General features: G+C 41.7%; 4 protein-coding genes, 1 long non-coding RNA gene and 1 other non-coding gene across 10 annotated transcripts in view; 3 read left to right on the top strand and 3 right to left on the bottom strand.

Moving 5' to 3' along the window:
* Positions 1-13,769, bottom strand: part of KLHL28 (kelch like family member 28) — a 21,552-nt gene extending 7,783 nt beyond the window's left edge. Inside the window, exons 1-4 of one of the 2 annotated variants that reach the window (XM_072115971.1) lie at positions 13,606-13,769; positions 5,580-6,478; positions 3,825-4,268; positions 1,386-1,594 (exon numbers count right to left, since the gene is read on the bottom strand). In XM_072115971.1, the coding sequence (XP_071972072.1) occupies positions 1,386-1,594; positions 3,825-4,268; positions 5,580-6,478 (1,552 nt within the window). In that variant the 5' untranslated portion in view covers positions 13,606-13,769. Of the gene's footprint in view, positions 1-1,385; positions 1,595-3,824; positions 4,269-5,579; positions 6,479-6,756; positions 6,832-13,605 lie in introns of those variants that run through there. The other variant, XM_072115973.1, reaches the window with a different exon arrangement.
* A 13,244-nt stretch (positions 13,770-27,013) lies between these two features.
* On the top strand, positions 27,014-53,699 carry TOGARAM1 (TOG array regulator of axonemal microtubules 1). 3 transcript variants are annotated; one of them, XM_072115968.1, is made up of 18 exons: positions 27,014-27,144; positions 28,157-29,631; positions 37,417-37,543; positions 40,984-41,231; positions 41,919-42,145; positions 44,108-44,202; positions 45,315-45,473; positions 45,564-45,653; positions 46,532-46,686; positions 46,799-46,940; positions 47,493-47,579; positions 48,117-48,252; positions 48,452-48,557; positions 48,651-48,886; positions 48,995-49,153; positions 49,381-49,507; positions 49,697-49,812; positions 49,963-53,699. In XM_072115968.1, the coding sequence occupies exons 2-18, from the start codon at positions 28,354-28,356 to the stop codon at positions 49,988-49,990; spliced, it is 3,516 nt and encodes a 1,171-aa protein (XP_071972069.1). In that variant the 5' UTR covers positions 27,014-27,144; positions 28,157-28,353; the 3' UTR covers positions 49,991-53,699. The 3 variants fall into 3 exon arrangements, with proteins under 3 accessions (XP_071972069.1, XP_071972071.1, XP_071972070.1); XM_072115969.1 differs by lacking the exon at positions 27,014-27,144 and adding an exon at positions 27,152-27,325; XM_072115970.1 differs by lacking the exon at positions 49,963-53,699 and having other exon boundaries at positions 49,697-49,822.
* Positions 53,700-56,984: 3,285 nt separating this feature from the next.
* On the bottom strand, positions 56,985-90,994 carry LOC140068777 (uncharacterized). The gene is made up of 11 exons (XM_072114173.1): positions 90,694-90,994; positions 86,584-87,115; positions 78,931-79,027; positions 78,353-78,454; positions 74,006-74,106; positions 69,031-69,126; positions 63,712-63,838; positions 63,156-63,257; positions 62,007-62,150; positions 61,098-61,222; positions 56,985-57,841 (listed from the first exon to the last, which is right to left on the bottom strand). The coding sequence occupies exons 1-11, from the start codon at positions 90,944-90,946 to the stop codon at positions 57,661-57,663; spliced, it is 1,860 nt and encodes a 619-aa protein (XP_071970274.1). The 5' UTR covers positions 90,947-90,994; the 3' UTR covers positions 56,985-57,660.
* Positions 90,995-129,423: 38,429 nt separating this feature from the next.
* On the bottom strand, positions 129,424-133,164 carry LOC140069813 (uncharacterized). The gene is made up of 2 exons (XR_011848857.1): positions 132,623-133,164; positions 129,424-129,659 (listed from the first exon to the last, which is right to left on the bottom strand). It is a non-coding gene; the product is annotated as an uncharacterized lncRNA (long non-coding RNA).
* EIF5 (eukaryotic translation initiation factor 5) lies at positions 132,877-141,692 on the top strand. 2 transcript variants are annotated; one of them, XM_072115966.1, is made up of 12 exons: positions 132,877-133,005; positions 133,160-133,354; positions 136,427-136,706; positions 136,792-136,873; positions 137,305-137,477; positions 137,822-137,933; positions 138,194-138,315; positions 139,558-139,725; positions 139,801-139,962; positions 140,088-140,252; positions 140,375-140,509; positions 141,334-141,692. In XM_072115966.1, the coding sequence occupies exons 3-12, from the start codon at positions 136,635-136,637 to the stop codon at positions 141,424-141,426; spliced, it is 1,284 nt and encodes a 427-aa protein (XP_071972067.1). In that variant the 5' UTR covers positions 132,877-133,005; positions 133,160-133,354; positions 136,427-136,634; the 3' UTR covers positions 141,427-141,692. The 2 variants fall into 2 exon arrangements, with proteins under 2 accessions (XP_071972067.1, XP_071972068.1); XM_072115967.1 differs by lacking the exons at positions 132,877-133,005; positions 133,160-133,354 and adding an exon at positions 133,729-133,845.
* Positions 138,002-138,127, top strand: LOC140071471 (small nucleolar RNA SNORA28). Its single transcript, XR_011849166.1, has one exon. It is a non-coding gene; the product is annotated as a small nucleolar RNA SNORA28 (small nucleolar RNA).
* Positions 141,693-144,179: the final 2,487 nt, after the last annotated feature.

Here is a 144,179-nt window from a genome sequence, read left to right as displayed (position 1 = left end):
ATACAAACAATTTACATCTCACATCAAAGTTCATTTTCTGAATGATGCCAACACACTGGGTCATGAAAGAAGCATGATCTGGAATGTGCTCACATGGCTGCCCTTTTTACACTTTAATGCAGCTGAAATGCAATATCCAACCAAGGTGAAGCCATGATTTCTACAATAAGCCGCCTTCCTTTTATGGTTCTTTAATGTCGTGCAGTCCAAGTGCTGACCGAATACCTGCTGCCGCAATAGACACTGTTTACTATCCACTGTGACTAATGGGTCTGAAGAGTAAGACCACCTTCTCGTATTATCACACACTCACATTAAGACGACAAGCGTTCCTAGATATATTACACAGTAGAACATTAAACTTGTATATACTTATTATATGCTCCTGTTTGGGCCTCTCAATCATATACAGTGCCTGAGACTGAAGAAAAATGTATATTCATTCCACATATTTCAGCTGCTGGAAAACTACAGCTGACAGCCTGACCTAACAACCTCATGTCAGAGCATGCTAGGAGATCTGCTTTCCATCAACTGGAAAGAAACTGGTAGGAGACCATCGGCCATGATAAACCAGGGGCACTTACTCATAGATCCAGGCACAGTGACTGTGGTAATCTTCTTATATTTGTTATCCATGGCCTCCTTCCTTCAAAGGTCAACTTTTAAAATTATACTAATGAGCCTGAAGGGCTAGGGGGCGTGTTACAGAAGCCCTCTTTGCTCTGGCTTCACAGGCTGTTACACTGCAGCAGGATTTCTCAGTCTCACCTTCCCCCCCTGCACTTCCTGTCATCTAAGCAGCAGTGAGCACACAGTGGGAGGGGGAAGTGCTCCTTCAGTATGTAACAACCTGTGAATCTGCAGCACGGAGAGGATCTGATAAAACCCCCGAGCCTTTCTGGCTCACTAGCATAATTGTAAAAGTTGATTTTGGAAGGAAGGAGGCCATGGGTAACAAATATTAGATGATTACCTCAGTCACAGTGCCTGGAACTATTAGTAAGTGTCCCTCGTTTATTATGCTTGATGAATGATTTTCTTTAAATCATATAGGAGTCCTTAGTTCCCCTCAGGAAAATCGCACTATACCGAAAACAGATTTACAAATCCCTAATCAGCAAATTTTCACTCTAATGCCTGGACAACCCCTTTAATTACCGACAATAAAGGGTTAAAAATAGAGCTCATTTCTTTCCAGCAACTTGCAAATTCCTGAAGAATCCTTTACTTCACTTTTCCCTTTGCCACATTTATCTGGTTAGGAACAGGATTATCTACTAGGTTTTCACAAACACCTGAATAATTCAAGAGGGCGACTGATAAAACATGCAGAGGAATACAGGGCAGAGATGTGAATTATTCATGGAAAGAATTTTTCTCACCTGTCCTGGGTTCTGTCATCGGTCTGCAGACTGTCCACTGGTTCTGATGGGGGTCATACCTCTCAATGCTCGATAAGTGAGACACGCCATTGTGCCCCCCCACTACAAATATAAATCCCAGCATAACGCTCACTCCAAAATTAATCCGCTTATCGGCCATTGAAGCCACCATTTCCCAGGAGTCTTTTGCGGGGTCGTAACGTTCCACACTAGGAAAAAGTAGCAAAGTTTACATGTAACTGTAGTACATACCTGTAGATCTCATTTTTAGTTATTGCTCCTATCCTGGAAATCAAATTAATTGAAAACTAGAACATGACTTGTAGCTCCGCAGCTGCTGTAGTAAAGGACGTGTCCGTATGGCTCCGATAGAATCGCATAATATGCCGGGGATCCAATGACATTAGTGAGGACATCAACAGGATTCCCGGAGCAGTGAGGGTTAATAGACATACAGGGAAGATGCCATGTTCATCCTCTCTGCATGTCTGTGTGTACAGATGACTGGTAACTGTTATAGGTCATCTGTATATAAAAATACAAAGCATGGAGCACAAATATAAAGCGCTTCCACGCAGATAGCAAGTGCATAAATGTCATGGAAGTGGCACATTTTAAACAGCTATTACTTCTGAAAACTGGCACCTAGAAACACTGCTCTGGTGTCATATTCAAGAGAATCTCTCTGTTAAAGTTGAAGTACCAAATAAGATTTTTATGTAAAGACTTGAGACTAACAGTGGATATCTCTGGTTATGTGAAATTAAAGGCGATGTTATCCTCTTTCATATGACACCAGAACTGTGTTTCCAGGTGCAACTGTTCAGGAGGTATAGCCATTTGAAGTGGTCCCCCCTCCAGCCTATTAGCTAAAAGTAAAATAGAGAAAGAACTGCAGGGAGACAGAGCTTACAGTTTGCAAAAACACATGCACCCTCTGCATCTGTAGCTCAACCTGGGGAAGGGAAACAGATTGACGCGTTTATATTTTAACATATTTTGGTAAATGTTTGTTCAATTTTACTACTTATTCAAAATCCTTAATGGGGAAAAATGAAAAACAATTACATTTTAGTAATTTGTCTGCTTATTTATTAAAGGGCAACTGACAGCAAAAATTGACCATTATGTTGTCAAGCTTCTTAAATCCTTCCAGATCATGTTTCTTTCATGACCCAGTCTAGTAGAATAATCCAAAAAAAATCAACTTTGATTTCTAAACTGGTTGTATTAAGCCATGGAGGGGAGAGTTTAGCACTGAAGTCAAGCTCCCTCCACCTCAGAACACCTCCTTTGTTATATTAGATGCCTTTATGCCTGGTGTATGATGTCAATCACAGCAGAGGGGGCGTTGTGAGAACTTGACTTCATCGCTGAACTCTCCGCCTCTGTGACTTTATACAACCAATTTACATCTCACTTCAAAGTTGATTTTCCTGCGTGATTCCACCACATTTGACCAGCTGCTAAATAATAAACTGGTAGCTGTTTATTATTCTGCTGACAGGTTCCTTTTAAAGCAAAAACTGCATTAGTAATCAATTTTATGAAGTTGAATTGTATGGTTGATATGTAAACTCGTTCAAAAGACATCATTATTTAAAAAAGAGGAGGAAAGGACTGCAAAAATTGACCTGGACAATCAAGTATCAATGACCCTCGGTCATGCAAGGGTTAATAATAAAAATGGTTTCAAATGACCTAAAAGGCTTTGCATACACAAGGCATCCCAGAAATAATGGCGTGAAACACATCACAGGAAATAAATGGTAAAGGGCGTATCAGGAAAGTTGTATAAGAAAAAAAACCTAGCCATGAGGTGAGTTGAGCCTCATACCTCAGGCAACATCGCCTACAGCAAGAAGGGGGCAGCAGTCAGCTGTTACTACAAAGCAGGACCTGACACTTAAAACAGTGGGGAGAATTCCCTGATCTGGCGATCCTGCACCCGCATATACTAAGAGGCTTCGACCTCTTAGTAAATATGGGCGCAAATTCTGCCACTTCGGACCTGTAGACCAGATCTCAACTGGCGTAGTTATTTGCTATAGTCTCCGTAGGAAACCTATACAAAGCTAAGACTGGTTTTCCAGCAGACTCTATAGTAAAGCCCATCACAGCCCTCAGCCTGCCCTCGTTTCTGGTCATCATTGTCCTACAATCTGTTGGACTTTGGTTTATTTAAGGGCAGGTAAAGGTGACTTTCCCTGTACTGCCGATTACCAGAGATCTCAGCAATCAGACATGATGAACTACAAACCCATTACAGTTTGCAGATCCACTAATACCACCTAGACATGCAGGAGTCTATTTACATACAAGAATTGTTCCCCTAACAACCATGTATTTATAGAGCGGTAATGACATCCCTTGCCGATTATCATCATGGGATGTGACTACCGGGCAAACATAAGACAACACTACAATGTATACATATACCTGTTCATGTGAGCGGGCCCATAGCCCCCAATAGCATAGATCATACCATCCAGGACAGCACCTGCAAAGCAGCTCCTTGTTTTAATCATGGGGGCGACGGGCTGCCATTCTTTAGCCTTCGGTATATATTTTTCCACTGATTGTAAACATGACTGTCCATCGTATCCACCTAAGGCATAGAGTTCTCCTGCTAGGACCACTGCCCCCGGGGTACTGCGGCACTCATTCATCCTCTCCACTGATGTCCATGTGTTAGTGACAGGGTCCCAGCACTCCACAGAGCTCTCGTGTTTCCTGTAATTGATGCCCTGTCTAATGTGGGTGGCAATACCCCCAACAACATACACTTTCTGATCCAGAGTGCACAGTCCAAATTCATAACGGGGGGAACCAAGAGGGGCCAGGCCTATCCATGAGTCATCCTGGGGAAAATACATCTCCATGCTGGAAGAAACAAGAGCGTGTTAGCCAGTGATGTCTGGCTCAGATATATATATAATCAGATATATAACCCCTAAATGTCTAAAACAAAAATCTACCATCAAAATTCCTCATGATAAAGCAGGGGCACTTACTCAAAGATCCAGGCACTGTGACTGTGATAATCTTCTTACATCTGTTATCCATAGCCCTCTTCCTTCTAAAATCAAACTTTAAAAAATATACTAATTACCAGAGTCCCCTCCGTGCTGCTGCTTCACAGGCAGTTACTCTGTGCAGGAGCACTTCCCCTCCCCTCTTGTGCTGAAGCTTTCTTTGCTGCTGTGAGATCTCATCAGGCAGAGGGAGGGGGAACTGCTGAGCAGGGGGAGGGGAACAGTAGAACAGCCCGTGAAGCTACAACACTGAGGGGTTCTGGACCATTTGTATAATTAGAAATGTTGATTTTAGAAGGATGGAGGTACAAACATAAGATGATTACCACAGTCACAGTGCCTGGATCTATGAGTAAGCATGGATAGGGTTCACTTAAAGGGAACCTGTCACCACCTTTTTCACAAATACAGCTAATGGCTGTTTCCTATAGAGCCCTAGTAATTATCTGACACACTTCTTTTAGCTAAAAATTGTTTCCCTCACATCCCCATAAAATCAGTGTTATAAAGAAGTCGGGGGCGTGGCCTAATCACAGGTTCTTAAGCCTCTTAACATAAGCCAACTGTACCACATGCACATGTCTGACTACATAAAAAAAATCACAGCAGCCTGCATGGACTTCTACTCATCTCCATTCAAGCTGCTGTGATTTCATGTGATATGATATGCTGTGATATCCTGAGATACATTCTAGGAGTACAGTTTTCTAATGTTAGGAGGCTAAATGACCTGCGATGATGTCACCCTGTTCACATGACATTACTGCTGCATGAAGGAAAAGAATGGGGAGAAGATGCTGGATTCAGCCCAAGGAGGCCAGGTCCACCTCAACTCACTACATACATCCTTGGATACCAGGTAAAATTATAAAGTTGAATATATGGCAATCTGAAGTGAATAACTTTTAGCTAAAAGAAGGGAGTCAGTTAGTTACTAGGGTTCTAGGGGAACCAGCCACTAGCAGTATTTGTGAAAAATGTGGTGACAGGTTCCCTTTAAATACTTGGAAAACACCTTTAAGGAAGGAGAGAGGAGCCAGATCTGTGGGGTAAGAAACATTTTTCTCCTATAAGATCTGTTACAAACTCTATATATATGTGTCTGTTTTATTGATTTCTGCAAAGTTTATGGAAAGGTTAGTGACACAATTAAACCTACCTTTCCAAGCAGTTAAACAGTCCAGCTTTCCCTCCCACCGCACAAAGCACTTTGGGAGCACAACGTGGCTGTGTCTTTAGCACCGTCTGATGGGAGAGTCTATGTTCAGGCATAAAATGGTATTTCAGAGCTTCGTTCAGTAAGTGTTTACATGTGTGGTCATCGCGTATAAGGTGATTCGCTTCATAGAGCCGGGTAAGAAATTTGACACTCAGCAATGGCAGTCGGACACAGTGCAACAACTGAGAGAGGAACTTCTGGCGCTCCTGCACGTCATACTTGATCCAGGCCTCAAGGGCATAAAACACACTTTCTTCATTCACAACATTCAAACAGTCATTGGAAACGATCTCATGGAGCTCGGAATTTGTCAGTTCAAAAAATTCTTCTGTCTGACAAACGTCCTCAAAGTTCTGGCAAATAAACTTGTTGGCAGCTAGGTATAGTTCATGGCAGCCGTAGGTCTCAGCGAAGCGGGAGATCCCAATGCAATTGCCCACGTCAAGTTGGCTCTCCAAGAACGCACAGCATTCCTTCAAGACGTGCTTGATCTGCAGGAGGTTTGCAGCTGGAAGAAGGGATTCCACCGTTTCCTGGGAGATGAAGACGGTTCCGGTGTAGGCATATTCTATGATCGCCTGGAGGGCGGCCTCGTCGACACATTGAAATTCCACCTGCGAATTCTCTTTCTCCGAAAGGTTTCCTGTAAACATGGCTTTGAAGTAAGGGCTGATGCTGGCGAGCACCACTTTATGGGCGTGAATCTTGACATCGCCCACCTGGAGGACAATATCGCAGAGCTCGTGGTGCTGGCGAAGGAGGTTCAAACCCTGCAGAAGCTGTTCTGAGTGTAAGTGGGTGATGTTGGCAAGCATGTAGGACTGAGAGGACTGGTCCATCTGAAATCAGAAGCAGTGAGATTAATGTGGTTTTTGGGAATAAGATTAGAGATGAGCAGACCCGATGTTCGCGGCGCACACCCTTAGCCAATCATATGCAGGGCTAGTTGCTATTGGTGTCGATTTGCCAGACTGACAGTATGGCTGCCAATCTGGCAATATGTCCATGTGGCCGAATGCAAACGTGGGGTCTGCTTTTCTCTTAATATGATATTGACTTAAAACAGTTCCAACACCTGTGTCTCATGAGATCGCTGTGTTTAGTTGACTACAACTACCTTTGTCAGCTGGCTTCCTGCAAGTCCTATTCCATGGGTTCGGTGCGATATTGCAGACTTGGCCCTTATTCATACATATGGTTCTGAGGACATGTGCCAGTGTCTTCATGGAGAGGACACATCTGTTGAATTCTACTGAGACATACATCCTTTTCAATAGACCTTAAAGGGGTTGGCAACTAAAATCTCACTTTAATAGGGTAAGTATAAGATCCTGATAGGGTCACCATATTATAGTCAAAGGGTATTCCCATTTCTGTAAATTAATGTAATTGTTTGTACAATAAAATGTTATCCGAGTTTCCAATATACTTTCTGTATCAATTCTACACTTTTTATAGATCTCTGCTTGGTGTCCTTCTAGAAAGCTTCAGGGCGCAGTCACACGCGTTTTGATTGCGTTTTCATTGCGCTTTGAAACACATTAATACGGCCGAGTAAAGGTGATCTGCCTTATTACGTTACTGTTAACACTTGCGTTTACAAAACGCAGTGTAAATGCAATGGTAACACATATTAACAAAACACAAGTGTTAGCGCATTGTTAGCATATGTGTTAACATCACATTTACTATGCGTTTTGTAAATGCAAATGTTATAAGGTAAATCACCTCTCCGCAGCTGTTCTAATGCATTTCAAAACGCAATGAAAATGCAACCAAAATTCAACGTGGGACGGCACCTGCAATGTCTGACCATGGTCACACAGAGCATCATCAGAGCTGTGTGATATAACGAGCCGCACACTAGTGTGGTCGGATTTCTCTCCACTGGAAGTAAACATAGAAGCTTTCCATAGAATGACAGCAGAGATCTAGAAAACTGTGTGGAATTGACACAAAAAGTATGTTACTATTGGAAATTATACAAACACTAATTTTTTTTTGCTGAAATGGAAATACCCCTTTAAAAAGTTTGGCATTCACCACTGGGAGCTATGCATCATTAGTCCCAGGCCGCAAAGATCAGCTTTAAATTGTGTGTAATGAAGCTTTACTGATAATCCTTGGTCCAAATACTGCAGAAATTTTTAAAATACAATTATCATTGGAGAAAAAAAAAAGTTTTTGTCTGGATCTACAATTATAAAATATACATTTTCGACTTACATACAAATTCAACTTAAGAACAAATCTACAGAACCTATCTTGTATGTAACCTGGAAACTGCCTGTACTGGCAAAGGAATTTTCAAAATCAGTATAGCATAGGCTATTGGAACATGTCACTAGCTAATAATCCCATTCCTGGTGACAGGAATAGCTATAATATGGGTGACAAGACCAGCTTTTTCTACTTACCCTTTTTAAGTTTGTTATAAATGGCCAATTTTTTTGGTATAATTGGCCAATCACTGTTCTCAGTGAAACAGAATCGTTCATTTAATCGTTTTAACCGAACACATTCAGATCACCTCCACACATTATCACTATGAATAGAAATCCAGATGGAAAGTAGCCAAGAGTCTGATAAGATTGGCCCTCATAAGCTTCCGTTGTCACCCAGCTTTCTCTTCGCAGCGGCAATAGGCAGAGGTGAGCTAAATATTTGGGACCCCACAATTCAGCTGTATAAAACGCTTACTGTTGGTTTAAAGTTAAAGAAAAAAAAATTACCATCAAAATCAATCATGATAAACCAGGAACACTTAATCATTGTGTCTGCCTGGATCTATTAGTAAGGTAATCTTCTTATATTTGTTATCCATGGTCTCCTTCCTTCTAAAATCAATTTTTACAATTACGGTATGCTAATGAGTCACAAGGGTTACCCTAGGCCAGTGATGGCGAACCTATGGCACATGTGCCAGAGGTGGCACTCGGAGCCCTTTCTGCGGGCACTCAGGCCATTGTCCAAGGACAGCGTTCACCAAACACTGAATCTTCAACTTAAGAGATGTTGCTCTCAGCACTATTTTAAAGTGACACTTTATTGGCTGTTGGGAACTGCGAGGAAAGTAAGAAGGTGTTGCCAGAAGTGCATTATCTTTGGAGGTCATCCTGCTGGACCCACCATTTCTTCTTGTACAGAGAGGCCCTGAAAAGAAGCTACAATGATAGTTTGAATTTGCCTTCCTTCTGTCAACTATATTGGTGGCCTCAGGCAGCCGATACAATTGAAAGATGTGGAAGAACAGGTAGCAGTAAGTTAAGCTATAAAATTCCATGCTGGCACTTCACGGTAAATTTTGGATTTTGGATGTAGTTTGGGCGCTCTGTCTGTAAAAGGGTCGCCATCACTGCCTTAGGCCCTCCATGTTATAGCTACAGAGGCTTCCCCCCTCCCACTGTGTGTTCACTGCCGCTGAGATTACAGAAAGTGCAAGGGGAGGGGGACACAGACATCCTGCTGCAGTGTAAAAGCCTGTGAAACCAGTCTGTAACACCCACAAAGGCCTAAGGCTCATTATCCTAATTTTAAAAGTTGATTTTAGAATGAAGGAGGCCATGGATAACAAATATAAGAAGATTACCACAGTCACTGTGTCTGGATCTATGAGTAAGCACCCCTAGTTTATAATGCTTGTTTTAAATGGTAGGATTTCCTTTAATGTCTGTTTTGGCCCAATAAAAATGCCTACAGATGCCATCAGTGTGCTGTGTGCATCAGACACAATACCATATAGGAATGGACCAATGTTTTACTGTCATGAAAAACTGTTGAGCCAAAACACATCAGCTAACAGCACACATTTTTTAGAAGTGAATGGGGCTTAAAGGACATCTACCACCAGGATGGAGGATTGTAAACCAAGCACACTTACATTCTGATGTGTGCCCTTTATGGCGGGATCCCCTCTTTTTTTAAATTCTTATACCCATTTTTTGTAAAGGCTTTAAAAATTATGCAAATGAGCCTGAGGGGCTCTGAGCTCCATAGCTGTTAAATGAGCCCCTCAGGCTAATTTTCGTTTTATTTTTTATCAAAACAAGCTAAAAGAAGAGCAGATCCTGCCAAAGTGGGCTCACACCAGCATGTAAGTGTGTTTGGTTTAGAATCCTTGATCATGGTGGTAAAAAAAAAACGCGAAACCCGACGAAAATGTGCAGTTCGGACCCTTAGTAAATGTCCCCCACTTTATCTTCTACAGAACAAGTAGATTATAAACCACATTCACTTCCAGTGTCTACCCGCACTTCAGAAGTTGTCTGAATTTCCTCTCTGATATCTTACTAACCAAACATGAAGCTTACAAATGATATGACTACAGATGGAGCAGTGCTGAACTGTGTTTGAAGACGACCCTGTTAATCATCCTTATAACTCACTAAGTGATTGAAGTCTCTATGGTTGCTGTCATTCTAATGTATAACCACAAATGGAGCAGATTTACATCTCTGAAACTTGAGAATATATTTCTATGGGACAAGAGACCCAATGCAGAGTGGTACAGTGGCTCCAAAATAAGCACAGCAGGGATTGGGAGAGGCAATTTTAACCATTTATGGAGTTGGTGGCAATTTTGGTGGAGTCGTGATAAAATAGACCGTGCTACGTCATCACTGTGTATATTCTTCCCGTGCTACGTCATCACTGTGTATATTCTTCCCGTGCTACGTCATCACTGTGTATATTCTTCCCGTGCTACGTCATCACTGTGTATATTCTTCCCGTGCTACGTCATCACTGTGTATATTCTTCCCGTGCTACGTCATCACTGTGTATATTCTTCCCGTGCTACGTCATCACTGTGTATATTCTTCCCGTGCTACGTCATCACTGTGTATATTCTTCCCGTGCTACGTCATCACTGTGTATATTCTTCCCGTGCTACGTCATCACTGTGTATATTCTTCCCGTGCTACGTCATCACTGTGTATATTCTTCCCGTGCTACGTCATCACTGTGTATATTCTTCCCGTGCTACGTCATCACTGTGTATATTCTTCCCGTGCTACGTCATCACTGTGTATATTCTTCCCGTGCTACGTCATCACTGTGTATATTCTTCCCGTGCTACGTCATCACTGTGTATATTCTTCCCGTGCTACGTCATCACTGTGTATATTCTTCCCGTGCTACGTCATCACTGTGTATATTCTTCCCGTGCTACGTCATCACTGTGTATATTCTTCCCATGCTACATCACAAAAATCTTCTGTCTTCTCTGGGGTCGTCTTATACGCCGGTAATCGTCTTATACGGCGGGTCCCGGTGCATGGAGAGGGCTCACGGGCTGAGCCCTCTCCATAGCCGGTAAGTCTTTGCTACATATTGCTAGCACCGATCGCGGGTGTTTGCACAGCGATGGCCTCAAAAAGACATCGGGGCGCATACTCACCCTCCGTTGGCCCCGATGTCCGCGCTGTGCTGTCTTCAGTCTTCCGCGCCGTCTTCTTTCTTCTGCTGGGCGCCGCCATGCTTTTCCCCGGGGCGGCGCCTAGTATGACGTCAGCAGCGGCATGTCATACTAGGCGCCTGCCGGGGAAGATCAATGGCGGCACCCGGCAGAAGAAAGAAGACGGCGTGGAACACTGAAGACGAGCCGCGCAGACATCGGGGGAGCAGCGCAGCACATCGGGGCCACCGGAGGGTGAGTATATAAGTTTTTTTTTTTTAATGCTGGGCTGTGCTGTATACTGCTGGGGGCTGTGCTGTATACTGCCGGGGGCTGTGCTGTATACTGCCGGGGGCTGTGCTGTATACTGCCGGGGGCTGTGCTGTATACTGCCGGGGGCTGTGCTGTATACTGCCGGGGGCTGTGCTGTATACTGCCGGGGGCTGTGCTGTATACTGCCGGGGGCTGTGCTGTATACTGCCGGGGGCTGTGCTGTATACTGCCGGGGGCTGTGCTGTATACTACTGGGGGCTGTGCTGTAATGGTAATGTTGTTGTTGTATGCCTTATGTTTATGAGCGACAGTTTTCCTGCTATATACCTGCATGTCATAAGAATTTACATTAAAAAAAGGACCATGTTAAATTCAAATCTGTTTTTTTTAAAATTTTTACCGGTGTTTTGTATGCGTTGGAAAAGGGGTAGTCTTATACGGAAAGTAGGGGGGTCGTCTTATACACCAGGTCGTCTTATACGCCGGAAAATACGGTATTCCAAATTATCTGATAAAATTATTTTAAAATTAAGAAGATCTTGAAAACCCCCTGGTTTCCAGGACTGGAAACCATCCATGGTCCTACTCTGGTCTTGGTTTATATTACCCCGGCAAATGACTAATAGCAGTACGGCTCAGGACCACAATGGCCAGTGCTCGGCAGGAGAAGTCATGTCCCAGCTCTAGCCTAATGTACTGATAAAGGAGTACAGGCAGTCCCCGGGTTACATACAAGATAGGGTCTGTAGGTTTGTTCTTAAGTTGAGTTTGTATGTAAGTCGGATCTGTATATTTTATCATTGTAATCCCAGCCAGAACTTTTTTGGTCTCTGTGACAATTGCATTTTAAAAATGTTGGGTTGTCATAAGAATCAATATTAACACTAAAGCTTCATTACAGACACATTTGATAACTGTTACAGCTGATTATTGTAGCCTAGGACTAAAGCACAATAAATTACCAATATCCAGAGGTCCGTTTGTAACTAGGGGATGTATGTAAGTCGAGTGTTCTTAAGTAGGGGACCACCTGTATATGCCAAACCAAGATAACGGGGAGCAAAGGAAAACTTCCGTAACCACATGGGTGGGAGAGGGTACAAAAGATGCATGACAAGGACTGGGTGCAGTTCATAGGAGATTAGGTAATGTTGTGGTGTAATGTGTTGGGTGACTGTGGGATGGCGCTCTTGCCGTTCAGTGTGAACTGCATTTACCACTAGCTACATGGCAGGATGGAGGGGGATCTACTGTCCTCAGGATACATATGAGGAGTGGTTTGTGGTCAGCTATGGAAGATGGGCATGGGTGTCTTGGTCAAGGTGGTGGCCAACGTGGGTGTGCATTAGGGGTCATGTTGTGACTGGGGGTCACGCTCCTCCTACAATGATAATAAGGAGTGTACATGCCAAAAAAAATGTTTTCCTAGACTACCCCTCTAAATTGAGAAAGATGCTGTGTCCCTCACAGGCCAGATACACACTCAATATGATTAGAGGCCAGTGCATACCTCCATTATAAATAGAGGCCACCAAATACATTAGAGGCCATTATATATACTCCTCATGATCAGAGGCCGGCGTGTACACTCCTCATGATCAGAGGCCGGCGTGTACACTCCTCATGATCAGAGGCCGGCGTGTACACTCCTCATGATCAGAGGCCGGCGTGTACACTCCTCATGATCAGAGGCCGGCGTGTACACTCCTCATGATCAGAGGCCATTATATACACTCCTCATGATTAGAGGCCGGCGTGTACACTGATGATGATTAGAGGCCGGCGTGTACACTGATGATGATTAGAGGCCGGCGTGTACACTGATGATGATTAGAGGCCGGCGTGTACACTGATGATGATTAGAGGCCGGCGTGTACACTGATGATGATTAGAGGCCGGCGTGTACACTGATGATGATTAGAGGCCGGCGTGTACACTCCTCATGATTAGAGGCCGGCGTGTACACTCCTCATGATTAGAGGCCGGCGTGTACACTGCTGATGGTTAGAGGCCAGCGTGTACACTGCTGACTGCTGATGGTTAGAGGCCAGCGTGTACACTCATTATGATTAGAGGCCATTATATACACTCCTGATGATAAGGTGGGAGGTCACAGGGCAATGTGAGGGTGTAGTGCAGATCATGGATGAAGATGTTATGATATCTATGATGGCAGCAGGGAGCCAGGAGCCTCATGATGTGTACAGTGTGGCCCCGGGGTTGTCGCCTCTGTAGCCACACCAGCCTCTCCCTCCCCCCTGCCTGAGTCGCCCGGTGCAGGTGTCACCCGTCACCTACCTGTGTCACCCGGAGACAGCAGAACAGAACGGTAACGGCTATATACTATACTCCATAAGGACCTTCTGACATCATCGGCTCACGTGACCGGAAGCAGAGGCGGGGCCCAGAGGAGACGCTCCTAACCCAGGAAGAGATGCGGCTGCCTGCGCCCTGCAGCCACCAGAGAAGAAGTGTGCGGGCACAGGGGACGTGGGAACCGTGTGTTAGAGGGTTAAATGTAATTAAATGCAACTTCCAAAACGCAGTTAAAACGCACCATGTAAAGCGGGCACATTAGACTGCATGACAGCGGTGCTGACCTGTAATATTTACTGCCACTCGAAACTTATGATGGTTGAAAATATTGTTTTTTTGTTGTTACATTTATTTTAATTGTATGTTGTTTTTTTTCCTAACGGTGTTAAAGTTAATAAAAACTTCATTTTAAACATTTTTTTAATTTTTCCTATGGTGGTAAGAATTATTCTACTTACGATATTATGGAATCCCCTCTTGTGCCATCAGTTGTGAGCCATTACCCCCAGGCTGTGTTCCCGTGTTCAGGCTGCATTTACACGTAGCGTATATATTGTGTTTACAAACGCAATGCAAACATTTAGGGGCGGAGCTTGGCCTAATTGCACATGCATTTCCATCGTTGGTCTTGCATGTAAAAGATCCAAAACACTGGGCGCTTGATAGCAATTGCATGCGTTTTCATTGGAAAAGCAGGGGCAATCGGGTTGAGTCCCGCCCCTGGGCGTTTGCATTGCATTTGTAAAAACAATACATACGCCACATGTGAATGCAGCTTCAGTGAGATGTTCTCACCCATTATGATCCATATCCACTTTTGGCTTCAAAAAGAAAACCTCAGCATGGGAACGCAGCTTTAGGGTCTCGCCCATGTGTCAGTGGTTCTGCCTCCCTCTCTCCAGAACTGAACACGCAGACAATGTCACCCTCATAGACTAAGCTCTTGTGAGCAGGGCCCTCTCTCCTATTGTTCCATATGACTGTTTGTACTTCAATGTATTATTTTATTTGTACTGTATATATCCCCTATGATTTTTAAGGTGTTATGGAATATGATTGGGCTATATAAATAAAGATTATTATCATATTTTTCCCCTCAGCCTCCATTCTTCTGTTCTTCAGACTTCATTTTATCTTGATATCTTGGCAGCTTATATTACGCCACATACAACTGTGAATTGTGTTTATTTGTAAATCCCTCCGAGTGCTCTGTTGGGGTGCGGTCACATGTTGCAGTTAACCCCTTATCACCGACACTAGTTTTCAGCTTAATGACCAGACTTGATTTTTCAAATCTGACATGTGTCATTATAATTTGTTATAACTTTGGAACACTTTAACATATCCAGGTGATTTTGAGACTGTTTTCTCGTGATACATTGTACTTCATGTTAGTTACAACATTTAAGTGATAAGTTTTGCGTTTAGTTCTGAAAAAAAGTGAAAATTTGGCAAAAGTTTGTAAAAATTCTTCATTTTCCAAGTTTGAAATGTTCTGCTTTCCAGACAGGAAGTAAAACTACCCAAAAAGCTTGATAATTAACATTTATGGAATGTCTGCTTTATGATGATATTTTAATGCGTCCTCTCATTTTTCTAGGATGTTATGAGGCGCAGAACTTTAGGTGCCATTTTTAAAATTTTCATGAAAATTGCCAAAACTCACATTTTAAGGGACGACTCAGCTTCCAAGTGACTTTGTAAGGCCTAAATAATAGTAAAACACCATAAATTACCCCACTATAGAAACGTGACCCCTCAACATATGTAAAACAACTTCTATTAAGTCTATTAACCCTTTAAGTGTTTCACATGGGTTAAAACAATATGGACCTGCGATTTAGAAACTTTCGAATTTTTTTGGAAAATACATTCATTTAGGCCAAAACTGACAGTTTCAGAATGAATTAAATGATGAAACGCATTGCATTGCCCAATTCCTCCCGAGTGTACTGATACCCCATATGTGGTGGTAAACTGCTGTACGGGCGCACGGCCGAGTATAGAATGAAAGCAGCGCTATTCATAGCAGATTTGTATTGTCACATTATACAACATATAAATTTTAATTTTTTTTTGGTAATGCAAACATATGAGGGCTTATTATTTACGGGATGAGATACAATGTATAGATAATTCATTTTGGGAGTCTAAAGCTTATTCATTAGATTTTATTAACTATTTCAAGGGGGACACAAACAAAATCATCAATTTTTATTTTGGATTTTTAGCATTTTTTTTCCCCCGCTCACCGTAATGTAAAAATAATATTTTATCTTTATTCTCTGGTTCACTACGATTACGGTGATACCTCATTTATATAGTTTTTCTCATTTTTGCTCAATTTTCCTGAGCAAAACCAATATTGGAGAAAATCGCATTGTTTTTACTATTGACAACTTTTTAGGGCCATAACTTCTGTATTTTTCTGTTGTCAGATCTGGTTGAGGGCTTATTTTTTGCAAAAAAGAGTTGTTCTTTTCAGTCGTATCATATTAGGGAATGAAACTTTTTTTGATCAGTGTTTGATGAAAAATTGTATATTACGGGAATTTTTTCGAGTTTTTTTTTACGTCGTTCACCGAGCGGATTCAATATTGATTTAGATTTATTGTACAGATTAATATGGACGCGGTGATACCAAATATGTCCGTGTTTTTGTGTTTTATATACTTTATTTGCATTTTATGTGTAACTGGGGAGATTATGGGACTTTTATTTTATTTATTTAATTTTATTCTAAAATGACTACCGTATATTCCGGCTTATAAGACAGATTTGAATTTAACATGGTCCTTTTTTTAATTAAAATTCTTATGACATGCAGGTATACAGCAGGAAAACTGTCGCTCATAAACATAAGGCATACAACAACAACATTACCATCGTCCATTTTACTGTAAATGTTACCATACTGTACCTTAAATTTTTATTTTATTAAATATTCCATGCCATGTGGGCTTGGATATTACGTCTTTCACTGAGCGCCCCAAATGACATGTCTACTTTATTCTTTGGGTTGGTACGATTACGTGGATACCAAATTTATAAAGGTTTTATAATGTTTTCATACATTTACAAAAATGAAAACCTCCTGTACAAAAATTATTTTTTTGATTTTGCCAACTTCTGGCGCTAATAACTTTTTTTATACTTTGGTGTACGGAGCTGTGGGTGCTGTAATTTTTTGCGAAATTTGATAATATTTTCAATTATATCATTTTTATGACTGTATGACCTTTTGATCACTTTTTATAGATTTTTTTATATTTTTCAAAATGGCAAAAAAGTGCCATTTTCGACCTTGGGCGCTATTTTCCGTTACGGGGTTAAACGCATTGAAAAACCGTTATCATATTTTGATAGATCGGGCATTTTTGGACATGTTGATACCTGATGTGTTTATGATTTTTACTGTTTATTTATATTTATGTCAGTTCTAGGGAAAGGGGGGTGATTTGAAATTTTAGGGTTTTTTTATTATATATATATTTTTTTTTTAACTTTTTATTTTTTTTTATTTTTACTATTTTTCAGACTCCCTAGGGTACTTTAACCCTAGGTTGTCTGATCGATCTTATCATATACTGCCATACTACATGGCACTATATGGGGATTTTCCTCCTCATTCATTACAGCACATTGTAACGAAGGGGTTAAAACGAAATAGCCTCGGGTCTTCGGAAGACCCGAGGCTACCATGGAGATGGATCACGGGAAGCGGCGATCCCAGGTAAGATGGCAGAACCCATGCGCCGCTATCTTTTTGAGGCTGCCGGCAGCCATCACTTGTATTGCAGTGTATTGTGCAAGCATGCTCAGTTACACACAGCCGGGTCCTGCCAGGAGGCGGAACCCGGCACAGAGAGGAGCCGACAGCCCCGGGTCACTCGTTGGAACCCGCGGCTGAGGCAGGAGGGATCGGATCCCCCGGTAAGCTCACCAGGGGAGTCCAATCCACGGGGGACACACTTGCACCCCGCGGTCATGCTTGACCTCGGCGTGTAAGGGGTTAAACACCCGGGATCTGAGTTTTTCCGATCCCGGGTGTTAGTGCCGGGTCTGATATCACAGCTCGACACCGGCACTATACTGACCCGATGTCCCAAAATCTTTTCTGACGCGCCGCCGTAGAAAGGCGTACGCGTCAGAAGAAGTATCCTTAACCCCTTCCCGACGCGCGCCGTACTAGTACGGCGCGCGCCGGGTCCCGGTGCATGGAGAGGGCTCGCGGGCCGAGCCCTCTCCATAGCCGGTAAGTCTTTGCTGCATATTGCAGCAAAGGCTTACCGGTAACACCCGCGATCGGTGCTAGCACCGATCGCGGGTGTTTTCTCCGCGATCGCCGCCGGCAAAGCTGCCGGCGGCTTCAAAGAGATGGCGCCGCCATCTTGTCGTGGATCGCTGCTCCCCGATGAAGTCACGGGGAGCGGCGATCTGTCGCCATGGTAACCTCGGGTGTTCCGAACACCCGAGGCTACTTCGTTTTAACCCATGCATTACAATGTGCTAATTGCACATTGTAATGCATGGGGAGTAAAATCCACATATACTGCCATACTGTAGTATGGCAGTATATGATAGGATCGATCAGACTACCTAGGGTTAGAGTACCCTAGGGAGTCTGAAAAATAGTAAAAGTAAAAATAAAAAAAAGTTAAAAAAAAAAAAATTATAATAAAAAAACCTAAAAATTCAAATCACCCCCCTTTCCCTAGAACTGATATAAAAATAAATAAACAGTAAAAATCATAAACACATTAGGTATCGCCGCGTCCGAAAATGCCCGATCTATCAAAATATGATAAAAGTGGTAGGTTTAGACACATATACATGGCACCAGCTCAGGGTGAGCTGGTGCCAGAGCATATTTTTGTTAGGGGAACAAAGCCCCTATCGCCGTTTTCTAAGTTATATTAACTTATAACTCGGCGCACCACACTTGGGCACGGCGCACCATGCGCGTGCCCGTGCGTACGCCGGATTCTAAAGTGCAGGAGAGCCGGTGACGTCACCGATCTCTCCGGCACACGCGCGCCTGCGCAACTTAGCACGGCCTGTTTCCCCGTGCTAAGTTGCGCAGGCGCGCGTGTGCCGGAGAGCTCGGTGACGTCACCGGCTCTCCTGCACTTTAGAATCCGGCGCACGCACGGGCACGCGCATGGTGCGCCGTGCCCAAGTGCGGTGCGCCGAGTTATAAGTTAATATAACTTATAAAACGGCGATAGGGGACTGTCGCTGAGTCATATGTGTCACGGGTGCTCCTGCGACCCACGTCCCGTGCCACTCTTCCAGACCCCCAATGTCGGCCTCACCTTCCCAAGTTCTAGCGCTGGCTCCGGCGTCCGGCACTCGCGTCACCGTCTCCTAGGGCGCGCGCTGGCTTCCAGAGATTTTAAGGGCCAGTGCGCCGACCGGCTGCCAGTTCTGTTAAATAGCCAGCCCCTTCCAGCCAGCCAAGCTTTGTCTGATGCCCTGTGCTTGTATTCCAAATTCCCGTTGTGACCCAATCTTGTACTGCCTTTCACGACCTTCAGCCTGTCCCTGGCCACAATCTTGCCTTACGACTTTGTACTACACCTCGGTCGCCACCGCGGACAAAGTCGCGTCTGTTGTACAACCTGGTGTTACCACGCCACAGCAGGTCCAACCTGCTTTCCGGCGAGCTCTGGTGAAAACTGGGTGCCACTTAGATTCCGCTCCCAGGTGTCAGTTTGCGTCATCATCCGCGGTGGTCCAGTGGGTCCACTACCCCTGGTGCAGGACAATATGTCTGCAAAAATGGTCCGTGTCTCATCCATTTTTGCAGACCCATGAAGTAAGACAAGGCAAAGGAGGTCATTAGCTTGCTGCAATCTCTTGAAGGGTTACATGATTTTGTTTCTTCGCACGAGAGCCTCAAATAAGGATGGCACATAGACGACACCTGTGATTTCTTTCATGTTCCCTGCTATGGGAAAGACCTGTTCTGAGTTTTTCAAAGGGATCCATGAAATACACCTTTATGTGCATGGGCCCATTGAAATGAATGTGTCAGTGTGACAAAAATGCAGACAAAAAGATTGTGTGCACGTAGCCCTAGGCCTAGTCCACACTTGTATCAGGCCTTTCCACTACACTCTCCATTTAGGAAAACGGAACAGAAAGCTAGAAACAAAGAAACAACAGTGAAAAGACTTGGGCGACTGAGAAGGCAGAAGAGGAATGGAACAATTCCCTTTATTAGATGTGATGGAGGCAGCATAACACGTAAAAACTTTGCTCTGTAACCCTTGGCCCTCAGTTCTCATTCTCAATTCAGACATATTTAGCTTCCTATACCTCACAGCTCCATAGACAGTTTACACCCATTTGGAACTGAATAAAGGTAAAACTCATGACAACAAAGTGAACACCAGATTACTACAAAACAGTGCCATACACAGTGGGCATGTAGAAAAAGGCGGAAGCAGGAATATTGGCCCCATTGCCATACTGTAGTCCATTGCCTTCACTGGTCAACTAATGTCCTGTCCAGAAGGACTGGTCCTTATCAGTGAAATAGCCAGTTGTACCTGAGCTGGCTATTTCCTATCAATCCTAAGGACCTTTTGCCCCCTAGTGGTCAGGTCCTGCACACATAAAGTATAAAGTTCAGTGATTTGGCTAAACTCCATCCTCCAAAAGGACCAGTTCCTTACTAATGCATGCCTCCTAACAGTCCTGGATACAGGGGACAAGTCCTGCTTTTGGGGAGCTGATGGGGAGGGCAATATAAGAGAGGGATGCTGCCGGCTGAGCTTTAATAACGTATGAGGGGGGAGCTGGGAGCATAATCAGAGGGGCTACAATGTGACAGGTCCCTGGAAGGACACAACATCATGGGGAGCTGGAGGCACCAAGGGGTCATTATACTGTGTGTGGGTGGAGTAACGGGTGGAACAAAAGGCACGGCTTAGGGCAAGAAAAATTATGTGACTTCTTTCTCTCCAACAAAAGTATGCTAATGATGTGAAATAGCTCAGAGGGAGTTGACCATTTCCCATTACATGTAGGGACCATAGTGTCCTGCTGTTGGCAGGTCCTGCACTGCTAGTATTTAGCTACTTCACAGTGACTGGCCAAATTTATATTCTTAGTAAGGACCTGCACAGCATCTTAAAGTCCAGGACTTGGACAATTTTTCTTTAACCTTGATATTAATTGATTTTTTTTAAGTGACAATAAATTAATGTAAATAATGTAAATATTCTGTACAGATTGCAGAGGGTTTTTTTTTCATCAGGGCTTGTGCATCAGTCTTCAGGCAAACAAGCCCTATAATAGGCGCAATTCCAGGCATATGGCGTTCTATTTCCACCCTTCAAAGCCAAGTGGGCTTGGAGGAGCGGTGCAGTGGGCTGCTCCTGTCTCATGTCATTACCCATAGCCTGCGCCAGAAACTGGTAAAGACTTTTATGCAATTCTACAACTCCTGCCGGAGCTATCAGACGTCTGGAGGCTCCTGATAAATCTGGTGGGTGACAAGTGGATGAGGTTTACTTCACTGGCACACCATTCGTCTGTGTGTGATTAATCCTCTACTATGTGTGATTTCGCTCATTACAATTGATCAATTGCCAAAATTACCTGTAACTCAACAATGAATAAAAACAACTTTTCCATCAGGACCTTTTTTATCACTTAGGCCCCTTCCACACTAGCGTTTTTCACGCGCGTGCTTGCGTTTGTTTTGATGCGCGTCAAAATCGCAGCATGCTCTACTTTTGCGTTTCACGCGCGTTTTTCCCGCCCCATTCAAGTCTATGGAGACGCATCAAAAATGCATTGCACTCGCAAGCATTGCAAGTGCAATGCATTTTAAATGGATGGGTTGCTAGGTGACATGAATAATTCCCCTGCTCGAGATCGAGCATTTAATTAAAAAAACACAGTGAAGAACAGTGAAGAATAGAATAAAAACAGTGAACACAGGATCATTTAAGTGAAAAACACAGTAAAGAACACAGTGAAGAATAGATTACAGATGTTCGGGACATCTGCTTACTTGTCGGGAGATACGAGCGGAACGGTGCGAAAAAAATAGCATGTGAAGAACAATATATATGTGTGTAAAGAACACATTGCAGATGTTTCCATACATCTGCAATGTCTTCTTCACACATATATATATTGTTCTTCACATACTATTTTGTTCGCACCATTCCGCGCATATCTCCCGACAAGTAAGCAGATGTCCCGAACATCTGCAATCTATTCTTCACTGTGTTTTTCACCTAAATGATCCTGTGTTCACTGTTTTTATTCTATTCTTCACTGTTCTTCACATCTGCTAACTTTTTCGGGAGATAATATACGCGCGGAACAGTGAAGAATAGATTGTAGATGTTTGCATACATCTGCTAACTTATCAGAAGACATTCTTTTTCAATTAAATAAAACATTTAATTCCCGAACCATGGTCCCTTTGAAAAAGTCCCATTGACTTAAAAAACCGTGCGTGAAAAACGCACCGAAAACACAAAAAAACACGAACAACACGCGCGTGAAAAACGCAAAAACGCTAATGACTCCAAGGAAAAATGGAGCAAAAACACAGCCAAAAAACGTCAGTTTTTCACGCATTGCACCATGACGTGAAATGCAACGCTAGTGTGGAAGGGGCCTTATATTCTAGTGAGGTCCTTTTCAATTATAGTAAATAACATAGAGGCCATATACCATATGTAAGGATCTTTTCTTTCATATTCTGTGATGGTCTCATACTGATGAAGTCCCATCTACTATGGTCTCATACTGGTGAGCTCCTTACTATTATAGACTGTGATGGTCTCATACTGGTGAGGTCCTATCTATTTTATACTTTTATGATCTCATAGTGGTGGGTTCCTATTATTTACTGTGATAGGAGCCCACCATTATGAGTTTATATATTATATACTGTGATGATCTTATACTGGTGGGTTCATATTATAGACTGTGATGGTCTCATACTGGTGAGGTCCTATCTATTCCAGGTAAATATATATAATTGTGTTGTGATCACTGTAGGGGCCAGCACTGACAGAGAGCCAGGCTACTGCTCTAAGCACGACAGTTAGTGTTAACAATGATGTAAATGCTGACAGCAGTGACCATTGTGATGAATAGGATCCATCTCGTTTACAATCAGTTCACTGTGTATGGTTGTGGTTCCTGAAATCCTGCCAGATAGCCTCCCTTTATAGGAGCAATGGGAGCTGTCTGCTGCCCTTACATGGTTCTAGGTCAGCAGTTATGTCCTCATGACGTGTAGATGTAATACTACTGATGGGAGCAAATCCAGTATCTCCAAGCTGTTAATTATGCCCCCGCTCCTCCCTCTTCCATGCTGCGAGGGAGGCATCAGAAATGGAGGAGGAATTAATTCACGCCTCTAGATTGGGAGAGGGAGGTACTGGGACATGCATAATTAACAACCGGAGAGCCGGACATCTTATTCCCGCACTCCGGACTGCTAATTCTAAGTTTATTTTCTAGGTGATCCCTGTGTGTCAATTTTAGAGAAGACCAGCGCCAGGATGAAAATGAAGAGGACCATTTTTATTTTTTACTCCCCACCTTCAAACATCTATAACTTTTTTTATTTTTCCATGTAATGAGCTGTATGAGGGCTTGTTTTTTGCGTAACAAATTGTACTTCATAGTGACGGAATTTAAAATTGCATGCCATGTACTGGGAAAAAAAATTACAAATGCAGTGAAAATGGTAAAAAAAAAAAAAATAACGTATCTACACCATTATCTTGTGGGCTCGGATTTTACAGCTTTTGCTGTGCACCCCAAATTACATGTCTACTTCTTTCTTTGGGATGGTTTGATCACGGGGATGCCAAATATGTATAGGGTTTATAATGTTTTCATACATATACAAAAATTTAAATCTCCTGTACCAAAAAAAAATCTTCATTTTGCCATCTTCTGGGGCTAATAACTTTTTCATACTTCGGTGTACGGAGCTGTCGGTGGTGTCTCGGGTCACAAGCGCACCCGTGTTCCTCAGTGTGCCCCTCCATGCCAGGGGCAGTCACCCTCACCTGTCCGCATTCCTGTGGAGTAACCTGGTAGTATCCTGCCGCAGAAAGTCCAACCCGCTTTGGTTTTTAGTTATCTATAAAGTATTTGTTTTTCCATTAATGTTGCCATTTGAGGGCTTATTTTTTGTGAGATGAGATGCATTGGTCAGTGACAAGATTTTGGGTTGGCTATGCCCTAATAATGACAATTTTTGAAAGGGGGGTGGTAGGAGAAACATGAAACATCGTTTGATTTGGAACTTTCTTGCTTTTTGGTGTTTACCATATACCCTAATAAACATGTTATCTTTATTCTATGGGTACATTTACAGTCATCCCATATTTCTACATTGTTTCTTTCGTTTTACACATTGGCAGAATAAAACATAACGGGGCTCATTTACTAAGGGTCCACGGACCGCGATTCTGACGAGTTTCCCGAATATTTCCTTTTTGCGCCAAAATGCCCCAGGTTTTTGCAGCACGTGATCGGATTGTGGCACATCGGTGCCGGCTTGCATGCGACAGAAATCGGGCAAGGGGGGGCTGGATGGGCGTGCCGTCAGACAACACAACGAAATTGTGTCGCAAGATCAAGCACTTACATGCACCAGGAAGGTGAACTCTGGTGGACCTAAGCGAGGAAGCGACATATGAAAGAAATTAGACACGCGACCTTAGTAAATCGCGGCAGACCCGAATCCTCGTCGTACAACGAACCGCGTGATCGCGACGGGACAGGGTAAATAAATCTGCCCCATTGTTGGGAAAAAATTTTTTGCATCATATCTTCCAAGAGGTATAATTTTTTTTTTTGTGTGTGTAGCTGGTTCAAGACCTTTCTGCGGGACATGCTATCATTTTGGAGTAGATACGTAGGTAAAATTCATAAATTTTTTCCATCTTCTTTTTACAGCTTTCAATGTTTGGGTACAATAATGATATAGTTTTATTGTACAAGTATAGACTCTGCAGTACCATATGTGTAGGCAGGGGCGTTGCTAGGGTTGTAAAATATACAGGGCATTGGCCCCAATGCATGTGTATCGGTCTTGACCTAGCAACGCCCCTGTGTTTAGGGCTTGGGTGGTGATTCTCACATTATATGTGAGATTTATAGGTAACTCGGCTTTGGGGCATTTTTATTCATTTATTTGAAGAGGATCTGGGAGCACTAGGAGTGTGCAGCAGTGTTACACTGCTAGCGTTATCAGAACCCTCCAATAGCGCTAGCAAACACTGCTGCGAATGCAATAGGAATGCTGGACGGCACTCCGAGGCACTGCCTCTTCCCCGGACCTCCCCGGCTACTCCATAGGCCGGCGGTGACTGCCGAGCTTCTTGCGGCAGTCACCGCCCCTAGCTCCGCCCCTTCATAAATACGCCAGACCGCTTTGAGCACGGTCCGGCGTTTCTATTGTACTTCACAGCAGTGTTTGCTAGCCTTATTGGAGGGTTCTGATAACGCTAGCAGTCTAACAATGCTGCATCGGAGATAGCGCTAGGAGCTGCCTACTTTAGTAAGCACCTCTTTAAGTAATTTTTTTTTTCTTCAACTCTTTATTTTTGAATTTTTTTTACCAAAAAACAATCACATATATGCCAATTCGAAGAAGGCATACCGAAGTAATAAAAGTACTACTACAGCTTGCAATTGCGAAATGTTGAAAAACAACAAAGAAACAAAAAAAAAAAAAAAAAAAAGAGATAAAAGAGGGAACAAAGTAACATTTGTCACATAGATAAAGCATTCCTTATGGTACAGCATTAAGTAAATTATTTTAAAATCAACAAACTTTAGTAAAGGGCATTTGGAGATACACTGCACATGGTATATACAACACAGAAACGTTGGTGTTGCAGGACCCCACATAAAAGGGAAAGATATAGAGACCAGCGTACAGTTATACAGCATGCAAACTCTGTAACCATAGCCGGATGGTCTCCACAAAAAAAAAAAAAAAAAGAAACGTCCAGCATGTTTATAAGTATGTGTGCAGATTGTACCATCCAGCAGTGGATTTGAATAAAATTTAGCCCTTGTGACTAACAAATTGAAACAAACTGCACAAACCACCTGCCCCATATTCCCACCCAAGGGCCACCTCTAATGGTCTATCTAGGTAAGGGTGAGAAAGACCCTACATATCAGAGAGCGTGGGACTAGGAGGGAATTTGGCAAACTGCAGTAGAGGGGGAGTCAAGCCATGTGTCCCAGTTGACATGGAACCTCCTATCCTTCTTCCTGTGAAAAAAATAGCCACTTGTTAAGTGGGAGATCCTTATTCACTGCCTTGATCCAGTCACGTAGAATGGGGGGACGTGCAGCCATCCAGAATCTAGCTACTGTCTTCCTAGCATAATACAGAGTTTCCATAAGGAAAGCTCACTCTGCAGTGGATTGAACAATTCAGGATCCACCAGAAGGAGACACAGCTTGGGGTCACCAGGGACAGCCGCTCCCATTTTATCAAACAAATATTTGCGAACCTGCTCCCAGAATCCTCCAACCACGGGGCACGTCTATATTTTGTAAATGAGGTCTCGAAGCCCAGGGAGAAATCTACTAACCCTACTAGTAGTTAGGTAGGCTTAATGGAGTTTATATATCTGCGACAGGATGGGGGATAACAACTTAAGCGAAAAGAGGGCAAGGTCCCTTCTTCCACCTTGCACTCACATGTTCGTTTGATGTGAATGGATCCTGCAGGAGGATGAGTTTTAAGTTTATTTAAAAACTTTTTTTTTTCCTTGTACCACTATGGCACATGAACAAGCAATCGTCCGATTGAGTGTTATTATGATCAGTATCATGGCAGGGTATCATCACTGTCAGCCTATGCAGATGCATAGACTTACACAGAGACTGTAAGATCCTGTCTGAATGACATGATCTCACAGGCTCCTACTCTATGGACAGTCCTGGGGTCCCAGGGCTGCCATTGCAACGATCGGCACCCAGATCACAGCATCTAAAGGCTAAACACCCATAATCTGAGCTATCTCCGACCATGGGCATAAATCCCTGCAGCCCCATGCACCCCCCCCCACTCTTACACTGGCCCCTGGACTGCTGTAACCCCCTCTCATTTGCCCCAGATCCCCCGTAACCCTCCCTCACACTGGCCCCCATAACCTCCCCTAACACTGACCCAAGGTGCCCCATAGCCACCCGTCACACTGACCCAAGGTGCCCCGTAGTCCCCCCAGCCTCACGCAGTCCCCCGATGCCTGCAGCACAGCCACGAATAGGGCGCTCCCGTCCATGCAGACCCTTCCCTCCTACACACGGTACCCACGTCCCCTGTGCCCGCACACTCCTCCTCCTCTGGTGGCTGCAGGGCGCAGGCAGCCGCATCTCTTCCTGGGTTAGGAGCTTCTCCTCTGGGCCCCGCCTCTGCTTCCGGTCACGTGAGTCGATGATGTCAGAAGGTCCTTATGGAGTATAGTGTATAGCCGTTACCGCAACACAAGAGCCGCGTCTAGTGTAAGCCGGGGAGGGTAGAGGAGACTTGCCGCACTGTGTGTATGACGGCTGCTGTGTAGGGGGGGAAAGCACACAGCGTATACATGTGTATAGCGCGGGATACGGGGGGCTGGTTACCATGTGTATAGGAAGGTATATACGTGACGTGTGGCTCCTGTATATAGCGCCATGGTGATCAGCTGTGAGTACCGTGTATATGCTGCTGTATAGTGATATACAATGCGTGCTTTCCGTATGAAGATCTTTGTGTAATCTTTATGAATGTTATGTTTTATTAGTGCCATTGATTTATTTTTGTGGGGGGTTTTTTTGTCTTTTTTATTTGCCCTCATCTTATTTTTCTGGTGTTACTTATTTTCCTATTCATTTCACACCAGCTTAAAGCTGTCAGCCTCCTCGCACATCCTCTGTAGATTGCCATGTTTTGAGGACTAGTATATAATTTTTATGCACTTTTTGTATTTTACTCTGTGTGTGGGGGGTATTTTTACTTCTTGCCTGGTTGTGGATTACCAAATACACTGTTAGCTCCTTAAGTTATACTTGCACGTCCAAAACTTCCTCAAAGACCCTTTAGACTGTCGCTGTTCTGAAAGAGGATGAAGCCTCTTCTTAAATGTATGTTCCAATACTATTTACCCTTACGGTTGTTATAGACAGAAATGCTCCAATAGAAGCCATTTCACTCCAGCGTCCGTAAAAATCCCTCTGATTGGTGCCTCTATCCTTTCTTTGTGCTGATATTTGTAGATCTCATATCCTAAGGTTAGGCTGTCAAGGTACCGTAATTTCCTAGAAAGACCCTTTAAGAGAACATACAATGCTGATTCTCCTGGCACAGGATTTGTCCAAATTCCAAAACTACAAAAAAATCCTTTTATATGGTAATCTACTTTACATGGATATCTGTGAATATAATACAGAACTTGATGTATAAAATGTAACATCTTATATTTACATGTAGCTTCTGTTCATATTTTTAATATATTTTCTTTTCACTTGAATCCCCCAGGTACCTAATCTCCAGTATGTGTGTAGAGGAACATAAAGGCAGCTATACTTACAGATTTTAGGATTTCCATCCATGTCTATTCCACAATATGATTTCTCAAAGTCGTCAGGTGGCAAATGTCAACATTACAGGCTGGATCAAACTTGGGGGTGGCCTACAAGGCAACCTCAACCTACAGTATCAACACTATGTAGAAAATGACATTTTGTAAGTCTAGAAACCCTTTACCCATGTCTTATAATAATATGGAGGTCCACATATCTCGTGTGGCACCATTTGCCAATAATGGAGAAATCTCACAGTTGCGAAGTGGATCTGGAAGGAGGAGATCACATACTCAAGACAATTCTTACCCTGATCTGTCTAATGAACCGGTTATCCAAAGAAGTAATTCTCTAAGTAGACCACATTCGCATACAAGAAACTCTGCAGTCATAACAAGTCGTCCTCAAGACAAGACCTTTATATCTTTAAGTGACAGCAACCTTAGTTGTGGGGTGATCCCAAAGGAACTGCAGTCCAGACTTCTTGACTTGAAGGATTATAAGTCCAGGACCCGCGCTATTGAGGAACTGAAGTATCTCATCCAAGATTGTGACTTCAGTTCAGTGTCCTATTCCAACGTGGTTGGGTTTATCAGCTTTTTATGTACGCTGCTCGATGACAGTAACTTTACAGTTGTCCTTGTCACATTAGATGTTCTTAATTGCTTTGTACTTAACCTTGGGCAAAGTGTTAAGGAATTCCTCAAACCCATTGTTTCTTCCACAGTGAAACTTCTTGGAGATGGTAAAATCACTGTAAAACATGAATATATGAAAATATACATGAGACTCATGAAGGTAGCTGGACCCTACAAAGTGTTATCAGTGCTGCTCGAAAATCTAAAACACAAAAACTCCAGGGTAAGGGAAGAAGTGGTGAATATTTGTATTGTGTCCTTATTGACATATCCAAGTGAGGACTTTAATCTACCATTTTTAGCTTGTGAGATTGCACCCTGTTTAATTGATAGCAAGAGGAAAGTCCGCCATGCAGCCTTGGAAGCCTTTGCTGTCTTGGCCGCCTCCATGGGCCCTGGAAAAAGCAGCTTGATGAAAGCAGTGGATGAAGTCGAACTACAAGAAAATGGAGATGGATTAATGTGTGCTGTTCAAGCCAGGTTGGCACGCAAGACCCTCCCTAGGATTACCCCTCAAGGTTTGGTAGAGTATGCCCTTCCCTTCCCCTCCTCTGCACAGATCAGAGGGACTTATCATCTTCCCGGAGCAGACACTGACTGGCTTTTATCTGGGAATCGGGTACAGAGTGGGCATTATCAAACGGCAGATCACAATGGAAGAGGGGGCGCTCCCCACATTGATCCTGTTTCTCGCAGAATGCTGAGTGCTGGAAAAGGAAAAAATAAGTTCCCTTGGGAAAATCAGGACCCAGGAGTCTTGGATGTGTTTCCTGGAACTCCGACCTCTGAACAGGTATCTTTGCATGTATATGTTGTGTTGATTGCATGTCTTCTCCCCTGTTGGTTTCATCACGCAACAACTCTGCATATGTGACCTTTGTGGAATCTTTCACCGTCGGTTTATTTTTAGTGCTTACCGGGGATCGTGCCCCTCTTCCCCTTATATCAAACAGATTGTAAATTCCCCCCAAAAAACTGTTTAAGTATCATTAGTATATACTTGCGTCCAGTTTGGGACATTTTTTGATGTCCCCTTGCTCTGATAAGCCTTGGACAAATTCAACCATCGTCTACATGGTGTCTGTAGGCAAAAATGTATTTGTATGGGCTGATATACACAGCCGTGGTTTCCATGGACTTCTGTATGAGCTGATTTTGGCAGTTTTCTCTCCTGTTAGTGGCATCTGATGACACACAGACTGCAAACCATGTTTTGTGTGCCAAGATACTTATCCTAAGGTCAGAGTCAATAGTGTGGTCAGAAAGCAGGCTTATTTGGTAAGGGCCAGTTCACATCTCGTGTTGTTTTGAGACAAAACTGGGGTCGAACTGTACCTCATCCCTCCGTATAGTCATTTGACTTGCAATTTTTTCTATGTGTTTGATCACTCCTGGTTTTGGTTCAAAATAAGGTAATAACTGAAGTCCTTACTGAGATCAGAACTGGGCTTGTCAAAACAGTATTTGGACAAATGGAAATTCTTTTTTGTCAGGCGCTATCTGGGCACCTGGTTAAGAACCTGTGAAGGGCCCTAGCACTATTCAGCACAGAACCAAGTCCTTGGAAATAACTGAAGCTGAACATGAACCTAGAGATATAATTGCTAACCTTTTTTAAGAATAGCAAACCTTATACAATGAGCTGATGTGAAATTTACAACTTGTGGAAACCAACTTGTAACTTTGTTACAATTGACACTTTAATCTCAGTAATACCATGTTGTAGTACAAATGCAATATAAGCTGATGACCCCATGGTAACTGGGTGACACTATAGCTCTGCCAGCCCTTGTGTTCTGTCAACGATGCAGAAATTTGGATAAGGTTTCAGTATAAGGTAGAGTCACGCATACTACAGTAGTGGTAGCTCATGTATACCACTGCCTGTCCCTATCAGTGACTTTTGTAAAAAACTGTAACTATCTTTATTAAATTCATATACAAAAAATGACCTATATGAGCGATAATAAATTGACCTCTCAAAAACAAAGTGATCAATACATGAAATTCATATGGACACCAACCAATATCTTCCATGTCCATAAAAAGCCACATGTGTACAAATGTATCTTGCGGTGCCCCTCCAAATAAATTAATTATATGAAGAAGATGAGACTAGGTAAGAATAAGTATCGGTCAAATACAAATGCTGTCCACGGCACATGCAGACTTCAAGCATGGGTTTAACTGGTCACATCTATAGACGGAACATATATGCAATGCTGTCAAAGTGATCCGAGATGACCAGAACCCAGACCTGACAGACCCATCCGTCTAAGCAAGTAGGTCAACTAAGTGAGGGAGAAGCGGAACACGTGGCATTCCACGCGTTTTGTGGCAAATAGCAACTTACTGAAGGGTACAGTATTTATACTTTTGGGTGATTTGCATGCTTTCGGCAATCTTTGCTTTCTCTATTGGATAACGAAGCTTCTAATGCAGTTCCTGTTATTCCATCCACATTTCTAAAACAGTTGCCAGCTGGTTGCGTGCCCCAGCTGAGTCCAACTCCTGCTATTATTTGAAAAGGGGAATGGTAAAGCCCTGTTAGTTCATAATAAATATGCAAATTGACAAATACAGCAGTTAGTTGATAAATAACAGATCAGCCAATGAAATTAAACAAAAATAAACCAAGAATTATTATTAATAATTAATACAGAACCCAGAACAGACAATAATACAGAAGGACCATGGACCAGATAAAAAGGAGGAAAAAAACCCCACTCCTCTTGAGGCAAAAGATCTTGATCTTTTGCCTCAATAACCTGCATGGAGGCCAAAAAACCTAGTTGGTTGAACCTGCATCCTGCTGTGTTGTCTTCTCAAGTCCTGACATTCTCTACATTCCGGGACAAAGTGCTTTACCTTTTGGTTGAGAGATCTAGGAGTGATCTGACATTTGATGGCATTGTGTTGTCCATCTTCACTGTGTCCTTTCCAGTCCCCCTTTTCTTATATTTAAATTAGGGAGATTTCCCTGTAAAAAAAAAAAAAAAAAATAATTCTTCCATAGTCGTGTGAACATGAGTAGAAAAATGTTGCATTGTTCCTGAGGATACAAATCTCATCTTTCAGATATCACACTTGTGACCTACAAAGTCTCAGATGTATGGAGTTAGAAATATGAGTTGCAGATACAATTTCTTTAAATTGTCCCTCTCTGGATCCTTGGATCACAGAACCACAAGATGAAAAATGAGATTCTTATTACACCAAAAGCATGTTTCTAGTTACTATTGAACCTTAGTACTATGCAAGAATCTATCAGATCTTCAGAAATTCTGCTGTGTATTACAGTACAAGCTGTCCCCGGGTTACGTACAAGATAGGTTTGTTTTTAGTTTCAACAGAGTTTTAATTACGGTAATGAAAAAAAACGAGAAAGTGCCTTACAGTCGAACAGGCTAAACGGAAACCCCCCGCAGGGGGAACATTATGGGGCACATTTACATACCCGGTCTAGTCGCGTTCTCCAACAAGAATTCGGGTCAACCAGGATTCACTTAGATCTGTGCGCCCGATATCCACCAGGTGTCGCTGCTGCGCCGAGGTCCGCCAGCGTTCACCTGCTTCTTCCCGGTGCACGTAAGTGCTGATCTTGCGACACAAATTCTTTTTTAAATTTTTGCGGTTTTTCCGAATCCGTCGGGGTATCTGATGGCCATGCCCCCGATTTCTGTTGTGTGAAAGCCAGCGCAGATGCGCCAAAATCTGATCGCGTGTGCCAAAATCCCTGGGCAATTCGGCGCAAATCTGAAATCGTCGGGAAACCCAACAAAAGAGTGCGATTTGGACCCTTAGTAAATGAGCCCCTATGTGTTAGTTTTGTTGGATACACAGACAATTACAGCATCATAATAAAATGAAATGAATGACAAGAAAACAAGAGGGTGGTCCACAGGGGGAAAAGTGTATAAAAATGTATGGTTATATTGGTATTACTCTAGTTGTAATTAAAGGTGGTGACTTTCCACTTCACTTCAAAAGGATCGTTATTGGGATAATGTTTGAGCTCTCAAGAGTGGAGGATCCCTGCAAGGTCATCCATGGTGCCAATATTCCTTTGAATAGTGCATAGGTATCTGTCCTGGTTTCCTCTATCAATCAATAGGTAAACCTGTTTTTGACCGCTGTAAAGGATAGCTCCGGTGATTTCCATTTTGCTGCTATATGGAGCCAAGTTGCTAGTGCTATAAATTTATCAGGCGATGTGCCTTATTCTCAACCTTCCCAGGATTGTTCCAGAGGGATGTGACTACAGTGCAATGCCACCAGATTTTGGGCCATGTCTTCTAAGGCATTACAACCCCGAAAGCGGCTATTGGGGGAATTTATTGGTGAGGCGGGAGGGGACATAATAATAATTCTTTATTTATATAGCGCACACAGATTACGCAGCGCTGCACAGGCATGTCAAATTGGTCCCTGTCCCCGTGGGGCTCACAATCTAAACAACCTAACAGTATGTTTTGAAGTGTGGGAGGAAACCGGAGGACCCGGAGGAAACCCACGCAAACACGGAGAGAACATACAAACTCTTTGCAGATGTTGACCTGAGTGGGATTCGAACCCAGGACCCCAGTGCTGCAAGGCAGATGTGCTACTCACTCAGCCACCGTGCCGACATAAGTCCTGTTGAGGAACCTAAGTGAGGTCTTTGTCAGCGAGACCTGTTGGCAATATAGGTTTGGATGTAAGTCGGAATTGGTGTATTTGATAATTGTAGCCTCAGCCAACATTTTTTTTTTTGTCTATGACAATTGAATTTGACAAATTTTGGGTTGTCATCAGAACCAGGATTAACAATAAAGCTTATTTGCAGACACATTTGATAACTGTTACAGTGGTTTATTGTAGCCTAGGGCTAAAGTACAGTAAATTACCAATATCTAGGGGTCCATTTGTAACTAGGGTTCAGGTGTTATGTTCTTAAGTAGGGGACCGCCTGTAGTATTAAAGCGAGTGTGATTTGGTAAATGTAATATACACATTTTCTGTACAGAACTTCTTGTGCATTGTAAAAATACATCCTTTTTCTATCATGGCTTATGTGTGTTTTTACCTGGAAGACTATGGGGTTGTGCAAATCTGTAAGAGATGAACGAATTGCTGTGTTGATGCAGATATTTTCTAGGAATTACATCGGATTAAAAAAAACACATTCAAATCTGCCTAAACATAAGACAAATTTACATGAAATATGTACATGAAATCTGTGTGGATTGTAATCTAATGCTCATTCGCACTAGAGATGAGCGGATCTGGTCCTCCATTCAGCAGCTCCACCTAACCCGGACATGTTGCTTGGGCAATTGGCCACTTTTATGCCCCAAGTAACTGGGCACGGCTGTGGCCAATCATAGCCATGCCTAGAGGCATAAATCTACCTGATTGGCTGCTCATTAAGCAATATATCAGTGTTAGGCAGAAGTGCCAAAAGGAGGATGCCGAACCTAAAGTTCTGGTCTGCTCACCTTTAGTTAGCACATGTTGTTGCATGACTCCTACTCCTCTGCACAATCGTTGCTATGGTACAGATAACTAAATGGCATTGGACTAAAAGCTATAAAAACCTCATTTAACCAACAGGATTGTCAAATTATATGCTATTTGCACACAATGAACGGGGGGCTAAGATGCGCCCTAAATATTCAGTCAGGAATATTTGCCATGAAATCTGTAAGAGACTTCTGAATAGGATTAAAAGGGGTAGAAAATACATAATAATACATAATAGAAATCAGTCAACAGTATCAAGCATGATCAATCGTGGGCACTTGTTAGCAGATCCAGACACCAAGACTGTGGTATTCTTTTTATATTTGCTTTCCATGGCCTTCTTTCTTCTAGAATCAACTTTTTAAATGTTGCTAATTAGCCAGTAGGGCTCTGGGGGCGTTACCAGAGCACCTTTTGTTCTGTTGCTTCACAGCCTGTTAGATTGTGCGGGAGCACTCCCCCACTCTGTACTGAAACTTCCTCTGCTGCAATGAGATTACTTAAAGGATTTTTTCCACGAAGACAAGTTAGCCCAATCCACAGTATAAGGCCTAACTTGCTGATTAGTGGGGGTCTCAGTGCTGAAACCCCCACTGATCAGCAAGATAGGGCCTAACTTGTCTTTGTGGAAAAACTTCTTTAAGCAGAGAGAGAGAGGGAGTGCTGAGGGAGTAGGGGGAGGATGAGACATTGTAACAGCCTGTGAAACTTTAGCATGGATGGATTAGATAACAAATATAAGAAAATTATCAGCGTCACAGTGCCTAGATCCTATGAGTAAGTGTTTGGTAAATGTGGTAGTCATGGTAGATTTCCATTAGGAAGTGTGGAGTAGCTACAAAGAACATACGGTAGGTGTTAATGACATATTAAGCCCATAAAAATTGAATGAGTAAACTGAATAATATGTAACGCTTGAAGTTGACTTAAAGAGGACCTGTCACCCTGGAAAACCCACCCACCAAATGTGCGCCCCATAATCCTCCCCCCAGCCCCTTTCTCCCTAGCCATTTTTATTTGAAATTTATGTGCAGTAAATTTATTTAAACCGTTCCGACTTCTTACTAAATAAGAGGTCGGATCGTGTATCCGGCGCGCTGGCAGTCGGCATTATTCATTAGGGGGCATGCCGGCACACCCCCAGCACGCCCCCGCCAGCGGTCACATTGTAGGACAAGCCGGCAGCATCGCATGGCAGGCAATGTGAGTCAGTGTGGCGCGGCTGCACAGCGGAGAGCCTTCTCCTACAATAAGGCCGACTGCCAGCGCGCCGGATACACGATCCGACCTCTTATTTAATAAGAGGTCGGATCGGTTTAAATAATTTTACTGCACATAAATTTCAAATAAAAATGGCTAAGGAGAAAGGGGATGGGGGGAGGATTATGGGGCGCACATTTGGTGGGTGGGTTTTCCAGGGTGACAGGTCCTCTTTAAGACATTTATTTCGGACATGGAGTCTGGAGGCTTCCCATTGTAACCAAGGGCCGTTGATTTATCATAAAATTCAGACAACTTTTAGTGTAGAATATGCACTAGAACCCACATGACATTTAAATGTTCTGAAAACTTGCTTGGCACCCTTGTGATGGAAGGTTATGCTTAATAGTAGTGTTATTTTGTTTTTGTTTTTTTTTTTTTGTTTTTTTAATTTTGTTGGATAAAGGCTTTAAAGGATACTGCACCCTCCTCCTCCATTATGTCAGGTAACCAGGCTGCATACACCTCTGTGATCAGCTTGTGTGTTTTCTCCTGTGTACAATAGATTCTCTTGAAGTCTGAGCTTCTGTCCTCCTGCCTGTCACTTGTATTTGTTAGTTGCACAAGTTAAATACACTATGTGCCAGTAGCGGGGAAGGCCTCCAGTGTTTCCATTGTCTGACCCAAGTTTACTTGCTGTATACACAGAAGAGGTGTGATGTTGCCAAGACACCAGCGATAAGAACTTGTTCACCTACTGCTACATCCAAGCTTACCCTTCCAAGTCTACTCTACATACCTACACATTTAGGACTTATTTGGGATGGGATGTATAATCACTATGCCCTTATTCTATGCCTTTTACTTTAGAGTGTACACACTCTCCACTCTGCCTGCACTGGGTATACCTGGCAAGTGTTGGGGCCCAGGACTGCTGCGGGGCCACATAAGGCTATACATAAGGGCTCCTATATTTCCCCGTATTACAGCGCTGTGCGCCATGCATCTCTATGGAGAAAGGCGGGGCAAGCAGCCCCTCCCTTGCACCGTCTTGTGCCTGCTGTGCTACGGTACAGCGGGCACACGTCTGAATGTATTTTTTATGTTGATGGAAATTTGTGTTATTTGTAGTGCGTTTTTGATGCCGATATTCATGCACTTTTTTTTCTCCACGTGTGGTTTTTAATTTTATTTTAACCTCGGTTTCACCTGATCTGACATAATTTCAAGCAAAAATCTGTATTAAATCCACATCATGGTGTAGATTTGATGCATATTTACACATGCCCATAGACTTCAATGTAATGTTTTCTGCAGTGAGGAACAATATCTGTGTGGCAGAAAAATGCATTCATTACTTTTTTCAATTCACTTTAATGCTACGGTATTAGACTGCAGATTTGGCAGAACAAAATCTGCATCCAATCCGTAATATATGCAGATGGAGCCTAAGAAGTTTGTCTTAACATGAGAATAAGCCCAATGGGTAAGATGGGAAGGGGTGAGGGAGTATTTTCTCTATCGGATCTGTCTACTTAACAATTTTAAATGTATTCTCAGTTTACCTAACTAGATATAGATTTGCTACTTGCTATACTTCTAGATATTCAGGATTGTGCCATTTGCTATAAGTGATCATCAGGTTTTGCTTCATTCTCAAACGTGTGCTACACCCGGGTTGGGACCTGATTTACCATGTTTGGCTGGAGATGCCTGGTGCCCGGCCTTACCCTGGGAGGCCTGCCCCTCCCCTGTCCCTCCCAAATGCTAGCATTGCATTATGAATGCAACACCAGCGGACCGTTCATTATCTCTTTTCCTTAAATTCTTCTAAATTTTGGGGATGTAATGATGCATATTGTCTTTTCCCTTGCAGCCTTCCTCCGTGTTTGATGTACATCACACACCCATTGTGAAGACCCCAGTTGCTAAAACCAGAAACTCTGTCCACCAGACACCTGCAGAGCATCGGATCCAATCGGACACCATACCAGCATTCTCTGGTAATGTATTACTACCTTATGTGCAGTACTCTACAACCTATAGTCCAGAGAATATCTTGCAAATTTTTTAGGGGGTGTTCCCACGTGGCGTTTAAAAACGCATGCGTTTGGCATCCAGCATACTGCAGATACTATCAGGCCAAGCCCCACCCCCGGAAGTGAGCTCTGTGTGCCAGAGTTGTGTTATAGAGACCATGCCATTAGGGCAGTGATGGCTAACCTATGGCACTGGTGCCAGAGGTGGCACTCGGAGCCCTTTCTGTGGGCACTCAGGCCATCACCAGAGATGACTCCCGGTATCTGCCTGCAGTCCCAGACAGCCCAGGACTTGCTGTGCACAGAGCTATATTAAAGTGACAGTGCTACCTGGGACTATTTTCTGCTTTATTGGTGTCCTCAGGTGCTGGTATCAATGAAAACTGTGACAGAGAAGAGAGTATATATCATAAATTACATTTCTGTGTTGGCACTTTGCAATAAATAAGCGGGTCTTTGTTGTAGTTTGGGTACTCGGTCTCCAAAAGGTTTGCCATCACTGCCTTAGGGCGTGTTCACACTCTGCATTAGAATTTTATTTAGAAACTCAATTCAAGCACAGGAGGAACTGCTCCCAAATACTAGCTGTGTTCAGAACGAGTAACACATATTTTGTATACTAACCATGCAAAAGGCATGTCCTTCGTTCCCTATTGTAAGAGTATAGGTCTAAATGCATCTGCGTTTGGGGGTAACTCCACCTCGTGGTGCTTGAAACGTAATCCTAAATTCACTTCTAAGTGTAAATGCGGTCTTGAGGACAGGAAGTCGTGGAGAATAGAGATTTGTTGGTGGTCAGTGTTATGGAATCTGCTTTTAGCCCATAAAATGTAATCTAAACCTCTGAATAACAGCAAAAAGTTGTTCCTCTCAACCCTGTCATGGTTTATTCTGGGTGGTTGTTAAACCAGCCCCCACCTCACATGGCAGATGAATAATCGGCAGCCTGGGGGGTCTACAGTCTTGTCAGCTGTGATGAACGAGCCGTCAGCTACGTGTTTGGTCCCTGTGACACTTCCTCGCCATAATTAAAGAGAAGAAAAAGAATGCTGCTAGCTGGGGCGGCCCTGTAATGAAAGGGTTACTGCTGTCGGAAATGTAAACTACCAGGTTGTCACTTCTCTATCTGTACTATGCTAAACAAGTGGCGATTCAGTTCATTCTTGAGAACATTAGATCACCATCTCCCTGGTGCCTCATTATGGGGGGTTATTGTACTTTGCCTGATTTGTCTTAGATGCCATTTACATAGGGAGCTGTTTCTAGCAGTGTGATGATGGCGACCTGTCAGGCTGTAGAAGCTGCTGCTTCCCTGCACAACGCTTAGATACATTGGGGAAAAATTATTAATGCACTCGCACCAGATTCCTGATCTAAAATGACTTCCAACTCCTCTATCAAGGCATTTTAGATTTAAGTAGAATTGACCATAAAGGACCCCATGTACGGGACCAAATTGGGGGGGGGGAGAGGGGGGCAGTGATACAGCAGCACAATTTGAAGTGTATGGCACACGTTCATCGTGTAGTGAGCAAACAGTGGGGGAGATGTATTAATTTGTCTACAACAGGAGTAATTTGCACCTGCAATGCTATGGGCCACATATATTGATGGATTTGGACCATTTTTAGGGTGCCTTCACACTTCCACCAGGAGTGGAGTGAAAAAGGAGATTATGATCCACACCTGCTTTTGGCTAGAAAAACTGCATTTGAAAAAAACTGAACGTATGAATGCAGTTTTCCTACTAGTTTTGAAAAAGAGGCCTGTCCTCTATAACCAGGGGAAGGATCGGCTCCAGGTATTGTTAGGACAGAGCCTCAGTGGGCCCCTTTGCAGTGAACTCTAGTGGTGGCATTAAAAATACAGAAACTAAAACTGTCTCCTGTTCCCTAAAATATTCCCTAGTTTATCATACCAATCAGCCCCCTCATGGTTATTTTTTTTTTTTATAACCCCCTCACTCCTTATGGATTCCTTATGGGCCTCCCTAGCAGCTTTGGGCCCCCGGCACTTGTCCTGCGCTGGCTCTGACTAGGGGGTACAACCAGACGGTAAATAACCTGTGCACCAGAATATTCAATATTGTGGTGAAGCAACCTAGCCCAACTAATAGGAGGTGCAAAGTACAACCCTCTAGTCTCATACTAGCGACACAGCGATTAATCTGGCGCAGCATAGAGCTGTCTTGTTCTATTCTGCATTGCAGCTGTCTAGTTCTACTGGACTGGAGCTGGGCAGCCCTTCAGCTTCCTATAGAGAAGGGAGGGGTGAGTAGCACTCACCCCTTCTCCCTCCTGCACCCGGTCGTGTGCATTGTAGCTTACACTGCACCACAATTTATCATCACCGTGATATCTGGCACAGCAAAAGACTAGTGGTTTCTAGCTCTAGACTGGTGGAACCTGAGAAACATTGATTCCCCCGCTCCCACCCCAATTGTCCTAGATTTGCATTAGGGGTTAACATAATTGGTCTGATGTTATTCTTTGGGTGCAGTCACTGGTAGCTCTATTGCTGTGTCTACTCTTTTGAAGTTTGCTTACAAATGCAGAGGCGGCCCCCTACTTTGAAATGCAGCGCTAGCGGTACGTGTGATTGTACCCTTTAGGCTGAGTTCACCTGTTGCATTTTGTTTGCGGAGGAGGAGATTTGCCTAATTACATTGCTGTCGACATTGCAATTGAAAAACGCATGGTGTTGGTGTTATCCCAAGAATTGGTGTTATCCCAAGGTTGTCACAATTACAGAGTGCAATGTTGCAGGGCAATATGGGTGATGGTCATTGTGATCAAGATAGCCACGTAGTCCCAGACTAAAGGCCAAATGTTTTATTTTATTTTTTAAGAAAAGAAAAGTAGCTGCCCAACCTCACGATGCACCAGTTTTTATTGTTGATCGTGAGTAAAGTTAGACCAGGGCTCTGTAGAAACTTGGGGATTTGCCGTGAAATTGCAGCATAAGTGTGATTTCTGTTTGATTCTCTAAGCCCAAAAATGGGTATGGTTTGGCAAACTCGATTAATGCGCTCTTAGGATTTACTAGACTGACCGAATCTAAAATCCCTAAACTGAACCCATCATGTCCGTTCAGTTCAGTGATTCTAGGTTCTGTCCAGTAAATCCGTTTTGTCGTACCATACTTGGGGTAACTTGGGGGATCTAAAATCCCTAAACTGAACCCATCATGTCCGTTCAGTTCAGTGATTCTAGGTTCTGTCCAGTAAATCCGGTTTGTCGTACCATACTTGGCGTAACTGAGAAACTGTATCTTCTTCAGCAAAATGGCACCACTCTCACCCATTGGTCATGTCTGGTACTGAAGCATTTACTGAATTAGGAGATTGCCGTGTCTTCATGATTAAGCCAAATGACCACATAACCTCTTACATTTTAAATCCACAGGTAAGGAAGAGGCTCCAATACCTCTGAAGGCATCTATTGTCAGAGTCCCATCCGGACGGAAAGACCTCAATAAATCCAAACCTGTTCCACCTATCACTAAAGGGACAAAATCATTGCCAGAAATCAGTTCAGTGTCTGGCAACTTTGTTTGGAGTGAAGCCAAGCCCTTTGACAAGACTGGCATAGAGGAGAGTCTTGTCCTTGACCTCTTGGACTTGAGCTTAAGAGATGAAGATGATCGTGAAGAGGTTTGTGTTAACCATAGCATCTGAGAATGTCTCACACCCCGCAGAGGGAATTATCCACATCAAAGACCTGCTATGGTCTCCAAACATGGCAGGCTTTGTAATGAAATTAACACAATCTGATGAGGAGGGGGACCTGTGTAGATTTTACATATCGGGTGTAGTTTTATACACTACATTTATTGTTCAACTGGTTTGAAATGTGTTACACTGGTCAAATGGATGCAATATGTTGTACCCCCAGCTATATACCTTTTGTGTTGTGCTGATGATTGATTTAGATTAGAGTAGACACAAAATTTTCCCTCTTGCTGAGAACCTTAGAGACACTGGTGTGTGCCCCCTCTGACAAGATCTGCTTTTCTTCTAACTTCTTATGTCCTGGTTTTTACAAATAAAGGCTTTTAAAATTTATGCAAGCGAGCTCAGGCTGATTTGCATAATATTTTAAAACCTTTTTTTAAAAAACAAGGACATAGGAAACTTAAAGAGAAGCAAATCCTGCCAGAGGGGGCATACACCAGTATGTCAGTGTTCTTGGTCTACAATCCTTCATCATGATGGTAGATGCCCTTTAAGCCAAAAAACACTCTTCATAGTACTTGGTTTCAATGAGCCCTCAAGACGAAAAGAAGCTCTGGTTTGGTTGTGATAAACACCCTATTTTTTATTTTTTCATCCAAAATATAGATGGAAAGTTCACTTAGAAATGTCCGAAACAGTGCTGCGAGGAAGAGAGCCAAGATTAGTGGTAGCCTGTCTGACCTGGAGAGCCCAGACTCCATGAAAATAGACCTTAATATGGACTCTCCATCTTCTACATCTTCACCAATAAATGGATGTTATAGTGAGAGTGGGGTCTACAGCCGCGAGTCCCAGCATTCACCTTTGTCTCCTACACCACAGCTGAAGAAAATGTGAGTATCTGCAATTCCCTTTGGCTAATGATTGTTCTTACTGGAAAATCTTTGTACTATAGACAATTGCCCTAATATATAATGTCATAGGCTTTATTATCCCTGGGTCCTTTCTTCTTATTGTTTGTGCTTCGCTGGTCATTACACCTTTCCTATGTAGAATGCCATTATTTATGCGCTGGCTCTGTAACCTCACTATGTTTGGCTTCTCGGTGTACAGAACATCCATTAACAGAATGCCTTGGCTTCACAACACGTGACTCTAAACCCTTTGGATTTATCATAAGTTTCCGAGTTAAAACTGCTCTAATTGCCCATGGAAACCAATCCGAGCTCAACTTTAGTTTTATAAACTGCAGATGGAGGGTCATGTGATCAGTCTGTCCAACTGCGCTGCCAGGACCTTAATCTTATACAGTATTCATGAATACTATCATAGGTCCTGCCTGGCAGAACAATTGCTTATGGCCTCCATCTGCAGCCATTTTATGGTCAGGAATGTCTGGCTGATAAGGTAGAAGACAGGAGGCTTCACTTCTAGAAAGCACTACAGAACTATTAGATGTTACCAATAAACATTTAATATGCGGTCCCCCACACACACATTACAGAAAACATGAGGCAAAGTGACCTACCCCTTTAACAGATCATGGCTTTTAATGAAAAACCCTTTAGCCGTAGATTAAAACATTTATTTTTGTCAAGCATTCATTCTAAATTGCTATTTACTTTTACTTTTTGGTACAGACTTTGAGTTTGCATTTGACAAAAATGTATATAAAACTTTTATGTCCACAAAAATACTGTTCATTTGATACCAACTTCAAATCTCATATCCGTTTCCCCTGTAAAAAACCCAAGCCAACCAGAATTGTCATTTTAAATACTGGGACCGGTGTTAACCATTATGGAACCTCGGCTGGGAACGTATAAATCCTTGTACCACTATGCCACTGATATCCCAATGTGAACATATACACAGACCTCCGTTGGAACATGAATACCCATCAGCCATATGGACTGAGCCATCCGCCAGTCAATCCCATTGATACCATTTAAAGCCTAAAGTTCTAGTAGGGGGTAAGGAGAAATGTTTTAGAAGTTGGATAACCCTAGGGGTTAATGAGAGCAGTATCTGCATTTTGTATTAATTTAGAGGGCTGTTCTTGTGTGCCATCTTCTAGTGCAGGACTGGGAGAAACACTTGACTGCTACCATAGGGTTAGGTCCTCCAGCAGTCTATACCATGTTGTCGTGCTGACCTATGTTATCAGGATGGATCAGTCTTGTCTGTCGGGTGTCACAACATTTCAACTTGACTAAAACGTGTGACAACTGCTGCACATTTGTAATATTAGGAGTTAAACAGTAACCAGGACCAGTCATGTAATGTTTAATGGAATGTGGTTTGACTACATGAAACTTGTTGACCTATGGAAGGAAAAGGCCCAGACATTGCCCGGTCACTAAGCCAACATTAACCCCTACTGTAAGATGTAAAACCACAGGATGGGGGCTCATTACACAGGGTCTATGAAAACAAAATCTGCAAAATGTGCAGCTTCAGTCCCCCAGAGATTAGAGTTGGTTGCCTATGGCATCTTTAAAATGTTACTTCTATTAGGATTTCATTAAAAAGGTGCACAGAAGGTACCTCAAGACACAAAAATGTGATAATTGGTGCCCAGTTGTTTCCAAATAGTCATTTCAAATATTTGGAAAGGTTTTATTAGTGATTGGGAATCACTGATGTGTTATATGGGTCAGTGGAGAGCCGCGGTCCAGACTGATCAGAGGGTAGAACTGCACTCTGTCCATAGACATCATGTTCCCTCTTTGATCTTAAGGGCAGTGTCACAAAAATAACTTTTAACCGCAAAGTATATATTTTCTTTTTATTGCGGGGTAATTTGTGCCTGTATATCACTTGTGAAGTTCTTGTTCTGTTCTCTAAAATTATAGGTCTGATGTAACTTTGGGTTCAAAATTACGTTCCTCAAGAGTCTTCTCTGCACAGAACAAAGATGCTGTGAAAAAGCCTGATGGTCTTCCTCAAGGTGCGTCTGCAAAACGATGTGTAGTAGTGTATGGGTTGTAAACCCACATCAACCAGTTTCATAAAGTAGAGATCTTTATTTACTGGGCAGAAGGCATGTTTTAACTCCCATGTTAAACAACCCCTCAGACATGAAGAAGCCCTCCAGCATTAAGTTCCTCGGACAGATTTGATAATGTATCACTAGATACAGAAGGAAGGAGGAGGGTGGAGAGCTGAAGGAGCAGGGGGTAGTGAGACCGTATAACAGTCAGTGAAGCTAGAACAGTAATGGGCACTGGTAACACCCACAGAGCCCATCTGACTCATTAGCATAATAGTAAAAGTAGATTTTATAAGGAAGGAGGCCATGGATAACAAATATAGAAGGATTTCCAGAGTCATGGTGCCTGGATCTATCATGATGGGTTTTGATTATTGATTTCCTGCAGAAATCAGCCCTCCAATCTGTGTATGTTAGGAGTAATCCTGTTCTTGGTTACAATATATCTTGTATCTTTTTAACAGTCTATATCTCTAGTTTGCAAACCATATCATCCGCTAGGTGGAGATCTAATACTTAATTACAAGGGCTGAGGACCAGTTTTGTGAAGGACTTTGCAACTTACAATCAGGAGAAGCCACATGAGATTTGTTCTGATCATGCAGCCTACAGCATTCCTTATCTATGGACTATGTTAGTGATGTGGATATAATGACGTCTGGGTGAGGCAATGTATGTCCATGAATAATTAAGGATATTGCTAACCTGGGCATTAGAGATGTATGGCCTAATACTCACATGACAGTGCATGTGTACACCATCACTATAGTGCTCGATGAAATGCTTCTTTGTACATGACAGAACAAATATGATCAAGTGGAGGATTAATGAGCCGCCTTTTAATGTTAAGGATTTTTGTGTTTGCTGTCTCTGCCTGACATGAAGAATGTGGTCCTGTAAGGTCCTCCTAATCCTCTGTCATGTGGTACTGCTTACCCTGCACACATTACAATTCTATCCAACCTGCCCCTGTACTTACCCCACCGGGTTACCAGTAGATATAATTCAACCTATCTGCACTCCCTGAACTAGTCCCCTTTTTTATTAACCCACCACTGTGTTCCACACAGGAACCCCTGTCAGCGATAAACCAGTGACCATCATTGGGCAGCGGATGAATTACCGGAATGGGACTGTAGAGGCTGATGGGAATCTTTCCAAGGAGATTGCCCCTGTATTTACAAGACTTCCGCCCAAAGACCTGCAAAGAGCATCAAAACCTATAAAAGGTGAGTTTGTATAAAATCTGTGATTTAGCCATAAGGAAGGTAGATTTGCTAACTCTTATGATGCAAACACTTTATTTTTTATTTTGGTAGGAATTACCACATCATCCTCTAATTTCCAGCAACATGACCGAGATCTGACCAGTCCCTTGTCGGAGGATTCTGTAGCAGTTATTGGAAAAGGTGAGTACACAAGGTGCTCTCATAAGATTGTGGAACAACTTAAAGGAGATTTGATGTAAAGAGAAACCGATACGCACGCCAGTCTTAACATTACCACTGCTGGAGCAAATGTTGCCGGATCTACTAAGAGGTTCCGGCCTCTAATGTAGATCCGGTCAGGATCGCCACCAGGTCTGACGTGGTGGAGATTTAGGTTATAATTCCGCTAGAGAATATAGTAAATTCCATCACACTATTTTCACGTTACATTGGGTGTGACGTGTGGAGAAAGCCTTCAAACTGGCAGGGATTGGGTTTGTTATATGCCTTAATACATCTGCAGCATGGTGTATTTTCTTTTTTAGGTAATTTGGCGAGTAATGGGTAGTCTCATCTCTTGGCCACAGGGCACATTTACTAAGGTCCTTGCCGCAGTTTTGTGTCTGACTTTGCAAGTTCTTAAATACCTGTGCAAGCAGTTTGCACTGAAAAGAAGTGTCTGAGACACATTTCTGGTGCACGCTGCATTAGGCACCATGCGACACAAATTAGGGGGCGTTTCGAAGCTCATTCCAACCATGCCCAGATTTATCATGCAAAGACTTTAGTTTGTCGCACGCCATATGTTAGAGGTGCACAACAAAAAAAATTAGACTCTGTCGGGCTAGTGCAAGGAAGCGACAGATTCATAATTTCTGGAGCACGTTCTTCGTGAATCTGGCGCACCCCGCATTATACACAGGCAAACCCACTTTTAATGCAGTTTGAACTACTGTTAGTAAATGTGCTCAGGTTGGCAAAGCCCAAGGTTTGTGATGTTTTGTGTATAAATTACTGCAATGCATTCTGGTAACATAGTCTAGACCACATTAATTCTATATTACCAACTTATCTTTAAGGGGTCTTTGAAATCCTGCCTCCCACACTTCAGTCGCACATTCAGTCTTCCTTCTCTGCTCAAGAGGATTCCAGTCCAGTAAAGCAGAACTATCAGCCCCCCTCCGGGGTCTATGGCAGAGCTGTTCAGTCAAATAACTCAACCATTGAGAATGAAGTAAGAGGTTTAAGATTCTTCATTTTATTATCGCACTTGTTGTTCTGCATTATTATATTTTGAAACATTACCTTTCTGTCCTAAAGTTATGTACATTATTAATATTGCGCAGGTTAAAGTCACCATTTCCAAATCTGCACGGGATAAGATGAGGCAGAAGAGGGAGAATAGCCTTAAAGAACTGATGGATGTCAAGGATCTGGGAAGAAGAGAGAGACTTTCCCACACGGACCCCGGCCCAGTGGCCAGAGAATGTGAGTCTATATATTGCATGTTCTGTTTGTTGAATGTAAAAGGCTTTTAATATCAATATCCATTAATCAGTTTGTTGAGAGGCCACATTTTGTCCCATCATCTGTTTATTAAAGGGCCTGTTGTTCTGCCGCAAGCAATGCATTCTTTTAATTGGCACAGTGCTGCACATTTTGTAGTGGCTGTGTCTGGTACTGCAGCTCAGTCTAAATTACTTTATTGAGGCTGCAATATAAGGTACAGCTGCAAAAAATGTATTGGAGGAAACATGCCAGATGCATAACCAGTAACCATAATACCCCATACAAAACTATGAATGGGACCCCACTACCGTAAGTAAATAAGCATCAACCCAATATCCACCTGTATGTTACACCCATGGGACAGGCTGCAGAGATTTGGTCCTAAACTTGATTTGGATAGGTTGACTTGATTTTCCAGCCTTGTATACTATGATATAATCATATTATGATTAGGCTAACATTATGAAAGAAACCCATTTCTCTTATTTGTGTGTTTATACCTTTTCTTTTTTTTTTTTGTGAATCTTCTAGCTTGGAGGCCGCAATCAGATTCTCTGGACAACATTGACCTAAGCCCCCCAGCTCTAAAAAGAACTTCCAGCTTGAAGAAATCGTCCGGTAAATATTCTTGTGAAATAAAGCTTATAACAGGGGACAGATTTGTATGTTAAGCAGAGATGATATCTTTATGGGGTTGGGTATTGACAAGCGCGCATTTTAAAATCCTAATGAAGCAGTAGGAGGGAGAACACTGCTAACATTATTATCTAATATGTGTTAAGTGGAGCAGATGTTGTAATGCTGTGTTTAACTGGATTACATTTTTTTCTAAATGGTAAATGTGCATTAGTAACGCATGTAGTTTGGGTTGTCATCTGGATTTCTAACACTGCACATTGAGAGGACTATTCTGTATAAAGCCGTTGCCTCTCCGGGGCTAACCCCCATGTCTGTAAAGGAGATTGTACAACATTCAGTTTTCAACATATCAATTCCATCACACAAGTTTCATATATTTGTGTTTATTTGAATATATTATATAAAAGATGATTAATTATTCTACAATGTATTGGACAGCCTTCAATAATTTTAAGTATAGTGTAGCAGTCATTAGAGAGCACGGCCATGGCTAACATATAAACTTGATGTCCGCAGCACAACGGAGTCCTTACAGAGATCGCTCTTCTGTCAGTCGTAGTTCAGATATCATTGACCCTTCGGTGCCTAGAGAACTTCCCAGACCAGATCTCTCCATCGTTGAAGTGTTTAAATTGCTTTCAGATGATGACTGGTAAGCTGAGGCTACAATAAGTGTTTCTACAGTACAGGGATAATTAAACAGTGTGTTTTGATGTTTCAGCTCAGGAATCAGGCACACTGTGGTGTCTCAAAAAAATACCCAGTTGACAGTCTAGGAATTTTGCAGTATAGGAACTCAACCATTCTCTCCTTATCTGTACATGTTTAGATTGTGTCGATTACATTTTCAGGGAGAAGAAGATTGAGGGCTTGAACTTGGTGCGATCACTTTGTGTCTTCCATTCAGATGTTGTTCTTGAAAAGCTTCATGATCTTAAGATTGCAGTGACACTAGAGGTAAGATGTACATGTATGGAGGTCACTGTAGTATTATGACCCTTGTAATGTTTATTCTTCTTCAATGTGTTATTTCCATATTCTTTGTCACAGGTGAAGAATTTACGTTCCACCGTTTCTCGTGCAGCTATTGGCTGTTTAGGGGACATGTTTACGCATCTTAAGAAAAACATGGACCATGAACTGGACAATTGTGTCCGCGCACTTCTGCACAAAGCTGGAGAATCAAATCTCTTCATACGAGAGGATGTGGACAAGGCAGTAGATGCTATGGTCCAGAATGTTACTCCTGTAAGGGCTCTCACTGCCCTCATAAATGGAGGACTTGGGTAATGAAATATAAATCGAAATTGTCATGTACATCTTATTATTCTATGGTTTGTGTTTTTATGCTTGCCCCTTTTTTTTTTTTTTTTTTTTTTTTTTTAAATCTGTAGCCATTTGAACACTGCAGTCCGAAAATGTACAGCACAACACATGTCTGATCTGGTGGAGAGAATGGGACCGGGTCGGATTCTGTCTGGAATAAAGGACATCACAGACAGGGCTCTGCCTGCCATTGCCAAGTTTGCTCAGGATGGCTCACAGGAGACAAGGTGAGTGGTTTCCCCTAATTTGGAAAGATTGATAAGAACTGTTTTCTTCAGCTCCTCTACTTAAAACATACCTGTCATTTCGCTGAAATCTGAAAAATTCACTGCCAATTTTTGCTTATGTTACTTACATTTGGTAGCTAAGCCTCCTGATATGTAGCTAGTTAGGATCAATTTGGATTTCCTGAGGTACTACCCCATCTACCATATATTCCTGGTTTTCTTTTCAGGTTTTTTGGCCGCAAGATGTTACACTATCTCATGTCTCATCCAGAATTTGAGAAGATGCTGGAAAAATATATCACAGCCAAGGATTTGCCTTATATGAAAGACTTAATGAAGAATATTCAATCCAAGGTAATCTTTGACTGTGTGCTGAGAATGGGGTTTCAAACTAAGTCACAGTGAACCCTAACCTCATGGAGAAAATGTTAAGACCATAAACAAAGAGCTGACAGATCCTCTCCAGTGGATTGATCAGTGACTGCTGAATTGCTTGTCATGTTACATGTATCTGCTCACAATGTGCTATTCTGTTATGTACAGGGTGTAGGGGAGATCCAGGATACTCCATCAGCTCGAGGAAGAAGATCTTACCATGGCAGTGTCGGCAGTCTGAGAGCATCGTCTGTCTCACAGAACGCTCACAATACTTTAGACAGGTTTGTATAAAAAAACAACCATTTAGAAATTGTCTGCTTGCTCTTCATGGCGAGTCGTAGTCACTCCATTGTCACCACTGACTGCTGCTATAATGTAGCCTGCACAGATTCCACCCCATTTATTTGATCGTTTTTCCTCTTTCTTTACAGCATGTTGCACAGAGACCTGAAATCTTAATCATCAGACGATCACCGATGTGTACAGATGGACATGGAGACCTATGGGGGACTCCTCCTCCTGCTATGTCACAAGGGATTGTCCTAACTTGTAACAAGAATTAAAGACCAGAAGAGTATTAAATCCCTAAAGTTATGTGTTATTTGATATTGTGACTAGTCCTTGTGAGGTAAAACTACTTCTCTCCTATAGGAGCCACTCTGGTGGTACATATTTTGGATTTTTTTGATTTTTCTCTCATCATGGACTATATTTCTTCATAAGGTCAGATCTATTAGAGGTGAGGAAGTGATTATGGAGTTTTCATACATACAACTTCATTGTGCCTTTTTGAAATATTGACTATGGATGTGTACAAGTTTCTTTCCACTTCACCGCATATAGTGACCGTGTCAAATCTAGATTCTTGTCCAGATTGGGATGTCAGCCAACACATTATTTCCATGCAATACCTGGGGAGGGGAGTAAACTGTTATCAAGGAGCCATAGTTCTATATTCATAGAGTAAATGTGTATATGATTCTGCTTAATGCAAATGCATTGCATATTAGCCCAGGCCTAGGCTCATGCACGACCCGGGCTCTATGATAACTCTCTAATAGAGAGCTATGGGCCCTCTATGTACCACTGTATTGTGCTACCTCTAATAGACCATCAATAGATTGTCTTATTGAGACATCCAATTGAAGATGTTACATTTATGGGACCGACCTCAAGCAATGTCATGTTTGGGGGGCCTCCCCCAATGTTAAGTTTTGTACTTAATAGCAGAGAAGGGAGCATGACATAAACTGTATTGATGTCCTGTGGAGGACAGTTTTAAAGCCCCCAGGAGGTAACCCACTTATTATAGCGTGTGGACTAGGAGTATGGGGGCTCCTCTGATCTCTGCAGCCCCAAGTAGTTCCCCAGAAGAAATTCCATTGTTACAGAGGATCTTTTTAAAAAATATTTATATATCTTTTGAATTCACCTAAAGCCATTCACTACTGTTACAAATGAAGAATATGGGAAATTCCTGCAAACTTTATTTGCTATAGGAAACGCTACATTGTATTAAATGAAATTTATTTTATCACCATATACTACAGATTTCTAGTCTACATGTACTTTATTTCCATTCCATGTAGGATGTACAGGATGTTGTAGCAGAGATCAAATCTATTTTCATGAAAAGTGGGTTCTACAATGATGTAGCCAGGCCCTTAGAGGGTCACTTGTGCGTGTATGTAATTTAATGACGTTTTATATGGACAATGTCAGATTTATAGGTTTATATGTACTAGTAAATCTACGAAGGGGACCTGTCATTTAGCTTAAAATTGCTTTATTACTCCTTATATGTAATGTACATTTATAAAGATGGCATATACATAGTTCCATATCTACAGATCTGCCCTAGCATGACCTAAATCTTTGTACATTCAGATACCTGTGTATGCATTTTATATCAATGTTGATATTTTTTGTGCAACAAATCCGCTATGTCTAAATGTGGCCTAAAATTGTCGTGTAACTTTTTTGCTGGCCTACAATTGGATGGCCATTGGCCATCGTAGCATTTGGAAGGGGGTTATTTTAGACTTTTCCTCACTAGGCATAACTTATAATAACTTCGGTTATGTTACCCTATGTAATGCTGTCAGACAGGAGGTTTGCTTTTTACACCAGATTTATCTTCTACTGATGGACCAAATTCTCCCTATAAGCCTATGTTCACGCGGCTCATTTTATACACTGATTGTAATGGGTTTCTACATGTCTGATCTTCACCTGTTATTGTTCCCAAAGGGAATCCACATCTTGTCCTTTTTGAGGCACGGTTTCCATGCACTAAAACTATGGCAGGTTGCTATATAGGAATAAGCCCTATTGAATGGGTTAAATCAAGTAGCACAAATTCCAAATCCATGGCAGGTGTTTCCTTCAGAGCAGTTTTGTGAACATACCCAGATTGACAGACTTCTCCCTATACACAATCTGCAACAATACTTAAGGCATGTGGTGGCTGCATTTTGCTGGCCACAATGGGCAAACCTGTAAAAGGGAGGTGCAGCATTAAAAGGGATTGGCCACTTTACCGCATGTTTTTTGTAATGTGTGTTGGGGGAAGGATATTAGTTAATTTACCAATATACATTTATTAATAGTTCAGCTCTGCTTTCTTGATATGTTAAAGTGAAGCCTCCTGTCTTTTGCCTCATCAGCCAAACCTTCCTGACCATAAATGGCCGCAGATGGAGGGTCATGTGATCTGTTTCTGAACAATCGCCAGTTTGAGGTCAAATGACCCTCCATCTGTGACCATTTTATGGTCAGGAATGTCTCCTTCATACTTAAATCAAAGCTTTCTCATCAAGAAAGCGGCGCAGAACTACTAATAGTTGTATAATGGTAATATACGACACACACACCAAAAAAACATAAGGTAAAGTGGCCAACCCCTTTAGGGATCTCACCTGTTTTAATTAGATGCAAGACATCTACAGCATTTGCTAATAAACCTAATGTATAAACAATATTGGCAATGAAATATAGGCAAAGAGATGCTTGATGGAGCATAAATGCTTTGTAGTTATACATTTGCTTTCTATGTAAGTGCTTATATGACAGGTCCTCTTTAATGAAATATATATTTTTCTTTCTAAGACAAGTTGTATATATAATTGGAATGTAACCCATGGCAGTGGCACTTTATTAAAGCACATGGCAAGAAAAAAGGGTAAAAACAAAATATTAATGGTACAAAGACTCTAAGGTTTTATAATAGAGGTCACATGATGTAGTGCAATTTGTGGCACTAAAACCCCCAGCATGTTCACATTCCTTGCTGTAGGGCCAGTCCATACAATTATTCTCCTGCTTTGTAATTGTTACAGGTGGGAATGAATCAAGCTCAAAAATCCTGAATTGTGATGAGTAGCAACGTTGGTTTTCAAATTTTCTATACACTGTTTAAAAGCTGGTGTAAAAGTACAGATGGTTAGTCTGTGAAGATGTCTATCAAGAAGTCCAGGTTTATCAAATGCATCTTCACAAAAATTGTACAATACTGGCTTTAGTAGGAGGGTTGGTGTGAAAAGTGGAGGTGTTTATTTGGAGAGAAGATGTGGAAATGTGACAATTGACAGAACTGTATAAACTATATGCACCACTAGGTGGAGCTCACAACATACAGATTTTTAGAGCTTGTATAGAGATTGATAGAACTGTATAATAATCCATTATCCAAAGGGGGCATCCGCTATTACCATTTCGGCTGGGAGTTGTAGTGCCCTATAAGCTCAAGGACCACAAGTTGGGATCCATTGATTCAAAGAATTGGATATAAATGTGTTTTAATGTAATCTGTATAGAGCCTTTCTGTCCCTCCATAGTGCTGTGATATATGTATATACTGTGTCTCTATTTATGAGTAATGAATAGTATTTGAAATTGTGGCTTAACCTGTTCTTGCATTGCACATCACTACAGTCTGCGACATGAAATCACAACTAAAACTATGGAATGTTTTACCTACAAATATTATTTTTACATGTGTTGCTGGGTATTTTATATTTATTTTTTTACATTTGTCTTTGTTTTTTCTTTTTTTTTCTTTCTCACATGTGTCTTATTGATCCTGTCCATTTTAATGCGAAGGCTATAATCTATGTATGTTTTACCTATATATTTTTATTGATCTATATTAAAAAATAATATTTTTGGATGATGGCAGTCTTGTGTATTTTCTCGTTGTGGAGTTGGCTGGGGGGGGGGGGGGATATAATATAAACATTTTTTCTGACTTTTGAAAAAAAAAATCTGACTTATCCACCACAATTACATTCATCCCAGTGTATGCAGTATGATTTTTAGGGGCCTGTGAAAGTATTTATACACCTTTTGAACATTTCAAAAATTTTTATTTTTTTTACACAAACTTAAAGGAGATCTACCATTACAGATCCTAATGAGGTAGATGCGATGGTAGGTCGCTGATTTAATCCTCCACCCATACATAGTTCATCTTTGAACTAAAAGATGCACTTTTTAGCAAGAAAAAATCTTGCTAAAAAGTGCCTGCGTCTTATAGACCGAAGGACAGGAGGATCCAACACTGCCAGACCCTCCTGACTGCTGTAGTGGAGATTGGGTGATGCCGAGATATAGAGCTGCACCCGATCTCCCAGAGAGGAGACTGTGTGTATAGCTTAGCTGTGTGTAAATGTATCGATGTAGCAGATTTGTGTGTGCTGTGCTTTAGTGCAACAAACAGGGATATTTTAAATGGTGTAAAATATATTTTTCCTATTTTGGAAGCCTAAATCTGGGGTGCGTCCTATAGTAAGAAGCATCTTGCAGTCCGAAAAATACGGTAATTTGTCTAGCCGTTAAATGAAAACCAAAGAACACACCTGACAGTCCAGGGATAAAGTTCTTTCAAATTGTACTTTTTGGGACTGCATTACATGTCTTTAGCTTCCATTTACACGCTGATGTGTGACGGGCCAGTACCGTAGACCACTTGAAACCAAAATGGTGATCCAACATCCAGGCAGTGGGGAAAAAAATTATTCAGTTTAAAACATCCTAATTTATGAGGTTTAGAGTAAAAACATAGTGGTGCCACTAGAGCTACTTGGTCTGACGTGTTTTGGACGATTTGTGTCCTTAGTTGTAGCCTGACATAAAAACCACAATCTCAGGCTATGACTAAGGACCTGAATTATCCGAAATGCATCGGCGTAGCTCTAATGGCGCCACCATGTTTTAAGTCTAAATTAAATAAATTAGGATGTTCTAACAGAAGATTTTTTTTTTTTTTTTTTTTCAATGCCTGGATGTTGAATAACCATTTTGAGTTCAAGTTGGCTTCAGTACTGGCCCCTACAGTTAATGAAACCCTGACTATGATACTGGTGAAATTGTACAAATCTGGGTGTATGATCTCCTAACGCAAATGTTCATTTCTGTTGCTCTGAGTTACAGAGCTCGGTCCCAATCTTTCTTGGAATCCTGAATCCTATGGGCATTGTAATAAGCAGGCGTAATGAGGGGCTCAGGTGATGCCCCTGAAGCACTGGGCTACATTGCATAAAAATAAATGTAGGTTTTGAAGTAAATTAAAGGAGCAGCGCTCCTAATAAAGTGTTCTAACTGCACTGCACATTTTCTTTTAATTTGGACAAATCATCCCAGATTTCATAATTTCATAATTCTGTCAACATCTGCAAAGAGTTTGTATGTTCTATCTGTGTGGGTTTCCTCTGGGTCATCTGATTTCCTCCCACACTCCAAAAACATACTGCTAGGTTCATTAGATTGTGAGCCCCATGGGGACAGGGACTGATTTGGCAGCTCTGTGCAGCGCTGCGTAATCTTTGTGAGCTATTTAAAATAAAGAATTATTATATTTCATTTTCAATTGCCATCTTGTGAATGAACATCTTACCAGTGTAAAAGTACCTATTTTTTTTTTTCCTAAAAAAGTTGTGGATTCTCCAGCTGCTCTGAAGCTACAGCTGTCAGCACACTCTAACCACATGCTTGCAAATGCTGTTAGTCGTAATTTCCCATTATCTACATGGAGTTTGTATTTTCTCCACAATGCTTAAATTTATGCCTCACATTCTGTGTTGCTTTCTAAATTTCTTTACTAATTATGGATTTAGTAAATCTCCTTGACTAAGACTCCCCTTTTTAAAGTTCCTCACTTTAGAAGGATCATGGTTAACAGTCGATGATACAGCCTACTTACTAGAGATGGTAAACAATGAACATACATATTAAAATATGTTAATTTACCAACACTGAACATGAATATTAAAACAGACTACAAGGGGACAGTATTCCGCCTTGCTCAACTCAGACAGAAGTTTAAATGTAAACACAAGGGTCTCCTAATAATAAAGACAGAAGCAGGTTGATCAGGCCTACTTTCCCCAATGACACCGGGATTACCCAGATAGAATTTAGTAGGGACCCTACTCTGAGTCACTCAAGTAATAAACTACAGTATTGAAGTGAGAAGTTGTCTGTACTATAAGCATACACAGGGAGCCTTTGATAGAACCTAGCCACCATGACACTCAATGCTGTGTACATCAGAGTGTAAGGCCTGTTCCACACTTGCGAGTGTGATGCGATGAACTCGCATCACACTCGCAACGCATGCTGCCGGGAACGCACGGCCCGAACGCTGCACACCGGGAGTAAACTCAGCTTGTCAGCTGAGGTTGATTGAAGTTCTTTGCCTTATAACAAAGTGTAAAAAAGGCTTATCATTTTATTGTGAAAGCTTTACAACTTCATAGCAGTGGAGAAAATTACATGCTTATGAGGCATATCAGCTGCTAAGGTGCTAAAAATCTCACTGTAAAGAGCCATCACCTATAATGTGCCACTATAAAGGGCTACTATGGTCCCAGACTCAGACTATTTCCAAATTCCCATAGTTATTCCCCTGCAACAGATCACATTCTCTTCTAATTTGACTAAGGCCGCGTTCACACAACCGTAGGGGGGCGTATGTATGCCACATTCTTGCGGTTGTACATACGTCCCCCATAGACGGCAATGGCCGCATGGGGCGATATGGGTATATTTTCACGTGTTATGGGCCGTACGTAATGCATTTCAATGAAGAGGGGAGGGGTCACACCTCCTCCTCTCCATCGCGGCTGATATATGATCCCCGGCCGTAGCTATGCGGGCTCAGGTCAATGTGAATGTAGCCTAAGTGAGGCACATAAAAAAAAACATTATACTATTATCCTATTACAGTGCTGTATTTTGCCACATAAAAGGGTCCAGTCTTTGTTTCCCTCCTGTGGGCTCTTTTCAAATGCAAAATTCTACATCTAGGTCATCAGTAGATATAACTTATCTCTTGCACTATTCCAGTTTTTTTTTAACATTATTTTTATTGTATGTATGCAGATTTATATTCCTGTTTAATAAGGAGTCTATTACATTTGTATTCATAGCATTTTCTTTCACTCCCCTTAGCTTTTTAAAATAACATCAAATTCTTCAGACAGACAACATGCTTCGTAATTTCATAAATATGTGAAAAATGGCATTTCTATTAGATCATGTCTTAAAGTGATATACTGCTTGGTGAGTATTTGTACATTGAGAAAGATAGTCAATCTAAGTGTAAATTAAAATGTATCTTAAATTACAGCATTTTATACATTATAGTACAGGCAGTCCCCGGGTTACGTACAAGATAGGGTCTGTAGGTTTGTTCTTAATCTGAATTTGTATGTAAGTCGGAACTGTATATTTCATAATTGTAACTCCAGCCAGAACTTTTTTGGTCTCTGTGACATTTGGATTTTAAAAATGTTGGGTTGTCATAAGAGTCAATATTAACACTAAAGCTTCATTACAGACACCTGTGATAACTGTTACAGCTGATTATTGTAGCAGGCACCCCCTTTAGAATATATTCTTTATTGATTTCCTATAGAAAACTTAAATATAACATATTTCTTCACATTCACACCATAAATTAATCAGAAAAGTTAAAAGAAAGTCCATTTTCTGTCTCCCAGCCATTACATTACTATATACAATATTTATAGATACATACATAGTGCACACAGGTTTCATTTACAATAAATATAACATATGTTATACATCTAGATCAAACATTCAGGTAATTTATTCTGATTTCAAATAAACTAATCTAGGCAGCATAGGAAATATTTCATTTTACTTTTGTCCACATGGATATCTTCAAAGAAACCCAGTTTGTTTTGGTCGCAGCTTATCTCACTGTTGCGTTTGTAATATAAAATATCTTCTTTTTCGTTACTGCTTAGATTTCCTCTAATATTCAAGAGGGCTTTAAGATGTTCCTCCCTTGTAAAGACAATAAAGTAAGGTCAATGTAGACACTGACTGAATGACATATGAACAGTAACATGTTACAATTATCTATAAATCCTATTTGCTGATATGGATTGACCTCACTGTTTGCCTAGGCACAATGCCATACATACAGTAACTGCTGTACCTGCTACTGCTAGGAGCAAATTATAATATGGAGCCCATGGCCACCCAAACTACCCATGTTTGACACTGTCTGATACTTTACCCCCCCCCCCCAAAAAAAAAAAAAAGAAAAGAGAGCTGACAGAATGCGCCACACTAAACATGATTTTATCTATGAAGTAGGCTTTGTGCTAAGTATGGCTTTTAGGCAGTGTCTAGCCATTTAAAAAAAATTGACTGGGGAATACAGAAAACTATGTTCAAAAGATGTAAAAAAAAAATGCTGAATTTTTACCAACTGTCTCACCTGACCATACCCCTGACAAAGCAAGGCGAACCACCTGTCAGGTGGTGTCCACCCTTGGTCTGTATATACCTGTGTATGTGTCCCTTGTCCTCTGTTATTCCTCTTGGTAACGGGCAATACTTGTTTGTAAGCAAATACCTTGACTTGTTCTGAGGACTAGACCTTCTATACCTCTGTACAGGCTTATTGTGATGTATATTTAGTCATGTTGACCATTTGTGGACTTTTCTGTGTATGATGTCTTTTTAAATAGATTTGTTTTTGTTCTAATAAAGTGTTATGTTATGCTTTCTACGTTTTTGTTTCCTCTTTTTTGTGGTGCTGCTGTCTCATAGGTCTAATAAACGTCAGACTGTCAGGACAGGGAAGAAGTGTGAGCACTGAACTTTCACTTCAAAAACCAGGTCAAAACCAAGATGGCAACAAGGTAAAAAATGATATGGCAAAGGAGTAGTCAAGGTACAGGAAAGGTCAGAATCACAGCAGAATTTCTCACAATATAAAAGGAGCCATAAAGACAAAGTGAATAATAGTTATATATTGAGTGACCTGAGTGTGGTGCTTTGCCATAAGACAATCTGCAGAACTGACTCCTGCAGAAGTTCTGACACTGTTATATAACAGTGCACAAAACAAAAGTGTCAATGAGGGATGACTCTAAAATAGGATTAGCCTTTCAGAGCTTATTTATTCCCCCTTATTGCACCATGACCCCAGCAAAGGTCATTGAGCATATCTATTAACCCCTTACTGCCGAGGCCCTTTTGCGTTTTTGTGTTTTAATTTTTCACTTCAAAAATCTAACTTTTTTATTTTTCCATGTGCAGAGCTGCGTTATAGCTTGTTTTGTGCGTAACAAATTGCACTTCATAGTGACGGTATTTAATATTCCATGTCGTGTACTGGGAAGCAGGAAAAAAATTCCAAATGTAGTGAAACTGTTGAAAAAAACGCATTTGCACTGTTTTCTTGTGGGGTTGGATTTTACAGATTTGACTGTGTGCCCCAAATGACATGTCTACTTTATTATTTGCGCCGGTACTATCACTGAGATTTTGTATAAAGTTTATAATGTTTTCATACATTTACAAAAATTAAAACCTGTACAAAATATATATTTTTTAATTTTGCCATCTTCAGGCGCTAATAACTTTTTCTTACTTCGGTGTACGGAGCTGTGGGGGGTGTCATTGTTTGTGACTTTTGATGAAGTTTTCAATGCTGACATTTTTAGGACTGTACGACCCTTTGATAACTTTTTACAGAATATTTTATTTTTCAAAATGGCAAAAAACTTTGGGCGCTATTTTCCATTACAGGGTTAAACGCAGTGAAAAAATGTTGTTATATTTTGATTGGGCATTTTAGGATGCAACGATACCTAATGTGTTCATATGTATATTTTTACTGTTTATTCATATTTATATCAGTTTTATTTTTACTATTCTTCAGACCCCTAGGGTACTTTAACCCTAGGGCAGTGTTGGCAAACCTTTTAGAGACCGAGTGCCCAAACTACAATCCACTTATTTACCCTGATGTGCCAATGTGCCATTTTAAGCAGTAACTTATTGCTACCTGTTCTTCCACTTCTTTAATTGTCTCGGCCCCTGAGGCCACCAATACAGTTGAAAGAAGGAGGGCACATTCATACTATCATTGTAGCTTCTCTCCAGGGTCTCTCTGTACAGGAAGAATGGTGGGTCCAGCAGAAAGACCTCCAAAGACAATGCAGTTCTATCAACACCTTCTCACTTTTCCTGCAGTTCCAAACAGCCAATGAAGTGTTGTTGTAAAATAGCGCTGAGAGCAGCATCTCATAAGTTGCCTGGGACTGCAGGAAGATTTTATGGATTTTGTCCTGTTTGGTGAACTCAGTCCTGGACTGATGGCCCGAGTGGCCACAGAAAGGGCTCTGAGTGCCATCTCTGGCACCAGTGCCATAGGTTCGCCATCACTGCCCTAGGGTGTCTGATCGATCCTAACATATACTGTATATATATATATATATATATATATATATATATATATATACTGTATATATGTATATATATATATATATATATATATATATATATATATATATATATATAGCTAATCGCACATTGTAATCAACGGGTTAAAATAAGTAAGCCTCTGGTCTTCTGAAGACCCGTAGCTGTCATGTCGACCAATCACTGCCCCCCTGATGACTTCACGGGAAACGACAGTCTTCACCAAGATGGCTGCACCCTTGCGTTCGACGGGTTAAAACCGGGTTAACACTGGGTGTTACTGGTAAGTGTTTGCTGTAATATGCAGCAAAGACTTACTGGCTATGGAGAGGGCTCAGCCTGTTAGCCCTCTCCATGCACCCTCACACGACGTGTGACATAATATTACATCACATGTTGGAAAGGGGTTAAAATAACCCAATGAATACTGTTAGACAATTGTTTTATAAGGTCCATGGCAAGATGGTTGTCATCGTAATTATGTAAAGAGAAAGCATTAAAAGACAAAAACTTACAATCAAAAAAATAATAACAGATTTGGAAAAATGTATGTTTGTAATCCAGTTTCAACTAGTTAAAAATAATAGAGGTTATACATTCCCTTACAATGGATCTAAGATCCATATGCAGTAGCAGCCATAGCAATGTGATGGTGACTGCTGCAGCCAATCACAACTTTTACAAAAAGATTTTATACAACGGACAACCGCTTAAATGTCTTCTGATGATAAGTTATTTCTCCATAGGAAACATACAACACTGTTACCTATATTGTGGCACAATTAATAAGGAAATAAATTGCTTTTGTAATGTATTCACTCACCTTAAGTCCTGGTGCTCTTTAATAAAGAAGACGGTTGTTGTATGTAGAGATTTGGAATCTTTAGTGGTCAGAATATCAGATATAAAATTCAGTGGACTACTAGGGAGGAGATATTCTGTGGAAATCTTAGAAAGAAAAAATAGTATATTAAAACAAATTAAATTTACATATCATTATTTCTATGCTCTACTGGCTGAATTTTTTGTAAAACCAAAGGCTAAGAACCTGTGCAGATCACATTTTTGCGACAGATGAATGTTTGTAACATATCCCGTAAACCTCTAATAGCTGTTTTGTGAAAAGGTACCATAAACTATTGTGACACAACTGGGTTACAGTATACAACTGTAAAATAGGTTTTCGGTAAGGTGCTATGACATGACAAGTTGGTTTAGTTAGCTGCTATGACGACTGTAACCTGGGCGACTGTAACCTCACAACTGGCCTTAAAGGGGTATGTTCATCTGGACACTCACGTTTAATGTAATTAATTTGCCATACATATACATTTCTTCAACTGGTTGTTATTAAAAAATATACCCCTGTGAAGATAATTTCCTATAAAAGAAGTCATATGGTCCTTTGTTGTTCTTGGATACGACCACCACTGCACCCTGGCATGAATGTGCTATTGAGTCCTACCTGACCAGCTGGATTTAGCATTAATTACCACAGGACATAGAAAAGCTAAAGCTATTTCATATGCAAAATGATTCTTTGTGCAATCACTTCAGTAGCTGTGGTCGTATCCAAGAACAACAATCTTGTTTGTCAGCAAGTGGCAGAATCTTCAATGATACTTTGGTTAAGCTTCAGTGGTTAACAGCCTTTAGGGATAAATACAAATAACATACTGCCAAATATTGCTGCCTTTGATTTTTTTAATATATAATTTACATTGGTACTTACCATATCTGAAAAAAATTCTAGCAGCTTTTTGCTTCCTTTAGAAAATATCTCTCCTGTGTTTTGTCCCGATAATTTTTTTGAGCACTTGAAAAATGACTGAATGAACAGGACAACAAGTCGGTGGTGAAGAAGTGTTACCAACTTCTGTAGAGACAAAGTTATACTGCTATTATTCTTAATAAAATACAGTTGTTAAACTTGCTGTAGCAACCAATAATTAAAACAAAACAAAAAGGGCTTTTCCAGGTAAAACTTATTTATAACCTATCCATACGATGGGTCAATTATATAAAATCTATGGATATGTCTGCTGCTTGCCTGCATGGCCGCTGCACCACTTATGGAGTTGTTTGCCTCTTGCTCTGTACACTGTGTAGAGGTCGCTGCAGGGAGCACTGTTTTTAGCTAATCGGTGAAAGGTGTTTATTTGTGGAAGTCCTTAACATTTTTCTTACTAACTTATCCTATGGATAACATATTAAAATGTATTGTCTTAAAAACCCTTTGATATGCTATGTATACCGTGGCTACGGCAGGTTATACAACATACCCTACCCCCAACCCCCTCCATGCCCCTTTTCCAAAAAGTGGGCATTAAGTTTGGAAAACCCTCAAGAAGTTGCAATTCTTGGCTGTGCTCCAGGAGTTGGAACTTTTCCATGCCTGTACACCAGAAAACTGGCATATATTGCATGATAAATATGTGATGGGTACTTAGCAGGGGGTAACTACAATGGAAGCAGCTGCTATGGGGCCCGCAGTGTCAAGGGGCCCAAGCATCTGACCTGCTACTAAAGAATGGAGGATGTGCACCACTATAAACATTGTAAAGCATAATATTTATTTTAACAGTGCATATCTTCCACAGTACACAGCATGAACCAGCAGCTCAGGTAAGAATTGTCAGGGGCGAGGGAGGAGACAGCAGATTTATATAATGTATACAAATATTTTTTGAGGGTGTAGGGGGCCCCATTCAGAAGTCTGCTTTGGGGCCCTGTCTCTCCTAGTTACGTCCCTGGAACTCAGAGTGGTAGATGCTCTACGTTACAGCTCTCCACTCTGACGTACACCGCACTACAAATGTGTTTTCTAAAAAAGACAGCCCTAGACAATTATATTAAAAAAGGTTAGGAGTAATTTTTTTACCGGCTCATTTTGTATATCCACGTTGATTAAAGCACATTTCAAGTTTCTGAGGACATTTTCATATTGATTGCAGTTCTTTTTAAAGTAATTTTTGAAAGCTTCCTGAGGGGAGAAAATATGGATAAAACTTTTACTTTTCTGTTTGTGCTACTAATGTGTATCTTAAGTTTTCCCCCTTTGTGATAAATGTGATGAGTTGCCTGTTTAGTCTCCCTTTGGCAACATTTTGTGGTTTGTGACTTTTTAGTCCCAAATAGTAGCGGCAAAAGTAATTCTTGGTCTAGCATGCTCAGTTTTGGGTAGCAATTTCAGAGCCCAAAAGTCTCACAGGTTGAACAAACATCTGGGCTACAAAGATAAATACGGCTACTGCATTAAATCTTAGAAGCAGATAACTTTGCGACGTTTTAGGTGCAGAATCAAGCAGCGTACTAAACTGCGAAAAGTCTAAAAAAGAAAAAGAACGCAATAGGAGTGATACATGTCCCCCATAGATTCATAAATGCAGAATGCGCTTTATTAATACAAAGTCCACAAAATATAATAAAAGTATTACCTTCAAAGACGGTTTCATGCTGCTCAGTACAAGGTCAATCCCTTTGTTTTCGCACTGCCAGAGAATGCTCTGAATTTCCTGTATTTGTAGATCCTTTAGCGCTCCATGAAAATCATTTATTGTATGTCTAAATGTAAAAAAAAAATAATATGTGGAACATATTTAAGATCTAAACCTGTCTTGGACAATTAAAAGGGTCCCCACAACAACTTCCGACAACAATATTTTACGGGAACCTGTCATCTGGAGCCTTTTTCCAGGCTCCCCCATTTTTCCGTAGAGAATAGTGTAAAAAGATAGGTTAGGTGAAAGGTTACCTTTCTCTATGCAGAGCTGTGTCCCTTGTCCCCTGGGAGTGGCCAGTAAGGAGTGGTTTCCCACCCACCCTTGGGGGACCACTAGGTCATGCGTTGATTTAAAAAAAAAAAATCTCCTGCTCTGTCGCTTCCTCCCTCAGGACTTGGTCTGTCTTCTCGCTGGCCGTGTCAGGCAATTTTTCTGCCTGCGCAGTCAGCATCTGCGGGCGGACATGCGCAGATGAAATGGAGCTGGCTGCCCGGTCTCCGCATCCATCTACGCTTGGTTTTGTTAGGCAGTGAGGCACAAAGAGGACACAAAGTTGGGCATTACTTCTATGTTGTAAACACAGATGGGACAATTTAACTGCATGGACCACTCTGAGGGGCACAATTACTATATGGGTCAGTTTTGGGTGCCCTGACAGGGCATGTTTTATATCTGAGGTACTTTTGATGGAGAGTTTGTGTAGTGACTAGGGATCTGTGTGAATAGTTAAAGTTTGTATGAAATTCTACATGTTTAGAAGAAGTTGTGACAACAAAAAGTGAATAACTCCATTAATAGATGATTTCACTGGGTGTAACTGTTCTGCATTCTGAGGCATGACCAAAAAAACTTTTAGAGTTTACTATATGACATTATATAGACATGCCATGATATGGTAGTAATGTGGTCATAGTATAGTGATTTTGTTTAGTAATAATATGGTATTATTTGGTCAGTAGGTGTAACTTTTTGGTACTTTTAATATGTAATCATGGTCTAGTGGTATACAAAGTCACAGGGATGGATTAATGTCGGTGGACGCTACTGAGCGCAAAATATGGTGGGGGCCCACACTGAATATAGCCCAGACAGTGATATACATTACTATTCTGAATTATCAATAATATTCTAAACCTTCTCCTACTTACATGTTAGCCTCACTGCTGGCCTGGCTGGCACAGTGGTAGTAGTGCTGACTACTGGTCCTGTTCGCCACGTGAAACCTACCTGCCACTGTTTCTATAAGGATTCTCTCTCCTCCTCTCACAGATCACTTGGCAGGAAGGAGGAAAGAAGGCCTTTGTGATGTCATAATGGGCCATTGCGAAAATGGGTCATCTTGAGGTCACAATAGGCCTTTGTAAAAAAAAATGGGCCATTGTTATGTCATAATGGGCCATTGTAATACATGGTCATTGTGATATCATAATGGGCCATGCAACAATGGGTCATTGTGATGTCAAAGTGTGCCATTATTCCCAGGCGTCATTGTGATGTCATAGTGGGCCAGTGTCTCAAGGGGTCATTGTGATGTCATAGTGGGCCTCTATCTCAAGGGGTCATTGTGTTGTCATAGTGGGCCAGTATCTCAAGGGGTCATTGTGATGTCATAGTGGGCCAGTATCTCAAGGGATCATTGTGATGTCATAGTGGGCCAGTATCTCAAGGGATCATTGTGATGTCATAGTGGGCCAGTATCTCAAGCGGTCATTGGGATGTCATAGTGGGCCAGTATCTCTAGGGGTCATTGGGATGTCATAGTGGGCCAGTATCTCAGGGGGTCATTGGGATGTCATAGTGGGCCATTGTGACAAAGGGTCATTGAGTTTCCGATATTGCTAGGGGCCCCTTATGAGTAAAGTGGTGGGGGTCCAGGCCCTGCATAGTGGGATTATTGGCCTTAACACCCTGGACTTTGTTCAGTATTAGTATTTTGAATGTTTTTATTTCTTGCATTTATGTTAATATACATAAAATATAATAACCTATATATAAATTTTATTTTAAACAACAAAATATATAGAATAATACATAATATACCTCTGTCTATGTGACTGTGGCCTGCAAATTGAGTAGCATGCTGGTTTGGCAAAAAAGGAGTTAGGGGAGCCCAGGTCCAATATTTGCCCGGGTGCCCATAGAATTTTAGTTACGCCTCTGATGATTGGCTTACCCATATTAATGCTATCTTGTTTCATGGTCAAATTTTAAGTAGACCTTAGATAAAATAAATGGCCAAGGGTTTTGGAATAAGGTGTTCAACATTTTCTCTTCATTTAACTCCCACACAATAGATTTTACAGCTAAACATACTCTCACACAGCCAAAATAGATTTAAGTATCACATGAACTCCCACACATTTTCGTTTTTTGCCATTTTCCATATTACGCTGGGTAACATGTGATATCATATACTGTATGTCTTCTGGTAATATTTACTTGGGGACAGCATTCTTGTAATCTTTGGGCCTAGCCCCCACACCTCAGGCACATTATATATGGTAAAACTTCAATAATTACTTATTTCAGTGAGAATGTATTATTCATGTGTTTGGTGTAATAGTATTATTTATCCTCTACATATACATATTTATATATACTGTAATAGTATAGTGTAGCAGTAGTCCTGCCTTTCCGCCACTTGTTGGGAAAGGAGGTACAATTAATCTTTGCCCCAAATATAAATTAAGTCCAGGTGTACTTTTGCTGCTGCCCTACAACACAGAGCTTTGGGGGAAGAGACACATTTGGTTTAATTCTTCCTTAATTCTTACTCGATTCAGAGATTGTGTCGCACATTCTTCATGAATCTGGGGCCCCCTGCACACCTCTTGGTGCACCTTTAACATAGAGTGTGCAACACATTTCTGTTGGACACTGCATGATAAATGCGGAGCACAGTCTGACTATGCACTGGGACGCCGCCTGTGACGCCACAGGAATTTGTGTGGCGTCAGGTATAGTGCAGCCGCCACACAAATGTGTTGTGGACACTTTATAAATACATGTGCAAGCAGTTTGCACTAAAAATAATGTGCAAAGTCAGACAAAAAAAACTGGAGCAGGGGCTCTAATAAATGTGTGCTATGTCTGGTATGCATAATGAACAAAAGAATTTAAAATGCTGTCTTAGTTACAAGATTTTGACTGCCTGTTGTCACCACTAGAGAGAGCTCACAAATACAATAAATGGCAACCAATACAGTTTTTGCAGTAATAGGATATATATCCTAGAGCCAAATTATTATTTTGTTACTAGAGCTTTAAAAGTAGACAGGGGATTCAGAGATCTGTAGGTAATATGTGGTCCATAACACTTTTTGCCTGGGGAGCACAAAATAACCACTTCCGGTGGTATTAAACAGAAGCCTTTATTTGTGCATATAATGGTAAGTAAATCACTGTGAGTTATATAGATTTATGCCCCATTCACATGGCCGTGATCTGGCCACACGAATTGCGACCAGCCTCAATAGAAGTCTACGGCTTCCGTCACGGTGTCTTTCAATAAAGAGGATAGGGGTGAAGAGCACTCCTGTCTCCACTTGGCCATGTGCTAAGCCCGCGATACGGCTCTGTGATTGAGGCCTTAAGGATTAAAAAGGAGGTATTTGAGTTTAATGTATTTCATAAATATTGTTATGTGGCCAGTCCAGGCATCTTTTTATATAAATACTTCAGTCTATATAAGGAACCAAATTTGATCAGAAAGTTCATGCTAAAACAATAATTTGATGTGATTACTGTTTATATGAGATGGGAACAATAATTCCACATGACTCTACACTATTACTCTATTTATAATTCTGTAGTTTATACAAAACGGGACTATTACTGTTCTATTAATTCCATTAAATTATCTATCATCTATCTATCATCTATCTATCTATCTATCTATCTATCTATCTATCATTATCTCATAAATACTTCAGCTGCAATAGTCAAAAAATGGGTGCACAGCCCAGGATTGATCAGTCCTTTCAGCAATATAAACGGCGGCACTTCATTTCAGCTCCTGTTCAGGAGGAGCCTCTATCTATCTAGCGAGTTGTCCTATATTTTTCCGTGCTTGGTCACGGTGAGTTGAGCAGCATGTGCTCACCGCATTGTGACTGGATGCCATAGACGTCTATGGGGACTGTGATCGTTCATGTACATGAGGCCGAAGAAAAAGAATGTCTAGGGTGGCACAGTATGCGCCTTACAAGGTTTGTTACAAGCAACATGTGTCAATGCAACATTTCAGTACAAGACTTGAGAAAGGTCTTGTGCCGTACGTTCGGCACATGGAATAAGCTTCACCACCTTTTATCTTGGATTTTTTGTAGTGCTGTCGTTTCCTTTTTTTATCTATTGCAGCTGATAAATATATGTGGAATACAGTCTACTCCAGGTCTTTTCCACGGTGTCCAGGTCTTTCCCACAAGTTGCTAGAAAACCCGCTACCTGAAGATAATGCTACAGCCTTAACCTATTTGGATGTGGTCCAGGTACTGCCTGCAGATAGGTAGATGGTGTAGTAGTTAGGTAGTATGCTGTCTGAAACGTCATTACTTTTTACTTGTTGTGTTTGACGTCAATCATTGCTGATCATTTTGGTGGCCTGCAATGTTAAAAATTAACACAACCCAACCTTTTTCCATGTATTCTGGAGTGCTGCTTGTTATTTTTATTCTTTTATCATTTAGAGGGACTTTTTGCCCAGATCCATATCAGCGTGCACCTAGACATATTTGTCATCCTTGTTTTACTGCTTAATATTTTTCTATCTATTTAAATATTGGGGCTTATTTACTAAGGGTCCCGCAGCCGTATTTCTGTCGGGTCTTCTGACGTTTTTGGGGATTCCGCAGCTGGGACAGGTATTTAGTAGGCGATTGTGTTGCACGCGATCGGATTTAGTCGCAAACACGCCGACTTACATACGACACAAATCAGGGGGCGGGCCGTTGGGCGATCCGATGGATTCCGACAAACCGCGGGATTTAACTTAAAAATTGTGTTGCAAGCCAAGCACATACATGCATCGGGAGAAAGATGATGAATTCCGGCAGACCGGAGCGGGGAAGCGACAAATGCAGGATATCGGGCATACGATCTTCTTAAATCGCGGCACAGTGCATTGTCGTCGGACAATGCACTTTCGACATCTCCTCTGGACCGGGTAAGTAAATGTGACCCATTATCTTCCTATCCTTCTAAATAATGTGTGTTTAACAGAGATAATTACGCTTAAACATAGATGGTAATTACCGTAAAATGCTGCAGTTTTTAAGAATTCTTATTCCAACACAAATCCCATTCCCAGAAATCACTCCGCCTAGTTTCTCCGTAAGAAACACTTTATACCTAAATAAAAGAGAACACATATATGAAATCTCAATGTTTAGACATATTTTATGTAGACAATATCGCAATTTTTAACAGCCTTATTTTTCTGACTTTTGAAAAAGACAGTGTAAAAAGTCCATAACTTTTTTCGAACACAGAAGTTGGATATCCTCAAGGAGGTACAATACTTGACCCATTACACACGGAAAAGGGCACATGACTGCAAGGTAGATCCTTGGGTCACATAGGGCTGGGAATTAAAACAAAATATATTACTGGACGTTTATGTGTATATGATAATGCTGGTATCCTTTTAGAGGCAAAGGCCCCCTGGAATCCCACTTCTGGCATTGCATAGCTTTGCTATAAAATAAATCCCATAACTCTAGTATTGACCTACCCACAGTAATTTTTGTTCAAAAACAATTTGGGAGAAAAACCACAAATGTTGGTGTAATTAATAAGTTAGGTGGTGGTTGCTTGTGATTGCATTGGGGATATACACTCACCGGCCACTTTATTAGGTACACCTGTCCAACTGCTCATTAACACTTAGTTTCTAATCAGCCAATCACATGGCGGCAACTCAGTGCATTTAGGCATGTAGACATGGTCAAGACAATCTCCTGCAGTTCAAACCGAGCATCAGTATGGGGAAGAAAGGTGATTTGAGTGCCTTTGAACGTGGCATGGATGTTGGTGCCAGAAGGGCTGGTCTGAGTATTTCAGAAACTGCTGATCTACTGGGATTTTCACGCACAACCATCTCTAGGGTTTACAGAGAATGGTCCGAAAAAGAAAAAACATCCAGTGAGTGGCAGTTCTGTGGGCGGAAATGCCTTGTTGATGCCAGAGGTCAAAGGAGAATGGGCAGACTGGTTCAAGCTGATAGAAAAGCAACAATGACTCAAATCGCCACCCGTTACAACCAAGGTAGGCAGAAGAGCATCTCTGAACACACAGTACGTCGAACTTTGAGGCAGATGGGCTACAGCAGCAGAAGACCACACCAGGTGCCACTCCTTTCAGCTAAGAACAGGAAACTGAGGCTACAATTTGCACAAGCTCATCGAAATTGGACAGTAGAAGATTGGAAAAACGTTGCCTGGTCTGATGAGTTTCGATTTCTGCTGCAACATTCGGATGGTAGGGTCAGAATTTGGCGTCAACAACATGAAAGCATGGATCCATCCTGCCTTGTATCAACGGTTCAGGCTAGTGGTGGTGGTGTCATGGTGTATTTTCTTGGCACTCTTTGGGCCCCTTGGTACCAATTGAGCATCGTTGCAATGCCACAGCCTACCTGAGTATTGTTGCTGACCATGTCCATCCCTTTATGACCACAATGTACCCAACATCTGATGGCTACTTTCAGCAGGATAATGCACCATGTAATAAAGCTGGAATCATCTCAGACTGGTTTCTTCAACATGACAATGAGTTCACTGTACTCAAATGGCCTCCACAGTCACCAGATCTCAATCCAATAGAGCATCTTTGGGATGTGGTGGAACGGGAGATTCGCATCATGGATGTGCAGCCGACAAATCTGCGGCAACTGTGTGATGCCATCATGTCAATATGGACCAAAATCTCTGAGGAATGCTTCCAGCACCTTGTTGTATCTATGCCACGAAGAATTGAGGCAGTTCTGAAGGCAAAAGGGGGTCCAACCCTTTACTAGCATGGTGTACCTAATAAAGTGGCCGGTGAGTGTATGTTGGTGACAGGTTTCGTGACAAGTAAGACATAAAGATACAGAATGTTATAGAGTACATTGCACAAGGTGCGTGGAAAAATAGGCTTGTATTTATTTAAAGAGCGAAAAAGGGGATGTGTGATGAAACAGTCCTACTCAGTATCTGCGCCTATATAACTACTAACCGTTTAAATGTGCAAAGATGGGACTTTCAGTTCATGCTTTTAGTCTGTCATAAAACACTTGAAAACAAACCACAATCTGTTTGCTATATATAACTTCCTCATAAATTAAGAATATAACATAGTTCCATTTACAGGACTCCTGATTGATGGGGAAGCAATACCTGGACCCGGCATCGATCAGCTGCTTTGGGTCTGCAGTATTAGAAAATCATAAAACTTTTAATTGTAGGGATATCTCTGTTTCAGCAAATATGTATTATTCCTTGTACAGTACAATGAAAGGCTAGGCGTTTTTCTAATATGTCTTGTCAGTTCTTCATATTCCAAGATCTCTGCTTGCTGTAATTCGGTGGTAAACTTTTATTGTTAATCCGGATAACCAAAAGAAATAAAATTGTACTTATCCTGTCTTACGTTATTCCATAACTTCAGTGGAGCTAGAAATACAGGAGGTGACATGACCAGGTTTAGTACATCAGTAGCGTCACTGACCCCTGGAATGTCACTTGTAAGGGGGGGGGACTTTTGGTCTTGCAATGGTGTGGAAAATCCAGATGACCACCAGGAGCAAGACCACATTAAACACACTTCTTTTTTCAGGTCACACAGCATATGCCCCTGGGGGTTTTTGTAGGACACCTGGAAAACCCCTTTGACTTAGAGTGATGTGTTATGTAATATGTAGTGTATTGTTGTTTTGTTGCTTTCTTAAAAATATCTGGAAATTAAATAATAGTAGTAATAATTTATCATTTACTGACTACAAGTCAGTAATGGTCACAGAGATGTTCTGAAGCCTTGTTATTTTAGGTGTGTGCTTAGGGTCATTGTCTTGTTGGAAGGTGAACCTTCAGCCCAGTCTGAGGTCCAGAGCACTCTGGAGGAAGTTTTCATCCAGGATTTCTCTTTACATGGCCACATTCACATTCATCTTTCCTTCAATTTTAACCAGCACCCCTGTCCTGCCCACATAGTATGATGCTGCCACCACCATGTGTCACTGTTAAGGGTGTATTTGGCAGGTGAGCATACATGGGTCCCAGTAATGTCTTTCTCCACACATACTTAGAATTAGCATCAAAAAGTTCAATCTTCGTCTCATCAGACCAGAGAATCTTATTTCTCATAGTCTGGGAGTCCTTCGTGTGTTTTGCACACTGTATGCGGCTTTCATATGTCTTTGCAGAGGAGAGGCTTCTGTCATCACACTCTGCCATAAAGCCCCGATTGGTGGAGGGCTGCAGTGATAGCTGACTTTTTTGAACCTTCTCCCATCTCCCTACTGCAGCTATGGAGCTCAGCCACAGTGATCTTGGGGTTCTTGTCTCTCTCACCAAGGCTCTTATTCCATAATTGCTAAGTTTGGCTGGACGCTTGACGAGTTGAAGAGTGGTGGTCATCCCAAACTTCTTCCAGGATTATAGAGGTCACTGTGCTCTTAGGTAATACAGGAGTGCAAAAAAGAGGGAGAGCCAAGTGGGTGCGCTTGTAACCAAAATGAAATGAGATCTCCAGATATGACGGAATTCACACTATTTATTGATTAAACATAAAAATCCAGTGGTTACGCGTTTCGGGGAAACCCCTTGAGTTCTGCAGGAATTATTTTGTAACCTTGGCCAGATCTGTGCCTTGCCACAATTCTGTTCTGAGCTCCTTGAACTCTTGACTCACATGCTCTGACATATATTGGGAGCTGTGAGGTCATATATAGACATTTTTATTAAACACAGCTGGTCTCCAATGAAGGAGTAGAACCATCTCAAGGAGGATCAGGAGGAAATGGACAGCATGTTAAATATGACACAGCAACAGGCATGAATACTTATCAACAAGTGATTTTCTTGTTTAATACATTACCCAAAATATCTACATTTCTGTTTTTTAGCTGTCAAGATGTGGTGCAGAGTGTACATTGATGAGCAAAAAAAACTTTTTTGAACCTACAAATTGGCTGCAATGAAACAAAGATTGAAATATTTAAAGGGTTCTGGATACTTCCCTCTCTCTCTCTCTTATATATATATATCTGTATAAAAGAGTGGTACAGGCTACAGCACAGATAGTCCTGTCCTCCAGCCTTCATCTTGTTCTGCCCCTGTATCCACCCATGTTCACACTACCGTCAATCTGGTCCTGTATAAAGGCTACATCTCTTGGCAGGGTAACTTGAGGTCATTATAAGCAGCTTTGCTGTGTAAACTGTACTATGTGCAGTTTGCCCGTGTAGTGTGCAGAGTGCACTAGATTCAGGAATTGTGGCGCCGTTCTTTATGAATCTGGTGCCCCCTGCACTGCTTCGACAGAGTGAACCAATTTTATTTTGGTGCACCTTTAAAATAGGGCGTGCAACACATTTCTGTCAGACTCTGCATGATAAGTGTGTTGCATGGGCTGACTGGCACTGGAACTGCTCTACAGTTCAGAATTTTGTATCTTGTCGGGTATAGAGCAGCTGCCACACAAATGAGTCACACGCGACACATATGTGTCAAGCACACTTCATAAAATACATGTGCAAGCAGTTAGCACTAGAAAGAACATGCAACGTTGGACAGAAAACTGGTGCAGGGGCTTTAATAAACGTCGGCCACTGTCTTTTTATTATCACTTAGAGCAGGGGTGTCAAACTCAATTTCCCGCAGCTGTCACAGTGCCCTTGCAGCTGTTACTGTGCCCCCAAAGTAGCCAGCAGCCTCCAACATTCCCCCGATGCATGTCCCTCTGTGTAAAAAATAAAATTATACTCACCTTTACCGTCCCTCCGATGCATCTGCCGTCATTGGCTTCAGAGATGGCGCTTACAGCCATCATTCAGAGAAATAAAAAAGATAGCGGCCTCTGCATCGGAGGGCGAGGGAAGGTGAGTATAGTAGTTACCTTGCCCCCTATGCTGCGCTCCTGACTAGCGCAGCCTACGGACAGGGAGCTGAACCAGATAACACAAGGCCGTGGGCAGATAGAAGATATGAGATTGCTTTATTGCTCAGCTTTATATATAACATATTCTTACCTGGTAAGAAAATGCAAGAACTCCTCCAAAAATAAGGACTGCAGCCTAGACACTAAGGTGAACCCAAGGTCTTCAACTGTCTTACAGAACTTAGTTCCTTCCTAAAATTGAAGAAAACACATGGTTAAATGGCTCTCATTTTACATGTTATTCTACTGAGGAAGTTGCTAAATCATTATTTATTTCCACATTTAAAAATTTTTTTCATTTGTGGAGTTGTGCTGTATGAGAAAAAAGGTCTAGTTCTCAAGTAGATTTTTAATCCATCTACAATAAAATCATGGATTTCTATGTAGCTGAATATAAAAGTTTTGTGGCTTCTCTGATAAGTGCAAAAAACTCCAATTGGCGAAAGTAGCACCAAAGTGAAAAGGAAGGACCCTTCATGTCATGACCAGGTCAGGTAATAGCACTACTTTTGCCCATTGGCGTTTATTGTCTTATCACTGGGGTCTGTACTTTTCTTGAGCCATTCACACTGTTTACATTATTGCCACTTCGGCATTTATGTGTGTATGGTAGCTTAATCTACTATCCCAGTGTATCATTTGGCTACATCATATTTGCTGAAAATGGTACTTCCTTATTATGATGGTTCACGCAGCCAAATCTCCAATACCAAGGGTTGAAGAGCTATCATGGAAAAGTGGAAAAGGCTTGTTATGAGCAACACCATTGTTTTCCAACATCTCAAAAATTTTGGTTTGCTCCTTATAACGGACTTAAATTATTTCTCCATGGAGCCAGGTAATGTGAATTAAACGTACATATAATCTACTGAAATGATTCAGAATACTGACAAAAGCATTTTTTAACCCCTTAACGCTCTGCGCCGTAGCTCTATGGCGCAGAGGTATAAAGGATGTATGAAGAGGGCTCACGGGCTGAGTCCTCTTCATACAGAGGTGGGGGTTGTTGCATATTGCAGCAAACCCCCACCGCTAATAACCGCGGTCGGTGGCTATTAATCCTTTCAACGATCGCCGCGCCCCCGAACGTCATCGGGGGCGGCGATTGGTTGCCATGGTAGACTATGGTAGACTATCTGGCATCTGCTGATTCGTTACAATGAGCCAGTGGCTCATTGTAATGAATGTGCTGCAAAAATGCCATATATTGCAATACAGAAGTATTGCAGTATATGGTAGGAGCGATCTGACTATCTAGGGTTAATGTACCCTAGATGGTCTAAAAAATAGTGAAAAAAAAAAAAAAAAAGTTTAAAAAATAAAAAAAATTAATAAAATATTAAAAGTTCAAATCACCCTTTCCCTAGAACGGATATAAAACATAATAAACAGTAATAATCACAAACATATTAGGTATCGCCGCGTCCCAAAATGCCCAATCTATCAAAATATAAAAACGGTTACGTGCGGCAGTGACCTTCGAGGCGGGAAATGGCGCCCAAATGTCCGAAATGCGACTTTTACACCTTTTTACATAACATAAAAAATGAAATAAAAAATTATCAAAATGTTGCACAGACCTCAAAATGGTAGCAATGAAAACGTCGCCTCATTTCGCAAAAAATTACCCCTCACACATCTCCGTGCGCCAAAGTATGAAAAAGTTATTAGCGTCAGAAGATGGCAAAAATGTTTTTTCTTTTTTGTACACATTCGTTTAATTTTTGAAAATGTATTAAAACACGATAAAACCTATATAAATTTGGTATCACCGTGATCGCACCGAACCAAAGAATAAAGTAGGCGTGTTTTTTGGAGCGAAGAGTGAAAGTCGTAAAAACTGAGCCCACAAGAACGTGACGTGTTTTTTTTTTTTCAATTTTTCCACATTTGGAATTTTTTTTCAGCTTCGCAGTACACGGCATGTTAAAATAAATAACATTACAGGAAAGTAAAATTTGTTACGCACAAAATAAGCCTTCACACAGGTCTGTACACATAAAAATGAAAAAGTTATGGATTTTTGAAGTTGGAGAGCGAGAAATGAGCCGAAAAACCCTGCGTCCTTAAGGGGTTAAAATCAGAATACCAGAGGCTATTAGAACCTGTCACCAGCTAAAAATCATATTCCTGGTGACAGGTTCGCTTTAAGCACATTCATTCTAGATGAATGTACATGTTTTTCAGTAAAACAGGGGGCATACATGGGTCCCAGGAATGTATTTCTCCACTTATCTTATAATTGATCTCTATTTTCTGTACAGAAAGCCTTATAGATAGCAGATCAACAGGGTTTTTGCATCTCTGATCACAGGTGTAATTTTGTTGGGGCAATAGATATAATTTCTGTTTATGAATGTTAATATGGAATGCCAAATAAAGAGAACCTCACCAGATGTTTCACAAATACAGCCAGTGACAGCTTCTCAGAAAACTCTATTAACTAAATGCCACCCTGATTTTAGCTAAAAATAGTTTCTCTCTCATCCCGACAATTAAATCAAAAGGGGACGAGTCCTGCTCTGATGGCCCTCCCATCTATTCCTTTCCATGGCTTATACCTTCTTACTAATCAGTACTTCATGTTATGCGACCCAGGTGATGACATCTAAGGTCCTTTACCCAGTAACATTAACACACTTTTGTGTGTGTGTTAAAGCTGAGTTAGCAGAGTGTCATTGTGTGTTGTATCCATATCATGGATCTCATCATCTCTCCTCTCTGATGTGTCTCATGTCTCTTTTTCAGATACTAGTGAATCTTCAGAAGCTAAATAAAAGTGTAGCCAAAGCCAGAACCATTATAATTTAAGCACATTGTCATCTCACAGTATCTCAAAGCACAGAGGAATCATGAAGTGTCTGCTTAGAGAGTCTCTGCCCAGTAAGAGAGTCTCACTTACAATTTTACACTGAGTGATAGGAGGTAAAACAGCAATAAAACTGAGTAAAATTGTAAGGGTAGGGGGTTAAAAATGATCTTTGTGTAAACATAACTAGGGGATTATAATTTGACAGCTTTATTTCATGGGTAAACCAAGGGTACTCACATTGAACCAGCCCCTGAAATGCACAGAAAACTACTTTGTCCACATTGTTGTTCCCTCCACCTGACCTCCGAGGGGCTTAAAATACAGGGCAACTTTAATATCATTGGATAGATTCTTAAGAAGTATTTTTCAAAATGTTTGTTTTTCGATCCAATGCATATTTCTTGAGATTCCCATTTTTTAACAATGTTTTACCCATTCTTAATATAGGCAATAACAGCAACAAATGTCAAATAAAATGACATGAATTCTAAACTGAATCAATGTAATTTTTACTGGAGAATCTGAATCTGCACTAAAAAATGGGGGTTCCAATTTAAGATTATAAAGTTGCCCCCTGCCCCCTGGGTAGGGGGCCGAGTTTGGTATTATTGGATAGATTTTTGAAAAATATTTGACACATATATTTTTAGTTTTCGATCCAATATGTATTTTGCAAGATATTCCACCGCCACAACTTTTTGTTACACCCTGTATATATTATATGTGTGTGCAATTCATGTGTATATTCCATATATGTTTATAAGATTTGTATATACTGCATATATAAGTGCATAAATGTGTGCACATGAGTGTATACATATATGTACATATAAAGGTGTGTGTATTAGTGTGGAATTGTATGTGTATGTATACAAATATTTAAATATGTGCCTTGGTGTATAAAACTGTCTGACAGTACAGATATTTTTGTACAGATATAAGTGTACAGATATTTGTAAAGATAAGGGGGGCCCATTCAGAAGTCTGCTGTGTGGCCCAGTCTCTCCTAGGTATACCCCTGAACTGCCTGATTGTAACTCCCCCCTAACCTTCCTAGTCTGATCCACCAGGTGCCAGCAGGTAAGCCATCAAACCTGCCTCAGCAGGAGCAGAGCTCAATGGTGGAGCTGGAAGCTGGCGTCTAATAACCCAAAATCGTGGACAGTCCTGCCTCAGCCAGGACAGTTGGGAGGTATGATGACAGTAGGTTTGCCCTTTTCCTTAACTCTCTTTTTTATGCCTCTTATATTAACTTAAGTGTAATGTCTGTGAATAGGTTTAAAACTAATATAAGGAAGTAAATATGGCCCAAAGAAACTCCCCCCAAAATTTGGAAATACTTTCTTTGAAGGGGTTTTCCAGATGTTTTTTAAATTAACTTTTTTGAGAATAGGCCTTCATTTGTGAAGGGCTGACGTTAAAACCCCTTAAAAGTGAACCTGTCACCAGGAATCTAATTTTTAACTGGCAACAGGTTCCAATAGCCTGTGCCTGTGTCAGTTTCCTCTCCTTCAGACTCATCCAGCTCCTTCCCACTCAAAATTACATTTTGCCCCACTGAAAACAAGCCCTCATAATTCTCTGTAAACAGAAAGAAGGGGTTAAAACTTCAAGTTCATATTTTACCTCCAAGACATCAGTAAAATAATATCGAACTTCCTCTTTTGGATATGAATTCCAGACAATTTCACTCTGAAGGATTTCAAGTAATGTCCTATACATTGCCTCCTGTAAGGGGAAGATAACAGATTTCACTACTGCATTGCAATCAATAGTAATAATACATAATAATACTAATGCTGCAAACTTTCTGTGCAATAACTAAAGAGAGTATATAAAGTAAGTAATGAGGATCCATCTTTCATCATAACAGCGCTACTTTCTTACAGAGATGTGTATCCTGCAATACCAGGCAAGGCCACTAGAGTTACACTGTTTCTGTTTTTAAAAAATGCCCCTTTTAGGTTTCTTTCAAGATTATAAATGTAGTTTAATTGGGCAAGATAAAAAATTAGATATACAAGTTAAGAAAGTTGGAAAAGAAGGATATCACTGTACCGAACCAGGACAGAACCAGGGACCCCATGTCACATTAAGCTGGGTATACTACACTTATACTAGACTAGCCATCAACAGAAAAGCCTAAAATATTCCTTAAATGTTTGAAATATCTCAGTCCATTGACCTATGTGAGGCTTACTTACCCGTCCAGTGGATGCTATCTTATTCCCACTGTCCAAGAACCAGTTTCCAAACAGCATATGATCAAAGTCCTCTGATCCAACCTGGTATTTGCACAGCCTGTAAATAGATGTAGATAAGATTATATCATTTCTATAACAGAATCTGCAGCCACTTTTTGGTGAATAGAGAAGTTTCTGGCTGACGTCAGGCACCACAGATGGAACTTCAGAACTTATTGCATGTGGTTCTTAGATTATAAAACTACTATAAACCTACTGGAAATAAAACAGGGTGGACCAAGCCCCCCTAGAGGTGGCGGCAGACAGAATTTTATCATTCAATTATAAGTCTATATAGGAGTTTTGTATCAATGCTCAGAATGAAATAAAGCTACCATATATACTTGAGTATAAGCCGAGTTTTTCAGCACAATTTTTGTGCTGAAAATTCCCCACTTGGCTTCTACTCGGGTATATAAAAAATAATAAACTCGATACTCACCATTCTGATGGCCCGGGCAGCGGCTGACATCACATTTGTGCGCCGGCCGGGCCGCACGCATGAAGCCATCGCGGACTTAGAGCTGGCTTGAAGAAAGAGGTGGAGCTGACCATGGAGCTGCCACGCACATGAACCTAAAAGAGGAGCTGCCCTGGGCCGTCGGAATGGTGAGTACCGAGTTTATTTTTTTTATGGCAGACTACCTACTACAGGGGGCTGGCAGGATGGCTGGCTACTACAGGGGGATGGCAGGGTGGCTACTACAGGGGGCTGACTATATACTACAGGGGGCTGGCTTTATACTACAGGGGGCTTGCTGGCTATATACTGGGGCTGTGACCAATGCATTTCCCACCCTTGGCTTATACTCGAGTAAATAGGTTTTTCCAGTTTTTGTGTTAAAAATAGGGGTCTCGGCTTAAACTCAGGTCAGCTTATACTCGGGTATATACGGTATTTAGAAATTGGCTCTGGATCTTTAAGCCTATTGAAGTTTAAGCTTTCTACAAGTTGGTGTAGGAAGGAGAGGTTTGGGTTCATGGAGAACTGGGCTGACTTTGCTGTTGGCTAGCCGCTCTACAGTAGGGATGGGCTGCATCTCAATGGCAAGGATATAGGTGTTTTGGGGGAAAAAATGACTAAAATGTTGGAGGAGTGTTTAGGAACCTGGGAGGAGGGTAACTACACTTGTACAGAGCAAATTTAGTTTGAGCAAATGTATTTAGTTATGATACATGGGGGAGGAAGGGTGACTGGGATAAGATTAGGGAATAAGAACCAGAGGAATAGGGATAGGGAAAACAAAATAAAGTGTATGCACACAAATGCCAGAAGCCTCACAAACAAAATGGAGGAACTGGAACTTTTAATGTTGGGGCGCACATATGATATATTGCGTATCAGCGGGACATGGCTGGACATTAGCTAACATGGGCTGTTACTATAGATCAGGGGTAGGGAACCTATGGCTCGGGAACCAGAAATGTCTCTTTTGTTGGCTGCATCTGGCTCTCAGTCAGATATTTAATAAATAGTGATGGCTGCTGTGTGTCTCTTAGACTGATCACAGGACACAGGTACCGATGTTACCGCCGCCTACGTTCTTTGTACAACCCAGACGCCATCACCTAAGCCTGGGTCAAAGAGCATTGGATCGATGAGGACCTGGCTGCAGGCAGAGCTGGTAAGTGAATATTCTTTTTTTTTTTCCTAAATATCTGCTGGGATGCATGTGGTGAGTGTCAGGATTCGGAGTAGTGAACCCCCTGGACCACCGCGGACAATGATGTTAGAAGACACATGTAACCGGAATCTAAGTGGCAACCGGTCTTCACCAGAGCCCGCCACAAAGCAGGATGGTCTTGCTGCAGCGTGGTACCATCAGGTTGTTCCGAAGGTGCGACTTGTCCAGGGTGGCAGCCAGGGTTGAGGTACCGGATCACTAGGCAGTCTCGTGACCTTGCACAGTAGAGTATAATATTGCAGAGGGAATGGTGGAAGCTGGAGGAATGGGTGTAGAAAAGGCTGATGAGGTGTAATGTAGATAAATATAAGGTTATGCACTTGGGCCATGGAAAAAAAGGACAATTATGGTCAGACCACACATATGGAATATAGGTATCTAGGTATATATGAAGGAAGCTCAGCCTATATGCCCCCCACAGTATATAGCTAGTTCCAGCACATATGACCCCCAGTATACAGCTAGAGCCAGCAAATGCCCCCCCAAGTATAAAGCTAGTGCCAGCACATGCCACCCCAGTTATATAGCTAGTATATAGCTAGCACATGCCCCCCTAATATAAAGCTAGTGCAAGCACATATGTCCCTGCAGTATACAGCTACAGCTGCCCCCCAGTACATAAGTATCCCAGCACATGCCCCCCCATTATATATGCAGGCAGCAAAAAAAATAAAAAAGCTTAATACTTACCTACCTGTGTTCCCTGCAGCCGTCTCTTCCTCCAGGCATCTAGTTCTGGTCACCGGCGGATGCCAGCATCCTGCACTATGTAACCCAGACACCTAGGCCTAGTCACCACCTGGGTTGCACACAGGGCACAGGCAGTGGTAATATCGCTATCTGTGTCTTTTGATTACCGCTGTGTGCATCTTAAAAATGTACACAGCGCTGATCGCTATTGAGGACCTTGACAGCACCTCAAGGGTAGAAGATGAGGGGGGGGGGGGCGCCATAGGCGATCGCCTACACCTCTGCCCTGGCCCTGGTTGGACTTGATGGACTTCCAACCTTATGTACTCTGATACACTGAACTGTATATAGCCCTTCCCTTCTGCTCTGAATGACTGCTGTAGTTGTCAAAATCCTGCTACAGCTCTTCTACAGCAGACGGGAGGTTCTGTAGAAATTCTCAGTGAGACAAGCAGATAACTCTATACACTGAAAGACTGACCCAGAGTACTTGCAAACCTAGATTATAACTTTAGTTTTCACAGTCCTGCTGCTACTAACAACACACAAAGCTATGGTTTAACCTATCTCCAGGGCTGTTACCTAACACTGCATTCAGTTTTGTATGGTCTAACTAACATCATCCATTTTATATTCTGACACAATCCTTTGGCATACTGTTCTAAGGAAAGAAGTCCATGTTTCCAATGTTTGCTATTAAAATAATTTAATAACCTAGACAGGGAAATTCCCAGCCCGCCAGAGGCAGGAAACTCCCAGTCAGAAGAAGGTTTCATTTTCTGTTTGCCTAGAACGTGTTTTGAGGTCATCATTAAATAATTTTCTATAAACTGCACGGTTCTCTCCCCGCGTGCAGCCAAAATCAAGTCTGCAATATTAACAAAACCATATCAGGGGGACTCATTGTGTGTTCTGGAAATTGTATGGTTTTTCCCCAAACTGCACAACAACACCATGGTAATGTTTAACCCTGGTAAAATTGTAAGCTAGATGACTAAATGGTCCTGTGTCAATTAACTTTGCTATTTTTGAAGTATGTTGCTGTTTTTTTAAATCTTTTTAATCTTAAATCTAAATCTTTACATGTTTTTTGTATTCTACTACCTTATAGGGGTAAGGACTTCAATCACAAATCTAGGTTGACACTGTAGCTCACAAATCTCTACTGAGATTTTCACGCACAACCATCTCTAGGGATTTCAGAGAATGGTCCGAAAAAGAAAAAACATCCAGTGAGCGTCAGTTCTGTGGGCGGAAATGCCTTGTTGATGCCAGAGGTCAGAGGAGAATGGGCAGACTGGTTCGAGCTGATAGAAAGGCAACAGTGACTCAAATCGCCACCCGTTACAACCAAGGTAGGCAGAAGAGCATCTCTGAATGCACAGTACGTCGTACTTCGAGGCAGATGGGCTACAGCAGCAGAAGAGCACACCGGGTGCCACAACTTTCAGCTAAGAACAGGAAACTGAGGCTACAATTTGCACAAGCTCATCGAAATTGGACAGTAGAAGATTGGAAAAACGTTGCCTGGTCTGATGAGTCTCGATTTCTGCTGCATTCGGATGGTAGGGTCAGAATTTGGCGTCAACAACATGAAAGCATGGATCCATCCTGCCTTGTATCAATGGTTCAGGCTGGTGGTGGTGGTGTCAAGGTGTGGGGAATATTTTCTTGGCACTCTTTGGGCCCCTTGGTACCAATTGAGCATCGTTGCAACGCCACAGCCTACCTGAGTATTGTTGCTGACCATGTCCATCCCTTTATGACCACAATGTATCCAACATCTGATGGCTACTTGCACCATGTCATAAAGCTGGAATCATCTCAGACTGGTTTCTTGAACATGACAATGAGTTCACTGTACTCAAATGGCCTCCACAGTCACCAGATCTCAATCCAATACAGCATCTTTGGGATGTGGTGGAACTGGAGATTCGCATCATGGATGTGCAGCCGACAAATCTGCGGCAACTGTGTGATGCCATCATGTCAATATGGACCAAAATCTCTGAGGAATGCTTCCAGCACCTTGTTGAATCTATGCCACGAAGAATTGAGGCAGTTCTGAAGGCAAAAGGGGGTCCAACCCATTACTTGCATGGTGTACCTAATAAAGTGTCCGGTGAGTGTATATATATATATATATATATATATATATTTATATATATATATATACTCACCGGCCACTTTATTAGGTACACCTGTCCAACTGCTCGTTAACACTTAATTTCTAATCAGCCAATCACATGGCGGCAACTCAGTGCATTTAGGCATGTAGACATGGTCAAAACAATCTCCTGCAGTTCAAACCGAGCATCAGTATGGGGAAGAAAGGTGATTTGAGTGCCTTTGAACGTGGCATGGTTGTTGGTGCCAGAAGGGCTGGTCTGAGTATTTCAGAAACTGCTGATCTACTGGGATTTTCACGCACAACCATCTCTAGGGTTTACAGAGAATGGTCCGAAAAAGAAAAAACATCCAGTTAGCGGCAGTTCTGTGGGCGGAAATGCCTTGTTGATGCCAGAGGTCAGAGGAGAATGGGCAGACTGGTTCGAGCTGATAGAAAGGCAACAGTGACTCAAATCGCCACCCGTTACAACCAAGGTAGGCAGAAGAGCATCTCTAAACGCACAGTACGTCGAACTTTGAGGCAGATGGGCTACAGCAGCAGAAGACCACACAGGGTGCCACTCCTTTCAGCTAACAACAGGAAACTGAGGCTACAATTTGCACAAGCTCATCGAAATTGGACAGTAGAAGATTGGAAAAACGTTGCCTGGTCTGATGAGTCTCGATTTCTGCTGCGACATTCGGATGGTAGGGTCAGAATTTGGCATCAACATCATGAAAGCATGGATCCATCCTGCCTTGTATCAACGGTTTAGGCTGCTGGTGGTGGTGTAATGGTGTGGGGAATATTTTCTTGGCAATCTTTGGGCCCCTTGGTACCAATTGAGCATCGTTGCAACGCCACAGCCTACCTGAGTATTGTTGCTGACCATGTCCATCCCTTTATGACCACAATGTACCCAACATCTGATGGCTACTTTCAGCAGGATAATGTGCCATGTCATAAAGCTTGAATCATCTCAGACTGGTTTCTTGAACATGACAATAAGTTCACTGTACTCAAATGGCCTCCACAGTCACCAGATCTCAATCCAATACAGCATCTTTGGGATGTGGTGGAACGGGAGATTCGCATCATGGATGTGCAGCCGACAAATCTGCGGCAACTGTGTGATGCCATCATGTCAATATGGACCAAAATCTCTGAGGAATGCTTCCAGCACCTTGTTGAATCTATGCCACGAAGAATTGAGGCAGTTCTGAAGGCAAAAGGGGGTCCAACCCGTTACTAGCATGGTGTACCTAATAAAGTGGTGTACACTCCTCCCCTCTACATTCAAGGGGTGGAGGGCCAGGGTGACGTATCCCACTACATAGGCATAAAGCGGGATATGTCTGTGCCATAGGTTGTGCGAACATGTCGGAATCCTCCTTATGTGTCCTTACAACATATGGCAATTAACATGGTGTGAATCCAGCCTTATTCTGCACAGTATTGCTATATAAATTTATATGAGCAGTACACAGTACTACTACTGTTACCCTGTATCTATGGGCTGTTCGGACTTCAGTTATTTCCTTTAGTTAGACGCCCTGCACACAATCGGGGACTGCCCCTGGAAATGGACCCATATGTCAGCCCAATCTCCCAGAAAGCACATGTACAGAGGGGAAGTCCTTGCTTTATGCCCTTATGTCCATCTGGCAGAGGTATAATAGAAGGACTCCACTTCTGTACAAGGTGTGCTGTCCATGGGTTCAGGGCAACATATTGACACGTTTCTACCTGCAGCACTGAATCGTGTGCAGGAGGCCTTAATGTGAGCGAAAATCCACTGGTGGTGGAACACACAGAACAGGTGCAAATCTCTCCATTATACTTTACATCTGTAGAGACACTGGAAAGACTTGCACCTGTCCTGTGTCTTAAATCGCTCGGTGGGATCAACATAGGTCTGATTCAAAGGACTGAGAATGTTTGCGTGCAACTGGCCTTAGTCTAATGTTTATCAAATCTTCACAAGAACACAAATTAAATATACAGTAGATAGATCTGACATGATTGACATAAAATAGGTTCTCTGCCTTTTTGAGACGAGAAGTGATTTTGATTCTGGTGCTGTTTCTAGGCATACATTTTGTCTCTGATAATGGGGAATCACATTTGCAACCTTGTCATTAGGCCTATCAGTGTGTTAAAATGGCGTTGCATTTAATTGGTACTTTAAAGCAAATCAATTTCTCTATAGTGATATTCTAGGCCAGTGAACTTCAACCAAAACTTTGCAAAGTGCCAGCACAGAAATTTAAGCAGTAATTTATTTCTGCCTGTCCTTTTACAACTTTCAATCAAATCTGTCTTTTGAGGACACCAACGCAGTTGGAAGGAGCATGCAAGTTTGCGTATAATTGCAGGAAGATTCTATGAGTCCTGTCTGATAAACTCCATTCTGGGGTGATGGCCTGGGTGCCCAAGGAGAGGGCTCCACTTGCCGCCTTTGGCACCCGTGCCATAGGTTCGCCACCACTGTTCTAGGCTCTACATGTGTATGGAGTAATCAGCTTGTGCAGGGCGGCACTAGGCTCAATTACAAATAACCTAATGATGATCACGCCAGATTCAGAAAGCCAGTTCTGGAGACCCAATAGTATTGTGTTATTGTGACAGTGCACACTCTTGGTGACATTTATCAGTACTGACATTTCATAAGCCATCTACTGCATTGCTGCAGCCATTAAACTTTTCATAATTAGTCATAAATTGGTCAAAAATGGAGGATATAGCAAATTTGGCACTGGTCAATGATGAATATCATAGTAGTTGAAAAAAGACAACTGCAGAACTGGAATCCTGGCTTTGGGTAGTTCTCAGCATAGTCATAATATCCATTGCTTTTGTCTGTTAAATTTAGTAAACAATGGAAACAAATGATTTAAAAAAAGTCTTCTGTTTTCCATTTGTATGCCTGCCTTTATACTATAATATCTCACTTTTGTAGCAAGACTTAATTTATATTAAGTTAAGACATATTAATCCTTACATTTACTACATTCATATGTGTGGGTGACACTAATTTCAATAAGAAGCAACCATGTTTTTCTATTCCAATACAACCTCTGCACATATCATACAATATTTATGTACATGCATTACCATTATATATCTTACCTTCTATGTTCTTTATGAGCCCATTGAAATAGCAGCACGTGATCTTCAAATTTCTGATTCTTATCAATTAAACACTTGAGCTGATCAAATAAATCAACATGAAGGCACTTCATATAGGTAACAGCCAAGACCTCCGGATATTGCTCAAGTCTTAGTATAATTTCTGTAATGTTCTTCTCAAGTTCTAGCAGATACTGTCCTACACCTTTATCAAGCTCAAACTTTGGACTGTGTTTCTTCATATCATTTTCAAAAACATTCTCCAGCTCTTTGCCCCATTCATGGGGGCTCCATTCAGGATCCTTGTTGCAGTTTTGCTGCCTTGCCCATGTAATACATTGAGAAATGGACTGAAGGTTCACAGTCTGATTGGGATCGCCATCAAGGGCCAAGGTCAAGGATCTCCACATGTCTTGGGCTACAACCTCATACAATTCACTGCCATCCAGTTTTCCATTTTGCTCTACATCATGGATCAATAGGCAAGCGTTATAATATTTATTTGTGTCCATCAGACTTTTGAACTGTTCTTCTAGAAAATAAAAGTAATTAAAAAAAAATTAACCCCTGCATTGTATATAGTCATGCAGATGTATGTTGGCAGTGACATTAACAACTTAGGTGAAAAGCAATAATTTGCATTATTACTGTATGTATATAAAGTTCCAATTATTTTGAAATAATATAGAAGAGCATTGGTGCCAGGTTACAAATATAAGCAGACTGAGTAGGACAAGATAAGCATAGTCTGTTGCCTTTGAACATAAAAGGGGATCTACATACTGGACAGCAAAACTAATATCTTGGTGATAAAGAAGCAGGGGGTGGCTGAGACTGTGTTATAGTATGTAAAGCCTTATGACAGAGGGGCTAGGCCGCTAGGATAACCCCTCAGGAGTAATAGCATCATTTTAAAAGTTGATTCTAGAAGGAAGATAGATACAAATGTCCAGAGCAGCACAGCGTGGCATATAAAGGTGGATACTATGCCGTAGAGTCCTTGGCCAGGAGTTCTCAACATAAAACAAAGAAATGGCAGCACAGCAAAGTTCAGAACGTGTAAAAACTGTGATCCTTTATTCCATGTTAAAGTGCAACGTTTCGGTTACAAAACCTTGATTGAGGATTTTTTTTACTTTTTGAACTTTGGAGTGCTGCCATTTCTCATGATTTAATAGATAGATATAACAAGCGTTAGATAGATAGATAGACAGACAGAAAGACAGATAGATAGATAGATATAACAAGCGTTAGATAGATGATTGAATGATAGATAGATAGATAGATAGATAGATAGAACAAGCGTTAGTTAGATAGATAGATATAACAAGCGTTAGATAGATAGATAGATAGATAGATAGATAGATAGATAGATAGATAGATGATTGATAGATTGATACCCAGAGAGGAAATTTTCATGTCACTACAGCCACACACTAAAATACAATGAAAAATATAAAACAAACACCAATCCATACAAATGGACCACCCATAGTTAAAATAGACAAATACACTACTGGAGCTTTTTTAATCGACACTTTGTGCAGTATTGGCAAGAAATATTAGGGCTTATTTACTAAGGTCCCGCTGATGCACTTTCGGCGGGTTTTCCGTCATTTTCGGGATTTGCGCCGCTGGGACAGATATTTGCAGCGACCACTAAATCCACAAATCAGTTCATCAATAGGGCTAGTGCGAGGCTATAATGAATAAGTGTATGTAGGAGTCCAAGTTCTGGACCACAGGCTAACAAGGTGCCAATGCTAGACTGAGATAAATGCCGTGTACAAATCAATAAAATACATATCGGTTTGCCCCATTGATTACCCCAATCTTTTGTATAAAGACAATTTTCAGTCAATCCCTACACTCACCACTGGTTTTTAAGGAGTTTTTCACATAAGAGCTTACACTAATGTCACAGATCCCACTGTAGATCTATTTTATATTAGTAAGAAATAAAAGTTCATTTTTATAAGTTAAAGAATCCTTTTTTTGTTGCTTCAATGCAACATGGAAATAAAATGATAGAAATTAGAGGTCCAACCGACAAGTGGTCCTAGGATTATCTGACTATCATAGTATTTAGGCTTGGTGCAGTTGTGCATTAGTTCGTGATGACCCCAAGTGCTTCATGAAGACATAAAGGGAGATTTGTCATGGCTTGTACACCTGAAAATATGCATAAAAGCTGTGATTTAGTCACAATTCTCCAACCTCCTCCACACCAGTTGGGTGGAGAGGGGGCAGTGCTGGGCCATTCAGTGGGCCGGCACAGAGCGTTCCTATCCCATGCCTGCACACTAGATTTATCCTGCATCTGTTCAAGCGCAGGCTAGGGCGCCATTCAACACCAGGTCAGACCTGCCATAGATTTGCCCCACTAGCGCACGTGCTCTCCGCCCTCCTGATAGATCGGGTGTGTGCCACTTGGCACCATCATACGTGTGTATGTTAAATGTGCCTCATAATGTTGAGATGTCTGTTAGATTAGAAGCACACAAAGGCACATTACTCTTACAGTAAGTATCAACATATGTTTGACTCCAGACTCTCTACAGACTTGCCAAGTTTTCAGTGTGAGTACGGTTAATAGCAGGTGTTCAGTGTGCACAATCTGACAGAGAAGTTTTGAGTCAAAAGGAAAACTAGAAGCAGACATGAGGTATAGTCATAAAAGATCGATAAAAAGAAAAAAATAAACCCAGCAGTCATGCGTGAAGAGCAATGCTGTATCCATTTCACTATGAAGTGAAAAAAATATTTGTGCCGTTAGAGATATTGTTCAAAAGGGAAGTATGAGGAGGTTGTGATGAGGCCGGGCTAGTGGTCCCTTCCACCTCTATCACTGCGCATCTGATGTTCTATTCAGGTCTATTCCAACTATGGCTAAGTTTTCAAAAAAGTAACGTGGATTGTGCCTCATTACAGGTGATGCACTTTACCAATTAATGAACCGTTTGTCTTCTGCAGCCGTCTTGTGTATATAATGTAAGTCTCCACATGTCCTCAAGGTGGTCTTAATTGGCAAAGGAGATAATAAGGAGAACTCTCACTTCCTGAGATTCGTCAAAAGCCTTTCACTTAGCTAAACCATTTCCCTACACTCCACTGATGAGATGCAAAGTCAACTTAAAAAATGGAACAACAAAAGCATTAAGGGGCACATTTACTTACCCGGTCCAGTCGCGATCCAGCGGCGGGTTCTCCGATTCGGGTCCGGCCGGGATTCACTAAGGTCCGTACGCCGATATCCACTAGGTGTCGCTGCTGCGCCGAGGTCCGCTGGAGTTCACCTTCTATTTCTTGGTGCAGGTAAGTGTGTGTCAAGTGACACTTTTTTTAAAAATACTGGCATTTTTTCGAATCCGTCGAGTTTTTCGACGGCCACGCCCCCCATTTCCGCCGCATGCATCCCCGGCGCGATTGCGCTGAAATCCGATCGCGTGCGCCAAAATCTCGGGCCAATTCAGGGAAAAATCGGAAAAATACAGGAAACCTGACGAAAATGCGTGAATCGGATCCTTAGTAAATGACCCCCTATATGTCCAAAAAAATGCTAAAAAGCTGTAGCAAGATATCCAATTTTTATTATAACCCAATTGCATGAAAAATGTGATACTAACATAACGTTTTGTTACAATTTTGTGTATTTTTGTAATCAATGAATAAAAATATAAATGTGTTCTTTTTTCTTTTGGGTCACTTTTAATTTTGAACATTATTGAATATTTTATTTTCTTGTCCCATTAGGGAAATCTCTGCTTGCAGTCAGTGAGTGAAACCATTAGTATACAGTACACACTCTAACAATATATTACATGTCTGTGTGACTGCTGGAAAGATAGAAATTAGAGAGTACAGGGCTCAGATATGTCGGCAGTGTCATTCAGTAAGGAGCAGCAGGTCACATCATCAACCTGTTGCAGCATTCATTAGTGGGAATTAGCACCTTCATCTCGTGATCAGTGGAAGTCTCTGCTATCAGAATCCCACTGATCACATAATTCCCTATCCTGTAATGAAGTCTTGAGATAACCCTGTTAAGTTTAGTTTTTTCCAAATTGACAATAAAATTTAGATGCCTTAGGTTCTACCAAAGAGACTCACCTTTAGATTTACAATTTTCCTGAGGTTCCGAGACAAGCTTCACTTTGTTTTTCAGTTTAACATAATTTGTGATGGGTACTTCAAATGTTAGACGTTCCTTGATTTTTTTCAGGTGGGTGTTCTCTTTTGGCTGGCCTTTATTAGGCAGGAGGGGATTATTTTCGGGATGAGACACACGGATGTTCTTGAGTTTACTCAGTACTTTCTTAAAAGAGTTTTTCTTCTTGCCCATCTGTACAGTTGAATGCTGCATTTATGAAGCCTAGTGTATACAGAGGTTGTCTTTCTGTTCTTGTGTCTCTTTCCTCTACACAGTCTGCTCACCAGCAGCATCTGCTCCTCCTCTATTTGCTTCTGTAATATTCAACTCCAAAAATGTAACCACGCCTTGGAAATTATAGTGTGTGCAACGACTGACAAAGCAGAAAATCTAAAGGCTGGATAGAAATTTACATTCTAAATGTATTCTAGATATGTTGATGGACAATGTATTTACATCATCTTTGTAGTATCACCTGTAGAGTATAGCTTATATTCCTATATTTATACTCCTGTTTCCACAGTACTTCTATTAACCAATTATCTATCTAGCCATCTATCTTTTTACAATATCTTTCCATTGTTCTTTCTTTTCTTACAATACCTTAAAATCTTTCTTTCTATCTATCTATTTATCCTGTAAATAACTATTCAATTACAATTTATTAAATTAGGAGCCGAGCTGGGGTGGGCTCTTTAAAAAAAAAAAAGATGCACTTACCTCCTCCATCACTCCAGGAGTCCGGCGCCACGGTCCCTCTAATCTGTGCCTCTGTTTGTTTATAAGAGTCCGGAAGCTGTGCTCGGGGAGCTTCCGGTCGGCCTGGTATGCCTACGCATCACCATACCCTATCGCCTGATACAGTGATGATAAAAAGGGACGGGTGGGACCCCTTGCCATGCGCCAGGAATTGCAACTATTTCAGGGCTTTTACAGCAGAAAACTGACTCTATCTTTTTGCCTCTATCCAGGGGCGTTGCTAGGATGGTAAAACGTCCGGGGCACGGGCCCCAACGCATATGTATAACACTTTCAGTAATGCCCACTCCTGTACACAACCTATACAGCTACATAAAACACAGGAGAAATCCCTACCTGTTACATCCAGTGGCAGGAGGTGCTTCCTAATATAACATGTTATAAAAGCCATAAAACCTATATACAGGCGGTCCCCCACTAAAGAACAACCGACTTATAGACGACCCTCTGGACGGAGCTCTGGATGTTGGTAATTGACTGTACTTTAGTCCCAGGCTACAATAAACAGCTATAACAGTTATCACCGGTGTCTGCAACAAAAATTTATTGTTAATCCTGGTTCTTATGACAACCCAACATTTTTGTCCCTTTGTGGGGACACTTAATAAAGCACTATAATAAAGCTGACAATTACTGCCCCACCATAGTATAAGGCTCCATAATTTCACCCCCTCCCCAGTGTGCCACCTACCTAATAATGTTCCCTAATCTTGAACTAACAAGTAAGAATGCAATTTACACTTAATAACTGTGCCCCCCCCCCCACTAATTAGCTCTGAACGTGGCCCTAAACTAAATAATGCCCTGCCTAATCATGCCCACATAAGGAAATCCCCTCACCTAATACCTACACTAAGTAATGTCCACACAGCCCACAGTAATGTCCCTCACAGCCCCCAATAAGATGTTCCCCATAGCCCCCTGCAATGTTCCCCACAGCCCTGACTAAGAATTCCACCACAGCCCCCCAATGTCATCACAGCCTCCGATGTTCCCCACAGCCCCACTAAGAAGTCCCCCACAGTCCCCAGTAATGTCCCCCACAACCCTCCCCCAATGTCATCACAGCCCCAGATGTCCCCCAGACCCCCCCCCCCCAATGTCATCCCAGCCCCCAGTAATGTCCAATACATACGGGGCACAGGTCAAAAGATCCGGGGCACGGGCCCGGGATCTTTTGACGTTGCAACGCCCCTGCCTCTATCTGTCTCTCTATTTGACACCATCTATCTTGTATCTACTTATTGAGGGACATTTATTATTTGCCGGAACATTGCATGATGAACTGGTGTATGATTTAATCCCCGCTCATCCTGATGTACCTGTTGGCTGGCTATGCTGGCGTACAATTGCGCTATTACTGGGGAACTGCTTCTATCCACACCCCCTTCACCTCCCTCCATGCCCACTTGGTGCCAATTTGACGTAAATGGAGAAAATGCTAACCGCCAGGAATTGTGATTATTTCAGGCCTTGCATTCCAGACTGCAATCTATTTATTTATATTTTCTATTTTTATGTCCTATTTAATCTATTTATTAACTGTATCTTTCTATGCACTTATTTTTTTCATCTATCTAGTAATGGACTGTCTTTTTAAGTATCCATCTCTCTATCCACTGATCTACAGATCTACAGAATCTACATTTTAAAGACTTTTAGAGAAGTACGGCAAGGTTTCTCAGGATTCAAAACATTTCGTTTCATGTAATTTCATTTCATCATCTTGGGATAATTTCTTAACTAAACCACCTAAACCACACCAGTCATAACACACTTTTAATCTAACCAAAGCTTTGCCAATAAAAACAATTTTGATAGTTGTTGTTGAAATACTGGAAATAAATTGGTTACCAGGGTAAACACCACATTACTACAAATAGACTTTTTGTAAAGGCTACAGAAATGTATTAGTACACAAATCAATAAAAAGATTTTTAAAAGCAATTGAAAATCAAATCAATAAATTTGACCTAAGGGTTATACACAGCTAATTGGAGACATGTAGTAGGTGTTTTTTTACATCCATTAATTTCTATGGGTCATGCAAAAGGCAGTGGATACCACGACCCTGTGCATTAGCTGACTGCCGAGCCACAAAAAATAGAACAGGTCCTCTTCCTTCCTGTACTATCCTTGATAAATGTCATCGGCGCATGAACAGCACTTGCCTGCCAATGACATACAGGCTGTAAACAGAACATACACACACAAAAAACATTGGGGCACATTTACTAAGGGCTTTGTGCCAGTTTTCTGTCGGACTTTGCACATTCTTTCTAGTAGAAACTGCTTGCACAGGTATTTAAGAAGGGGTTGCACCACAAATGGTTCATGCGCAAGCGTTATATGGCGCAACTGCACTAGGCATTATGCAACATAAATTATTGGACATTCCGGTGAGTGCACCAGAATTATCAAGCAAAGCCTGTCGCACGCCGTATGTTAAAGGTGCACCACAAGAACTCTGGGAAGAGACATATTCATGATTTCTGGAGCACGTTCTTAATGAATCTGGCGCACCGAGCATTATGCATGGGCAGAGCACTTTTAGTGAAGTTTTCACTAATTTTAGTAAATGTGCCTCATTGTGTGAACACAAAACAACTGATTAAATACGTCTCTTGCAAAATGTGCACACACCCTGACCAGCCTGGCCAGAGACTGACCAAGATAATAAAAACCCAATAAACATCTCTTCTTAAAACAGTGGCATGTAAGGCAATGAATGGGTTGTGCCTTGTACTTAGTTGTACTGAGGAAAATGGGGCTGTGATGCAATAGTACCCACAACCTATTGGTAATTGTAATGCTGGTTTTGGAAGAAAACACCTATGCTTTTATATACACCCACTATTCATACATGTATTTTTTTATTGCATATAGTTTGTCCGATTGTAGATATAGATTAAAAATATTCAAATGCGGCTGCCATTAGAGGCGGCTTGGGAGGTTACTGTATAATGCGCATACATAATAATAATTCCTTTATTTATATAGCGCTCACAGATTATGCAGCGCTACACCAAATAGGTCCCTTTCCCCATGGGGCTCACAATCTAATCAACCTCCCAGTATATTTTGGAGTGTGGAAGGAAAACATAGAACTCAATAGTAAGAAAAGGAAGGTAAGAAAACCTCACGAGGTTGATGCCAATTAGCCCATTAGTGAGGGGAAGACTTTTTCCCTGTGATTAGCATTTGGATCCATGAGGGTGCAGTCACACATTGCAGTTAGAACTGCATCGCAATTAGTTTTGAGGTTTTAGGTGCAGTTTTGTCAATTTTACAGGTGAAAGACATGAACTGAATGGGTGAATTAGACTTTGAAGGAGAAAGCTGTTCCACAAATTTCATTCACCTGTTGATTTGATTACTTGTTAAAATAAGTAATACCACCTAAAACCACCCCAAAACTAATTGCGATGCAGTGTGACCGCACCCTGATTCTGATGTCATTTGAAAGATTTGAAATGCAGCTGTAGGTGAATTCTAATTCTAAGATACCCAGAGCCACAATACATTTTAAAAGCTGAGATTTTATTGTAAATGTTATACACTTAATATCAATGAGATGCTCTATGCATCTTTATGAAATCCCCCAAATATGTTTCCTACAGCAGAGGTTTAATTCACAGTTCTATAGTCTCTAGGCTTACTTTGACCCCTATTTGAATATTGGTGTCACAGTCTATGGGAATAGTCCCTTGGGACTAAAGGATCACCCGTGACAATTGGCATCACATTTGCTATTCCCCAGTACTGTGGCACATACACTGTCCTTGTGAATCCTTAAATATTAGAGTAAGGGATATTATGGCACACATATCTGTAATAAAACTTAAGCTACATTCACACTGCCGCATGGGGGACGTATATACGGCTGACGTATATACAGCTGATATATCAATGGGCAATCATGTCCTATCTTTTCAAGGCATACGGCACCGTGCGCCATCTATCCCTGTGGAGAGGGGCAAGGGTGAACAGCGCTCACCTCCTCCTCATCTCCCCGTGCGCTGCCGTGTGCCCGCCGTGTTACAGCACAGCGGGCAACGGCTGTGTGAATCCAGCCTTAGGCAGGACATTTTGCACGCTACTTTCATCACTACCTGCAATGTCTGATCAGTTATAAGACCCCATAGTTGGCTACTACGACTGGTACCCCAGTAGTGCCAGGAGCTCTAACTCTGATGGTAACAAACTCCAAATTAATAAATTCTCTATGTACCAAGTTAGAATTGATAAAAGCTATATAAATTGTACTCATAAATCCGTTTCCCTTTTTGGCAGGTTTGGTATAACAATCAGGACTGTTAGGTGTCTTTCTCCAGACAATGCCTTGCTTTATTCCTTACCTGTTATTAATAGACTTGTGTAATGCTTATGTCACGGGCTGGATACGGGAATTTCCTTTTGGCTTTGGTTCCTTGTGTTGGCCTGTATTAGTTCTTGCTAACCTGAATATATACACATGATAAAAATGATCATCTTTGTCCTTTACAAAAATTGTGAGGGGATTTTTACACTGAATCCTTCACCTTTACTTCTGTTTGATAGAGAATAATGTATTATTATCAGATATTTGATAGTAACATAGTTTAGAGTTTGAGAATTTCCACTTGGCACACTCAAGAATCACACAAAATTGATTGCTTAGTTCTTAACCCCTCACATTTATGGTCCGCAAAAGAAGAGCTGGCAGATAGTGCTCAAAGGCGAACATTATTGTTCTATGAATATATAGATGCATAGTGGTGTCCAATAGGAGGAATTATAATTAACAGATAGCATTAAAGCAAACAGGGCTTGTTTTTTCTAGATAAATTATCTTTATAGCAATTTTGATACACATATAGCTCACTAATTTACTGATAATACTGCTAACTGATTTTTTTTCTAAAACACTTCTGTTGCTAGTAGTAATAATAATAATCTTTATTTATATAGTACCATCATATTTCCTATATCTTTGAAAATCATAGGGAACACATAAAAATAAAACTACATTACAGAGTACAAATAGTCATATGAAACAGGAGTGAGGGCCCTGCTCACAAGAGCTTACAGTCTATGAGGATGAGGGGGGACACAAGAGGTATAAGAGCTTGTATAATGGTCCAGCCATTCTTTATAAGGGAACAGTATAAAATAATTTGATAAATAAAAATGCTGTTGCTTGAACAAGTCATCAGCCGCCATCTTATATACAAGGTCCAAGGTGAATGTGACTGCAGAGAAGCCTGGAGCTTGGTATCTATCTGGTGTTTGCTGGATAAAAGGCGGGAAGGAGACACAGGATGGGTTAGTAAAGAGAGTTGGAATTTCATGGAGTTAATGAGTGTTATAGGCTTGCCTAAAGGGATGGGTTTTAGGAGCACGTTTGAAACTTTGGAGGTTGGGTATTAGTCTGATAGTCCGGGAAAGGTTATTTCAGAGATCTTGTGCAGCTGGGGGATGTCCTGGAGTTGTGTGTGAGATGTTCAAATTAAGGTAGAGATTAATCTAACATCTAAGATCTAAGATCTAAGATTGAAGCACACGGGTTGGGCTATAGCCGAGAGAAGAGAGCAGCCAGTGCAGTGACTGACACAAACTGGAGACATCTGTGTAGAGTTTGGTCTATAAGACGAGCCTGGCTGCTGCATAGAAAATGGATTGTACAGAAGAGAGTTTAGTGAGTAGAAGACTGATTAGTAGGGAGTTACGGTAGTCTTGGCAAGAGAGAATCAGAGCAACCACAGGGATTTTAGAGGTTTCAATTGTAAGAAATGAGCGTATTCTGGAGATGTTTCCTTTGGTGCAAAGGAGAGGTCAGAGTCCAGCACAACCCCATGACAGCTGACCTGCTGCTTCGGTGCTATAGTGATCCCACAGACCGAGATGGAGAGGTGAGGGTTGGGTCCTACAATAGTAAAAATAAATAAAACAATGTTGTAAATGGCCTCCTTATTATTCTTTGTGACGCAATCAATTTGCTTTGGTATTTCCCGAGTTGAGCAGGATAAGAAAATTGCCTTAAGACATAAAGCCAGTTTACCAGGTGAAATCATATATGGTAACAGAAATTTTGCCAGCAGTTTTAAGCCTTTATAAAAACCAAAAGCCGATTTAGGATTTACATGAGGACAAAACAGGACACCAAGTTTCATCATTGCAGATGTTCACATAGTTTTACAGTATGACAGAGTTTGTCTCACTGTTAACTCCCATTTACATCTATGGGAATTACTTTGTTCACGTAAAATCCCAAATGAGCGGACGTTTTAATTGCTACCATTTTGAGGACTGTGCGACATTTTGATTGTTTTATATTACATTTTTCATGTCATGTAAAAAGGTGTAAACGTATTCACTGATTGATATTATTGTGGTGTGTAACCCAAATAATATCTCCTGGTTATTCTAGGTTTACTGTAATTGGAGGTATTCTAGAAATTAAAACATAGCTTTTATTTTACACATATAAAATTGATTGACAGGACTGTAGTGACAGACAAACAACATATAATTATACTCACTTCGATTATTTTATCCTTAGTAGGTGTATAAGCTTTTTGTGCTATTGAACCTACTCAAATTGTTGCTCTATAATCTGCAACATATAGACAAACGAAGCTTAACATTTTTAACACTGATGTGGTGTGACTTTGGTTTATCACCACATCATTAGGTAATTGGGCAGTATCGCTGAGTAATGTCAGCTAATTATAGATCTACTGAGTTCCTAAAACTGTCCTTATTGGGAGTTGCTATAGGGTTCCTAATGATACCAGGCTATCTACAGCTATATAGACAACTGTCATAAAGCTGATATTAAGTAGTTATAGCTAGGATTACTACTGCTGTCACAGTTTAGCGAGTAGGCAGTGATTTTTCCTTAGTAAGCTATGAGCCTGGTCTTTAGACTATACATGCTCACTCCTAACTTAGCTGTTTCTTGGACTGCTGATCTAAGTTGAATACACTAAATATCAGCATCTGCCGTCAACACCTATGAAACCCTAGGACCCAACGTGTTTTGTTTCATTTTCGCCATAAACTCATCAGGGACCTATAAAGAGGCTTAATTAACTAGGGTATGTCACACTCAAGTCTGTGAGGTGTGCACCGCGGCATATTGCTAGCCGTGGAGCGTGCCAGTTCAGCCCCTTTTAAATCCCAGATCCTTGGCTTGTCACCGCCAGAGAGCCCCCGTCAAGCAACCAATCAGATAGCAAGATGTCTCCAATGACATGTCACCATCGACGCATCACTCCAGTGCAGGCTGTCTTGCCCTATCAACGCTTCATGGGAGGTACTGCCGACAGCCCGGCCCGCCTATACCCTGCTCATTCTATGATGTATCCAAGGACTTACAGGTATTGTACTGCTTGCGATCGTGATGGCAAAGTGCCCATAGATCGCATATCCTGCGTATATCCCGGGGTAGGCACCGGCTATATTACCACAACATGGGCACCGACTCCACAGATTCTTCTGTGCAGTTACCACTCTATATCCCCATGCCATCATAACACTCTATGTATCCGTGCCATCATCCGGATCATCTATGTTACATTAATATACGATAAGGTCATTATATGCAAGCAAATTTACAATATCCTAAGTGATATGTGCGGTCAGTATTGTGTTAAATTGAGTGACTGGCTGCTAGATTCTAGGGCATCACATGGATCTGAGGTAATTCAATTATTTTTATTAAGAACAGCAGTGCTTCCAGTGCTTTTATTGCAGTAAAACCTGACAGTTTTTAGTGAAAAATCATTATAGCTATGTGTCATTTGAGGTGCATCCGAAAAAAAAATAGAAAAAGTAAAAACAACTCAAAATAGAGCACTCTGTAGAGATGTTGTGTCATAGTATATCAGATTTACAAAATTTACATGATAGATGATGAAGTATAATGTGTCAGAGCGTATTGGGGTAACTTAATCGGAACATCTTAATTGTTACCTGGAATTCAAGGATAGAATCTATGAAAGTGAGTTTAGACGTCACATGAACATATTATCAGTAATGATGGGTATCGGACAGAATTTAGAGCTATTACTCCTTTCATTCGATAAAGCTAGCATATGAAATAAAATCATTTATTCCATGCGGCTTTATGGAGTTGATTCATGGAGTTGGTCCATTGGGCCTCTTTTCTGAGGATCATTCTATCCCAATCACCTCCTCTTACTGAGGGTCTTACTTCCTCAATACAAACGATATTGCTTGCTGATTACCCTGGTGATATAGCCACATGTGTTTGGCTATTGGAGTGTCTTTATCTTTGTTCCTGAATCCTCTTTCTAAACTGTCGGAATGTTTTCCCTATGTAATCTGCAGGGCAGCCCCGCAGTTTGGGGATATCTGGGGGGGCATGAATTTGTCTCTGAAATAAGTTTTCCTGCCGAGTCCAAAATGATTTTTAGATCATCCCTAAATGCTGTTGTCGGATTCCTATCCAATCTTTCATAGCACTGGGCATCCCGAGGCGGGATGACCGTCCCTGCTGTGGGACTTGATCCAGGTTTGATGTCATTGGTGAGGGCGTCGTTGGCCCATCGACGTGGCAGCAATATGCTAAGGGTTGAGAGACCTGGCTATCTTTAGCGGGGGAGTGACCGGTGTCAACTAGTGAGTCAGACCGTCTTACGTCAATACGTGTCAATACCTGTCTGTTCTGCGGGGCAGTCAGGTATCCGGCGTGGTGGCGCAGAGGCATCTTGAGGGCGTGTCATTCCATTTCCATTCCATTTGATCGGATGGGCGGATGTCACCAAGTCCTTCATAGTTTGCCAGATTCTGAAGGGTTGGAAATGGGAGGGCGTATCTGACAAATGTCGGCACCCAGTTTCGTTTACTTTACTCTGTTCTCTAGTCCAGGCGTGTGCGTTGTATGCTCATCTGAGCACGAGTCATTACTTTTTTCCTTGGCTTTCAGTTTTTCCTTTCCTTCCGCATTGGGGAGCTGGTGCCGTCTTCCTCCTCTCGCCCTGGGGGCCTTTTGAGAAGGGACGAGGTTCTGGGCCCTGATCTGGTCCGCATAAGACCGATATATATGGGAGGGGTTCCTTGGTTCGTTTGCAGGCGGTGTCTCGTCTCGCCTGCCCCTTTGCACTTACATCATGATTCTTTGAACTCCTCTTGGAAGCTGAGCGTTTTTTAGTGCATGAGGATTGTTCCCCTCTTTCCCGTTTTCAATTTTCTTCAGCTTTTAAGAAGTGTCTCGAGGTTTCTGGGATAACCCCTTCATAATAAGGTGCGCATTAGTTCCATATTGGCGCTGCCACAGAAGCAGCTAGGGCGGGTCTCCCTGATTCGGAAGTTATGCGCATAGGGCGGTGGCGCTCTTCATGTTTTTCCAGGTACATCCACTCAGACCTGTTGCAGTGATTTTTCTTTTTTAGGTTCTGCCCAGCAGCAACGTCCAGTGCCGTCTGTTTGGTTATTGGGGCATTCTATGTCTTCTGGGCGGCACATAGGGCTGAGATCCGCCCCGGCGGAAGGAACCTCAGTTTCCACGGGGTCAACGTGCATTGGAGAGGAATTCGAGGCCTGAGGTGGTCACAGGTCCTTCCAGAAGTGGTCAACATCAGTGTTTCTGCCGTGGGTCCAGTGGTGCTAGTAATGCATGTTGGTGGAAATGATTTATGCCTCATTAGGGCAGCAGAATTGCTCACTTTAATGCGCTCCGATATTGAGAGGCTTACCTTCTTTTATGCGGAAATGGTCCTGGTGTGGTCCGAGATAGTTCCGAGGGTTGTATGGCAAGGGACTAGTGACTTTGGGGCAGTGGATTGTGCCAGACACACAGTTAATGCCCGTATGGCCAGATTTGTGGGATCACGTTATGGAGTGGTGGTTCACCATAGGCAGCTGGAGGGGGATAGCGCGAATCTTATGAGGGAGGATGGCGTTCACCTTAACGACATAGGTCTTGATATTTTCCTGTCGGGCCTCCAGGATGGTGTGGAGCAGGCTTTGTTTCTGTTGGGTTGCGGCCGGAGTTCAGTATAGGAGTAAACTGTCCTCCTTGTGGCTGAATAAAGAGAGAAGTGTGGTTGACTTGCCAGTTGGGAGTCCGGCTGGGCATACCGCTCCTGGTGGTAGTGTGCCAATAATCTCAACCTGTTGTGCCTTATAACCTGATGGCTGAATTTGCCAACTGTTCTGCCACAAGATGTTTCAGTAAATGTGCTGTGACCGTTTTTCACCCAACAACACCCCTCTGCCTCCGCTATTTAAAGGGATGGGTGGTTTTGTATATATATTTGGGAAAGTGCAATTAATATAGTTATTAAGAGTTATGTTTGTTTACTACCAATAGTCTACCAAGTACAGCCATTGCAAAAAATTGGAAATGTTTGAATACATCCATATCAATGAATCAGAATTTTAAATACATGTTTGCCCGTACGCAATGTCGACCCAGATCAATGCTTCAGGCAAGGCAAGAATGGACTGACTCTGGATTATCAGATCTACTGCAAGATCAGGAAATTCCATTCTATGTAATATACTTTAGGTAAATATTGCCTGTTAGCTACACCCTATTAAACCTTCAACATTGTTTTAATGTTCCCTGATTGTTTGAAAAGTCCAAAAATAGTGTACCATTGTTGCTACTTGCTTTATTATAAAACTTATTGACAAACAAATATTAATTCAGAAGGTACAATACCAAGAATTCCTTTCCTGAACAAACCGTTATTTGACTATGATAATGCAAACATATTGGGGCACATTTACTTACCCGATCCTGTTGCGATCCCCGCTGTGTGTTGTCTGACGTTCATGGACTCCGGCGCGATTCACAAAGATTGTGCGCCCGATATCCTGCATGTGTCACTTCCCCGCTCCGTTCACCTTCTTCTTCCTGGTGTATGTAAGTGCATTGTCTTGCGACACAATTTGAAAGTTAAATACCGGGCTCAGTCCGAATCAGTCAGATCATCTGACAGCCCGTCCCTGATTTCTGACGCATGAAAGCCAGCGCAGCTGCACCGCAATCCGATCGCGTGCAACACGATCCCAGTGCAAACCCCTGTTAAATACCTGTCAAAGCTGCGCAAATCCCGAAAACAGTAAACAAACCGATGAAAGTGTGATCGGCGACCATTAGTAAATAGGCCCCAATGTGTGGGCAAACGGGGAGAAAATGCCAAATTTTTTTTATAGTGTAGGCACAGTGCATGCGCCACAACATGAACACGCCTAATTGAAGGCTATGGAGCAGTGAGCTATATGCAAGTGGTTGTGTACATGAGGCCTATGGCTGCGTATTGGATAAATCTGTCCCATTAAACTCAATAGGGTAAAGAAAATACCTGACTGCAGTTGGACACTATCTGAGCGCAGTCCATTTTTACTGATTCATGACGCATTGGGCCACTGACTGAGGCAGCACTGATAAACTATGACCAAGAAAAACAGACGCTAACCAGAACCTGAACTGTTAGGCCCGTTCCACACTTGCAAATGTGATGCGATGAACTTGCATCACACTCGTAACGCTTGCTGCCCGGATCTCCCGGCCTGAACGCTGAAAACCGGAACTGAACTGACATGCTGAGTTTAGTTCCGGTTTGCAGCGTTCGGGCCGGGAGAACCGGACAGCACGCATTGTGAGTGTGAATAGAGTTCATCGCATCGCACTCACAAATGTAGAACGGGCCTTAGGCTCCTTTCACACTTGCGTTTTTCACGTGTGTGTTCTGCACGTGCTTTTGACTTGCACAGCGCATTGCACTCTGACCCATTGTAATCAATGGACTTTTTCAAACTTGCATTTTTTTCACACAAACACGTGCTTTTTTTTAACACGTGTTTAAATCTCAGCACACTCAAACGCACCATACAAGTCTAAGGAGATGCATCAAAAACGCATTGCACTCTGAGACACTTGCAAGTCCAATGCAAGTGCATTGCGTTTTTCACGCATCAATTGCCATAGAAAAGATAGAGCTCAGTGAAAAACTGCGTGGCCAAAATACGTGTGAAAAACTGAGACACTGAACAAACTCTGACTGAAAACTGATTGAACTCTGATGCAAAATGTCAGTTTTTCACTAACCAAACCCCTGATCGCCAGCCCTAGGCCTCATGCACAAGAACGGATCCAGCTGGGTGCATGAGAGAGGAAAGGTCAGCACTCCTCACCTGTCCCCTCTCCATAAAAAAACTAGTGGCCGGAACAATAATACGGCAAAGTATATCGTTGACCTATATTTTTCCATGCACGGTCACAGTTCCGTGAGACAACATGTACTTATCGCACCACGGCCATAGACGTCAATGGGGCCTGTGAGCGGACAGATCGCGGTCCCCATTATGTTTGTGTACATGAGGCTTTTTAGTCAGACAACTGTTTTCAGGCATTCGTAGATACAACATGTATTACATAAAACAAACACTAGATGGCAGTATTTCAGTGTTACAACATTTAGAAAGGCTTCCAGTAAGTAGCATTTATACTAAGTAAACACTAAAAGTGAATTGAGTTTCAGTACAATTGCAGTGATAACAAAATTAATAATGTAATATGTTTATGTTTGGGTCTATTTTGAGAGGTTTGAGTCACTGAATTTCTCAGCAATTTCCTAATATTCTCTTTTTATCCTAATTTCCATCATTATTAAGAACAGGAGTGATTGGGATGATAGTAAACTCTGGAATGTGCAGGGGATGTCACAAATTATTTGTAACAGATCCAGCTAATCCATTTTGACCCATCATGAAAATATTTATTCTTTATTGTAGGCATGGGGAGCTGCTGGTAGTATTTAGTACTCCCTTCCTTTATGCTAGCTGTGTGCAGGGAGCGCTATGCAGGGGATCAGGGGGTTAACTACTTAGACGCCGTGGTCACTGGGTCTAATCAGCTCACTCAATACTGAAAATTATTCAATTTCAAACCCTTTAAGTGGTTGGCCACTCTTTTACATAAGTTGCCCATTTGCCTTTACTGCCTTTATAATAATCCCTGAATGTTCATCAGGTGAGTCAGCAGTTCAGCTATTTACATTTGTGCTTTCTGCAGACTCTCCGTGATTCTTTGTTTATCTGTGTGTACACTGATGAAAAGGAGGGTCTGCAGCTGCAAACATATGACTCAACCTGTTCCTCTCCTCTTCCTGTGTCTGTCAGTAAAGATGGACAGTGAAAAGAGAGAAACTGTGGGAGACTCCATGAGGACAGACTGAAGCAGTGAGAGAGAGGAAGCTGTGTATGCAGAGGGCAGCATGGTGAGAACAGGAAAAGACTGAAGCTCTCAAAGGAGGCAACGACACCTGTACAAATACATGCCGAGACACAGTCTAATGGAAGAGATTTATTGAAAAGTGGCGAACCCCTTTATGTACATTAGCAAACCCATGTATTATACCAGTGGGCAGATGATATCCCCATGTAAGACAAAGAAATGTTACCAAAAATGTGTATACATTTTCAAAAAACATAAAACATTACAGTGTCACTAAGCATGTAATTTTCAGCCTATGCTATGCCGATTTTAAAAATGCCTTTGTCAGCATTCTGAATCATTATCCCCCTCTGGCAGAGAGGGAGAGGGATGTTATGGCATAGTGATGGCTCATTAGACTCCACTCTCTAAGAAGAGTCGGCTCTTCTGGCTCCTGAACGGCTCCTTATTAAATATATAATAGGGGGCCGCAGGCCAGTCAGTCAACCGACATCACTCCACTTTTAACCCGATTGTATCGGGTTAAAGGGGGCGTGGTGAGCTGGTTAGGGCGGAGTTAGCTGAACCACTGGCTCTCTGAGGGGAGCTGGTGTTCGTGGTTCACGAACAAGAGCCGTGTCTGAGTGCCAGCTCGTTTGCGAACGACACATCACTAGTATGGCAGAGCGAAAGATTGAATGAAGAGACACAGGCACACACAAGCTGCAGCTTGATACAGTTAGACCACTCAACTTGTATATTAGAATTAGGATTAGATATAAGCAGGTTTTCTCAGGAAATTGAGCAATCCCGCATCAGTAAATACAGCAGGGGTCATTTACTAAGGGCCCAAATCGCTCTTTTTCGTCAGGTTTCCCGAAAACTACCGGTTTGCTCCGTATTGCCCTCGCTTGACACGCGCTTACCTGCACCCAGGATAGGATGGTGAACTCCGGCGAACTTAGGCGGACTTCAGCGCAGCAGCGACACCTGGTGGACATTGGGTGCACTACATAAGTGAATCGAGTCCTCGTCGGAGAACGCGCCGCTGGATCGTGACAGGACCGGTAAGTAAATGTGCCCCAGCATCCTGCAAGTAATTTATCAAAAAGTTTTCTACCACAAACATCCAAATAGCTAAGACAGCTCTTTGGGTAGAGTGTGCTCTATCTTTGGTACAGAATGGATTCCAGCAACTTTTTTGTATTTAGTGTTAGGGGGGTAGTCGTCTCCTGGGGTTGACAGCCACTTTTTTGAGACACGGCAATGACGCAGTTCGTTAGGTACAACTGGTTGCAACCAGCTTTATTATTTAATAAAAAGATACTTCAGCAAAAAAAAAAAAAAAAAGTACAAACAAAATAAAGTCCAAAGCCTCGCTTTAACTCTTTCACGCTCTGGTATTAACCCTGCTGATGCAACCGGCAAAGGTGCCGGCAGCATGTAATAGACAGCGGCATGTGTACGCTGACATGTTTGTTCCGATTGTCGCTCCCCCTGATTTCATGACAGCTTTGGGTCTTCTTCAGGCCTGAGGCTGCATGGTCTCTGCAGTTTTGTTACAATGAGCCGGTGGCTCATTGTGATGAATACTGTGTAAAAGGTGCCATATACTGCAATACAGTAGTATTTCAGTATATGGTAGGAACGATCAGACCATCTAGGGTTAATGTTTTCTAGAGGGTCTAAAAAATTGTAAAAAAAATGTTTTAGAAAAGTTAAAAAATGTAAAAAACATAAAAATTCAACCCCCCCTTCCCTAGAACTAATATGAAACGTAATAAACAGTAAAAATCACAAACACATTAGATATCACTGCATCTATCAAAAAATAAAAATTGTTAATGCCGGCAGTGAACCACATTAGGCCTCTTCCACACTTGCGTTGCAGATCACGTCAGAGTCTGATCAGGGGCGATCAGGGTTTGGTCAGTGAAAAACTGACATTTTGCATCAGAGTGCATCAGTTTTCAGTCAGAGTTTGTTCAGTGTCTCAGTTTTTCACGCACGTTTTCAATGCATTTTCAATCCAATTTCAATGCGTTTTTCACGCGCAGATAACGCGCTTGAAAAGGACTCAGGACTGACGTCTGTCTTTTCCATGGCAATTGATGCGTTTTTGATGCGTCTCCATAGACTTGTATGGTGCGTTTTTCAAGCGCGTGACTTGCAAAAGTAGAGCATGTCGAGATTTAAACGTGGGTTTGAAAAAAAATGCAAGTCTGAAGTCAGAGTGCAATGAAAGTTCTGCGCGTCAAAAGCATGCGCAGAACACGCGCGTGAAAAACGCAGGTGTAGAAGGGGCCTACGAGAAAAAAGTGACCAAATGTCACACAGTCCTCTAAATGGTAGCAATGAAAACGTCAGCTAGTTTCACAAAATAATGACACCTCACACACCAAATTATGAAAAAGTTATTAGTGTCAGAATATGGCAAATACATTTTTTTCGTACACATTCGTTAATTTTTGAAAATGTTGTAATAAAACCTGTGTAAATTTGGTATCACCGTGATCGTTCCAAACAAAAGAATAAAGAAAGAATAAAGTAGAGGTGTTATTTGGAGCGCACAGTAAAAGTCGTAAAAACTGAGCCTACAAGAAAGTGACGCAAATGTGTTTTTTTTGGCCAATTTCACCAGATTTGGAATTTTTTTTCCAGCTTCCCAGTACATGCCATGGAATAATAAATAACGTCAGTAAAATTTTAGTTTTTTTGAGCAGTATTGACTCATGGTAACAGAGAGGGCACATTAAAGGGAACCTACCACCCTGAACCTACCTATAAAGGTAGATAGGGTGGTAGGTGGATCAATAGGACGTGATGATAGCCCTTTTAAGGGCTTATTCTCACGTCCCCGCACTTTTTTGATAACTTTTATACTCCTAAAATGTAAATTTTGTAAAGAGGCTGCTGGGGCGTGGAGTAGCCAGATCTGAGGTCGCTACTCCACGCCTCAGTAGCCTCTTTGTTCCTCCTACCCAAAATCCGCAGAACAGCAGGCCCGCGCCTGCATGGTCACTGCTCCGAAGCCAAAGCTGCACAGACACAGGCCTGCTGTTTTGCGCATGCACACGGCACGTTCATCGGACGAGGGCGCGCAGCTATGATGAGCTGCGCGACGAAGATTTTGGGTAGGAGCAGGGCCGATTCTAGCATATTTGCTGCCTGAGGCGAATATTAAAATGCTGCCCCCCCCGCTCCCTGTTAAGTAAATGTTGAAAACTTTACTAACAACGAACATCGTCACAGGCAGCTCCCTGACACTGTGTTACTGACTACAGGTTTTGGGAGTCATTAGTGTCCTCTAGTACCTTATAGATGACAATCTCTTCCATCAGGGGGACTTTATTCCTGGTTCTTCAATTTCTTCAATCCATGACGTATCGCTGCTGAATTCACTGGCAGATGTCTTCAGCTCCGTGCAGCATCTCCACCCGGCGTCCCTAAAAATACCACAGTCACTTACAGTATAAAGTCTCCTGGATAACAACACTGCGCTCCTAAATATTATATACCCCTCACAGCACAACTGACCGCACTCTCCCCACATATAAAATATCCCTTCATGTATATTTCTACTGAAATTATAGCATACACAGCACCAATCAATATACAACACCCTCAATTTATTAATACAGACCCCCTAACATTTGGTTTAAATGATGCAAAGTAATCTATGATATCCTATAATTAATATATCCCACTCTGTTATTATGTTACATGATTTTACATACAGTGCTCCCCTGACCAATGTGAATATATAGCACCCCCTAATATACAGCCCCCCCCAGCTTAGTAATATACTGTATCCCATATACAGCCCCCCCAGCTGAAATCTGGCCCCATATAATATATACTGCACCCCCCCCCAGTATAAAACAATTCTGGCCCCATAAAATATATACAGTACCCCCCCCCCCCCGTATAAAACAATTCTGGCCCCATAAAATATATACAGTACCCCCCCCCCCAGTATAAAACAATTCTGGCCCCATTAAATATATACAGTACCCCCCCCCCCAGTATAAAACAATTCTGGCCCCATAAAATATATACAGGCCCCCCTCCCCCAGTATAAAACAATTCTGGCCCCATAAAATATATACAGTACCCCCCCCCCAGTATAAAACAATTCTGGCCCCATAAAATATATACAGTACCCCCCCCCCCCCCAGTATAAAACAATTCTGGCCCCATAAAATATATACAGTACCCCCCCCCCCCCAGTATAAAACAATTCTGGCCCCATAAAATATATACAGTCCCCCCCCCCCCCAGTATAAAACAATTCTGGCCCCATAAAATATATACAGTCCCCCCTCCCTCAGTATAAAACCATTCTGGCCCCAGAAAATATATACAGTCCCCCCCCCCCCCCCAGTATAAAACAATTCTGGCCCCATAAAATATATACAGTACCCCCCCCCCCCCCCCAGTATAAAACAATTCTGGCCCCATAAAATATATACAGTCCGCCCTCCCCCAGTATAAAACAATGCTGGCCCCAGAAAATATATACAGTCCCCCCTCCCCCAGTATAAAACAATTCTGGCCCCAGAAAATATATACAGTCCCCCCTCCCCCAGTATAAAACAATTCTGGCCCCAGAAAATATATACAGTACCCTCCCCCCCCCCCCCCAGTATAACACAATTCTGGCCCCATAATATCCATATAATGTATACAGCATCCCCCCCCCCACACACACACAGTATGCAACAAATATGGCCACATAGAATGTATACAGTACTCCCCCCCTCCCACGATAATGACACCTCCCCACTCCCCCTTATTGGCCACATTTAATTAATGAAAATACATGAAAAATAATAATAATCATACTCACCTGCAGGCAGCTGCTCCCTCGACGCGCGGGTCCCGTCCTCACGCGGCTCTCCTGTGAGCCCCAGCTCCGCACAGTGACACAGGCGGCGTTACGTCATGACGCCTGTGACGCTGATTGGAACGGAGCGACGCAGCTGCCAGAAAGGCGCTGCGTCGCTCCGCATATAAATCGCGCCTGTGTCTTAAAGAGACAGGCGCTATTTATTTAGCAGGTGGGCGATTCGGGCGTTAACGGCGCCCGAATCGCCCACTTTAGAGCGGCGAATTTCGCCGCCCTTTACAGGGATCCACATTCTGCCGCCTGAGGCGAGATTTTCATCTCGCCTCATGGCAGATGCGGCCCTGGGTAGGAGGAACAAAGAGGCTACTGGGGGGTGGAGTAGCCATGCCGTGTAACCTCAGCTCTGGGTACTCCACGCCCCAGTAGCCTCTTAACAAAATTTACATATTACGGGAATAAAAATTATCAAAAAAGTGCGGGGACGTGAAGATTAGCCCTCACGTCCTATTGATCCACCTACCACCTGATTTACCTTTATAGGAAGATTCGTGGTGGTAGGTTCTCTTTAAGGAACTTTGCCATGGCCACCAGTGTTTGCACACATGGCAATACACTAAACTGCCATTGAATCTTGGTGTCCCATGTTCAGATTCCCGAATGTTGGTCTATACTTTAAGCATTTAGTTAAAAATGTCTCTCCTATGACCTGATTTTACAGACTCCACTAGAAAACATTTCTGTACTTACAGATCAGGCATTTCTATCTGCTATGGAATGTGCTTTTGTGGACCTAGCATTAACCCTTTGTGCAGCTACCGCTGGCCTTTAACAAAAAAGTCACAGTGACCACTTACAAACAGGTGTCAAAACTGGTCGAAAAAAAAATGCTTGGATCCTGGATGGGCAACATCAGAGCTGGGAGAGTTTTAATCCAGTAAGCAAATAAAATGAGGACATATCAGCGCGATAATGAGATCTGTTTGTAGCCCAGTATTACTGAGCAAGCTCTCCTCCTTTATTGTGTTTCCCATGACCTGGTCTAATTGATTCATAGCAACTCTCAGGAACAATGGAGGCATTTTGCATCTCATTGTATACGGATGTGGTGTGTGAGCCAGTCTCATGTGATCTCGTGGTTGCCATGGTAAGTGCTGGACATTTTCCATAGGAGAATACAGAACTGAGAGTGGGAAGTCAGGGTGAAGTAGCATGAAGTTAACAGGATGTATCTGCTATTTCATTAAATAACTCATTTATATGGTAATTATGGCCGCGCTTTCTTTTCACCAAAGTTATATAGGTCAGAAGTGACATCACGCAAAACCGTATCATTTGCCCTCGACATAGAACTGGGCGTGTTGTGGAGCAGCATTTTCCATAAATATGTATAAGCAGTTGTTCTGTTATATAAGGAAATGTTATAGGAGTTATAGCCATACAGGTATAAGGTTCTTTAGGGAAGAGGGAAGCCAGTACACAAATCTATTGCAGGAGGGTTTTGTCATGGAGGTTACAACAAACTACGAGCTGGGTAGTTAAACTTGGCAACATAATTGGGGAATCATTTTTGTCTGTGCTAAAGGGTAACCTGTCTTCTATGGATGTCACTCACCTAACAAGCAGATCCAAAAAACAAATGAAGATCAAAAGCAACATATCTGCGGTGATGATATCCAACATGATCCGCCTTTATGTCTTTCTACTTATGTATGTGTTCAGCTTTAATATCAATGGGGAGACACCTTTGCCTTTTGTCCCTGAAAACAAAAGGCATGCAGAAATTCATCTTCCCTGGTAGTCAGGATTTCCTCATTAATTGGCAGGGGGGTAATTACAGTGGAAGCAGCCATAGCAGCTCAATGGGGCCCGAAGTGTCAGGGGGCCCCAGCATCCAACATATTGGGGGGGGGATGTATCAATGTGCCCCAGGTTAAGACTGTAGGATAAGACTGTCGGTTTCCAGTTTAGACCTACTTTAAAGTGGTCTAAACTCTGCCCCACAATTTTTGGCGCTCGGAACATGCAAATAGGCCACACCCCCTTTTAGACCAAGCCGCGACCATTTTCTGAAGGCCTTACCCCCTCAGTCGGACAAGTCGGAAAATGGCTAAAAACAGGTCTAAAAGCCTTGTTAAATGTGGCGCAAGGCATTTTAGACAATATTTTAGGCACAAAACCAGCAGAATTGTGGCGCAAGTGCGTTAATACATCCCCCCCCATTGATTGTGTATATGCTGTATGTCTGCATATGGTATTGTAAGTATGTGTGTATTTTGTATGTGTGTATATTGCTGTATGTATGTATATATGGTGTATATATACTGTATGATTGTAACTCACATTTGTGAGAATACGAGTATGTATATTTTTTAAGGTGGGAGGGGGACCCCATTCAGAAGTCTGCTATGGGCCCAGACTCTTCTAGTTACGCCACTGTTCATTGGGTAGCAAATTCCATCAAAATAAGTTGGTTCTGCTAAATATACCTAAGGATTCCCAAATAACAACTGTGATGTACATCCTTGTATTGCCTGTAATTCCATGCTTGGTGAATAATCAGGGGCGTATGTACAGTATTACTGATTCATGAAGCTAGTAACATCTTTCCAATGTGTAAAAATAGCTCTAGCCTTATGATAGATACTATTAGTGATATTACATCATATTTACTCTGCTTTATGACAAATGGATATCAGCTTGCACAACAAAATTATTGTTACAGGAAATGCAAAACATAAAGACTTTAAATCCTGACAAATCTCCCAGACTTGAATATCCTGAATACACCATAGGAAACGGGAAATGAAAGGCTGACAAACTCACATTCGTTGGATCTGAGCAGTGAAAACAAGCGTGTGATGACACATGAATGTCCCTGATGTGCTGCTCACTTCTAGGTTTTTCCAGGCACTGGTGCTAATCATGGTCAGGCCATTATTAGATTCTGATTTTACATAATGTTTATGCGTAATGTATATATGCATAACAGTACTAAGGATTGGCTGTAGAAGAACATAAATTACAGTGTAATGTAATAGGATTTTCACATACTTATGTGGATTTTAGGGCTTGGCTTGGCTGCAAAAATACAGCAGGTTCCATTCGGTGGTGGAAAGACGCATAGCACACCTACTCTTATAGCCTAAAAAACAAACCCATTAGTTTTGAGTGTTTTTAGTTCACCTGCCTTTCTGGTATAATTTTCTGTATAGCATTTTGGGGTTTTATTAGTAGTGATAGTGAAAAAAGAAACATTAGAGAAAATCAGTGGAAAATTAATATATACTGAAAATGCATTCATGAACGTAGCATATTATGGGCCACATTTATTTACCTGTCCTGTCCGACCGGAATGCACTGTGCCGCGATTCACTAAGATCGTGCGCCCGAGATCCTGCATCTGTCACTTCCCCGCTCAGGTCCGACGTAGTTCACCTTCTTCTTCCTGGTGCATGTAAGTACATTGTCTCGTGACACAATCTGAATCTTAAATCCCGCACTCAGTCCGAATCAGCCATATTGTCCGATTGCACCCCCGGTTTCTGTCGCATGAAAGCCAGTGCAGCTGTGCCACAATCCGATCACGTGTGACACAGTCCCCTGTTAAATGCCTGTCACAGCGGCGCAAAACCCTGAAAACTTCGGAAATACGACGAAGGTACGATCAGCAGACCTTTAGTAAACAAGCCCCTATATATCCATGCAGTACTTTTTTACGTCAATAGGACTCAATACTGGTAGTAATTTCTTAGAGACTAAGCTTTAAGGTATTGCATATATTTAGTACAGCAGCAAAGGAAAGCAGATTACATCATTTCCCAACATGAGCTAAATATAAACGAGTTACCTGGCAGCTTCACAGTGCATTTAACAAGGGCCAGTATCTGACAGAGGAGAGGTACAATACTGTACTGTTTTTACAAGTTCTCAGGATTTGCAGAGATGGAGAGATGATAATACAGGTGGCTAAAAAGAGTTTTTTAATATTTTTAGACTTCAAAACTCTTAAATTCAAAAGTAAATGCTATCTATCTATGTGTGATAATTCATGCATTGTGATTAACGCACTGCAATCAAATGTAATTGCAATAATTATAGTGCATGAAATCCCTTCAGCTAGGCTAGAGCTATGTCCAGTTCTGCTATAAGTTCATCATCATAATTGTCCCAAATAAAATAAAAATAAAATTATAAAATAAGATTATGCTTATGAGCCTGAAGTGCTCTGGTGGGTGTTACCAGAGCCCTTCAGTGCTCTGGCTTCACAGGCTGTTACACTGTCTCACCCTTTCCCCTGCTCCCTCATCAGTTCTCCCCTTCCTCTGCCTGATGTAATCTCACTATAGCAGTGGAAGTTTCAGCACACAGTGAGAGGGGGAAGTGCTCCTGCACAACCTGTTAACACACAAGACTAAGGGGCTCTGGTAACACCCCCAGGAGCCCTTCAAGCTGATTTTATAATCATATCAATGGATAACATATTTGAGAAGATTATCACAGCCACGGTGCCTGGATCTTTGAGTAATTGTCACTGATTTATCATGCTTGATTTTAACCGGTTAAGGACCGGGCCCTTTCCTGTTTTTCATTTCCATTTTTCACTCTCCACCTTCAAAAATGTATAACTTTTTTGTTTTTACACATAAAGAGCTGTGTGATGGCTTGTTTTCTGCGTAACAAATTGAACTTCATAGTGATTGTATTGAATATTCCATGCCATGTACTGGGAAGCGGGAAAAAATTCCAAATGCAGTGAAAAAACGCAATTTATTGTAATGCAGTGAAAAAACGCAATTTATTGTATTGTGTTTTTGTATGGATTAGTCCACAACAACTGCATTTCCTCAAATTTATTATTAATAATAGTGGTCTCTACAGGAACAGATGAATAGTATTAAGTTTGTGTGAATAAAGCACTACAATGTTTGTGTTGTTAAATTTGTGAGACAAGTGGTGGCTGAAAGAAGCTGACATGAAGGCCAAGTGTAAGAAGAAAAAAAGAGGCTTATTCAATCAAAGACATAATCTGTGAGTCAACAAGAAGTACTTGTATTAGCCATGAGGGTGATCTACAAAAATTATATTACATCAGATTTATTATCCAGTATCAGATAATGTTAGAAACATGTGGCACTTTACGCCTGTTTGTCTAATGCTGTTTGTTTCTGGTCCTGTATCTTGGCAGTAAGCTTGGTTCCAGTGCTGTATCTATTTTGGTTGAAAAATAATTAACCCCTTAGCGCTCTGCGCCGTAGCTGTACTGCGCTGAGTCCCGCAAATAGCGCGCATGGCAGCTGAACCGGCATCGTTAGCCGCGGGATTTCAACGGTAATCTACCGCTGACATCCCCGGCTAACACCCGCGGTCGGAGTGGGCTCCGATCGCGGGTGTTTAACCCGTTAAATGCCGCGGTCAACGTGACCGCGGCATTTAACATGCCTTCCGGGGGTCTTTACCCCACGATCAGCCCCCCCGTGCCGTTTTCGGGGGGGGGGCATCGCTGCTATGGCACCTCTGGGGTCCGATCGGGACCCCAGAGAAGCCTGAAGGCAGTGCCTTTAAGATGGCGTCTGTGACGTCATCTTAAAGGCAAAGTGTCAGCCAATGCATCTGCATAGGCTGGCACTGCTAATACCCTGCAATACATCAGTATTGCAGAGCAGGGCCGCATCTGCCATGAGGCGAGATGAAAATCTCGCCTCAGGCGGCAGATTGCGGGTCCCTGTACAGGGCGGCGAAATTCGCCGCTCTAAAGTGGGCGATTCGGGCGTTAATGGACGCCCGAATCGCCCACCAGCTATAATAAATCGCGCCTGTCTCTTTAAGACACAGGCGCGATTTATATGCGGAGCGACGCAGCGCCTTTCCGGCAGCTGCGTCCCTCCGTTCTAATCAGTGACACAGGCGTCATTACGTCACGACGCCTGTGTCACTGTGCGGAGCGGCGGCTCCACACGTGAAGAGCGGAGCCGCGCGCCGAGGGAGCAGCCGCCTGCAGGTGAGTAGGATTTTATTATTTTTCATGCACTTTCATTCATTCTAATCTGGCTGATAAGGGGGAGTGGGGGCCATAATTGTCATATACTGTGTGTGGGGGTGTATACGTTATACGTGGCCATACTTGTTTTATACGGGGGGGGGGGGCTGTATACATTATATGTGGCCATAATTGTCATCTACTGGGGGGTGCTGTATGCATTATATGTGGCCATACTTGTTTTATACTGTGTGGGGGGTATATATTGTGGGGGGGGGCTGTATACATTATATGGGGCCATAATTGTCATATACTGGGGGTGATGTATGCATTATATGTGGCCATACTTGTTTTATACTGTGTGGGGGGTATATATTGTGGGGGGGGGGGGCTGTATACATTATATGGGGCCATAATTGTCATATACAGGCGGTCCCCTACTTAAGGACACCCGACTTACAGACAACCCATAGTTACAGACAGACCCCTCTGACCTCTGGTGAAGCTTTCTGAATGCTTTACTATAGTCCCAGATTGCAATGATCAGCTGTAAGGTGTCTGTAATGAAGCTTTATTGCTAATCCTTGGTCCTATTACAGCAAAAAATGTTTAAACTCCAATTGTCACTGAGGCCAAAAATGTTTTTGTCTGGATCTACAATTATAAAATATACAGTTTCGACTTACATACAAATTCAACTTAAGAACAAACCTCCAGACCCTATCTTGTATGTAACCCGGGGACTACCTGTACTGGGGGGTGCTGTATGCATTATATGTGGCCATACTTGTTTTATACTGTGTGGGGGTACATATTATATGGGGGCATAATTGTCATATACTGGGGGGGTGCTGTTTACATTATATGTGGCCATAATTGTTTTATACTGTGTGTGGGGGGGTTGATATATTATATGGGGCCATAATTGTTTTATACTGTGGGGCGGGGATGTATATGGGATACAGTATATTACTAAGCTGGGAGGGGACTGTATATGGGATACAGTATATTACTAAGCTGGGGGGCTGTATATGGGGTACAGTATATTACTAAGCTGGAGGCTGTATATGGGATACAGTAGATTACTAGGCTGGGGGCTGTATATGGGGTACAGTATATTACTAAGCTGGGGGGATGTATATGGGATACAGTATATTACTAAGCTGGGGGCTGTATATGGGGTACAGTATATTACTAAGCTGGGGGGGATGTATATGGGATACAGTATATTACTAAGCTGGGAGGGGACTGTATATGGGATACAGTATATTACTAGGCTGGGGGGATGTATATGGGATACAGTATATTACTAAGCTGGGGGATGTATATGGGATACAGTATATTACTAAGCTGGGGGGCTGTATATGGGATACAGTATATTACTAAGCTGGGGGATGTATATGGGATACAGTATATCACTAAGCTGGGGGGCTGTATATGGGATACAGTATATTACTAAGCTGGGGGGCTGTATATGGGGTACAGTATATTACTAAGCTGGGAGGCTGTATATGGGATACAGTATATTACTAAGCTGGGGGGATGTATATGGGATACAGTATATTACTAAGAAGGGAGGGCTGTATATGGGATACAGTATATTACTAAGCTGGGGGGCTGTATATGGGATACAGTATATTACTAAGCTGGGGGGCTGTATATGGGATACAGTATATTACTAAGCTGGGGGCTGTATATGGGATACAGTATATTACTAAGCTAGGGGGCTGTATATGGGATACAGTATATTACTAAGCTGGGGGGGGATGTATATGGGATACAGTATATTACTAAGCTGGGAGGGGACTGTATATGGGATACAGTATATTACTAGGCTGGGGGGATGTATATGGGATACAGTATATTACTAAGCTGGGGATGTATATGGGATACAGTATATTACTAAGCTGGGGGGCTGTATATGGGGTACAGTATATTACTAAGCTGGGAGGCTGTATATGGGATACAGTATATTACTAAGAAGGGAGGGCTGTATATGGGATACAGTATATTACTAAGCTGGGGGGGCTGTATATTAGAGGGTGCTATATATTTACATTAATCAGGGTAGCACTGAATATAAAATCACATGTAACATAATAACAGGGTGGGATATATTAGTTATAGGATACCATAGATTACTTTGCATCATTTAAACCAAATGTTGGGGGGTCTGTATTAATAAATTGGGGGTGTTGTATATTGATTGGTGCTGGACCTGCTATAATTCCAGTAGAATATATATAATGAAGGGATGTTTTATATGTGAGGAGAGTGCGGTCAGTTGTGTTGTGAGGGGTATATATTATTTAGGAGCGCAGTGTTGTTTTCCAGGAGACTTTATACTGTAAGTGACTGTGGTATTTTTAGGGACGCCGGGTGGAGATGCTGCACGGAGCTGAAGATATCCGGCTGTGACCTCAGCAGTGATACGTCATGGAGAACCCGGAATAAAGTCCTCCTGATGGAAGAGATTGTCATCTATAAGGTACTAGATGCCACTAATGCCTCTCAGATCCTGTAGTCAGTCACACAGTGTCAGGGAGCTGTCTGTAAGGTTGTTAATTGTTAGTAAAGTTTTCAGCATTTACTTAACAGGGAGCGGGGGGGGGGGGGGCAGCATTTTAATATTCGCCTCAGGCAGCAAATATGCTAGAATCGGCCCTGTTGCAGAGTATTATCATGAATAAACAATCAGATGATTGCTTGTTCATATCCCATGGTGGATCAAGTAAAAAATGTAAAAAAAAATGTTTTTCAATAAAAAATAACTTTATAAATCACTAAAAATGCCCATAAGCCCCAAAACATATAAAGAAAAAGTCTAAATCATAACACAAACCCCACATATATAGTAGTATAGTATCACCGCGTCCATAACAATCCATAGAATAAAATTAAATAACTATTGAACCCATATGATGAACGCCGTAAAAAAAAAAACGTTAAAAACCAGCCAAAAATTATGATTTTTACCTATTATATCCCACTAAAAATGCAATAAAAAGTGATCAACAAAACATATGTACTCCAGAATGATACTGTTGCAAATAACACCATGTCCCGCAAAAAACAAGCCATCAACCAGCTCTGTAGCCAAAAACGTAACAATGTTATGCCACTTGGAAGATGGCAATGCAAAAATGATAGATTTTTCCCCACATTAGGGTTTTATTTGGCAAATTTAGTAAAACATAAGAAAAAATATTCATGTCTGGTATCCCCGTAATCGTATCGACCCATAGAATAAAGATAACAGGATTATTAGGATATACGGTGAACACGAAAAAAAAAAAGTTAAAAATCCAGTACAGAATTGATGCTTTTCTACTCATGACCTCAAAAAAAGTTCCGAAATTTTCAACAATAGGTGATACCAACCCCAAAATGGTAACATTGGAAAAAGCATCTCATCGCACAAAAAAATACCGTCACATACCGTCACAAAAATCCTGGAGAGCAACCAGGATTATTAGGGGAATGGGGGGACTAGAATACAATGACAGATTACAAAATTTGGGATTATTCAGTTTAGAAAAAAGACGACTGAGGGGAGACCTCATTACAATGTACAAATACCTGAACGGACAGTACAAGGATCTCTCCAAAGATCTTTTTATACCTAGGCCTGTGACCAGGACAAGGGGGCATCCTCTACGCCTAGAGGAGAGGCGATTCTACCATCACCATAGACAAAGGTTCTTTACTGTAAGAGCAGTGAGACTATGGAACTCTCTGCCGCAGGAGGTTGTTATGGCCGACTCTATGTACATGTTCAAGAGAGGCCTGGATGCCTTTCTGGAGAGAAAAAATATCACGGGTTATGGGGATAAAACATTTATTTAATTCTTGAAGGTTGGACTTGATGGACTTGCGTCTCCTTCCAGCCTTATATACTATGATACTATGATACATGGCCCAAATAACAGAAAAGCGAAAATTTTATAGCCTTCAAAAGGGGGCAACGAGAAAACTAAAATCCTGGCAGCTGCAGGGTGCTCCTTCCCTTCTGCGCCCCGCTGTGCCCCCATGACACAAGTAATGTCCACATGTGGGGGGTCTTTGCACTTAGGAGAAATTGTAGAACAAATCTTATGGTGGGTTTTCTCTTTTTATCTTTTGGAAATGTGTAAATTTTAGGGCTAAATGAACGTATAACCGACAAAATTTGACCATTCTAAATTTCACCACCATTTTGATTCAATTACTATGAAGATCTCAAGGGGTTAACAATCTTTGTAAATGCTGTTTCTGATAGTTTGTGGGGTGCAGATTTGAGAATGGGTTGGTTATATAAGGGGTTTTTGATGCTAAATATGTAAAATTTAATTTCAAACAGTATTTATCCCCAAAATAGTCAATTCTGAAAATACGGAAAATCGCTATTCGATTTGTAGGCCGCGTGACGTCAAAATAAATTATCCAAACATTTCAAAAATTATGAAAATGTAAAGTAGACAAATGGGAAATGTTATTCGGCAAGTTATTTAGGTGGTAAATCGATCTGCCTAAAAACGCGGTGATTTTGAATTTCGAAAATGGCAAATTTTTCTAAAAATCCATCATTTTTTCTTTTTTTTTGTAAATAAACGCAAAACTTATCAGCCAAAATTTACCACTAAAATGAAGTACAACATGTGGGGAAAAAACAATCTCAGAATCGCTTTGATAAGTAAAAGTGTTCAAAAGTTATAACCATATAAAGAGACGCAGGTCAGAATCCAAAAAATGGGACTGAGCCTTAAGCTGTAAAATGGCTGCGTCCTTAAAGGACACCTGTCATCAGGTCTGTGTCACTTGTCCTGTCACCTCTACCTGTTGGAGCAGCTCACAAGGATCCCATCCCAGCCTTTATCTAGTTATTTCATACATTATTCATTGTAAAATCACATATTTTTTATCAAGTAAATGAGGCTGGTCACATGGTCAGAGGCAGTGATGTCACGCCTGTTTCCCCTCCCCTCTCCTCCCCTCTCCTCCCCTCTCCTCCCCCTGCTCATGTCTGTGTGCAAAGTATAGTAAAGCATTGCTAGTGTCTGTGCTGCATCTGCTGACATGCTGCATCCTCCTAATATACAGGTGAGAGACACAGACATCAGCTACACATGAATCTGACATGTTCTGCTGTAACATGGCTGCCTGGAGCTGCTGTATCTCTCCTAAACACACACACATGCACACACAGGCTGCAGGGGGCGTGGCCACCAGCACCAGGAAGCACATCATTATACAGCCTCACATCATTATACAGGCTGTCAGTCAAGCACTGGGGGTGTGGCTGTGCCTCCCACTCATGAATAGAGTGGACAGCTTGAATATGCTAATGCTTCATTGGACATTTCACAGGTCATTTGCATACAGCTTTAGGACCTCATTGCTTAGGTTTACAGCCATGTAGAGGGACAATGAAGGGATAGAGGCAATGCTCTCTAATGGCAGTTTATGAAAATATATTTAGTTTAGGGGGGTTATTTTGCATGACGGGTTCTCTTTAAGGGGTTAAGGTGTCACAATGCCCCAGTAAAGATGTAAACCATGACTAAGTCCAGTAGGATGAAACGCATCAGTTTTTTGCTGTGTCCATGATCGTGATGTCTGTATTTTATGTGGATGAAATAAAGCTACTATTTTATACGGATTCCAACCAACGTGCTGGAATTTTTTTTTCTTTTGAATGCCCCAGTAATAGTCCAGACCTCATTACAGTGAAGCAATGTTGTAAAGAAGAGTGGGCCAAAATGTCTCCAGAACCATGTGAGAAAGTGATTAAATGTAAAATGTTAAAACAATGTATTTAGGTAAAAGTATTGCATAAGTTATTTATGCTTGGATTTTCCATGTTGATCATCTGAGATTGCATTTACCAATTAAAGTGTAGAAACCAATTCCCTAAATGACCCCACGAGTGAAATCAGAAATATGTAGGGCATTTTATAAGCCTTCCAGACATGTTGGTTTATGGTAGTCAGGCTACAATGTCCATGGACTGCTTAAAATATGCCGTGAAAATTTGATTGCACTTGAAAAAAAAAACCACAAAATTCACCCATACTTGCAACCCAGCAGGAGGCAGTTATAGTTTTTTTTACCCCCTCTGGTGTATTTTTCCACTTAAGAAAAAAACCCTATATTCATGTGGACTCCTGTAAAATCCTGAAAAGTTTTTATTTTCCAATAATCTTCTGTGGATACCTTCAAGCCATGTTCACACAACAGTATTTTGCACAGATTTTCAGCTGGATAAAATTTTACTTTTTGCCTTTCCCCAACGCTGATTATGACCAAAACTTCCTAAAATCAAAGTGCCTTCCTTGAAATTTGTTTGGAATATTGGGCATGCTGCTCGGCGAACTCCCATTGATGTCAATTTAACAATTTTCCCAACTGAAAATCCAAGCTAAAAACCTCAGTGTGAACATACCCTTAGTTTATTTATTTGGTCAAATCTTACTGTGTATTAGTTGTGTTTTGTTTCAATTCTGGTGTTACTGAGCTGTATGTCAGCCCTTCTTTGTATTTAGTACATACATGTCTTTGTGTGTTTTTACTTGGTCCCACTACACCTCCAGGCACAAAGAATACTATTCCCAGTGGATCAGAAGAGAGATAATAATCACAATTATACCACAGAAGGAGCCAGTTGTTGATTCTTCATGGATTGCTAGCAAAAGCATCTATTTCAGTGGATAGGATTTAACATGGTACAAAAGCAAAAGCACCTCATGTACCATCTACATAACGAATGAAAACTAGCTACAAAAAATTAAAACCTTTGGTACAAAAATTTTTTTCCTCATTTTGCGCTATTCTGACTCTAACTTTAAAATACTTCAGTGTATGGACCTGTGTAAGGTGGAATTTACGTTATCATGTTTTCATTGCTACCATTTTGGAAACTGCAGGACTTTTTGATCACTTTTTGTTACATTTTTTATGTGTAGCAAAACAGTGAAAAAGTGAGGTTTCAGACATGAGGGCGCTATATTCTGTTACGGAGTTCACTTCCAGGAATAACCATTTTTAAATAGTGAAAGGTCAGGACAACAGAATTTGCTATAGAACTATAAGGCCCCTTCTACACTCGCAACGCATCACACTCGCAACGCATGCTGCTTGCATCTCCCGGCCCGATTGCTGCAAAATGGAACTGAACTGACATGCTGAGTTCAGTCCCGGTTTGCAGTGTTCGGGCTGTGCGATCCGAGCAGCACGCATTGCGAGGGTGATGCGAGTTCATTGCATCACCCTCGCGCAAGTGTAGAAGGGGCCTAACAGTGTGCCTTTGGGTCTTAGTGGAGGGTGTTTGCTGTATAAATACCCGGGGACCTCTTCATCAATCCTTAACAGCATTATGACGTACATGAAAATGGGGGCATTTAAAAACATAAAAATGTTGTCAGTATATGTGCAATTTTTAATGAATTCTATGACACTCACCTAATTTATGATTGATATGAACCATTTTTGGAAGCAGTTCCACATGCTATTTTTTATACTTTTTATAAGTATACTTTAGCCATGTACTTCCACTATTGAAATTTGTAATACTCTGCTGAAAATAATAAAGGGAACCCTAAAATACTACTTTGCGGTTTTTTAGAACAATAAAATATGAAAATGATCCAAAACCAACCAAAAATAATATCCCATGGAGATTTGGATTTCAGGCTGATCCAACTTTTGTGGGGGGAGAGTTGATCTCACGAGAAAGAAGTGAGGTGTGTGAACTCTCTACTTCACCTTGGCATGCTACTGATGCGGCGGATGTTCTCCTGAGGGATCTCCTGGAGTAAAGCATCAGACAACTTTCGTGCCATCAGTGGTGCAGCGTGGATTTTGTGATATGTCCCAATGCATTGTATACATAAATGCCTTTATCATGCAGGAACTGCTCATACACTAAAGCCACACAAGGCCTAGTATTGTCCTGCATCAAAAGGAACAAAGGGCCCACTGAATCTGCATATGGTCTCACAATGGGTCAGAGGATCAGATCCTGCTACCTAATGGCAGTCAGGGTACCTCTGGTACATGGAGGGCTGTGTAGCCCTTCAAAGAAATGCCTCCCCACACATTACTGTCCCAGTGTGTGAACCTGCCGTCAACCATGAACACAGGGCATCAATGTCGAATCTGCCAATCTTGGTGTTTTCTGGCAAATTCCATTCGGGCTGTAAGCACTGACTTGTGGATGTCGGGCCTTCATACCACCCTCATGGAGTCTGTTTTTGACATTGTGAGGACATACATAGATTTTTGACCCTGCTCTTAAGTGATGGGAAGTCCATCTCTTTATAGTGAGCCGGCTCTTCTAGCTCCTGAATAGCCCCCTATGTAGTTACATAGGAATTTGTTTTCAGACAGCCAGTCACCCTTGCCCACTCCACTTTTAACCCAAAAACTGCTTTTCCTGTTTCTCCTGGTTCTGCTGCTGGGTTATTGCCCTCCTACAGCCCCTTCCACATCGTGGTGTAGTGGCCTGTCACCTGGAATCTGCTCCATGCTCTAGACACTGTCCTGACAGAGACAGCCAGTATGATTGACTTGGAGTTAGGCTACATTCAGACTACCGTGTGCCCACTGCACTACAGCAGGGCGGGCACACGTCAGCGCCGTGGAAAGGAGCATAGCAATATATGTGGCACGGCGTCGTATTACGGGCAAAGATAGGACATGTCCTATCTCTTTCCCGGCTACGGAACTGTACGGTGCCGTGCGCCCATTGCCATCTATGAGGGACGATCTTCCATACGGCAATGCGAATGCAGCCTTACATTGTATTGTTTAAGTGTTCCCTTTATCTTTTAGAGCAGTGTTTATCATTATCGGGTTCAATGTATTACTCACGTTTTGCAATATATAAAAATATACTAAACCAATAAAAATCTGTGTGTTATCACATAATTTTGAATAAGAACAGGAACATGTCAGCAACATTTTCTTTTCAACTTTCTCTGACAACATATTTGTACCACTGTACTATTTTTATATAATTACCTATAACACTCAGCTGGAGCAATTCTCAAGATACGACTGCCGTCTCATGTGGATTTGGCACCTGGCGCTCTAGCCACATTACAAACATGATGACAGCATATGATTTCTGATAAAGCATAGAATGATAAAAGGATTGTCCGACTCAAAGAACAGCTCAAGAAAAGCATAAATTATGCAAGACCAAGACAATGACTAACCTAAGGCCCCTTCTCCACTGGCGTTTTTCACGCGCGAGTTCTGCGCGTGCATTTGACGCTCAGAACTCGCATTGCACTCTGTCCCATTGTATTCAATGGGTCTTTCTCCATTAGCGTGGTTTTGAACGCGCGTGCTTGCGTTCGTTTGCACGCGCGTCAAAATCGCAGCATGCTCTATTTTTGCGAGTCACGCGCAATTTTCACGCCCCATTCAAGTCTATGGAGATGCATCAAGAACGCATTGCACTCGCAATCATTGCAAGTGCAATGCGAGTGCAATGCGTTTTAAACGTAAGGGTTGCTAGGTGACCAGAATAACATTATTTCCCCTGCTCGCGAACGATCATTTAATTAATAAAACACAGTGAAGAACAGTGAAGAATAGAATAAAAACAGTGAACACAGTGAACACAGTGACCACAGGATCATTTAAGATAAAAACACAGTGCAGAACACAGTGCAGAATAGATTACAGATGTTCGGCACATCTGCTTACTTGTCGGGAGATACGCGCGGAACGGCGCGAACAAAATAGCATGTGAAGAACAATATATATGTGTGAAGAACACATTGCAGATGTATTTAAACATCTGCAATGTGTTCTTCACACACATATATATTGTTCTTCACATGCTATTTTGTTCGCGGCGTTCCGCGCGTATCTCCCGACAAGTAAGCAGATGTGCCGAACATCTGTAATCTATTCTGCACTGTGTTTTGCACTGTGTTTTTATCTTAAATGATCCTGTGTTCACTGTGTTCACTGTGTACAATGATTTTATTCTATTCTTCACTGTTCTTCACATCTGCTAAATTGTCGGGAGATAATATACGCGCGGAACAGTGAAGAATAGATCGCAGATGTTTGCAAATTATCAGAAGACATTATTTTTCAATTAAATAACACATTTTAATCCCAAACCATGGTCCCTTTGAAAACTGCTCGAGTCTCCCATTGAAACGCGCGTCAAAAATGCGCCGAAAACGCAAAAACAACGCTAACAACACGCGCGTGAAAAACGCAAAAACGCAAATTACTCCAAGGAAAAATGGAACAAAAACGCAGCCAAAACGTCAGTTTTTCACGCATTGCACCCTGACGTGAAACGCAACGCTAGTGTGCAAGAGGCCTAAATGTCCATGCAGTGTTTGGGCTTTTAGTTTCGGCCAGACACATGACCTGTGCAGACAGTAACTGGCTAGAGCAGTGACCTATGCATGAATGGCTAGTGAACAACTGGCCGCAGTAGTCACTTGCAGTTTGTAATTAATGCTTTGCTTCAAACCTTCTGTTAAAGGAAACCTACCACTTAAAAGTGGTAGTTTTACACATATATACTTGGCACCAGCTCAGGGTGAGGCCGTGCTAAGTTGCGCAGGCGCGAGTGTGCCAGAGAGCTCGGTGACGTCACCGGCTCTCCAGCACTTCAGAATCCGGCACACGCACGGGCACGCGCATGGTGCGCCGTGCCCTAGTGTGGTGCGCCGAGATATAAGTTATTATAACTTATAAAATCGGCGACAGGGGCTTTATTCTACTAATAAAAATATGCTCCGGCACCAGCTCACCCTGAGCTGGTGCCATGTATATATGTGTAAAAACTACCACTTTTAAGTGGTAGGTTTCCTTTAAGCTGTTCTATTATTATAAATAATACTATATTATATTTGTACATGTTTAGGAGCAAACTGACCCTTCCGCAGGGTAAGTAAAGCAGCTAGAACCTCTATCATAAAAAGAGACACCTAAATACTTCAGAAATGCGCTGAAAGAAATTTGATACTTTATAGGTGATAGCATTCCTAACTAAGGGACCTGGATTCTTTTGGCTGGCATAAGACTTAAACAATGTATACTATTCTTATGATCAAAGAACCCTGTGGCTCTATAGAGATGTTGAGTCTGTTTACACATGCACATGCATATTGTATACATAATAGAGTTTAATGTACATGATAGTACGGAGTATGTTTGGACAAGTGTGTGTGTAAACACAACCCCTCTATCCAGCCGCATGACCGCATCACTATACATTATAAATCCCATAACTTCTTAACATTTTATACAGAACTTTAGTGACCTTTAGAAAAAAAGGAAAAACAAGCAATTTTATTTAAAAAAAAAAACAAAACTTGCTGAAATCAGACTTGTTTGTTATGTCTGAAAGATCCTACTATCTACCCAGCACCCACATGGTATTTACTGACGGTATGTAATTCCTGTTACTGTGATTGAAAATGTAGTCTCATACCTAAGTCCAGCTACTACACTGAAGCTAGTGTTCAGGGGGAACAGGCAAATCCTGTTTTTGCCTTTCTGCAAATGAAAACATGATGGATTCATGAAATGAGCATGTGTGCTGCCATTGAGATGTGGCTTTAATAAACTGTTTACTTATTCTCTTAGTTTCTATAGTTCATTCATCACTTTTGAAGCCCCTAACACAAAACTGCAACAGAGAGCATTGGTATAGGTTTCAATTCTAGTATGATATTGCACTATATGACAAGGATGGAACAAGCACATTTTTGCTGCCCAAGGTGAAATCTTTGGATAATCGTTTTATATGCTGCTCTTAAAATTCTCCCTGCCGGGGCTCCAGGACCCATGTCTACTAAGTGTGATGGCACACGTTCAGTTTTTCAGATGCAGTTTTTGAAGCCAAAAGCAGGCGTGGATCATAATGGGTGAGATAAATGATTGAAAGCTGCTGCTTCTCCTCCTACTTTTACTCCATTCCTGGTTTGGGCATCAAAAACTGCATCTGAAAAACTGAGGGCGCGTTCACACGTTGCTAGCGCACAGGGGGCGGAGTTTGGGGCGATCGCATATGCGTTTCCAGAGAAACGCATGCGATCGGGTTATCAATCGCATGCGTTTCCCGGGAAACGCATATGCGATCGGCCCGAGCCCCGCCCACTGTGCGCTAGCGTCGCGTTATGAACGCGACGAAAGCGCAACGTGTAAACGCGCCCTGAACGTTTGACATCACCCTAAGGGTGATGCCACACATGGCTATTTGAAACGGTTTTTGGTCCGTTTTTAAGCAGTCCGTTAAAAAACGCATACCGTTTTTTAAAAACGGAGGCGTTTTTTTGAAACGAATCCTTTTTTGTCCGTTTTTTAATTGCCCAAATTTGGAAAAACCTGTCAAAAACGGATGCGTTTTGAAAAACGCATGCGTTCTGAAAATACGGATGTGTTTTTTAACGCATGTGTTTTTAACGGATTGCTTAAAAACTGACCAAAAACGGTTTCAAAACGCCATGTGTGGCATCACCCTAAGAGTCTCTCAGTCTTAGGTCGTCGGCACTCGTGGCGTTTTGAACCCGTCTTTGGGCCTTTTTTAGGCAGTCTTTTAAAAAACGCAAGATAATTGGTAAAACCGGTCAAAAACCAGTGTCGGACTGACCCACCTGAGTACCAGAGGATCCTCCGGTGGGCCCTGGCTCAACCCAATACTCGACCCCAGAGGTCCACCAGAAAACATCATAATTTGGAGGCTGCTAGTGTATATTTCCTTGGGGATAATGAAGAGTGGGCCCCCAAATAGATTTTCTCTGGTGGGCCAAAGAAAACCCAGTCCGACACTGTCAAAAACGCATGCGTTTTTTAACGGACTGCTTAAAACAGCCCAAAAATGGGTTCAAAACGCCACATGTGCCGCCGGCCTTAGGGTGCTGCCACACGTTCTGTTCTTGGAACGTTTTAAAACATGTTTTTTTTTTAATGTTTAACATGCGTTTGGCTGCTTTGAACTTGTTTATCTTAATTTCTAGAAGTGCAGGCAGTTGTGAAACAGATTAAAACCAAACACATGGTAAAACCGCGTGGCCTCACCTCTAGGTCCGAGTTGGCAAAAATTTCTCCTATAGACTCCGGCAGTTGCCGGTGCAGACCATAGAAAATGTGGCGGGCTGGGGGTTTCACTGCAAACAATGAAAACCAGCAATATGTCTTATTACGTAAAAAGCCTCTTTTTCCAATTATGAGCTGTTTCAGGAGAGAGGAGCAGTCGATGGGAGCAGCTAGAGAGAGAAAGAGAAAGGACCTGCTGCTGCTTCTATTAAGTCTTTTACTCCACTGTTATTTGCTATATAAATGACTTCATGCTGCTGCAAAAGATTCTCAACCACACAATGCATATTTGCATGAGATTTGGGACCATTTACAACTAAGATGATGCAAGAGTGGGGTTTTGTCAGTACAGATGAATATGAATTGCTTGCAGGTGCGCATGCTTGTATGCGATTCACCACTATGGTTCTTCCAAGATGGCCATGTACAGGATCCCTTTAGAAGTGAATGGAGAGCACTCCGCAGCTTTAATCGAATGGAACTTCAAAGGGATCTTCTGGCACTCATTCGCATCATGGCTTGGTGTCTAGTGGTTAGACCATTAGTAATCAGACACCTTTATTTTCATACAGTAAAAATACAAACCTGTGATTTTTCTGCACACCAGCTGCAATTTACATAATGACATACATATGTTACATATAACAGAACAATTGAAATATAAACGCTTCCATTTGCCAAGATTATCTTGTGATTCCCCATTAGCTGATATGAAAGTAGCATTTTCATGTGACTCATGCTGCTTCCTGCATGTTTCATAATGTGACTATTGCATCTCTAAAAGAAATCATGATTAATTTAACAAACCTTAAAGAATACAACATTTACTTTATGACTACCAGAAGGACACAGATTCACATATGAAATTATAAACGAGTGACTAAACCTTTGAAGCATTTTTATTACTGCAGAAATTAATAGAGCAGGTGATACTAGTAAACTTTGTAATAACATTCATTTAGTTAAAGGAGTCTCTTTGTGCCTTGTTTCTACTTTTTCTCTAGTAGTGAGAAGTGTTTCTGAAAGTCTTCTGAGGGCCATCCACTTCAGACAGATAAGGAGGCTTATGATTGACTCTTTCCTTGTCTAGAGAATATTTCCTTGATGATTCAGCTACCTGAGGAGATAAGAGTATCCAGTGACTGCATGTAAAGTGTTTTTAGTAACATGTGAAACAGTTCGGTACATACTGTGGGTATACAGAGAGTATTAAAGAGGACCTGTCACCCCGAAAAAGCCCCCGCCCCAATGTGCCCCACATAACCCGCTCCCTACCCCCTTTCTGCCCAGCAATTTTTTTTAAAATCTATGATCGGACAGGTGTTTTAAACAGATCCAACCTCTTACAAAATAATCTGGGGAGCTGCATTCGGCGTTATTCATAAGGGGGCCGACCGGCACACCCCCAGCACGCCCCCTGTCACCTAGGACCAATAGAAGAAGGCGGCAGCATGTATTGCGTAATCGCTGCCGGCTCTCCGCGATTCCGGTCGAATGTTATATATATTCGGCACTGTCAATAAGCCCGGCTTTAGTGGAACAGCGGCTGCACGGCAGCATCGCGGAGAGCCGGCAGCGATTATGCGACAGGGGGCGTGCTGGGGGGGTGTCGGCCGCCCCCCTTATGAATAAAGCCGACTGCAGCTCCCCAGATATGAGGATCCGACCTCTTATTTTGTAAATAAGAGGTCGGATCTGTTTAAAACACCTTTACGATCATAGATTTTAAAAAAATTGCTCATTTTGGGGGGGGGGGGGCCTTCTTCAGAGTGACAGGTCCTCTTTAAGATGAAGTGTAACACATGGAACCGACAAAGGGCTGCAGCAGAAAATGGGCCTTGTCTGTAAGTGCATTTGGATCTGTCCAAAAATCATGTAAACATTGAAACAAATCCCATGTTCATGTTGCAAAGCAAATGACTTCTGTTCCAAAATTTAAATACACAACAAACTGACTTGTAGACTGTGTATTTTATTTGGACATATTTGCACTGGATGACTTCACAAAGGAAATGCCACTGAGTTTCACAATGTTTTTCCTGGCCATTTGGTCTATTTCAAAGTATACTTGGATGAAGAATGAATGTGATTTTGCAATGTGATTTTTCTTGAATAAACAATATAAAACGGATTGAACACTTTTTTGCAGTACAGTCGGAACATAGAAGTAATAGCCCAAATTGCAAGTAAATATAAACAACCCTGGTGACACTGATACTACAGGGTTCCCAGGGGTGTAACTTGGAGAGGCAGGACCCCATAGCAGACTTCTGAATGGGCCCTCTTAAAAATGTACATGTTACACTCATATATTTATAGACCTTTATGCATAAACATAAAGTTCTTCACTCACACACTTATACACTTGCATATATAGAGCATATACACATCACATGCAGTATATACACACCATACATATGTACAGCATATACACATTACAGATACACACACATATACAGAATGTATATATATATATATATATATATATATATATATTATATACATCAGCATTATACATATACATATATGTATATATACATTATACATACAAGGGCCCAGATAAGTGGAGGGGCATGGCCTAGTCGGTTTCGTGACATAGCTATGAGTATTATCCCTGTTCTGTGACAACATTGCGTGCATTATAAATTTATTGTGACATCACTGTGTATTATCACTGCACTGTGATATTTCTGTACTGTTACATTGTGTATAATGAGATTCTCCAGCAGCTGAAATGTGTACTGTGAGGTTCTGCAGCAGCCGCAGTGAATAACTGGAGGAAATATAGATGTAGAAAAATGGACGGCAATCACCAGTATCTTGTGGAAATCCATACCTTCATTTTTATGGCAATAATAACCAGTACTCACATATAGGAAATACAACAAGAAAAACAGAATGCACCAAATCTGCTCAACTATCAGTCAAGTAAATTTCATTTGAATCTAAACAGAAACGAAAATTAGCACATACATTTAAAAAAATGTAATTTACATGGAATGCGACTGGAGACCGTGGCATGGGTCAACACAGTGCTACCACCTGCATAAACACTCAGTGGTGAGAAAATATTCCTACCACACAGAATCCGCACAAAATGTATATTGGTAAGATGTTTGTAGGGCAGATATACATATATCCTAGTATTAAGGTGCCAAAGGGATATCAGTTTCTAACGTGCTAGTGCACAGCCAGTAAATAGCCCCAGAGCACGTTTAAAAGATTTTGTGCAAAAAGAGGTAAACCAAGGCACAGAATTGCTAGTTACCCGGTAAAGTGCTTAGAGGCAGGCATGCAGGTGGAGGAAAAAGCAGGGGTATGAAGCTCCCCACGTGTTTCGTCGCACTAGGCGACTTCCTCAGGGGTATGTGAGGAAGTCGACTAGTGCAACAAAACGGCCGTTTTAGGGCCGTTTTTAAGACGTACCTTAAAAACGCATGCGGTTTTTGAAAATGTATCCTTTTTTGACCGGTTTTACCAATTATCTTAATTAAAACGGGCCAAAAATACTGCTTAAAAACAGCCCAAAAACGGGTTCAAAATGCCACATATACCGCCGGCCTAAGAATGAACCTTGTGACTGCATGCAGTCACATGTACCGCTTGATTCTTTTTAGAAGATCAATGAAGGCACACAGAGGTGTGCAGCGGCTTGATTGCATATGTTGCTACTTACAAAACCTATTAATTTTGTGCCGAACACATATGCATTTATATGATTAGAAATACACGCTGTGTTCACACATGGCGATTGCGTGCCTTCCAAAACACACACACTCCTGCTGATTTTAAAGATTTAATTTACATTTACTGAATGTGATCACACCAGGAGTCTGTGCATAGTATTTTGAAATGCACTGCAATCGTCACATGTGAACGCAGTCCAAGTCCTGGGGATGCCCTAAAATCTGGAATCGCACAACTCATCAAGATCACTTATGAGAAAGATGTAAAAACGCATATGTGTTTTGTAAGAATCAACATGAAGTTTTCACAGCTGGTTCAAATATGCAAACTGTATTTTCTTCCATTTCAAACCCGAAACACAAACGCATAGTGTAAATTCAGCCTGAGCACCACCTGTCCTTGCATACTGTTCTTTGCATTTTGTACTACTCTGTCTAGGCCCTGATACGTAATAAATAACCCTTGTCCTTTGCCCATGCACCGCACATAAAGGTTAGCTCAGTCACATGTGGCCTGGCACTCATCAACAACTTCTCTGAGCAACTCTCGCGTGATCTCCGCCCCATGCACCGTAGAGATCGCGGTTATTGGGCTGTCAGCGAGCGCCGCTCGATTGGCTAGGGCACTGAGCCAATCGGAAACTATGGAGAAGCACGGTTGTAGCCAATGGGCGCTTAGAGTTTCAGTAGGCGGTGCCCGCCCACAGGTAGGCTGGTCTCTAGCAGTGAGGCTTTGCTCACAGCGCCTCCGTACTAGAGAACTAGAAGCTTCGTGAGGTGAGTAGCGGCGCAACGTGGGCGCGACATATGAAGCCAATTTATCAATTAACGCTCCGTAATTAGCGGGCCTCCCGCCCAGCTGTCTCATCACACGATGACATCCGCCCTCCCGCCGCCATGGAATTAATCATGTGCCCGGTTTGTGCCTCAGGTTCCCCGCTCGGAGGGTGTCTCCCGCTTGGTGTTTAAATCTCCGGCTTCGCTCGGCCCGTGTCCAGTGCCGTGGCCAGCTCTGCGCTGTGCCGACATTACTCCGCGGTGTATCCGTTGCTTCATTCTGCCCTTCTCCGTTCATCGCACCCAAGGGCGAGCAGCGTTGTGTTTATGTCTTTATTGGACGAAAACGGTGAGTAAATGTGTGCGGGATGGCGGGGACGCTGAGGTAAAATGGCGGCCGCGCCTCATGACTGGAGGACGTGACGCAGGTTGCTTAGGAGCCGGGAGGGAGGGGGCTCTCACGCTCGTGTTAAGGGGCATTAGAGGAGGTGGGTGACTGAGGTAGAGACCCCCCCTCCCTCGTGTGCAGGGAATCCTCTGTGGTGGGTGTTTGGTGGGGATAAGAGAGGTGTGTGACGGGTTACTGCGCATGCGTGACCTGACAGGGCTGACTCAGTGCTGCAGTCGTGAGTCATACACGGAGCTCTCCCTCCCTCCCCTGAGTGAGTGTACAGAGGGCGGGGAGGCTGCCACTATATAGGCTGCCAATGACGACGACATGTGACTACAGAACAGGCTGAATATCTCCTGAACTGCTAGCATTTGTCTCCCCCCTGACCCATTACTATGCTGTACATGCATTCAAGGGCGCACTCACCTCTAGACAGCATATGAATACAGGTTAACCTTTGCTAAATGCTTTAGATTTCTTATCTAGGACTTGTAGCCTGTATCACACTCCATTGCTGACCTCCATGCCTGTAGGATACAGTATGTATTACCTGCTGGAGGTGGCTGCACCCTGTAATGACCCAATCACTGCAGATGGCTCAGTGCCATGACATGAGACATGTGGAGGGTTTATCGGGACGGGGATGGTATATTGCTAGATACATACAGAGGTGGCTTGTGTTACTATTGTATTACTATTGAGTAATCTAAAGTGTAGGAGCGAAGTTTTATTTATATCCTTAAAATATAAGGGTATTAAAAAAAGTTCCTGTTTCCAAATTTATATTTTTTTTTTTCTCCTTTGCCTTCTCACCACATTAGGGCTTAAGTGGGGGCATTTTTTTATCGTGCAGATATTGTCTTTCAATTAGTATGGTGTAATTTTGAAGGGTTTTTCTTGTAAGCGCATGTGTTGTCTTTTTCTTATGTATTGCAAAGAACTTCTACTAATGTTTTATAAAAGGGAGGCTTGTCTAACACTGAAGATCATGAAGGTGTGAAACCTAAACTGGTAGGAAGGAGCCTTAGTAAGGTTTAGCAACATCTGGTATTGGAATATCATATCATGCAGCAGTGTATGTACATTGAGCAAGCTGTATATACTTGCTGAAGCTTTAGTAAGTACTGCCATTTTTGTCTAAAGTTACAAAATGTGGCTGCTTTCTTTTTGGTTAATATTTGGCACCTGTCCAGAGGTTTTGTAGTGGCAGTAAATGCTATAAAAGTAGCTACAATACCAGCTAAGACCTCCTGGAAAGAAATCATCCATGTTTATCTAATCCTATAAATCACATTAAAGGAAACCTACCACTTGTAGTGGCAGGTTTCCGATGAAAATACCGGGCACCAGCTCAGGGTGAGCTGGTGCCGGAGCTTATTTTAGTTAGTGTTTTAAACCGCCGTATCGCGGTTTAAAACACTTTTTAAACGTTATAGCCGGCGCAGGCAGGTACGCGCTCGGCGCTTACCGTGCACGCGGCTCTCATTCACTTCATATGTAGCAGCGCGCACGGTAAGCGCCGAGCGTGTACCTCCCTGCGCCGGCTATAGTGTTTAAAAAGTGTTTTAAACCGCGATACCGCGGTTTAAAACACTAACTAAAATAAACTCCGGCACCAGCTCACCCTGAGCTGGTGCCCGGTATTTTCATCGGAAACCTGCCACTACAAGTGGTAGGTTTTCTTTAAGCTCATTTACATACATTTTATTTCATGAAAAATTCAGATCGTAATAGGTGATACGTTTCATCCATATTATGTGGAAATGGGTTCTGGTACTGAATATCCTTTGTAATGCATTACTTCAGCTCTGACAGTATACATAAACTTTTAACTGTATTCTTCTGCTACATATAATTTATGGCCAGCAGGTTTATTGCTTATTGAACTGTTCTCGGTACATCAGAGGGTTTGGGATGACTGTAACAATGTTGCGTTTCATGTATTTAATTATGGCAGTATAGTGATGGAAATAAGGTGTTATTCATATACTTTTTAGCTCTTGTACTCGAAGTAAACGGAGATCCTTGGTGGGAAGTGAAGCCCCCCCCCACTTTACAAAGCTTCCTCCTGCTGTCTAGCATGGCACCTGGTCCTGCTGATGCCACTGGTTGTGGTGCAGGCACTTTAATACTAGCACACTGGGATTCATATCCTGTATTTATATCTTTACTCAGACTTGGAACTTGCAATGTTGTGGTTTTCTTGCACACTTCTATCAGCGTAATTTAGCATGTGTCTACACAATATTGTAGAGTAGTCCCGTACCAGTGACCTCAGTGGGACAAGGGGCTGTGCTCGGCAGTGGAATGAGCTGTGTAAAGCAATGGAGAGTCAGGGCATACAGACCTCTACATGGAATGCTGTGTCATGCCTAGACCTATGAGGTAGCGTGACAAGTTCAATAAGCATAATTCTGCTGACTGTTTTCTTTACTAATGAGTAGCTGAAACCCTAAGCAGCTTTATCCAGCTTGTACAACATATTTGATATATTTGCTACATGTAGTACTGTTCCTTGCATCTTAGTGTTAATTTTATAACATGAAGAAAATTTCATGTGATACATATTCACACCATAGATTGTGTAATTGTAGCCATATAATAATTTAACCTAATCCACCAAATTATATATTTTTTTTTTCTTTAACACCCTCCTCCCCAGTGTCTCCCTTAAGCTATTTTTGAGGTGGCATGGTTTTAGAAATTGTTACTCTTACATAAAAAAAATCTAATAGTCTTGCACTTTATCCATTGAAAAGCATGCTCACGCCTATCCAGCTGGTACATGGGTCAGTCGGTAAGATTTGCAGTTGTTGTAGGATATTTTTCCCAACAACATAAGCACATTTATAATTTGTCTAATATGGATATATTCTGATGCTGAAGGCATCAAGTGTGCAATTTCTTCATGCACTGTTTGTTGGTTTTAAAATATTGGCTAACTGGACAAAGCTGATGTGTAATAGAATCCCTCCTAAAATGTTTTGGGAAGTTTTTAGTGTGAAAAATAAAGCCTTTATTTCTTTTCAGAGCTGTTGCGCAGCCATTGGTACCTGTATTGGGGAAACATAGCATACAAACAAGAAGCTCACAGCCTCGGTGGCGAAATTATTTTCATGTCAGAGACCGAGAACTCTTGCAGTCGTTTATGTCATCCAGTCTTTTCCAGACAGAAGATACCAAAAAGTTGTAATCAAAGAGCTTTTCCTCTTATTGAAAGAGCTAATAATAAACCAAAATGTCTGTCAACGTCAACCGCAGTGTTTCCGATCAGTTCTATCGGTACAAAATGCCCCGTTTGATTGCCAAGGTAATGTAGCACTACTATTTGGTGAAGACTTTTTTTATCTGTAAATTTTTCTGTGATTTATATAAACTGTGTTTTGTTTTTGCAGGTAGAGGGCAAGGGAAATGGAATAAAGACAGTAATAGTCAACATGGTTGACGTTGCAAAGGCGCTTAATCGGCCTCCAACGTGTAAGTGATGCTCTATACGCTTGTTTTAGGAAAATCAATAGATTTTATCAAAAAGCTATACAGTAGGCATGTATTATAACAACTCTAAATACCATGTTTCTGCAGTTGACATTTAATGGATTCTCCGATGTTGGAGAACCAGGGGCTCTGCCTTCTAAAAGTACTGACTGCACACAGATTGTCTTCAAGGTGTTTGTTTTTTCCACTTTTATTGTCAATGAAAAAAAATTAGGACCGGCTCACATCTCTTCCATGTGCACCATTCTGAGAGAAACTTGTACGAATAAGCCATTAAACTAGTTTTCTGAATGAGTTAAAAATGAAGACCACTTGTTTATGATGTAATATGACCTGAAAAAATTTAAGCCCTTTGTCAACATATGTGATATACTGAGGGTATTTCCTTAATATGAATCTTTCCTCATTATTAGATCCCACCAAATATTTTGGTTGTGAGCTGGGAGCACAGACCCAGTTTGATATTAAGAATGACCGTTACATTGTCAATGGATCTCATGAGGCAAACAAGCTGCAAGACATGTTGGATGGATTCATTAAAAAGTTTGTTCTATGTCCTGAGTGCGATAACCCTGAAACCGATCTGGTAGGTTGCATTGAGAACTGTTCATAGTATTAATTGTACAATATATTGGCTTTATTTAAAATTCTGAAGACTGTATAATCTTGTCAAGTGATCTACTTACAGCTGTCTGTGGGATTTCTCCTACTGCTCTGACAGCCTGCTTTTATTAACATTAAAACTAATGAATAGATAAAAATGGAAAGTTTGGCTTGTGTCCATCACTAAAGGAATCTAATATTTCATTCAAAGGCTGCAGATGGTTTATTTTTCCTTGTTCAAAGGCATAAATGCAGACGGTATATATTCAGGGCCATCCATATTGTTGATGTGACTTTAAGTCTAATTACAATATCCTTTTATTACAGCATGTCAATCCCAAGAAACAAACAATAGGTAATTCCTGTAAAGCCTGTGGCTATCGGGGCATGCTGGACACCAACCATAAGCTCTGTACTTTCATTCTCAAAAATCCACCAGGTGAGTTCTTCTCTTGTATCGAGGAGTATTATCGATGCTTCATAGCCAGTCGCACCTTTCTCTAGTGCAAGCAACACTCTGTGGCAGTTGCATATCAAGCTGTCCCAATTTTATGCTTGCTAAAGAAAGTCAAGTCTATCCTATTCCGGTAAACTCCTGTTGGTGGGTTCTACTGTTATTATGGCTTGGACATCATCTGTATTGTAGCTGTAGAAAATCTGGGATAAATGATAAGTACTTATGGGTGACTTTATTTGCAGAGAACCCTGATGGTGGTACAGGCAAAAAGAAGGAAGACAAGAAAAACAAGAGGGTTAAAGAAAATGGAGCTGTAGACAAAAATGAGACGGCAGTTTTAACGGAGCTAAATCCTCCACGTGCTGTAAGTATTGTGAAAAAGGGGCTAATATTTTAATCTCATTAAGACCTTGCATAATGTAGATGGGTCAGAGGGTGCATCAAACCTCAGTGATAGATTTACCAGCAGTTTTGACCGTACAAAGCTGCAGATGGCATGAGTAGAGTTCCTATAGATCAGTGATGGCAAACCTTTTGGAGACAGTGCCCAAACCACAACCAAAATCCACTTATTTTCCTGTGAAGTCCCAACATGGCATTTAAAGCATTAACTTATTGCTACCCGTTCTTCCACATCTTTCAATTGTATCGCCCCCCTGAGACAACCAATACAGTTGAAAGAAGGAGAGCAAATTCAGACTCTCATTGTAGCTTCTCTCCAGGGTCTCTGTAGAGAAAAAATGGTGGGTCCAGCAGGAGGACCTCCAATGAAGTGTTGCTTTAAAATAGCGCTGAGAGCAGCTTCTCTTAAGTTGCCTGGGACTTGGTGGATTTGGTCCTATTTGGTGAACTCTGTCCTGGGGTGATGGTCTGAGTGCCCACAGAAAGGGCTCCGAGTGCCACCTCTGGCACCCGTGCCATAGGTTCACCACCACTGCTATAGATCTTTATAACCACCATTTGTGGTGACCGAAGGCCCTTAACTGGCATCTTTATTTTGATAAGAAATTGAGCCCAGGTGTGGAGACTACACAAATTGGATACAATGGAAAGCTACCACTCTGGGGTTTTGCAGACTGGTATCTTGGCTTAACTCTACACATGCAAGGCTTAAATCGCATGCCCTTGGTTTCCAAAATACTGTCAAGCCTGAATAGTAGAGAACATAAATCTCCCTGTGCAATAAGTAAATTTCATCCATTACGCCTTGCCTAAGCCACCTCCTTCCCCAGAAAGGATAGTGACTTGGCCTGCGCATCTACACTCTATGGACATATAAGGCTCACATTACGCACAAGACTTCTATTTCAAAGCGCAATAATGCTTCTGTATTATTATGTGGAATTTCTGCATGACTAACTGCAGCAGAATACAAAAGCATTCAATTGGGAATTTGGTTTGGAAAAAGTAATCCACAATTTTAATGTTTTTGTAAAAAATGAAATGATTGTTTAGTTGTGTCCTTGTGGTGTGTATATATATGATCGCATTCCCTTCACAAAAGTTTAGTGGCAATATAAGGTGAACTTGTGTAATTATTTTGAAGCTGTCAATTAATGGTCAGTTCTGTATGTCAGTTTGATATTTGAGTATTTTATTTTTTTAGATTGAAAAGGAGGAAGATGATGACGAGGATTGGGGTGAAGACACATCTGATGAGGCTCAGAGGCGCAGAATGGAGGAAATAAGTGATCATGCAAAAAATCTTACACTAAGTGAAGACCTAGAGAAACCCGTGGAGTACAGAGTAAATCTGCTGTTTAACTATGTGAAGGTAAGATCAAGAACCGTTTTGTAGAGATGCTGACCTCGGGTGCTTCCTGATCTAATGTGGAGTTTTGTCTTGCAGAAAAAGAAGGAAGAAGGACTTATTGATTCCTCTGACAAAGAGATTCTAGCTGAAGCTGAACGACTCGATGTAAAGATTTTGGGACCTTTGGTTCTAACTGAAGTTCTGTTTGATGACAAGATAAGAGAGCAAATTAAAAAATACAGGCGACACTTCCTACGTGTAAGTTCTTGCACTTTTTGTATTGTTAAAGCTGACTTGGATGAAACTTGCAAGTAATGTAAAATTGTCCAGGGTAGCAGTTAGTCTGTGAAGTAATTTTAAATTTTTTTTCCCCTCTTATTTAGTTTTGCCACAATAACAAGAAGGCACAGAGATATCTTCTTCATGGTTTTGAGTGTGTTGTGCATATGCACCAGGCACAGCTTCTCTCCAAAATACCACATATTCTAAAGGAAATGTACGATGCAGATCTCTTGGAGGAAGAAGTGATTTTCGGCTGGGCTGAGAAGGTATTGCCTTTCAAATAAAAGAAATCGTTTGAAACTTTACGCCCTGAAAGTGCTGGAATAAACTTCAAAGCAGAAAGCTTTGTCCCTTGCTGTCTATTAATATTTAAACATGTCTTTTATAGCCTTCCAAAAAATATGTCTCTAAAGAACTTGCCAAAGATATCCGGGCGAAGGCAGAGCCATTTATTAAATGGTTGAAGGAAGCCGAGGAAGAGTCTTCTGGAGATGACGACGATGAGGAAGATGAAAATATTGAGGTAAGATTTCAAATGTGTTTTAGGAAACGTGGGGGGGGGGGGGGGGGAGTAATGCAGATGGAGACTAGGAGGTATGGCCTTTTTTTACATGTCACTGTTCTGCTTAATGAGGGTAGTTGAAAACCAAGGGCATCACACAAGTTTTTCCGTCCATCGGAATGATACATTGTCTGTGTATTGTTGGTCTAAACATCTTTGGTGGCACAACTGTGTTGTTGTACAGAAATATTTGAAAATACATTTAATACTTGCCCACTTTGAAAGAATCCTGTTAAATGGATTTTCTGATTGGACCTTTAAACTCTAATCCCAGAACGGAGGAGAAAATGCCTGTTTATTGAACTCTAGTTTCAAGCGATCTACAGAGAGCTAACTTCACTTTTGGGCTCTGTAAGCAGTGATAAACAGTATGGGGAACCTAGGGGGGGGGGCATGAAGTCCTTTGTTATGGTTAGTTTAAGGAGTTCTCCAGCAACATACTAGCTGGTCTCTATCCTAACTTGCTGAACCATGGAAGTCTGTGATTGTGAGAACGGGGGTCCGATGTAGAGCAGCCAGTCTGTATGGATCTAATGGAAATTGCCAAATGCCCTACTCTGCAATCTCTGCCAGTGCCATAGAGATGTGCAGAGCACTGCAACTGGCTGCTCTCAAGCTCTGAATGTCCCATCGCTGAGACCCCCATGGTTCAGCAAGTATCCTATGTATAGGGGGTAACTTGCATGTTGCTGAAGAACCTGGTTTTTATTTGATGCATTGATTCATCGCTTGCAGAATTGTCCCTTCTATTTATTCATATTGTCTTATTTAACTTGTTTCCACAGGTTGTATATTCCACAACTGTGAGCGTTCCTAAAGTAGAGACTGTAAAGTCGCCAGTCGAGAAGGACGATGATATTGACATAGATGCCATTTAATGCTAACGTGAAGCAGTTCACCACTTGCTTTTATGCCTGAAGTGCGACATGTATGTGAATGAGCTGCGCTAGCTGAACATCGTGCTACACTTTTGTACGCTTAGTTTCTTTCTACTGTAATTCGGTATTTTAATAACTAAGCTTCACAAATTAAAATGCATAAAGAAAAGACTTGTTTTGTCTATAGCATGTCATTCCTTTTTAAAAAAAAAAATCCAGTGTTTGGTGCACATTTATACAGTTGTGAATAAAGGTTTTGTTTTTGATCACTGCATTATTGATCTTTACTGTGAAGTGACTGGAAAATAATGGTGCGGCAAAAAATACACTGGTGTGAAGGAAAAAAACTTGGTGCACTTGAAGGAAATCTTTCAACAAAATCAAGCATCCTTAACAAAGGGTACCTTGCTCAGATCCAGGCACCACTATGGTAATCTTGTATTATCCATGGCCTCCTAAACATTAAAGATTATGCTAATGAGGCTGAAGTGCTGTGGGTGTTAACATGGCCTATCCATGTTCTGTCACTCCATGAGCTCCCTCCTGTAGTCATCTTGGGCTCACGTCACAATGACCTTAGTGATGTCCAATGCTAATCACTTTGTGAATCACAGAGCTATTATATTTTATCGTAAATAACTAAGACTTCTATACATGGAAATCTACGGGATCTGATTACCATCATAATTAGTTGTCCAATCTTCTCTTCCATATAAACATTTGAGCTGTGGACTTGCATGAATTTATCTAATCCTTTCTCTTGCGCTATAATAACCTGTGATTACTCAGTGCCAGGAGTAAGCATACTCCTAGTGGGCACTTATATTTCTTCTAAAAGAGGCGGTAATTGTAATTTCTCACGATTAACTAATTCCAAACCACTGCATAGAGGAAAAGTTTCTGGCATTGAAGTGAAAGCAATGAGTCATACAGAGAACTTTAGGATATTTACAGTAATATATAGTTCCACCACGTTCCATGATGGCCCCCACCTGGAGGATGCTCCTATATCCTGTAGGGACAGGAAGTTGCAAGAGATTAAAAGCTCCACCCTAGTACCCAACACCAGTGTCTTCCTGTCCCTAAGGGATATAGGATGCAAGAGATCTCCCTAGGGAGAAGGGATTTTTTTCCCTAAAAATTTTCTTTTTCTTTTTTCCCTTAGCAGTTCCACTTCTACATGGGTTAACAGGGAACATTTGATGACATTTGCCACACATTTAGCCGCCCATGTCCAGTCCTCTTCCTTAAATCAGGATTCAGACTTTCCTTCTTGATCTGTAAGTGGAAGACCTACAAGAAGTACTTTCTAAAGATCAGGGGCACAATAAATATTTATTTTTCGTCTGAAGACCTGGATAATCTGCTAAAGGCACTAAGAAGTATGTTGGAGAGAGGACATTACAAAACAACCTCCCTGTTCGAAGATGGTGCCCAACTCAAAGACGCTCTCGACCATAGGGCAGATGCTCTTTTAAAAAGGGCCTGGGAGACATCTTCCTTAAATATAAAACCAAATATTGCCTCTACAGGCAGTCCCCCGGGTTACGTTCAAGATAGGGTCCGGAGGTTTGTTCTTAAGTTGAATTTGTATGCAAGTTGAAACTATACAAGAAAGACAAAAATTTTGGCCCCAGTGACAATTGGAGTTTAAACATTTTTTGCTGTGATGGGACCAAGGATTATCAAAGCTTCATTAGACACCTTACAGATGATGATTGCAGTCTGGGACTATAGTAAAGCATCCAGAAAGCTTCACCAGAGGTCAGAGGGGTCTGTCTGTCTTAGTCGGGTGTCCTTAAGTAGCGGACCGCCTGTACATCTGTTGCCAGGACCCTTTTTATCTGGCTTTCGGAGATGGAATCACACCTTATAAACAACACTTCTAAGGAATCCATCATAGATTCTATGCCCCTCCTTAAATCTGCCATAGCTTTTTTTTGCCAATGCAGAGGCTCTGAGATTTTCGGCAAACAAAGCATCCCTGACCAACTCTGTCCGGAGATCCCTCTGGTTAAAACAGTGGGGTGGGGGGCGATGTTAACTCAAAAACATTGCTCTGCGACATCATCTTCCAACAAGAATTTTTGTTTGGCAGCGAACTAGATTCGATTCTAGAAAAAGCTGTAGATGGGAAGAAAGGGTTCCCGGTAAGTAAGCCCCCTCCTAAAAAACCTTCATTTCCATTTTGTGCTTCCAGGGAAGAAAAAGCTCCATTCAGGGGCAAAGGCAAGACGGGAGATGGAGCTATGCATTCCCTATCATGGTGGAAGGATCCCCAAAATTTAGAGAAAGGAGTTTGGAACCCTACCCCAGTCCTTACCATACAAACAGACGTAAGTCTAAAAGGTTGGGGGGGCAGTACTAGCAGGCCACTATCTCCAAGGTCAGTGGGACAGTCAAACTCAATCCAGATCCTCAAATTTTCGAAAGAACTAAAAGCGGTTCTAGAAACGCTCAAACAGATTCACCTACCTATAAGAGACCAACGCGACAGAGTCCTGTCCGACAACACGACCACAGTAGCATACCTTCGCAGGCAAGGGGGCACAAAATCAAGAAGCTTGACATCTCTATCTCAGCAGATCCTCAGATGGGTAGAAACATATCTTCTTTCCCTTTCTTCAATACGACTCAAGGGTACTCAATGTACAATCAGACTTTTTGATTCAAATGAATGGTCCCTAAACCTGGAGGTCTTCAGGGAGATCTATTGTCGCCGGGGAACTCCAGTGTTAGATCTCTTTGCGACC

Source organism: Engystomops pustulosus, chromosome 7 (assembly GCF_040894005.1).
Source record: "Engystomops pustulosus chromosome 7, aEngPut4.maternal, whole genome shotgun sequence".
Lineage (NCBI taxonomy): Eukaryota > Metazoa > Chordata > Amphibia > Anura > Leptodactylidae > Engystomops > Engystomops pustulosus.
The sequence above is the reverse complement of the archived record's forward strand: the minus strand, read 5'-3'. Positions and strand labels throughout refer to the sequence as shown.

What these genes read in the sequence shown, in the direction of transcription:
- TOGARAM1 (XM_072115968.1), top strand. Translation starts at nt 28,354, where the DNA reads ATGACATTTTGTAAGTCTAGAAACCCTTTACCCATGTCTTATAATAAT. An exon ending in GCCTGATGGTCTTCCTCAAG is followed by an intron (nt 44,203 to 45,314) that starts GTGCGTCTGCAA and finishes TGTTCCACACAG; the next exon opens with GAACCCCTGTCAGCGATAAA. An exon ending in CAGCTTGAAGAAATCGTCCG is followed by an intron (nt 47,580 to 48,116) that starts GTAAATATTCTT and finishes TGATGTCCGCAG; the next exon opens with CACAACGGAGTCCTTACAGA.
- LOC140068777 (XM_072114173.1), bottom strand. Translation starts at nt 90,946, where the DNA reads ATGCAGCATTCAACTGTACAGATGGGCAAGAAGAAAAACTCTTTTAAG. An exon ending in ATTTTACTGATGTCTTGGAG is followed by an intron (nt 74,107 to 78,352) that starts GTAAAATATGAA and finishes CTTCAATTTTAG; the next exon opens with GAAGGAACTAAGTTCTGTAA. An exon ending in TAGAATTTTTTTCAGATATG is followed by an intron (nt 61,223 to 62,006) that starts GTAAGTACCAAT and finishes TTTCTTTCTAAG; the next exon opens with ATTTCCACAGAATATCTCCT.
- EIF5 (XM_072115966.1), top strand. Translation starts at nt 136,635, where the DNA reads ATGTCTGTCAACGTCAACCGCAGTGTTTCCGATCAGTTCTATCGGTAC. An exon ending in AGCTAAATCCTCCACGTGCT is followed by an intron (nt 138,316 to 139,557) that starts GTAAGTATTGTG and finishes TTATTTTTTTAG; the next exon opens with ATTGAAAAGGAGGAAGATGA. An exon ending in TTTTCGGCTGGGCTGAGAAG is followed by an intron (nt 140,253 to 140,374) that starts GTATTGCCTTTC and finishes TGTCTTTTATAG; the next exon opens with CCTTCCAAAAAATATGTCTC.